This window comes from Gavia stellata, chromosome 4 (assembly GCF_030936135.1).
Source record: "Gavia stellata isolate bGavSte3 chromosome 4, bGavSte3.hap2, whole genome shotgun sequence".
In the NCBI taxonomy this organism is placed as follows: Eukaryota; Metazoa; Chordata; class Aves; order Gaviiformes; family Gaviidae; genus Gavia; species Gavia stellata.
This window is the reverse complement of record NC_082597.1, coordinates 17,060,285-17,168,354: the sequence shown is the minus strand read 5'-3', so window position 1 is coordinate 17,168,354 and position 108,070 is coordinate 17,060,285. Positions and strand designations below refer to the sequence as shown.

The 108,070-nt window shown below is 39.0% G+C and overlaps 1 protein-coding gene across 1 annotated transcript; it reads right to left on the bottom strand.

The window, feature by feature from the left end:
* Positions 1-3,561: 3,561 nt before the first annotated feature.
* KIF21A (kinesin family member 21A) lies at positions 3,562-59,459 on the bottom strand. Its single transcript, XM_059816972.1, has 33 exons — positions 59,433-59,459; positions 58,585-58,719; positions 55,262-55,429; positions 53,326-53,441; positions 49,624-49,819; positions 48,398-48,587; positions 47,621-47,684; positions 46,619-46,822; positions 43,154-43,192; positions 40,649-40,733; positions 40,349-40,466; positions 38,917-39,105; positions 37,797-37,996; positions 37,289-37,396; positions 36,678-36,746; positions 36,356-36,567; positions 35,528-35,681; positions 34,945-35,145; positions 33,513-33,614; positions 31,521-31,686; positions 30,981-31,001; positions 26,926-26,986; positions 26,652-26,706; positions 24,999-25,216; positions 20,866-20,976; positions 18,544-18,582; positions 16,409-16,545; positions 13,778-13,958; positions 13,265-13,429; positions 12,455-12,572; positions 9,718-9,888; positions 6,545-6,744; positions 3,562-4,497 (listed from the first exon to the last, which is right to left on the bottom strand). The coding sequence occupies exons 2-33, from the start codon at positions 58,717-58,719 to the stop codon at positions 4,404-4,406; spliced, it is 4,287 nt and encodes a 1,428-aa protein (XP_059672955.1). The 5' UTR covers positions 59,433-59,459; the 3' UTR covers positions 3,562-4,403.
* Between the last annotated feature and the right edge of the window lie 48,611 nt (positions 59,460-108,070).

The following is a 108,070-nucleotide window of genomic DNA, read 5'->3' as shown; positions in this document are numbered from 1 at the left end:
GGATCCTGAGGTCCTTAAACCTCCACAACTACAGAGGCTTTTGGTCTCTTCTCCCAAGTGACTAGCGACAGGACAAGAGGAAATGGCCTCAAGTTGCGCCAGGGGAGGTTCAGGCTAGATATTAGGAAAAAGTTCTTTACTGAGAGAGTGGTGAAACACTGGAACAGGCTGCCCAGGGAAGTGGTGGAGTCACCATCACTGGAGGTGTATCAAGGAACATGTGGATGAGGCATTGTGGGACATGGTTTAGTGGGCATGCTGGTGTTGATGGTTGGACTTTGTGATCTTACAGGTCTTTTCCAACCTTAGTGATTCTGTGAAAAAAACGCCATATCAAGCACCACCTCTGCAGTCAATGCATGGCTTCTGTGTTCAGCAGCTTTGCACTGCTGTGCTTTGTACATTCAGGTTAACACCTTGGCAGACGAAGCACAAAATGGAGTAAACCCATCACATTTCATTTAGGTTTTGGGGTGGTTTTTTTTTTAATGGGAATCAAATGCAGCATCGGTATTTTCATTGCTGAAATCAAAGAATATGACTGAACATACTACAGCATATTATTAACTTGGCATCATTTTACATAGCATAGGTTCATGGGAGACATTTGTCAACTCATTTGTGTAATAAAATGCTTACAAAATACATCATAAGAAGGATAACATGAATGAAAAAGCTAGGTTCAAGGGAAAAAAAATTGCCCCAGCATGAGCCAAGAAACTTTTATTTTTTTTTTCCCCCCAGCAACAAGAAGCTTAAGTTTCTCAGCAAATTTTGAAAGCAAGCACTTGCAGGTATGAGCAGCTGAACAAGGCTGCAACCTCATTCATCCCTTGTTCCTGGATTTACTTCTATTACATTACAAATGGGAGACTAGCAAGTGGGAAGATGCAATTTTCTTTGTCTACTTTTAAAAACATTTTTATTTTAAAATCTCCACATCATTTTCACTGCATTTATGGCCTATGTCTGTAAATGTACATAGAAGATGAAATGCAAATGAGCAGTTGAATTCAGCAATAGCTATGGCTACTTGCTGCTTTTCACGATAATTTCCATGGGAACAGAAGCTAAAGAGAGGTACTTTGAAAGATGTATGTGAAAAATTATCCCCACTGATTTTTAAAAACCCTGACTTCAATTTTGTGAAGTTAGGTTAGAAAATGCTGCAATAAGGCATAAGCAAGGAATTAAAATATTACCACAGGCCTTTTAATTTAATAATATTAGTCTTTACATTTTGGGTTCATCCATACATTTCAAAGGCATTTGCTGCAGAGGTTCCATCTTCCTTTATCTAGCAACATAATAAGATGCATTCCCCCCTTATTAGAGTCTGGACCAAATTAATTCTGGTATACTGGGGTAAAAAAAAAAAAAAATCACAGCAAACAAACTAGCAAAGCACAGGGTAGCTGTCAGCAGCTGAATGGTCCCATTGACTCCAGTGTGTCTGTGCTGGTGCCCAAGAGCTGAAGACATTGTTGGACCGGGGTATATTTCTAAACAAGGCAACCCTCGAAGCTTATGGCAAAATACAAGCGCCATACATTTACCTGCAAGCACAACAGTCAAGAAACACAGGCTCCTGATCCTCTCCATGGTCGAACGCTGATTTCTGTGGGCAGCACAGAGCCTTTTATACAAGGCAGGGGCACAATAGGCACCTGTTCCGAGACGTAATAAGAAGCATTGCAAATATTTTCTCAGCATTCATATATTACGTGAGATTAATTATAACACATGACCTTGGCTGTATTTAAGAAGCAGATAAGATGGGATGCGGTTACTTACTTGTCCACAAACCTTGCTCAACTTCTGAAATCTAACTTTGAGAGAGAACATGATTTTCCCATGACTGCTTAGAATTCTTAGAAAAAGACCACCTTTTTTTTTTTTTTAAAAAAAACATCTTCAGACAACTGGAGACCAGTGGTTATTACCTTTTTCTGATTTCATATTGCCTTTTGTCCCATATGTAGTTTTGTATTACAAATGAAAAGTTTGCAGAAAAACAAACAGTTGAAGAATTCTCCTTTAAAACAAGTCACTGACACTGTGACCTTTACAAAATGACGATTTTCTTGCAATTACTTGATGGCAAGAACTTTCAGAGTAAAGCTGTGCTCCATAGTAAGATCCGGTTTAGGTGGAATGTCTTCCTTGAGGAAGAAAAAAAAATAATCTTTCTAGACACACATTTACTAAGTCATATTGATGCCTATCAGGAGATAGCTTGGTAAAGCAAAGTGTCTGTGCTGTCAAGCATGACCAGAGAGAAGCCTCTGCAATTCAGACTGCTGCCATGACAGCCCCTCACCATACGGTGCGTTAAAGCAGAGCAGCTGGACAGCAGGTAGTCATTTCCTAGGTTTGTAAAGACTTCTGTCCCGCAGTTGAAAAACACAATATTCATATGAAATCTTACACACACTAAAAAACTACAAATACCCAGGGTTCCCAGATGACAGCCATGAGTGTTCAGCTCCAAAACCAGGCGTCACCAAGCTGTTGGCATCATTTGTGTAGCTTGGTACAGTGGGTAGCCTTTACCCACTGGGCCAGGCAGAACAGGGACCTTCCACCAGGCACACAAAGCCTCTCCCATGAGTCTTGCCTGTAAATCCATTCTCCACTGGGAGTTTTGCTCAAGGTTGTGATATGGTCCCAAATCTTTTGTGTGTACACCCCTTAAGTAGTCAAAAAGCATGATAGATAAACACTAATTGGTATTGCCGCTGTTTATTTTAACTAACCTATACATTGCTTCTTAACAATATGTATGATTACTCGTTTCTGCCAAAACTTGGAATAAATCCGCAACCTCAAGTCGCAAGCAGTATGCCTTTTCATCTCCTTTCAAGCTGAGCTGAGAAGGAAATAATTCCTCTAAGATGAGCAAGAGGCATCAGAACTTATCTTTGTTTGACAGACCATATGGTAGACCATAGGTAAGAACTGTCATCTCTTAGGAACAGGAGCTATCTGCTTCATTTTAAGTCTGTACTGTACTTAGTATGAGGGAATCCTACTACGGTTCCTAAGTACTATCAAAACACAAATAATGGCCAACGAGAACACAGAGGTGGGATACCAGAACAACCTATGGGCTGTATTACTCAGCAAGCTATTTTACTGCATTGTGTAAAATTGTGCATTTTATATTCAGGGCCTTTGCAAGGGAAATGAATTTTTGTAAGTATGATGAAAAAGGCAAGGAGAAGTAGTTCACATTCACATCTTTATTTAAGTGTTACCTACATAAGCTATAATTTACAGACTGATATTTTCTGGGGGAAAAAAAAAAAACAACCAAAAAACCCTCAATATCCAAACACTGTATGTGAATCTACATAAATTTTTAAAATTTGCAGAATTTACAAATTAATATTCAGAGCAGTTGGGTAAATTATACATCCTCCCTCAATATCCACACTCTAAGAGCTTTAAAAGTCATACAGGCACAAGATAAGGTATTTTCTTTGTACAACCATCTATTTACATAGCATTTTCCAGTACATGTGGTTCAGTTCTCAAAGTAACTGCCAAGGTTTGCAAAACAGTGTATTTAAAATACATTTAGCAGCATATAAAATTAGATAAAAAAGAAAGCATTTTGCTTTAAAAAAGAAAATGTGAGATGATAGAAACAAATCCATAAGAAAAATAGATTAAGATAAATTTCTGTTACGACATTAAGATCACCTAGTCATTACAGAATATAGGCAAAACATTAATAAAACATACCAATTTATGAGCATTTGAGTTCTAGTCCTGAGCACAGAGTATACACAGCTGCACAACTTTGGTCAACAAGGATTATATGCTAACATTAACACAAATCATATGGCATTCACTGGTAGCAGGATACAGCCATGTCAGATAGATGTGTCATTAACAGCTTCTTCCTATCTTTTATTCACTTCACTTTCCTAACAACAGTGTAAGTGACCTTTAGAATCTTGAAACAACGCCTGTCATAATCAAAGGCTTATTACTGGGACATCATAATTCCCCTGCTACCCTAAAATGCAAAACAGCTGATCATACTTGTGAGTGAAATACAGCAGAGCACTTGTTATATATTCCAGGTTATAATTTTGAGATGGTCATTAGAGAAGACTGATTTCCAGTTAATTTTAACTGCAAGTGTTACATATGCACACAAATTCAGCCATAACATATAGTTATATATATGTGACCACTGAGACACAAGCATGTTACCAAGAGGTTATTTTTTTTCTTAAATACAGTACATATTTTAAGGACAGCAGGTCTAAGTAGAAGAGTTCACTCTTATTTGTTTAGTTCATTCCACTCATCAGTGTTCACCTAATAAGCATGCAGCAAACTGCATAGAGTGCACCTCAAATTCATCAATATATTAATTTATCCCCATCATTTCAATTAGTGGCAAGATCTTCACTTGCATCTCCTGTATCTGAGCTCTGTCCATCTATTATATTTCGAGCTTTCCAGATCCTCACAGTCCGGTCACTGAAAAACAAAATAAAGCAGTATTAGAGCTAGTTAATTAAATTGGGGAGGGAGAGAGACAGGAGGGGTGGGGTAGGGGAGGGAAGCACTTTCTTAAAAGCTCTGGTGTCTTATTCAGAAAGGCATTATTAGTGAAATAAGATTTCTGTAGTGGCTATGCAAGGATCATTCTACCTCCACGAGACTTTGAAATCCAAGACTTAAAACATTTAAGATTCCCTAACCTTATCACAGCACTGGCTACTACCTTTAACCATTTAGGCAAGTATAAAGAAAAAGAAAGTAGGAAAAGTAGGAAACTAAAAACCCTACTATATTATTACTTCATTTTTTAAGGTACAGCTAACAGTAATAGGCTGAAGTAGACTGACATCAGAGAAGAGCATCCATCATGTAACTATTTGCAACTCAGCAGACCACAGACAAACAGCCAGTGTACTACAGAATTTGAGAGACAGACTCACTAGGACAAGACATTGTCCTAAAAAAAAGGTGTGAAAAATTATAATATGTTAAATCAAACAGGATCTGAGATGTGCTCAGTTTGCATGAGAGGTGTCAGTCTGTAATAAGAAAAGGTAAAAAAAGCACAGAACCACAAGATGACACAAGGTCAAAAAAAAATAAAAAACCACACACCAAAAAACCATCCTTCTTCAATGAGTTAGTGTTCAGAAGCCCAGGAGAGGCAAGCTGTTAAGTCTGTACTTTTGGCAACAATCACTATTTACACAATTTTAAAGTATGTGTAAGTAAAGTATCATATGGAATGTGTTACAAAACTCTATTATCATAATTAAAAAGCAAAATAAAGAATTAGTCTTTGTAAATAGTAATTTATCCTGTGAAAGAGAAGTAAAGTTAAGAATTTCTCATAAAAGTTGAGTCATGTGACTAGCAAACATTGACTCATGTATTCCTCATATGCCCCTCAAAAAAAGCTGGGAGGCAGCAGTCACGGCAGACTTTATCACAGTATAGATGTTTTCTCACTGGAGCCTTCACTTCACTGTAAATTGTCAGGAATACCCTAAGTTCTGTAGACCTTCGCCGCAATGTTACAAGTGCCAAAAGGCTGGGATTTTCTTTCACTAGTAATAAAGAATAAATGTGCATATATGTTCTAAACTTATTAATAATCTTTAGGCAAACAGAGACATAAGCTTTGACATCTCTACCCCTATCTGTGAATGCTTAACCATGAAAACTGGCCACCAAATGTGGAAACTTAGCAACTCTCAAATGTGAAGTAATCCTGCTTCAATTCAGAAAGTCCTGCTTTCCTTCAGAAGAACAGAAGCTTCCGCGATTGGCACCAGAAGAGAACATGACAGCTTTCACAGCTCCTGTGCTCAGGCTACACCACTAAGTGTGCTCTGTTGCTGTCTCCTGCACTTTCTCCAGATATTTTTCTTGGTCACGTCCCCTGAGTTTTCAGGTACTAAAGTTGCTTGCTTTTACTGAGGAAGCAAATATTCAAATTAAGGTTTTTAAAAGGACAGTAGGACAGCTTGCAAAGCTTATGCTATACATCAGCAATTAAAAAAACAAAAAAACAAAACAAAAACCCCACATACCTTGGCTTTTAGAAAAATTCCCACAGGTCAGGAGTCAGTCCTAGCAGTAAATTGCCCAACTATAGAGACAAGCTGGTTAAATTCTCACTATTGCCAAATTCTCCCTGACATCCTGTAGATTGGTGGTCTCCAAACACTGATATATACCCCTATCACTAAAAAAAAAGATTTGAGCATTCACCCCCATTGTATGTATATTTATTAATTTATAAATTATATACATGTACTACTGAAGTTCTAGTATTTTCTTCCTGCACCCTAATGGATCATCTTGTGCATTCCCTGGGGTGCATGCTCTCCACTTTGGAGACCACTGCAGTAGATTATTAGCATTTAGGGGCATGGACCAGGTCTCCTCATGCTTGCTATGAAGTGACTTACACAGCTGGAGATCTCCTAAATGCATTGGCACTGGCAGAATTCCAGCAGGAGCTAGAGAAAAGAAAGATTAATGGAGAAGAGAAACTCACTCTGCTGCTGTGAAAATCTGGCTGGAGTTGGTGCAGATTGCATTTATAGGGCTGTCATGTCCCTTCATCTCCCCAATGGGTGCGAAGGTATCCACATTCCAGAGCTTGAGGGTGCCTCCTCTGCAGCCGCTGAGCAGAACTGGAGCACCAGGTACCAGGCCAAGAGCACACACCCAGTCTTTATGAGCATTAGGAACTTGCTGGAAAAGAGGAGGCAGGCAAGTCTCACAGGGCTGCAAAAACTTCTAGAGGAACGAGCACAGAAATGGAAAAATCCCGAGTTCTAAGCCCAATTCCTGTCCTGCAGTAGATTTGCTACATGACTCTGGGTATATCCCAGACCTGTGGCTTGTCCTCCTTTAGAGCAAGGAGGGTGCTATCTTCGATGAGGCTACTTCTATACCACGAGTTTGTTTCTCTTTGTGAAATAGTACTGCAAAACAAGAAGAAAATCCAATATGCGCAACTGACCCAACGTGGAACAGAAATTAATTTAGGATAATCCTAAATCTGCACATGTTCAAATGCATATTTGAACATATGGTCTCTGTATATGTTTCAGGTCTGTCTGTAAAATAGCTATAAAACACATGAAAAGAAAATCCAAAATACACCAGGGAGACAGAAACTGTTTCTGTATTTGCCTTCCTCCTTTCATAATTTCCCATTACACATTATAAATTAATGTTGTGATGTAGCACTTAGCAAAAATACATTAATTCTTTATTGAGGAAGGACACTAGCATTTTACTGCTAATTCAGAAAGCAAAATACTGCACAGACTGGCTGAGAACCTCCATTTGGTAGCAACACTCTGGAAATAATAGACGAAGTTTGCTGTCTTAAGGGGACCAACAGTGGCTGTTCTCCAGTTCAGTTTGGTAGGAACTGCTTTGGTTTGCTGCCTTTCTCATATTATGGAGCACATTCAGCTTTCGAGGATCATCTTGGAGTTATATATATCATATCCACTGCTATCACGATGCTGGTGGTCTGGTCCTGCAGCGCTTCACGGAACTGAGAGGGGGAGTGGTTCTTGCAAATCTTAATTTTGTCAGAGCAGTGTTTTGTGGCTTTGGATGTATAGCACCAAGGGAAGCAGATGATCTCCATATTCTTTTGAATAGCATGTTTGTTAAGTGATTTTCATCAATTCTAGAGGATTAGACGAGGATTAGACTTGTTTAACACATGTATGCCAAACCAGGACCTCTGTTGAAATGTTAGCATTTATACTTTAAAGCAGCTCAGCTCTGTTTCAGGTTTGTTTATTTTTTTCCTTCATCTAAAACAGTCAAGTATACACACCAAAAGAAAGTTGCAACAACAGAAATTCTGACTGGATATGGGGAGGGAATTCATACAACAGTACTTTAAGGAGTGCAATGGGTCACCCAGAGGAGCTGTGCAATCTGTGGCCTTGGAGATTTTGAAAACTCACCTGGGCAAAGCCTTGAGTAACCAGATCTAACTACAAAGTTGGCCTTGCTTGGATCAGCGGGCCCTTTCACCCTAAATTACCCCATGATTAGCAAAAGTAACAGCACTTTTCTGCATTCCCTAAAAAGACAGTGAATAAAAATTATTTATATTGTTTTGTCAAATGCTTTAGTCTCACCTCCTTGAAAAACACACAACATTTTATAGAAATAAAAAGAAAGAAGGAAGTGTGAGATCATTTTTATTAAGTTCTACTTTTAAAACCAACAAACAAGCAAGGAAACATGAATTCTAGAAATTATGAAATGCATATATACCAAAAGGAAAATAAGAAAATGAATACAACTAGTCCACTGTTACATACTACTTCACCCCTGCCCCTGTATTTTTTCTGATGTTAAATTAATTGCAATGGCAAAAATGCACATTGCATATTTTAATGAGCCTAAAATGCAAGAGTGAAGATGATGCTTACAATTTCAATAAAGTCATCCTGAGAATAAAAAGTCTTTCCTGTTCCTGCGGTCCTCCTGTTTTTGCTAACAAGCTGCTTAGTACATTTCCCTAGAGACAGATATGAGGGCAGATGTCCCAATATGGCCAAGTGAAGATATTCTGTAAGAAGCTGAATTTCTGAATCCTTATTTTAACTGTGAAGTCTTAGTAGTATTCTGAAAAGGAACTGGCACCCAGCTGGACAATTTTGAAAGAAGGTCAATAAAGTTCGTATATTTATGGAATACTAAGTATGCCTATATAGAAATTTTTTTCTTAAGGTGACCAGTCCATTATTCTCTTATGTCCTAAAACTTTAATATTCTATTTGTTTCCTTGCTATCAGTCTGCACATTAAATGCACATAAAAGGCATGTTCCTCCTCCCTCCAAAAATTATTAAGTGATTGGTATCTAACCAAACCTTTGCAAAAACAGCAGTATCTTCTGGCATTTGTTTTTCTCACAGTCTCAACTTAAATGATTGTATCTCTACCTCAACAACCTCTCATAAGACCTAAAAGAACAGACTGGCTTATAGCAAGTAGCCAAAATCAGAGGTCTCCATGTCAAACAAATTAGAATGAACTTCAAAGTTTCCCTGGATTTGAGGTCCTTTTTGCTCCCCCTTTTTTTAACTTTTTTTTTAAACAATAAAAACTTACAGCAAATGTGTTCTAACAGCAAACAGATTATTATGTGTGTGTTGTGTATGTTACGTAACATATACATTGTATAACAAGATGAATGGAGATCTAAGGAATAAGCTTCTTTTTGGAAAAAAGACTGGGTGGAGTGAGGTAGGTTGTAAACCCTCTCTACACAAGAAAATATTCTGTAGCCTGATCTAAAGCATTGTTTGTCATTAATGAGTTCCCAGTCCAAAGCTTACCAACTTGTCAATGATAGGGATGATACCGAATGGTTCCAATCGCAGAGGAGGCAAGTGCTGCCTTCATTCTGAAGCAAAAAACCCACATACTCAAGAGCTAAAATAAAGGGCTAACCACTTCTTCAGAATTTCCTGATGCTACATACACTAAAAAGAAAAGCAACTGCATTGCTAGTGTAAAGATCAAGTACACTATCGACTTCTTTCTTGGTCAGTGCTCTGTGCCTGCCCTAATAAAAACATCAGTATCTAAGTGAATAGTCATTGTATAAGCCTGAACATTTACACAGCCTGAAAACAGTTCTACAGCATGACTGTCACATTAGCCACATAATTTTTTCCATTACCTGAAGAAGGTCTTTTCGAGCCAAATCCCATTTCTTAATTCCATTATCTCTGGATCCACTAAAAAGGTTGTCTCCCATAATAGCAAGTGCTTCAATGCCATCATAATGAGGAGGTTCAAAATTGTGTGTAGGACTTACACTTCCAAGAGCCCCTTCAGTCACATCAAACATCTAAAATAAATAAATAAAAAAGAGCAAATATGATAAGCAAAATTATCTGCCATCTAACCAGCTCGGAAGACATGCAGCGAATAACTTCAGGGAAAAAACTTGGAAAGTCTTATTACAGGCCACTGTGTCATGATATATATTTGACAATATTTATCTACTAGAACCAGTCCTTTCTCCTCTTCTCCCTCTTGCCCGAAACGGGAATGCTTCACTGACTTCAGAGAAGACTGCTCTGGGAAGAAGTGCTACTACTTGTTTATGTAATACACAGTATCTTCACAAGGAAGAGCCTATATATACACTACATGTTGGGCTAGAGAAACAAAGTTCATGAGTGAGTATGGGAAACATGACTCACACTGGAAGAACGCACAGGCAGCTGCAGGAAGAGGCATTAATATATTTTTCTGGACAAGGTGTTTTAGCAAGGATTACATACCATTACATGCTGATGCTTTCCATGGACTAGACACACCTCTCTCCTTGCCTGTGCTCCAAGAATGGGGTCTTAAAACAGATTCTTTAAGTGAGGCTATTTTAACAATTTAAGGCATAATCAATCCCATCAGCTCTTTGTCCCTAGAGCAGCAGTGTAAGCCATCCTGTTTCATTTTGCATTGTAGCCAGCCAGAATTCACCCAGTTAGACTGAGCTGAGGAGGAACAGATGAGCTGTAACTTTTTAAACCACTACCTCTGTTTCACAAGCAAATGTCAGACTTCATCCCCTATTATTTGCTCTTCATTGACCTTTTAAAATGATTAAGCTTGGCAGTAAAAAATGGACAGCTTGGTAGTGTAAAAGAATACCTTAAGTGAGTTAAAGGTATTTTAAAAGTTACTACATTCAATTAACATGCATCAGTTCCAGCTGTAACAAAAAAGTTCAATGATACACCAGAAAAATTAAGCACTTAGACAGAGTTGACTAATATTCCTGGTTCAGTAGACAAGACAGTAGTTTCCCATGGCAGGTGAAAGCAGTATCTGTGACCAGACCTACTCCCAGTGGACCTACCCATGTGGAGAAGCACTGAGAATTCCCAAACTGCTGCACTGACCATGCACATACAGATCATTTGTACTATCCAAAGCGGCTTGACAATTATGGAGGCATTCACCTTGCAGAACACACATTACTCTGCAGCACATACACATGACCAAAATATCCCTGGATATTCTAGTGGTGTAAGTCAAGAGGCAGGTGGCCTCATAAGTCTTTATGTAGCCTGCCCACAGCAAGGGAGCACACAAGAATGGCAGATAAACTTCTCTGACTGTTGACAGCTATGTATTCCCAAAGCCCTTCCACCTCCTCACTTGTCACATGAGTTGGTAGCATGACAAACTTGCATTACATGATCACATTCTGTTGTCCCCACAGAGGTTCTACACTCGTTACTCTGCCAGGATGGTAGCTCTTAACTAACCCTGTAGTCTGCACTGTGCAGAAAAGTAATTATTAGAGTGCTTCTCTGTCACCCTACTGCCTAAGAATCCGCTGGCCTCTAACCATAGCGACTGCAGATAGGATTCAAATCCATGGCCCAAACCATCAAGCTATGCACCCACCTCCTAGGCAATCTTCTGAGGCTGGTGCAATGCACAGCCAAGCATCCAAGAATTGCAGGATAATGCCTGGCTCCTGCTTACTCCCAGATGTGTTTATACACCTTTTCCAGTGCGCGACAAGTATAAAGACCAGAATGAAGGGTACCCCCTCACAACAAGCTACAGCATCTTGCTCATTCTGTCTTTGGCCTCATGAATCACACGTTGTTTGCAGTGTGAGGGTCAGCTTTATGGGGAGGATGATGTATAGTTCCCATGGTTTGGTGGTTTGGGCACACACCTCAGAAACAGGTGCTTGTGAGTTCAAATACCCCCCTGGCTGAGGTGGGCCCAAAAAAGAAAAAAGAAAGAAAAGAAAAGGAAAAAACAGAACCCCCTTCCCCCCCAAAACAGATTCCCTATCCCTGAGTGAATTAATCACAATGCCAAGTAGCAGGAAAGTATCATCACACCACTGGCTATGCTTTGAACACAACTCAGAGCAACCTGCATGTAATGAATACACCAAATAGACTGGGCACCTTGGCTGAGATGTGCTGACCTCCCTCTCCTTCCCCACTCCAGAACTTGGGTAACACTTAAGCAAGAGCCTGGGCTAGACCCCAGACTCTCTTCTGTAAGGAGCACACAGTGTCTCTGCTGAGGCAATTAGGTCTGCACTCCAAAACAGAGGCACTGACTTAAGATACTTTCAAGAGCTAAATGTTACTTAAGAGTAGGTGTTATGAAGTCTTGGAGAAATATTCATACACCTGATGTCCACCTTACTGGGGATTAAGAAGAAGTTTAACTATAGACAACCATCCAAACAAAAATAGCACTGAAGTGATAAGCATTTATTAAGACTGAACATTATTCATGATCTATAACTGATGAAAGAATTTCCATCTTGGCTATCACGTTTCAGACATGGAGATGTGAGTCACTTCTGCTGAAGCTTGCATCCCACACTAATGTGAAGAGTTAAAAAAAAAAAGCAAATACTAATGGTTTACCTTTATATAATGATCCTTTGAACCAGTGACAATAAGATCTTGTCCATTGGAAATTCGATCTACAGTAAGGCACATAACAGGACCCTGGTGACCAGTTAGCTTTCCTGTAGACTGAAATCTTCAAGAATAAGAGAAGAAATGAGGATTTGTTATTTTTCCATACATACAATACAGTCTATAGCACAGTTTCTGCCAGAATGGATCTTTTTATCTTCACCTATGTCTTGACTATTCATCCTCTGGTTTACACATACTCTATTGCTCATATCCATGGGTAAATGTTAAATCTATGTTAAATGTAAACAAAAGCTTCCATTTATGTAAAATAAGAATTAAAAAAAATAAAAGTAAAAGATAAAATCAGACCCCTCAAAGTAGTCTCTGTATTTTGAAAGCACTCTTTGGGTGCAGGTTCTGTTTGAAAAAATGCTATTATAGTGTGGCTATCATTGCCCCATATTATATCACATTACAACAACTGGCTTTCATCATATCATCAACAATTACTAGTCAGGATTCATGCATCTGTCACCTTACAAGAGTCTGTTTTATAGAGCCTGTCTTAAACAAAACCTTGTGGTTTTCCAATGATTTGTACTGAAACGATTCACCATAACCTTAACATCTGAGGAAATCATGAGCACCTCCATTACCTCAGTAACCACCACAGGATGGATTAATCGATCCATATCTTAACCATATTTTGCCCAGGTTATGGACATTACCATAAAGAGGAAACACTTCATTGACTTTGTTTCATATGCACATGTAATCACCTAAAGAATATTCTCTTCTGCTAGTGTTCAGTACCTTTTCAGGTCCCACATCCTCACTGAGTTTCCAGCAGCTGCATACAGGAATGTGCCAGTTGGATTTAGTGCAATATGATTGATCTGGTTCTCTCCAGCTGGGATAGTGACAGTTCTGTTAGTACTTCCTGAGCACACATCACCAGGCATCGCTTGGCCCGAAGACCTGAGTAAAGGCAGGAAGGAGGAAAAAAAAAAAAGAAAACAAACCCTACATTATGTTCTCCCTACTTTGCATACTGTTTAAAAACAAACCTATTTACCTGAGCAAAAAGGCTATAAAGCCAATTATGAATACTGAACATTTGATAAAACACTATAGGCATGAATGCAAATTGTTTTGTGTTTCCATGTATTACCAGTGCCCCACACTGAACACATAAAGAAAGCTTTCAGCACCACAAACAGTGTACTTGAATTACACTGTGCTGCACTATTGAATTAAATCTAATAAATTTTATCTAAAATTAAGACTCATTTAAAACTCTTGGCATTTGGGGTTTAGCACACTTACGTCAATGTCCGAATACACTTAGCAGAATCTCTGATGTCCCACACCTTGATATAGGAGGTTGAGACTGTGAAGACCAGGCTAGTGTAGTTGCAATATTTTATAGAAACAACATTATTTGGATGGCCCCCTAGAGACATAATCTCTTGTCCAGTTACCAGATTCCAGACTTTACAGGTACGATCTAAAGACAGACAAGAAAAATGGGGAAACAAATAATAAAAAAAAAAACACAGAAAACTCATGTTTTTCCAAAACTCAGTAATTTTAAAAAGTACATGCATTCATTTGCACTCATACATATCCTTCCATTTAGGCAGACAGTGCAGAAAACCAGCTAAATTAAGTAGGTCTTAGAGAATACACATGGGCATCATCTACCATCATCAAAACTAAGCAAGGTTAATCATTAAATGTGCGTTCAAGTTGTGCATATTGGCTCCCATAGCATTTCAAAAGGATAAAATTCCACCTCAAGGAAAGTGAAGTAAAGATACAGACAGTTTAGAGGCTGTAAAGTTTGCATGATGACAGATCAAGAGAAGAACCCAATCTTTAATTCAAGAATTCTTCATCAAGAACATAGTTCAGGAGGGGCTTTGAGGCTCAACATGAAAGAGTACTGACTGCCACAACAAAACTACAAAGACGAGAAGTGATCCAAACTATTTGGTGCTTTAGGAGCCTCTGAAAATCCCAGTGTAAGTGCTTTAGTCAGTTTTCATTCAGTATCAAAAGGTATTTAAACACTGTGACCTTTTGTGTACTAAAATCCCAAACACATAGAAGTCTTCAAGAATTTTGCAACACAAATGGAGAGCACAGGAAATTCTCCCTGTTGTACCATGTCGGTATCACTCCATATATTTCAGAAGTACATTTTTACTCAAATAAGTACTGGGAAGATGAAGAGAAAGCTTTGTGTGCAGACAGTAGTTATAATAGCATGAAGAAGGTAAGTATACTTAAGAACTGTCAGCCACTTAAAATCCCAGCTATCAAGACCAAAGCTCAATATCCACAATGCACCTGAGAGCTTATTGGCATTCCTGAATTGACACCGGCGTCTAGTGTTATGTGATGTCAGTGACCTAAGACTTACTGTTTCAGCAACAATTTCCAAAAGATTTAACCTTATTTAATTAAACAGCTGTCTACACTCTTGAGTATAAGTGTACTTTGTAAATTTTCCCCTCCAAAAATATATGCAGGAATAATTCTTCCATAAGTATGGGAAGAGCAAATATTTACAACATCTGCAAGCATACATGTGATAAAAAACAACAAATCACCTTTAGAACACAAATCTGGATATAAAGTAAAAAAATTTAAAAAGCCTTTTTTTTCCCCCCCACATAGCCACTAAATTAAAGATATCAATACAAATCAACTAAGCAACATTTACAGAAACTAAATATATGTCCTTTTTTGCATTTGTATACACTTCCACAAATGCTGAAACGTTGGCTTAAAACTTCCAAGACCAAAAGTTTGCCAATTCACTGTAAGAGTGTGTCTTGGTATTTTTAACAGCCAGCAAGTAGAATAACCACAGCAACCATACCTGAATATTAGTAGTAGAAGACCTGCATCTAATGGGGTTATCTCTATATTAATATAGGGATAAAAAGAATGCTGTGAAATTTCAGACTTTATTCATTATGTGAACTAGTGGAAAGGAGAGCTTCCCTGTCAGTAGGTGTTGACTTCTTCCCAGCTACCACCCTAGTTCACCTTAGCTTTAATATTTCAAGAAAATTAGGGGGGGGGGGGAGCGGGGAATATCACAGGTTATCACACAGGTTCTATTTAGGAGAAAAAGAGTCTGCCATAGCTTCAGCTGCACAACTAAGAATACAGCAAGTCCTTTAGCACAAGTACCTTACATGAAAAGGCCCAGAGAAAAAGAAAAACACAAAAAAATCACTTTTTGAGTAATATTAAAAAGGGTGTTCATGAAAAATAACCACTGAGGTCTGGTTATGTTATCTTCAAGCCAAACTGAATGATTACAATGGAAAGTCACCAAAGACAGAAGGAAAATGTTGTCTTCCAAAACACTGTTTCTACCATCTTGAAGAGTTCATAGACTGGCTGCACCATCCTGTAAGGAATATAGTGACTACTAAAAACCTAGCCCCTCCCACAACAGCCGTACAACTCTTACACCCACAAGGGGCAGGCAACAAAATGCACAGAAGCACGGAAGCGGAAAATGTCCTTAGCTCTGCTAGAAGAATCAACCTATGGCATGAAGACTCTATTCAAACTCTGTAGGTAGCACAGCCAAAGATGTACTAATTCCCACCTCTCCCCCTACCCTGAGGCTATCACTTTGCATTGCACATCATGTGTGCGCATTACTGTGATTGGTTCCATCATATCACTCAAGAAATGTTGATGTTATTCTTGATAGTTACTTCTTCCACTACAAATAAACAGCCAAATGCTACCCATTGGAATGAAAAACCTGTAGATAATTACTGTGAATCCTTCTTCAGCTTACGTTGCAAAATGGATCCTCACAATTTTCCACTGTGTTTACAGCACTAAGCTCAAACTGAGAATTTCACAATAGCCCGAGTTATTAAAGCAGCCTCTGTAGGCAGCACAGATGCACAGCGCTTGCCCAACCTTTAGATCCAGTGAAGAGAAGATCATCAGTTGCATCAACACAGAGCACAGCCTTGGTATGTCCTTCAGCTGTATAGATACACTGAAGCGGGGATGATCGTATGCATTTTGAAGCAGGGAATGGGTTAATTATCCCCCTAAAGAAAAAAAGAGAATGTGAGTTGGGCATAGTAATAGACACAGATAAAATTAATTTACTTAATTGTAGGGAAAAAAAATTAATCTAATTTTCTTACATGTGAGGGCAGAACAGCTGAATACCTTTCATAAATGATGTAAGGATTTTTACTATTTAGCTTCAACAAGTGTCAACTCTGGACTATCAGTTAAAGGAAATCACATACAAAAACGAACAAATGAAAAAAAGACAAGATGCTGAATGTTGGCTACATGGGAAAGTCTGCATAATGCTGAAAGAACCAGGATGCTTAAAGCTCTTGGATGCCTAGGACCAACCTTGAGACTGCAAATTGCATAGACCTCTTAATCTAAATAGCACACCCGAAAAAATGGAGCAAATGTAGTGTACACTGACAATTCCAAATTCAGCTGGCATTTCTCATCAACTGGCTTCTACTGGAAGGCTTAGAGAACTGCTGCTAGCTTGTGTGCCTGAGAAAGGTTCCTACTGCACCCTGTACTCAATACCACACTTGTATTCGAATGGCTAAAAGGCAGTATGGTTGGAGTACAGATAACCCAGAGGAATCTTCCTGGGGATTTGTAGCTAGTTCTGTGGCGGTGCCAAAAGATTGTAACTTAGCCTGAAGAAAAAAAAAATAAAATCAGAGTTCATCACCAAATAAAAACTAGTCAGCAGTCTAAAATCCCATGCATACAACTGCACACACACATGAATCCCACTGATTTCTGTGAAGTGTAGAAAAGCCTCAAGGTAATGCCCACAAACATGCAACACAATGCTGTGACATGATCAACTTGCAGTTAAGACTCACTGTCATGCTCTTTTGGATATTATACATGTAACTGAGGAAAAGGAACTAAGCCACAGCCCCATCTCACAAAGAAGGAAAAAAAAAAGTGTCAGATGCTTTAGGAAAATGTAAAAATTCCATAATGTTGCCCAGAAGCTTGCTACAGGAAGGAAAAAGTCCTTGCTGATATTATCTAACTTTGTGGCAATTAGCTGGTTATTTTATACATTTTCAATGCTCAGAACATCTTCATTCATATAATTCATTACTCCTCCACAATCTTTTTATAGATTTTACTAAATATTGCCTTAAATTGATTGAAATTAACTTCCTCATTTTGGAAAGGCATTCACCTTTCAATCTGCCCCTTTTTATGTTTTCAAGAATACAGCAACAATTTACTTCATTATTAATTCAAGTCTCTATGCTTGAAAACTAATATGGTTTTCTCTGTACTATTACCCAGTGGATCATGCTGCCTCTAGACTGAATTATTCCTACTGCTGTTCTCACCCACTCGTTCCCTTGACAAGCCATGTAAAATACATGTCCAGGAGCTATTTATCTACCTGTGTGCAGTGCTCTGAAATCTACAGACAAAAAAAATGCTACAATGACCAGACAAAGCCACCATCATATTATTATTAGCCCTTTGACTGCCCTTCTCTTGATAAACCAATTTTTCACTGAGTACCAAAATCCTAAGCCATGGCTTAGGAACATGAGTGGGGACATTTCTTTCATCTCTTAAGCCACTGTGCATTCTGTCAGAAAGGCATAATAAAAAACCTACTCTTTTTTTTTTTTTTTTTTTTTTTACACTGGGATTTAATTTTTAGTGACTAAAGCATACAACTGAAAAAGAAAAACAAAAAGAGAGAAGTATATAAAACCTTAGAAAATGTCTGCTCCTCTTTTTTTAAAGAAAACAAAAGAGAGAAAGAATATATCTAAGAAAAGGTTTACACCATACTTCATTTAAAAAGAAAAAACCTGACATGCTTAACATGATAAAGAACACCCTAAAAAAGGAGCGAGGGGAGACATGCTTGGCCAAAATTTCAGATTTTTAAGTTTCTGGCAAAAGCAAAAGAGATACAGTGCATAAGTATCAGGAAAATTCATGCAGCAAAATGAAATTTCCTAAGAACTGGACTAACTTCAGTGAGAGATGCCAAGAAAACAGAAAAGAGAGAGTACCTGTGTACCTCCGACAGAGAGGAATCACTTTCATCAGACCTACAATCAACAGTGGTGGAGTTGTGAGGAGAAAGAATATAGGTGTCAGCAAAGTAAAGTCTCCATATGAGAAGAACAAACAACAGCATGGCCAATTCAGAAAAGCAATGCATATCCACATACAGTATGCAGCATTGCTCAGGGTATACCTTAAACCTGTGATGGGGGGGGCGGGGGGGAAACGCATAGAATAATAATCTTGAAATAGCATTCTCAGCGGTTACACTGGTAGACTGTCTCAGCCCAAGAAGCTGAGTAACACCAGCTGAGCCATTTCTTATTTCCCCAGTATTTTCTTACAGAAGTAAAGGCAACAAAGTAGAAGGAGAAGATGGATGCATAATTTAACCTCCGTAACATAGTGCTTGCTGAAAATATCAAAAGGAAAAAAAAAAGAATTTCTGAACATCAATGCCTGTTAAGTGTAGAAGAAACAAGTAAAATGTTAATCATAAAAATATAAATGTTAAAAGTGTTGATAGCCCACTGAAATAAGAACAGCAATTTGCAAATGATCCTAAGTTCAAAATCCTTCACTTCTCGTTTTCAAAAACTTTAAAAATAAAAAACAAGAAAACACACAAGAAAAAAATCCCGTCCAGATACGAACATTTGCAGTATGTCTTAAGATAGCCTTCATTTTCAACTCAAATCAAACAGATTCAGCAGTTTCAATTTGACTTCAAAGTCAGTCCAGAGAAAATGAAAAGGGTTGGGTGGGAGTTAGCAATAAGATAAAGGGAACATAGCTAAGATAAAGAAGTTACAAGCACAGTTAAACTACTGAAAGCCTTGCAAGCTACTGCTTGGTATGTAGTGACTCTGTAGACCACTGAAAAAACCCAAAGTTTTTTTTAAAACAATAGCGTAAACAGACAAGAGCTATTTCTTGTCTTGCTACAGTTAGAACTAAAGGTTTATTCTAAGTTTTAGTTGCAGTTCATAAATGCTGCATGGCACTAGTATCAGTACTGAAACCTGCAATAAGGATTCTGCTCAAGACAAGTCCATTGCAATTTGGAGTAAGGCTCCTAACAGGTGCCTAACGTGAGGAAACTGAGCTCTACTTCTTCTAAACAAGGTATGAATATTATCTGCTCCTCCAGATCACCTCCTAAAGTCAGTCTGTTCCATAATTTGGATAATCTCTGAACAACTGTGTTCTAGCAATTTCAACATCCCATCCTCCAGGGTGCTGTTGTGACAGCACTCGGAGCAGCGCTGGAGTAACCATATAATTGTCAAAAGCACTATTTTCCAAATTGTTAGCTAAATCCTATTTTCAACTATAAACACGCACACAAATACGCATACATCTAAGAATTCTACCATTCTTTTCTATTTTGGGTTTAAAACTACAAATAACAGACATAGCCTAGAAAACAGGAAACAAGGTTCAGCAGGAAATTGCTCTTCTTGAATTTTTACAATGGTTCCATGGAAGTTTAAAATATTTTCTTTGAAAACTACACAAAAACATGAGAAATGTCTCCTCCTGTCTTGCAGAAGAAGGGCAAAATATCTAACAGATACTACACTGATAACTTGAGCACACTTCGCAATTCCCTGGTTGGGGGCTGAGGCTTCCCTCTTTGACTTACTTATCCTGCTGAACTGATGTGTTTCCCTGAGAAACAGTAAGACGACTAAAAACATTCATTTCATTACGGGGCCGGCTTGGTGGGGAAGTAGGAGGTGACAGACTAGCCTCTGGGGCTCCAGAATCTGAGCTACAAGAAAAAAAGAACATCTTCTTTAACGGGTTATGAATGGTTAGAGAAGTTAAATGCAACACGCCTCAAATGTTAGACGCTCTTTTCTTAAGCGAATAAATAAAATTATAGTGCAAGCTACAGATATTTCCCAGAAGGCAATAAACTTAAGACTAGAAACTGCTGCAGAGTGCAAGGTGGCACAACGTTCAAAGTTTACGTGCTAACAGCAAAAGCTCCAGGCAGAAAACACACATATGTAAAATGAAGAAATTCTTATAAAACTGCAGTTTCTTAGAGAAATTGATGACTTCCATTAAAAAAAAAAAGTCATTTGCAAATGCTCCAAAGGACATTTTCTCAGGGATCTGCTTCTGAGTTATTTTGTACAGAAAAATACTCTGGGGGAAAAAAAAAAAAACACACACAGAGGTTGAGCACTGAATAATTTCTCTGCCAACAAGAAAGCTGTCCTGGAATTAAAGAAACAGAAAAATACAGATTTATTTTTCAAGAAAGTACACTCAAGTTTTAAACTATGTCAGAGAAAATAAATTTAAAATAATCTTACAGTTTTTGTTCTTTTATCTTTGTCTTTTCCATTGTTTTCTCATAGGCTTTTCTCTTTGCTAAAGGTGAAGGCTCAGGTATCTTCTTCTCTGACAGAGATGGCTGTCTAGAACTAAAGCAAGAGGAATCATTATTTTATGTTAAGGCCCTTTACAAACTTGCTTTTCTTCGACTAGCTGTCATTCTCCCACTCAGATTTCAGAATGTGCTCAATCTATTATTGTCTCTCTTGAATCTACATTCTCTATATTTGTTCTTACATTTTAATATAGAAATACACCAAGTTTATTAACTTTTACAGTTCATCAACATATAAAGAGCCAGATACTGAACACGCAAAGGAGATCTACTAATTCAATAATAAAAGAGACTCACTAAAAGAAATACAGTGGAGTATGCAGCTCAAATTAAGACCACGGAGAAGATGGAAGGTCTGACTAAGATCTAAAATTTCAGATTCCACAACTTTCATCTACAATAGACCACTTACAGACATGAAGAACAGAGAAATCATGACGACTCTTACATATTAATTAAACTTTGCATTAACATATACATGTTTCAATATCAAATTCAAAATTAGGAAGTGAAAAAAAATATTTCCTGTTGACAGTCTGACTATTGTAACATTGCTTCTCTTTGTCCCCCCCTTCCCTTCTTGCTTTCCATCCCTCCTTTGTCTCTCTAGTTCTTGCTCTAAAATAATTCCAGCTCACAGTCACTGTGGTCTTTCTCCCAACCGTTTATTCCCCATTAAAAATAGCAAAAAGATCAAGAGTGCAACATTAATGTTGACACCCAAATGTCACCATTTCACCACAGTCAGATAAAAAAAGAAGGGAATCTGGATGGTCTCCACCCTTCTGAACTCCTGTTTCTCACTAGCTGGGCAATCAGAAAAGCAAAATTTGCTTTGGTTTACCCAATTTTTGTGTGTTTAGAAGTTGTTTCTATGAATATAAGGACCAGAAGCACTCACTAAAGAGAGAAAGCAGATTCTGAAAGTGCTTTTGTGCCACACAACTTTATTAAGGAGACAAAATTCAGCTGGCAGGCCACCTGCCTGACATGGTTACTAGCACCTGGTCTCAGAGCTCTACAGGCTGCAGATCTACATAGCTGCAACTTCTCTGCATGAGAAAAGCTGTACCGGTTTCCCTTGAGAGGAAGTCTGTGCTATATAAAATCCACCTGGGGACTGGCATGCAGAATAACATGATTTAACAAGGACAGCACAACCAAGAACAGCTACTTGACTCAAGTAGCTAAGACTGACTGTCCGAAGTGATCACACGCACACTAAACACAAGCGCTAATTGGAAGGTGAAGGTCCTACCTGTAGGACCTTGTGTCAAGAGTGCGTGCAGACCCTAGAGTTCCCCAGGGTCTTCAAGAGACAGGAAAAGGAGGACAAGTGATAACCTATCTGGTTTTGCACAAAAGCCTAGCAGTTAAAGCACACAAAAAGAAGGGGACAAGATGGGTTCAATTCCCTCCTCAAGGCCAAAGCACCCATATCTCCTTACCTCTAGGCATACTCTGCAAAGGACATAAAAAGAGTTGGAAGAGGACACACTCCCTCCTTTTCTGCATGCTGGACCAGTATGCATTTAGGAATGCAAAAGTCCTGCGGTCACAAGTCAAATCTTATGATCAGCCTGATAGCTAGATCTCTCAGCAAGGATGACAAACTTCGTTTATGGTCTCCACTACCATGGTTGCCTATGTGTCTACTGTGCAGCTACTGGATTAAATAAACCACACCAGAAACTGGAACCCAAGCTTCTCTGCCTCGCACCAGCGTCCTGCATACTCAGTCATGGAGCCAGCTCCCTCTTGCTCACTCTCTACCTACCCCTTGAGTCTTCCATCTTTGACTCCAGAGTGGCACATCCTGAGAGGAGGGTGTAAAGAGCATGATCACATTATGAATTCTTTTTGAAAGCCTGGAAATGCAGGTATTATAAATATGCAGCAGTCTTGCTGTAATGACCTTCCTAAGCATGTATGTAAAAAACAGGTGCATGATGTCAATGACCTGAATGAAAAGGAGCAAGACACACACCTAATTATAGGTTTCCAGTGCCCTTTTAGATTTCCCAGGATATCAGACATCTGAACAGAGCTGGCACAAGAACTACAGGAGACCACTCTACTCTGAAGAGACTGCTGTAGAAAAGTTGAGCATATCAAAGGACAATGGCACTAGCCATCTTTGTAAAAATTCCAACCAAACTAACTTGACCACGTGCATTTAGGTGCCTCTGTGAATCACCACAGATTTGAGAAAACTGAGGGTTTTCCAGGGTGGAGCAGTTTATACATATGCAGACACCTTGATTTGCACCCAAGCATATAATTAATTTCTGTTGCTTCAAGAATGCGTATTTTGCATCACTGTTACAGCTTCTACATCCCTGAATGCCACTTAAGTAAATGGCACAAGGGAGATAATGTTTATTGCAGATAAGACTGCAATCTGCTCCAGAAGAATGTATTTTATTACAAGACATATGATGGCACTACAGGCCCATATAGGAAGACCAAATGGCTCACAAAAAGAAGCTTTCTTCAACAATGACCAGTGACCAGCAAAAATAGCAATACTGTATAAAGTGTATAAAGTGAGTCTTAGTTTTGAAAAAGCATCTCAGTTGCAGTGAGGAAGTCACTGCAGACTGATTGTGGGAATTTTTGATCACTTATCTGCTAAAACATGATCAATAACAAACCAAAACATATGTGAGGCCTACTGCTGATTGAACTGATTTACTGACAGCACGTAACACTCTAATGCTCACAAAACACAGTTTTTGGAAAATCCTGTTTTGCCTCATTGCTGGCTCACTTTCACAAATGGATACATTCTAGAAGATGGAGTGAGGCAAAAGTTGGTATTACCTGAGTCTTGGATGCCAGGCCATAACACTTGATGTTTTAAATCTTGAAGCTTCAAAAGTCTCTAGTGATCTCACACTAACTGCTGAAACAAGTGGGTTTCTCCACCTATCCTCACCCCCAAAGAGCATTCTTTCCAAGCAGATTCTACTTGCAAAAAAGCACTGAAGCCATCAGCATGGGTTAATAATTGCTGTCAGAAGTGTTTTACTGTTCATGATTGCCACCTCAAGCAGATGCTAGAAATACATATTAAAAATAATACAAATTGCAAATGTACATTAGATGGAGACTGCTGTAAAAATATTATGCAAATAGGACAGATGGATAGTGAAAGATGCCTAATTCCAGAATCTGTAACATGAAGTAGCTATGGGACACAGTTTTTCCATATCACTGAATGCGGCAAGCGCATTCAGTTTACGCATGAGTTTGTGCAATATAGGAGCTAGTACTGAAAAAGCCAAGAAAAGGGTCTCTAGCAGTGAATGGCTAATAATAGTGATATTGGTAGATATAAGAAGAACAGCAAGAGAAAGTGAAAAAAAGAGTGCATGTGAGAGAACTGCTGGCCCCAAAGTAAAAAGACAAAAATAGTATTTTTAGTTCTATTTGTCATCAAGTAATACTTTCAATTTGTAAATCTGTTCTGCAGGTAAGTGCAACCTGCAAATAGAAAGGATTTTTGAGGATTCAAAATATTCAACATGTTTTTTTCAGCGTTACACTTGCATGCTCTATTACTGTATAGACTGCTTCATTTTAAGCGTGGTCCACACAAGATGACCCACAGAAAAATTTTACCTAATAGTTAGGACCATATACAGATACTATACTATATTATATAAAATTTTTGGGTAGGGTTTTTGCTCTCTCTACTGTTCTAAGCAGATTCTCAATAGCTCCCTGAATGTGCATTTCCCATAGCACTAGTACAGCAAAGTATCCAAGGTACTACATGGACTTTTCCAAATAAAGAAGGCTACAATAGGTCTACGGTGACAAAGCAACCTAACAGAACTTACATCTTCAGTAAGAAACATGTTACTTACAACAGTGGAGTTATACTGTCTAGAGTGGTGATGGTAGAAAAGAAGGACGAGCTTTGTCAGTATTATTTAGTAAGCTTCAAGTATATCAACGTCCTTTGTAAAGTTAAAATAACAGATTAAAAGAAATTGGCAACATGCATTTTTTAGAAGCGAAGGATAATTAGTACAGCATGGCCAAACTTACATGCTGCCTATCTTAGAAGGTAAGCCAGATGGTGGGGGAATAAACTCTCTGTCCCTAGCAGAAGTATCATGTGTGTCACCAGTCATCCCACTTTCTTGGATTTCTGCAACTGATGCAAGAGGGCCAGCCAAAGTAGAGTCTGCAGCACTAATGTCAGAGACTAAATCACTGCTGTCTGCATATAGCAATTCCATCTGGGTAGTAGTCCTCCGGCGGGCCTGGAGACAAATAAGAAACAAGTTGTGACTTAAACATTTCATGGTATGTGTCAAGAGTGATACATTCAAGCTTATCATTAGCTGCTAACTAGCATCCCCCTCAATCACTTGGCAACTACCTTTGGAAAGTAAATCAAGGAGCTCACCTCTACTCTTTGGCAATGATTTCAGAGGAGGCATGTCAAATTCAACAGCATGAAACACTAATTTGACAACCGGTTTCCAAGGATATCCTTTCAACCAACTACAAGGGCCTGTCGATACTACAGGAGTACAATATTACTCTCCTAAGGTTTATCCAGATGAAATGTTATAAAGCAGAGAGGAATAAAGTGAAGTGTAAATTTAAATAGCTACAGTTATATTGGCATGACTTCTTACACCAATGCTTTTTCTGATATACAAACTTTGCTTCTTACTTAGTTTATGTCACTTCAAAAGTAGTTTAAGCCAACATGAATTAAGATTTGCTCAGCATTTCAACAATAGGAAAACAACAGAAAACCTAAAAAAAGAACCAAGCTTTGCGCAACACAGTCATTTAAAAAAAATTGATCATACATGTTAGGTGCGACGATGCTGTGAAATTAAGATCTATTCCTCAGGAAAGAAAGGCCACTGCGGAAGACAAAGGTCCAGTCTGAACAGAGCCACTACTAAAATGATATGTTTATTTTATGCCAACATTTTCAGACCAAACTCACTCAGTTTATGTGCCCAAAGAGCTGCACACCAATGAACGCTACCAATAATGCAACAGCCAACCTAGATATATTCCTCCAAAGCCATCTGCAGTTAGAAGAGTGGAGACTAAGCTTCTGTTTACTTTGCAAACTTGTTTTATGCTCCTGTGAGCACAAAAGAAAAAAAAAAAAAAAAAAAAAAAATCGCAATCAGTGAGCATGTTTCCAGTTCCCACTGCTGTATTAAACTGCAGCCAGCCTAGATATATTCCTCCAACACCAACTGTAATTAAGAGCCTGGAGGTCAAACTTCTATTCATTTTATGAACTTGTTTTACATTTCTATGACCACAGAAGCAAATCGCAAACAATAAGTATGTTCACAGTTCCCACTGGCATTAACATTAAACTGCAGCCTAACTAATACTAAACTGCAAATCTACTCCAGTTCGGAGCGCTAGTAATTGGAAGAATGTATCTCTTTCTGAAACTGTGAAAGTTCAACCAGAAAATATTGAAAAAGTATATTTTTATTGTTGTTTCCCAGAGAGGAGTATCACACAAAAGCATATTACATACAAATCACATGAACAGCACATCAGTTCACGTTTTGCATGTCTTTGTTTATTAAGGTCTCTAGAGCAAAGCAAGAGCATTCTCCAGAAGGTGCCATTAAAGTATGAATTATTATAGAATCATAGAATCATTTAAAAGACATGCAAACGAATCATTATCATCACTGTACAGCCTACCTTGCTTTTGGGTTTGACTTCACCACAAAGCTTCAAAAGATCTGGAGATAATGAACTGAAAGAAAAATTGCATCACAGTTAGAAAGAAAATAGTCATGTTTTTGCAGAATGTGTATTTTTATTTGATTCTTCTTTCTACTGAAATGGTGGACAAAGTGTAATGAAACTATGTCTGAGGTATCTCCTAATGGATACATGATGCATTACAAAAATAGGAAATTATAGTAATTTTTCTAGAACCAGATCCAGTTACCTGTTAACAAAGATTGCTCACCTTCCTTCTGTCCCAGGACTATGCAATGGGGCATCCTCATCAGTACTATCTTCCAAATTTTCTAGAAAATTTCCAAAAGAATAATGTTAGTCTGTCAGTCTACAACAGGACATGCAGGTTTTAAGTGCTATACAAACCAGCTCAGACAATGTTGAATGTAGGTGAACAGCATACAAAAGGCAGGGATTTTCAAAATATCTTGACTATTTGCTAGCCAGTCCCCATTGAATTTTCCTGGTATCTAAACTAAGCTTTTTTTTCATACAATCTAAACAAATCATACACCTAGGCACACTGTGCCAAATGTGGTCCTCTATCTACTGGAGAAGAGCAGCGAGGATGACAGAAAACCAGAAATGAATTCTAGAAGGAAATCTGGAAGAAAGAAGATAAAGAAAGGAAATTAACTGCAAGACATGGAAGAGACAGGATTTAAATCAATGGACAGTAAGGATGTCTCTTCCTCTTCTTTTTTGTAATCTTCTTGCTCTAAGACAGAATCAGCCTGGTTATAATGAAAAAAATTTGTATTTTTAACTAGCTAGCGAGATGAGGCTCAGCCTCAGCTTATGTAGAATAGCACCATTTGGGCTGATAAGAAGCAAGCACTTAGTACATAAGCATTTAGGTTTCAAAACAGGATGATGCCACCACTTAATACTAAAGAACTGCTTCCTAAAAAGAGATTATTTATATTGAAGTTAATTATGAAATGCAGATGTTCAGTAGAAATACTCCTGAAGTAAAATAGGTACATAAACCTGTTCACAAAAGGCAAAACCAGCATGCATGTCACACTAATACTGTCGAACAACAGATTAACATGTCTGCATGCAAATGGTGCAAAACATAAAGCTCAGACAACCAGTCCAGAGCATATGTAAAATAAATTCCAAACTGTTGGGAAACCAAATCTCTTAACCTGCATGTTATTCTAATAATATATTTTAAGTATAGTTTAAGGACATAGGTAATATATTCCTGCAAGCAAAATCCCTTATTTTTTAACATACTTAAGAAATTTTAAGGATTAAATAACCTTGTAATGACATTCCTTTACATCTCTTCTTTATTGTTAGAGACGCTTTAAGTTTATTTTCTTAATTTCTGCCATAAAGCAGATACCATTTGTAATGCATAGAGCCAATATATTTGGTACTCATATTAAAATATGTTTGTCCATGTATATGTTTTAAGTGCATGTTCATGCTTTGGAGAAAGGGAGGAAAGATATATAGTTTCCAGTTGAATTCTGATAAGGAATGAAGAAAAGAAGAGGAAAATGCTGCCTTCTTGTGTATGCTACATCTAAAAATGTTTCCTGAGAAAGTCAAAACCATACATCAATCTGGCACCAACACCAACAATGCACTTCAGAGGTACTCAACTGCTGTATTAGTTTTAACAATGTGACCTTAATTATCAGAAATACAACAATATTATAAAGAAAGCAGGGTCACAGGAATAGCACTCTGAACTTTCTTTTTTGTTCAATCCGGGATTTGAGCCCACATTAAGCCTTTTCTACACACGTTATTATTCTGTCTTCTGCAGAAGAGGGGAGCTAGAGTATTGCTCCTTCTAGCAAGGTACAAAAGCAGCATCAATAGAATAAATGCATTTTTTAAAAATACAAGATTCATATTAGGGTGATGTTACTTCATCCTCTTCTCATAAAGAACTTGCAATCAGCTTTTACAGGTAACAAAGTAGAAAGTGTGGGATGGACACAAAAGATGGGATTTTATTTGTAGGCTCACCCTCATGTGACCTGACATGTATTGATATTTTTCTTCAGTTTGTCTGCAATTCAGCACAGGAAGACTTCAGAAAGCCCCCAGGTAGAAACCAGCACACCGAATCAACAAAAAGAAATTAGAAGAGACAGAAGAGCAAAATTCTGCAAGAAGTCCTGAGTGAGAAGAGATGAAAGGAGCAATAAAGTTACTAAAGGCACTATTGCTTGCGAGGAGCAGCTGAGATGACTGCTAACAAACCAATGATTATAGAACATTGGAGAGCTTTTCTGATGACTTGTCTTCATCCTCATGCAGAGGCAACTGGAGCATACCAGTACAATGCAGCACACCAGCATGGTTCATCCAGACATTTGACCAGCCTCTCAAGATCTGCACATACATGGCTGTGAGTCACATCCATGAACATCCAGATGTCACGGGTGGGAATGAAAAGCACCTCCTACAATTCTTCAGAAAGGAGTCACTCCAGCAACACTTCAGGACTCAACTTTGTGGCCATGTTAACTCTTCACAAGAGCAGATGGGATAGCAAATGGCAGATGGTTCATCCACACACAAGGCAAGTGTGCATTCAAAACCCATTCTGAGGGTCAAAACCCAAGCCTGTGACGTACCTTCCTGCAGACTGAACCCTTTTCTTAATTCGATGCTTGAATGTAGGTGCACAACTACACTGGGGAATGCCCAAACTTCAAGCCAAGTGTATTCAAATGGCTAAGAACTTTTGAAGATATCAGAGCTGAAAGTAGGCATCAAGGTAACGGTTCACAAGCACCCTCGAACATCCAAAGCATCCCTGGTTGCATCCTAAACAACCCTTCTGCTTAGGATGGGGCTGGCTGGGTAGTGCCACTGAGCTGTCAGGAAGCTTGGTGAAACTGGTCTCAGGATCTGCTGCCAGCCACACTTCCACCTCTGTCAGGTTACCAGGGAGTCCCTGCAGCAACAGAGTCCCTGCTGACCAGCAGGCACTCCCACCCTCGAAGCATCGCTACAACAGTGTCTAAACTCCCTGCAGATCAAAAGGTTTATCCACTAGTGATCTACAAAACACAGACTATCAACAGTTTGGATTTCAGTGCAGACCAAGGTTAGTATGGCATATTCAGCCGAGATAAACCCACAGTGAAGTTTCCTTCCTATGAAGTGTTAGCATAGTCCTGAGTGGCTTAGGTGTTTTAAAAGCCTCAGTTCATGCTTGCAAAGTGTTAAAAAGCTTCTTTAATGAGATAGACTCTACAAAAATTTTGATGATAGAGCTACTGTTCCAATGCATTTAACAAGTATCTTTTCACTGCTCCAGATGCTGTTAGTAAGTAAAAGCCTGCCCAGAGCTAAAGAAAATGCAATACTAACTTCCTGACTGGAGAAGCACTGCTCTCACTCTAACAGGGGTGAACACACACACATGCACACACATTAAGAGTCTATTTTAGACACACTATGATATTAATAACCACTGAGGTCCCTGAATAAATACCGGCCATATGCAGCAAGATGCCCTGACAGAGATCTTCAGGTGTCACCTGTCAGGAAGCTGGCAAAGTTCTCACCAGTTTACACCAGATGATGATCTATACACTTTCAGGCAGTTTTGTGCTTTTGAAATATTTCAGATGCCTATGCAAACTAGCACAGGACAGCATAATGGGATTAGACGTAATACAAGACAATACAAAAGGAATTGTTACTGACATCAGGAATATTTTTCTAAGTTTCAAACATAGCCAATTTTGTGGCTAGGAGCAAGTGAGGGGACAAAAGCATAATTTATTTGGGAATCATTCAAAAGCAACAATAAAAGACTCATCACCTCAAAATCAGTGAAGTCAGTAACTAAACCAAATTTAAAAAGTGAGATATAATCCGCATTCTGTAAAACATTTACATTACAAAATAAGCTATCTGCAAAAGGTTAAAAATGACCTGCATGTTAAGAATTACTTTTTTTCAGACCTAAGAAGATGAGCAGAATTTATCACAACTATGTCAATTGTATATCACAAAATAGCTTTATGTAGTCTGAACATACTATAGGTTCATAAGCAGTACGTTATAAATTTGAAATACAGCTCTGCTTACTGTGGTCGCTTCTTATCTGACAAATCTAACTAGGGCTGTGGGTGGTTTCAGAAAAGAAGAAATGCTCTGTAAGCTCATGATAATGACTACATTTACAGAATAGTTCATGCAAACTTCGCAAACTCACAAATTCTAAGATGCACCAGTTAGTGAACATGAATGAATTAGTAACTCATGCAGCTGTACAGCACACAGAAAGCTAAACATACTTACCCAACGGTATGCTATCTAGGTCTGTGTAAATAACAGCAACAAGGAAACAAAAGCAACACTCCAATCAAAACATATCCATTTAGAAAAAGAAATAAAACAAAAGTACCCAAATGTATTCTAAATTTTTCTTAATATCATCTCATGAGAAGTAGAATAGATGCCGTAACAGACATACACTGCCACTTTCAAAATCACTAACATATGATGATTGAACAGGATTGCATGTTTAGAATTTCACATTCAGAAGTTGAAATCATATCAAATTGTAAGTGCATAGTCTTTTGTAAAAATAACAAGCAGATTATCTGGATTAAAAAGTCTCAATAATAAAAAAAACCTTATTTCCTACATTTCACTGCTGAGGGGATATACTTAAAAGTCACATGCATGCACATCAATTGTGAAAGAGAGTTTAAGTATAAGTTGTTAAAATACAGCATCTATTCAGAAAAGAAATAGCCTAGAATGCCCAGTACAGCATGCATGAAAGGCAAACATGACATGCAGCTGACTATTCAGAATACAAGGTGACAAAATTACCTTGCAAAGCATGACCCAGCAAAGCATCAAGTTCAGGATTTAACTCGGCTTTTTCTTTCAACATATGAAACAGCAGTTGGTTTTGAGTAGCACTAGTAATCTCTGTCTGCTTAAGGCGTCCCTCAAGAACTTTAATCTGAGCTTCTTTCTGAGCTGCTTGGAGACCCTAGGAGAGAGAAAGAAAGAAAAAGATGACAAATGCTTTATCACAACTCTCTTGTTACAAAACGAGAATTGCCAAGACCTTTTAAAAACTACAAACACAAACAACATGTACTTTGTAACCTTCCTTTCACATCCTAAAGATCAGGTGTCAACTAAAGGTCTTTCTTTTTTTATATTTTTTTTTTAAATTTGCTTTTAAAGGGACTCATTAAGCATCCATTTAACTTGTGTTCCTCAGACTCTGCCTTGCAAATATGCATCTAGTGGCTAAGTTGGATGTGACTCCCGAGTACAATTCATAGATCCTTTGCATTTATTTAAGAGTAGCAAGCATCTGGAAAATTAACATCTCCATTTTTCACAAATAAGTTGTCATTTTTTAATTATTACCTATGATGCTCTATAACAAACAACAGGAAAAAAAACACCAAAAAAAACCCCAAAACACCCAAAAAACCAAAAAGCCACCAACCCCAGAACAGTAATGTTTCCTACAGAGTCACTCAGTGAACTTCCAGCTTCTGCTGAAAGATCTCATGGCCTAACCAAGGAGAGAATCCATTCTAAGGGAACTTCCATAGACCCATGGAATAGTGGGAATTTTTTAGTTGTAGAAAATGTAGCCAAGGAAATTTGCAGAGAATGGTTTCCAAATAGAAGAAACAGTAGGGAAAAAAGAAGGTACAACACATATTCTCAAAGACTTGTAGGATATCAGAGGACCTTTGAGTGCCAGCACTTGAGAAAGAAGTGTAGTATTACAGACTCACACATTAGATTCTGATTTTATCATGAACTAAAACAACATAGACACATTTTGCATGTGGAAACAAACAACAGAATAGACAGCAGGCACGACCAATTTTGCAAAATGTACCTTCAGTTTTTCTGCACAATAATTACTTATCAGAAAGAGGAGAAACGTCTTCACTTAATGAAGCTTTTATCATAAGGAGAAATTGTTAACAGAGCAAATCAGAGGCACTTCTCATATTAATGCTGCTGCAAGTAGTCAAGTGTCCATTCAACCCACCCAAGGGCTGAAAAGAATCAGGAGACTGAAATTTGCAGATGCCAATGTGATTGTGGGAATTTTCTTTTCCTTTTTTTTAAAAAAAAAAAAAAACACACGAACTTTTTTTATTATCTGCACAGTGATGAATCAAGAGGGCAAAAAAAAGGAACAGAGAATTGGTCAATGGAACTGACCCAAAGCCCATTTCAATAGCCTTGAAATCTTTCATTTGATTCAATGACACTGAGTATGGCCTCTAAAGAGGAAAAAAAAGCAGCAGCAAGACGATATGATACATGTGTGCACAGAGTTATAAACTGCCAAATACTAATTTTGAAAATATTACTTCCCAAGGCTTTTGGAAAAAGCCCATATTGCTCTACTCAAAAGTAGAAGTCTGACTAAAGTATGCCACGCATAAATATATTTTAAAGGCTCCTATTTTTAAGGAAGTGGCTGAGCCGGTCTTTAAAAAAGTTCCTGAGCATTCTTTAAGAGCTTGTTGAAAAACATAGAAGGAGATGATTTATTTGATTACGAAAAGCTAGTGCTCTTCTAAGAACAACACGAGGTAATTAGTGAAGTAGACTCTACTGGGGGTTGAAAAGCAGGCAACAGATTGAAGGGGACAATGGATCTCAAGGGCCTTCACACTGAGAACCAGCATGATGCAGTAGCATTGACCAGCTTTGTTTTGTCTGGCTTACTTTTCACAGGTATAAATTCACATTAGTTAGTCTTTATGTCAGCACAGTTCTGCTCCTGGTACATGGCATAGTCCTGGCACACATATATTTAACTTAATGCATTACCTTACTGATACCCATTGTGAGGAAGTGATCAAGCAAATATCGAGCTTCTGTCAAAGTGCAAGCATTAATCACTGCTGTTACATCCAAAGTCTCTCCTTCTTCCTACATGTGCAACAACAAAATGTCAGATGGTGAAAAATACAATTTTTTTTTTTTTTTAACTTCATTACAGTAGTCATAGAAAACAGAAAGAGTGAAGATGCTGCAATATCACCCAGTTCATCCCCTTGGTACCTCTAAACCATGTCTGACAGAAATTTTTCCAAACTATCCACAAAACACGCCACAGTACAGACTGCAGCCTCCCCAGTCTCTTTCAGTGCTTCAGTTTCTTTCCTATTAGAAAGCTTTTCTCAACCTCCAACTCAGACCCCTTCTTTCTACAAGCTAAACTATACACAGTGGATGCAGAAATGAGTGCATTTCTTCATTCTGCAGCCTTCATGCATTTGAAGGCTTCTCCCCCTAGTCTTTTCCTCATTTTTCTTCTGATTATTCTCAGTCAGTACTAAGCACTCTGGTACCCTTAAGAACTGTTAAGCCTTTTGTGTTCACTACTTCTTTACTGGTAAAGTCTTGTAACCTCATACCATGTTGTCCAAAATTCAAGAAACCCTGATGTGAGTAAAGTAGTAAAAGCCACTGGCAATGTAACATGTATTAAAGCACATATTAGCTCAAGGTGGGAGAGGAAGAACTCAAGCACTGCCATATAAAAATACTGGTAAGCATTACAGTTCAGATTTCATGCTACCATGTGCCAAGAGACCTAGGACACTGTATGTGGTGGATTCTTCCTGCTAGATCATGTAAGGTATGATGTGCATAAGAGTTTTCACATTTGGATTTCACTGCTTTTGGTAATATTCAAAATTCTACATCAATTGTAATAGACAATTTCCCTTTACTAAATTAATCTGAAAAGTCAACCCTAAACAAACAACTTGGCCTGAAAAGTCTCTTTAGTTATAGAAAGCCACTATTCCATAATTGAAAATATACTAAAATGCAATATAAAGAGTTTATATAAATTGTTACATACAGAAATACTTAAATATACTGAAAGTATACAAAAACAATATAAGGGAGTGAAAGTATATCAACAGCTGCAGGAAGATGATACAAGCTGTTAGCCTTCAGTCCCAAGAATTATATTAATTTAATGCCAGCAGAATAGAAAGCATCAGCTTTGACATTTAAATGCTTTGCAATCTTAACTTGCATTACTATTGACACTAAAATTCAGATCTGAAAGTTCAGTTGCATAAACACTCTTCATTTCAGACTTCACCCAAGTTTTCACCAATTTTCACTTCCTGGTTCAATAATTACACAGCCAAAACACAATTTCTAAATGAGAACATTTTCAAGGCTGACACAGTTGTTTCTTCTTTTCTCCATTTGACCATTATTGCATTAATATTTGACCTACCTTTGCTTCTTCCATTTGCATAATGTTTGCTTGGCAGTCAGAAATGCTGTCATTAATGTAATCTATATTCGCAGTTAGTGATTCCATCTCTTCATTTATGTTTTGGACATTTCTATCTGCTTCACTGCCACCCCCATCCTTGATGAGCTTCTCCCTTTTCTTTGAAAGCTTTTCTCTTCTTTTTGTAAGTTCTTCACGTTGCTATTTTCCCCAAAGACATAATATTACACAAAAAGGAATTAGTAAACACTTAGGGCATTTAAGTGCCTTTTTGTTTTGTTTTCCTTTCCTTGTTATACTTTAACATATCATGATTTCTACAGGAAGAAGTTCTACAGGTGAATATATTAATATGTTTGCACATGATTCGATTAATGTGCTTTTTATTTCTTAACTAAGCATAGAAGTCCCATGGTCCAAATGATTACTGGAGTTGTTTAGAGCTTCTTCGTTGACTGCAATGGATTCCAATCACTTTGCCTATGTCACCATCACAGCAATTAATTTACAGCAAATGTAAATGCACTGCTCTCTCTTTATTTAACATGACGATACAGCCAACAGTGTTTAGTAGATCACTCACCGTAAGTAACCTGTTCATATCTGCCTCCATATTGGAAATGGTCATCCTCTGCATAATGATATCAGTAACTCTGCGTTCAAGTAACTGCCACTTCATCCTGGCTGCCTTTGAGGAGTAAACTCTGCTTGTCAATCCTTTCCGCTGATATTTCTTTCTGTGATAAATTCAACAGAAACGTACAGCTAAGTCTAAAGTAGTCCAATTACACATTTGAATGTAGAAATGATCAGGCCAGAAGATTTTTCACGGACAACTTAAACATTTCTTGCAGAATTTCTTGTGGTTTTTCATTGCACCACACAGCTACCTGCACCCAGTCCCAAACTCTACTGCACTCTAATACACTGCAGTTGAAAAACAGGTACCAAACACCGTGGCATCTTGTATGATGCACCGTTGAAACCGAATGCCACCTAAGAGTTGTTCCGTATTTAACAAGGAGATCTGCTTCAAACCACAGTGGAAGATGACCAATAAACCTAGTACAAACTGTGTTTTCCAACAACTTTTTCTTTGTACTTAAGATCACTGGAGGCATTGGACCAACAAGGGCATTTCTCTTTAAGAATAGATTAACTGGATTTTGAAATTTTGAGGTTTCTTAATGCAATTTGTCCTTTAGTGCCATTTTACATTATTCCACACTGTCTTGAACCCACAAAACTCAAATTGCATTTGGTAATGGTAAAATGCCCATTTTATGAGCATCACGTGACAGCAGTTTGAAAAGTAACAACTACTGCAATACGTATCATCACAAGGTTATCTACTAGAAAGTCCATGCAATTTTTAGTTCTCTTGAGAGTACTACACAGTTCTAATCCTTACCCTGTTCCATTTGTTGCAGTTACAGATAATGCTTGAACCCTTGCAACAGGAATTCTCATCTTCTGCTGTGCTGCTATTCTTGAACCATCATACTCAACTGGTGAGCTAGAACTTGGTTCCTGTACAGGATGCTCAGGCAGACTCAGCTTTCGACTTACTTTTCCTGCCACTTTATCAGACAGAGGCCTTACTTGCCGACGAAGGGCTGTGACCTGAAACAGAGTGCAAAGACATAATTACCTCTCCCCAAAACCACGTTCTAAGTTATAGCAATACAATATCATTCTGTTTTCAAAGATGCATTACTATTTTACCACAATACCTCTTCAGTTTTGCGACGTAAGATTACTTCTTGATTTCTTTTCTGAGCTTCCAGAAGCTTGAGCTGATGCTGTGAAAAAATAGAAGCAGCACATATTTTTTCCATTATCTGCCACAAGGACTGTATTGTGTAAAAAACAAACAAACAAACAAAAAAAACAAAAAAAGATGACCTTAACACAGTAATACAAGTTTGCAAAACTGTTGTGACATGAAGAGATCAAGTCACAATGGTTTCTTGCTCTTCCTAGGGCAGAATGAAAATAAGTGTTTCACTATATCAATTCTCTATCAAAAAGCATACTTGCATGCAACTAAGGTGGTAACAACAGTTTTGCAAAGTTTAACTAATAAAATAATATTTAATAAGTATTTCAGTAAGTCTTCTATTTTCTGTTGCACTTATCACCTGAAGCTAGGAACTAAGTTATCATAGAAGTCAAAACAAATAATGTGCATTTTGACTCGTGAAAAGACACCAGTACATTGTACACTGAGACCGGTACATGCCGGTCTCAGTGAATGCATATACACATGGTCTGCCTGCAAGTGGACGCACATCATAATGATAGATGCTTATTTCAAATGAAAGTTCTTTATCTGTCAAATCACCTCTCGTTTGCGTTGCTCCTTTTTAAGCTGTGCAATCTCTCTGTTTCTTCTCGACTCAGTCATTCTAGCTTTCTCCTGCTCTTCTTTCATTTGTTTCATCAAGCGAACCTGTAAAGAGGTCATCACTTCGAAAAAGCTGTTTACACTGAAGTGCTGTTCCCTGCCCGCACTCATATAGAGTTTCTTCTTCAAATTGCCATCTTCTAGTACATTACACGCTTTTAGCGATTTACCTCCTCTATCTAATGTGTCTTCTTCACTAAGTGCTGAAAAACAGCTAATAAGCAGTGCAAGCTTCTCCATGTTTGATACTGTAATTTCTGTTCATTAAACCTAAATGCCACCCCTCTCCCCAAGGAACAGCCTAGTCTTCATATCTTTTCTGTTTTCAGTCTTCTGAGCAGCTGACAGCAAGAACAGAGTTACCTGGTAGAAAAATGCACAGGAGATTTCAACCCATTTTTCAGTAAACACTCATTGTACAACACTTCAATATACTGAAATATACCTTGGTTTTCTTCATCTCTGTCACCTCCTGCTGCAATTTCTTCAGTTGCTTTTCATATTGAGACTGATTTTTAAGCAATCGTGCGTGTTCCTTTTGCGCTGTTTGAAGTCTCTGCAGTTCTTTATTCATGGCTTGGAGTTTCTTTTCATATTCTGACTTGATTTTTTTTGCTTTTTCTTCTGAATAGGTCTCTACAGAACCTAGAGCAAAAGGGAATTCACAATATTTTCACTTTGCCAGTCACAGGAGATGACTGCTTCCTCTGCTTTTAGCATTATCTGCAATATCTTTGAAAAATTTGTCTCCAGCTTCCGTCACCCGCACTGCCTCAGCTTTCCACCTTGTATGTCTTCTTGGATAAGAGATCAAGTTATTAACACTTTCCTTCTGATTTCTTTGCACTAGACAATAAATATCTGAGTACCTGAAGACACAGATACATACATGCTTATTCACACATATGTGCACAAGATCCTAACAGTCCCAACAGTCATCAAGCCTAGTATCCCTTCTCTGGCACTGATCACAAGGGAAAGTCTAAGGAAGAATAAGGGAACAGCAAAAGCATATAAAGTATATAACTATAGAGCATATATACTATATTTTTAAAAAGAAAGAAACAAACTAAACACTTCCCCCAGTACTCTCCCAAAGTTCAACTATTTGTGGCTTAGGACTTCCTGAGCCAGAGTTAGTTTTTCATCTCCATATGATTACATATTGAAAAAAGTTTGGTCAGTAAAACATCTTTGCAAGGCCACTGATCCTACTTCTTATTTTTATGCAAATCCAAAGAAAGGGGAAAGGGAGGAGAGGGAAAGTACTTTTAATTCAGGAAGTATCTCAAGGACTATGTTAAAGTGAGAGCTCCTATAAAATTGAAAATGCTTATTCAACCAAATCAAATACCTGTTTGTAGCAGTATCTTTTTAAAAAATCTCTCAATTTTGGTAGAAACTAGAATGAGTAAAGTATGATTCACTGGCATTATGGGTACAAACCTATTTCTGTTTTCTGCAATTTCTTATCACATTAGAAAAAAGAACTAAGGGAAGTAGCAAACAACTAAATTTTAATATCTTACACAACATGTAGATTTAAATGATTTTGTACTTCTTACCCAAGTTTTGAAGAACCTGATCTCTTTCAAGCTGAGTGTCTCGAATCTTATGTTGTAGCATCATTAGTTTCTCTTCGTACTGTTTTTTCAGTGTTTGCAACCTTCGCTGGCTGTTCTCTAGCTCATCTATCAGTTTCTGCTTAATGGCTATTTCACAGGTGATATTTGCCAAGTCAGCCTGATAATTTTCTAAAATAAAAAGATTAAAAATTAAGACTTCTGTTAAAGTAACAGTGAGGATCATATAACTATAGATACCCCGTGCAATGTTAGGGTCATTTCCTGACATGTAAATTGTGCATAGGAGAATTCTACACAAAGCACAATACAGCAAGCAAAACTATTACCTGCAATTCATGATAAAGTCTCCCACTTAAACACTCTCCCCATCCTAGAACTGGGGAAGAGGTAGGGAAAGATATCTTTTATTGGATCACAGTTGCCCATATGTTGCAATTCTTCACATTTAAATCTCATCATCAGCAACCTGTCCTTCCTCACACAAAAGTTGCACAGGCTGTGAGACTTCAGTCACGTCTCAGGGCTGGAAAATAACTGTCATTCACAAACCCAGCAGATTATAAAAGGAAAATTTCAGTGCTGGCAGACTCCAAGGGGAGACTTTCCCTTCTCCAGCTCATAGAAAAATACAGCCAAAATTCTGAGGAGAGAGGAGCCACCTCAACCATGGAAGTGGAATGGTGAAGGGAATGAGAAAAGTAGGAGGAAAAAGTATGGAAAAAGGACTAACCCACATGCTAAGTTTATAAAAGTTTAATTAATTTCTTTAGTCAATTAGGTCCTTTTTTGGCTTAAGATTATGTGCTCCAGAATAAAGATGTCAGCTGAGGATTTGGTTTTTTCCAGGTTCTGCAACTCCTGCTAATGGTTTGTGTGACTCAAACAAGAAGGAACCAGACTTGGTTTGCCCATTTGGCCCAACTCACATGAGAGAATTGCTGGTGATGCTGTCTCTGACTCTAGCAGTCCTAATTTGCATACCACACATAAGCCAGCTGTTAATCCTTCTACATAAAACCACAGCCTCTGAAAATGAGAAAGGCTGACAGACTTCCAGCCTTTCAAAATTAAATTCTACCCATTTCCAAATTAACTGAGTGGGAGCTATAACCTTGGTGATTAGTCCAGAGACATAAAAATAACACAGTACTTAAACCTTACACTTTGGATATTCTAAGATATGTGTTATCAAACACCTGATGGCCTCTGGTCAATTTTAAAGCCAGTATGGGGACACCTGATCAGATGTAGATTACATGTTTTAACACCATAACCAAAAAAGAATTCACTAGACATACAATCCACAGAGAATTATGGACAGTGGGTTGACAGCACACTGTCTTGCCTACCAAAACCCAAGGAATGACAGATAGTATTTGTAAAATTCTACAAAATATTGCACTGACATCACCTTTTTCATCAGAGTCAGAATCTGATTCATCCGAGCTTTCAACAACTTCCATGTCATCTTCATCCTCCTCATCATCATCTTCTTCATCCTCATGATCACTTACTTCCTGAATTTCCTCCTACAAAACGTACAAAATAGAAAGATGTTGAAGCACACCCACACTTTTCCATCCACAATCACTTGTGACTATCACTGTGAAGCCACAGCATTCACCTGACCCATTCCTAATTTCCTTTCTATAGCCTTGTAAATCTTTAAACAGACAATGAAGAAATAAACCGAACAATTCTAAATACTTACTACTTCCAATTCATTATTCTCTCTCTCCGAAGTGCCTTTTTCATCTCTCTTCTCCTGCTCGTTATCTGTGTTATCCTCTTTAACACTAGCAGAATAGGCACAGACACAAAATATTCACAAACTGAAATGGCATGTGTTTCCCATCCCCCAAACCAATAAGTTGTCATTCCAAATAAAGATGAAAACCGAAGTGTAGTTAGGCAAAGGTACAGGTGTTGGGCATGGGTAAAACACAACTTCCAAACTCCCGCAGATAATAAAAGAATGCTTAATTACTCTTAATCTTAGCTTGCAAAATAATATTAATGATTAGCACATTGTTTTAGGGCATATTGCACAACTAGGACAATCAGAATTTTGCACAGAAGTTGCAGTATACCCAGAACAGCTTTCACAAGACAAAGGAAGAAAATTGTGTGTAGATACAAGATACATTACAGGTATTACTACTACACTCTCAAGCTATAACAGAGCCTACTGTGCTTACAATCATCTGAAAATCTATGTATAAGCCTTAAACAATATCCTAATTTATCATACTATAACTACTCTGTTGATCAGTTATCTACTTTGACATCAAGGGAATGCTCATAATAGGCATTGATACAACAACAAACAGAGCCAAGAAATACTGAATTTTTGCAATAGAACTGTCCATCTCAAAAAGATATTTTTCCCAACTATTAAGATTAAATTTTAGTATATTTCCATGCTTTTGCTTTTCAGACTATGGTTCAAAACTTATTTAAAAGTCAAGTATCTCTATATTCTTTCTTCTCTTGGCAACCTGAACTGTAGTGATAGCTTATGCAAATCACAGTAGGGGTTTGTTCTGTTTTAAAGGTTTGGTGTATTAGCCATCAGGATGAGTTTTAACATTTTTAAGTGCACATTTGAAACATCACATGCAAATGTAAAATTCAAAAATCAATGGCACTCTGCAAATAGTCATGGACGAAATGTTGGTCCCTCTAGCGCTATGTGTACAAAACACAAACCAGCCCCAAAAGATGGGAAATCATGCTAGAACAGGGCTAGACACTATAGGGGGTAATAATGAAAAAATGTGGTTAGGATTGCATAATGTGGAATCCACCCCACCTAACTTCAGCTGCATAAAAATTTGGAAGTTATGTGCTGTCACTAATCAGGCAGGGTAACTAGGAATGCACATCTTCCTCCACTGACACCAAGACGGGCCCAGGCTCAGGGTCTAACTCTTAGACAAGTCCAGTACTCAGTGCAGTGACAAGAAATATTCAGTAGATTCAAGACACTATAATTTGGCATGTGACACCTAAAAGCTACCTTTAAAACAGAGCTCTAGTCTGAGTGCCAGTTAAGTAACACAGTGCTTCTGTGCACACACAGTTTTTTGTTATAATATTTTTTAACATGTTCAGTGCTATCTGGTTCCTTCTGCCCCACTCATCACCAGTGAAAACAAATTCAGCTACATCTGACCATGGGCAAGGCAGAAAGCTTTTGCTTGGACCATCTGAATCTACACAGTAGCCAGGGAGGCTGGAAGTAAAAAGCCTAACCAGATTTTTACAGAAAACAAATGCCAAACAGGGAACAGAGCCACACAATCTCATTTCCACATATTCTCATCTCACTCAGCCCACAACATGTTCTGTTTTATGTTGGTTAATAAGCCTAAATGATAACAGATCTTAGCTGCAATCTTTGTGCAGATTGAGGCAAATCCCCAGTTTCCCTTCTGCCTGCACACAGCACGGAGCTCACCACTACAGAGAATTTGTGTTCTGCCTAATAAAGGGGAGAGACAGGAGGAAGGAAAGCCAGCAGCTGTCCCAGGCAGAACTGTACTGCTTAATTTGTGTGCTACTGATCTGTGGACTCACATCATCTGCATGAATTCAGTGGGAGTTTTTTGGATCAAAGTAGACAGGTGAAAAATAAAAGCTCTGTTACTTTCATTTTTAATGACAGTATATTTTTCTTTTTAGAGCCCTCAACTTAACTGCTCTCTATGACTAACTGCTTTATCTACTGCTTTGGCTGAAACTGAATGGAAGGAATGGTCAAGGCTTCAGTCACACGCTTTCAAAAATAAAAGCACCAGACTTAAGTGAGGTGTGAGGGACCAAGACCTTCTTGATCTCACATGCCAAAATTATTATTGTCGTATACTGCCTGCTATACATTTCATACCATATGAGCTACTGCGCCTTCTTCCTGCCTTTCATTCCATACAGGCCATGCAAGAAAGAAATCTACTTAATTCTATAGTGATTCCCAAAGGCACCACCTCCTCACAAATGCTTGCTCAATACTGTGCAATCCCAGAGTCAACCTCAATTCCACAACAGAGGTTCCTTCCAGTTAAAACACTTGTTGAAAGTCAAAACACAGGAAAGAATTTTGAAAAGCTAAATGAACTACTCTTGAAGTACCTATGAATCTGCCCAACTTCTTTTCATGTATGACAACCAGTTAATTGAAATGACAGGTAATTAAAAACCTGGGAAATATTCCAACCTTCTTTCTTCTTGACTGCTTTCCTCAAGTTTCTGTAGCCTTCAAAAGCACGAGGTACAGTATTGGAAGGCCAAGCCAATGAAGGACAAACCAGACAGTGAAAAGCAAAAGTGATAAGAAGGTAAAAAAATGATATATGAGCTTGTGGAGTTTAAAATTAAATTTTAAAAGATACCATCAAGACACAACTAGTAGTAAAAAGGCAATACATTTTGCACAGTTGGAAAGTAAATAGAAAACAAAGAAGCAGCATTTGTAGGTTAACTAATCTGTCACCATCAACAATTGTCAATTCAAGCTACACGAAGGAAGAAGTTTTAGATATAGGCAATATATTTCACTTTCAGAATTATTTCTAATATGGATTTAAAAAAATCCTAGTTCTAGAAAGAGCTTTCTCCCCTTTTGCCACCTCAAACTGGCAGGTAAAATAGCAGAAATTGCAAGAAGTACTGCCACTGAACCAAAGTTATATATTATATATCCACAGGAATATATCAGAAAAAACCCAATGCACTACATTTATATGTGCTGATAACATATTGTAAAATAAAATAGAAATGAGACATTTTTAGTACTAATATTCTAAATCATATATTCTGAATATAATTCATAAAAATCTTCAAACTGCATTTATTTTTTGGTTTGGGGTTTTGTTGTTTGTTTTTAAATAAAAAGCAGAAAACTGCAATTTATTTTTCTGGGAATCAAAAAGTACATGCTAATGATTGCTTGTTATTTTTTAATAAATTAACAAAAAATTTGCATCAGAAGCAATGAGATGGACAAAGTGTTAGTATTTTTACTTGTACTTTTTCCTCTTGAACAAATGTGGATGTATCAGTAAAGGAATGTCTGCATGACTTATATAAGTGTAGAGATGGCTTAAATTTCAACAGCTACTGAAATTCCTCATGTTCCCATTATGAGCAAGTTTTGAGCAAGAGCTTTTACTGCGTTTTCACCTTATACAGCCTGCCATCTTCCTTCAGTATCAGCTAGGAGCTAACATGCTGAACCCCATGTAATTTTATCACTAATTTAGTTTAATAAAGGTTAGGAAAGTCAAAAAACAGTCAAAAAAGGTTACCAGGTATGTAAGGCTGACTAACGATTGAAAGGGATGTGGGAGGTTTGCTCTGGGGCTTCTGGTGAGTAGGTCACCCTGTGGGACACTCCAACCAAGCATGTCAGTGTAGTCAAAACATTAATGCTGTGTAAACTGTTTCCAATAAACTTTGACAGATGCTTATTAAAGGCTACAGATATATAGCAGTACATACCTGCTGCTCATTCAGAAACTGGCTCTTAAATCTTCAGGCTAGCTCACAACAATTTAGATAAGTTGCATGTATTTAAAATTATGCACCTTTCATCATACTGACCCATAACCAGGAAATGAACAGATCAAGAAAGGTAGCAGATGGGGCAGAACTATTAACTAGGCTTACTGATAGGAAAACGCTAGTTAGACAACTTTAAAAGAACAGCAACCCTAAAAAGAAGTAGTACAGTAAAAGCAGCTAAATGCCTGTAGAAGACAGAAATACAGCAAAGAACCCCTACCAAACTGCAGGGTAAATTGTCCCTTTGCAGTACATTAGCATACCCCCATTGCCAATTCCTGAAATTTCAATAGAATAAAAATTCACAGTGATATATCCTGAACACAGACGTTGCATTTCATTAATTATATAGAAGCATTCTGCAGGTTACAAGTATGACAGGCTATATGCATAATCTCTCAAATGCTAACATTTTGTAGCTTCTAAGGAATTATTCTCCTAATATATGCTCCTCAGAAATTTATAAATATTTATTACAAAACAGTCTGCAGATGGGCCAGTAGATAGATTCAAACCTTACCAGCACTTTGAAGAGTATGATCCCATTCTACAGAACACAAGACCCGCTTTAAGATGGAGGCTGGACCATCAAGAGGTCTCTTCCAACGTAAATTTTTCTATGGTTCTCTAATTCTATAATGCTAGGATAGAAAACTTATCTCAAAAAAAGTTGATGGAAGTAGTCCCTACTTCTGGGTCAGACCACTTGGCTATCCCCTTCACAAGATCATTGTCCTGGTGTGAGCAAGTGTGACAGGACGCAGAAGCGTCTTTCAGAAAAAGAAAAAAGCAAAATTAACAGCCATGTGTTTTACTTACTAATGTATGTAGGGTAAGATTTCCAAATGTTTGGGTTTTTGGTTTTTTTAAAGTGATCATCTCCTACAATAAGAGATATTACTCAATATATCTAGTAACCTTCATCTGTTTTTTGGTCACAATCCTGTCTGCCACCTAATACTCAGGTCCCAACCTAACAATTGGGGCTCTATCTAAGCATATATTTAAATGCATGTTAGAATTTAAAATGTGTTGAAACATACAAAATAAAATATCTTTGTTCTTGCATTTATAGTTAAAGAACATATTGAAGTGTCTGGCTGAAGAGAGGCCAGAACATTCTGCTGATTTAATTTAATACTTCCATCCTCCCCTCAAGTTCCTACAAACATGAGACGGAAAAATCTATTAAAATCCCCATAAAAGTACAAGAGTTTCCTGAAAAATGATAAGCAAAGGAAGAATCTAATTGTTATTAAAATGAGTGTTCTCTACAAGTATTAGACATTTGTGTGGTCAATGAATTTATAGATATAGCACCTCAAATTGCAGATATCACTAACTCAAATCTACTTTATACTTCAACTATATTTCAGGCTTATACTGTTTTAGTTTTACTTTTAACTTGAAGAAGTCTGAAGGGCCATTAGTACAAAGAGTAATAGATTAGAAGTGTGGAAAGTTTCAAGGAAAAGGGAAAGATCTTTGATGGAATCTACACAAACAGATCCTTGCTGTACTAACTGCTGTCTGAACAGGCATTTATATCAATGTCTAAGAGCATTTTAGTAGATGAGAAGTTGGACAGCAAAAACCAGCAAAGCATGATGTTGCAGAGAATTAGGAAACCTCAAATTAAAAACATTCATAAAAGCAAAAAGATAAAGAATAGAAGCCATTCCAAGAGCTACCAAAGAATTCCCAGCTATTCAGAATATCTTTTCTTCAGAAAGCTGTTTCAGTTTTGACGTATGGTAGAAAAAATTTATAGTTTTTGTTTTTGAAAACTTCTGTTGAATTTCAGATGCATTTTAAAAACTTTTTAAAAAATATCAAAACTTATGGAGAGCACCTGTGCTTTTACCATTGTGCATAATTATATAGAAAAATTCATTACAACAGGGACATTCATTCTACAAATACTGCATACTTCACTGGAAGAAAAGATGCAAAAGAAAAACAACTATAACTTGAATGTGTAAAAGGGTTTGAAGGAACAGCAGTTTAGGATCCAAACCCACACAGCAACAATGAATGAATTTTAAAGTCTCAGTGGTTAAAAAAATACACATCTTTACTAATAAAGAGAAAACAAATAGTCTTATAATTCATACACCACCTCTTTTTCTTTTTCCTTTCTTTTTTTTTCAGCTTTTCTAGATCTTTCTTGGCTATATCTAGAATTTCCATTGTCTCTTTCTCTGAAGAAAGCATAGAAGGAGAAAATGCTGATGGTCCACCAAAGTACGTGGATCTTGTTGAAGCTCTTGACAAGTTGCGTCGAAGATTTTCATTTACTGCTTCACTTTCCAATAATTTTGCTCTTAAAAAAAAAAAAGAATTGTAGACCATGAATCACAAGTGTTGCTAATGTATGAGATGTATACTCTTTAGCATCTGTAACTGCAATGCATTACCTTCAGTTTAAAAAGAAACTAGAAACCAAGGTGAAGTCTCACAAAATACAAGTCTAGTAAATCCTTTGACGAGACCATTTTACACAATGGTTACGTATTTTGTACATATGTCATGTACCCTAGACACAATAAATATAAATGTAAATGTCTGTATACATATGCACACAGATATATATACAGACATACATCTGCATACCCTGTATATACACATTACACAAAAGATACAGTATTATGTAGCTCTAACACTAACTGGGAATAGGCCAGATAATTTTTTTTTGCATGATACACATCCAAGAAACAGAGAAATAAAAATATCTAAAATATTTAATACTTTTAATTTAAAAGGAAAGCATCTGCTTTCCTTTTTAACACTAAATTGTAACAAGCAATTTCTCAGTACTATCATTTATATAAGAGGTTATGAAGTTATCATAAAACAATTGTTCCAAATTTTGCTGTCCTTTGTGCAACAACATCAAGTCATCATCATTATTTAGGCAACATCTTGCTTTCATTTATATTGTCAGCTTCATCTTCAACATTTTAATATTCTGTGGCCAAGAGCAATACCAGATGGTCTTAGAAGCTGAAGAACCACTGTCATAAAGTAATCTCCACACAGGAAAACAACTGAAGTATTTACTTGCTAGCACTTCTAGTATTTTTTTTAGTAAGAACTGTTCAAATACATATTATGCAAATACCTGAGATCTTCAATTTCCTTGATATAATTATGAATCATGTTGCTAATTTCTTCATTTCCTTCTCCTTTCAAGGATAGAGAGAAAGGGGGGGGGGCGGGAAGAGAAAGGACGGTAACAGTATAAATATCTGAATACAGCTACTAGGCACAAGGTACCAGCAAAAAGAAAGACTCATATGGGCTACACATTTAGATCTTATCTGATTTGTAAAATATACTTCGTCCTTAAGCTGCATTAAGTTTTTGGTTCCTCTGTGTCATATGATCAGGATTATTACAAGTAACTTTCTCTAATTCATTTGTTTTCCATATTAGCACCTTTTAACAATGCATGTACCGTAAATAAAAGTAACCTGACAAACAGTGCACACAAAGAACAATGCAGTCACGGTAAGTCAATTGGTTGATTATTCTGAGGTGAAAAGCAAGCCAACATTCACCCATCTGTTTCCAGGTTCCTCACCCAAAGCAAAATATTTAAGTTCATGTATAGCTAAGCATACAAGCAATTAATTTCCAAAGGTATTATTTCACATGTCATGTTGCTCATAATCCTAAATGAATGGTCAAATCGGGGTACCAAACTATTTCTATTAATAGAAGTCTCCAGAAACAAAGAATTAGATGGGGCCCTATCCCTGCCAAAGCAGATCCTACATTACTGTTACAAAAGCATCATTTCATTCTAAGGGACCCATGAAACAAGACCATATAACTGATTTAAGTTCATGAACTTATTAAGCAGTTTACATGCACCCACAATGCACCCACAGCATACCTGCTCTGGCTAGCACTTGGTTGGCCTGATCACTCATAAGTTGTGTTATTCTGGCTCTCAGTGCATCAATAGTCTCTTGCATTGCTTTAATTCTAACACGCAGGTTGTTGTTTTCTGTTTGCAGCATCGCGTTTTCATGAAACATGTCATTGATGCTTTCAACGCCTTCTTCATCTATAATCCTTTTACCCTTAAAAAAGCAAATATATCTTATTACTAGTAAAGGCTGACCTACACAAGAAAAATTTTTAACTTGGCAAAGGCAATCCACAGATTACTTGAAATTCCAAATAGACACCCCTAGCAAAAGATAATCTTCTCTCAAAAAGTTCAAAACAATGGATAAATTGATAGTTTTCAAAACATTGATGTCTGGCCAACACCTTAGCATTTGGGTCCTGTGTAATTCCATCTTAGTCTGAAATACAAGTTCTTGAAGAGGTTAAAAAAAATGAGAAGACAATTCTTTATCAAATCAGGATACTATCTCAAGGATAACAAAGGAGGAGGACACTATTTGGTAATCACATTTATTGCTGAAAACATTATTTGTTTAAAATTTCAGGAAGAAATGGGCTGGATATTAGGAAAAAATTCTTTACTGAGAGAGTGGTGAAACACTGGAACAGGCTGCCCAGGGAAGCGGTGGAGTCACCATCACTGCACGTGTTCAAGGAACATGTGGACGAGGCATTGTGGGACATGGTTTAATGGGCATGGTGGTGTTAGTTGATGGTTGGACTTGATGATCTTACAGGCCTTTTCCAAACTTAGTGATTCTGTGATTGTGTAGTATGAGTATTTGGCTTAAATAATTTAAAATGTATTTTTAAAACACAATTTGTTTTAGCTGTCTCGTAAGTTTTTAAAAGCAATACACAATAACTGTTCACATTCATTTATGTGCTAATCTAAATTGTGGTCATTTTTGCTTTGGAAGTGACTGTTTCTCATTGCTGAGCCTGACAAGGTCAATTTTTGCCTTTCAAAAAGCAAATAGCATGCAGCATCTGTTGATGTCATCGGCATTCATTGATATATCTTTTCTCTGGGGATGCAATTTAAGTTTTTAAAAACATTTGGTAATCACTGGAATTAGAAGTGTTGTTTAAGTTAAGGGTGCTATTCAAATTTTTAGTTTATAGAGTGGAAGTAGCCAACAGAAAAACAAGCTGTAGAACTACAGGCACTTTAAAGCAGAAGAAATCCTAAGAGGATAAACTTACTGTTTTGTATTCCATAAGTTCCATCTGTAGCCGTGTAATCTCACTGCGTAAAGTATTTATTTGTTGACTAGCCCTATCCTGATTAACCATCACCTTGTTCTTGATGTTCCGTGCCCGATTGGCATACTTTAATGTGTTCAAGGTTTCCATGAAGTCTCGATCTGAAGGGCTCACACACGCTATCATGAGTGTTTGACTGCAAGTTACAAACATAGGTCAGCATTAAACATCAAGAACAAAAAGAGTAGAGAGAAACTAAGAAGTCTTCAGGTAGAAGGTGAAACAAGAGTAGTGACTTCATGACACTTGTGAAAATATTCCTCTATCTAGATCATCCTCTGAAGGTGCCCAGATGGCCTAAATTCCCAACAGATAGGTGGAAACACCTACATTTGATGGACTAAGTCCTCCCCTCCAGGTTTGGAGGAATTTGCTTCTCTGTTTTATGTTAAAGCTTAGGTGACTGCGTTAGGAAGAGTGCGCTGTCTCCAGGGCAATGGAGCAATATCTGCATTAGGCAGACTGGATTCTGACCTTCACTTTCTATAATTTCAGACTAAGACAAACAAACTAATCCTTCCAACCCTTTGTGAGGTAAACAATTACCTTCAGCATACACATTGTGAAACTAAACTGTAAAGAGTAACTAGCCTGAGGATACAAGGAAGATTCAGTTTCAGGAATTCTTCCTCAGACCTCCTGCGTACCTTTGTGTCAGTTCCCCAAACTGTTTGAGTTTAGTCCTCAAGATAAGAATATGTGAGATCAAGAACAAATTTTTAATTCCGACATCAGGACTACTTGTCCTTTTGGTTGAGAATGTGATTATTTTTCTAAACCTCAGAGGACTGGTTCTGCTAGGTGTCTGTCTTGAAAATTGAATAACTTGAACTCCATTTTCCTATCTGAATTGTATAACAGACTAGGTTTTTTTAAAAAACTGTCCTACTCCCTTTATTTTATCACTTCTTTAAACTGCTCTCTTCCCTAGAAGTTATGTAAGTTTTCATTTTTCATATTATACATTGTGAAAATCCTTTCCAAAAACACCAATACTCCATATTCTTACTTGAATAATTCAAGAAACATCAATACTTAAATGCTGCTTCAGAACTGTTACAGCATTATATCTAAAAACAGCATTATGGTGAGAATAGTACAGCGATAAAATGCTTTCATCATCATTAACTCAGGACTCACAGCAATCTAACCTGAATCATTACCAGTAAATCTTTTTTAAGTATTTGCAAAAGAGAAACAATGATGTGGACTGTAATACCGAGGGTGGAATTTGGAAGGCTATGGAAACAGGTTAACAGAAATCTAATAACCTGATTTCCCAGAAGAAAAACTGCATGTTTATTAAATTTAGCTTTCCCAGACTTTTTGGTTGCCAAAGTCTGGGTAAGAAATTATTCAAATTGTGTTAATATGTGTAACTCTTCCTTAACAGCAAACTGCTAATTTGTCTCAGCATGTATATCACCTGGAGAAGCTCGAGAAGCAAGCTCATGTGAACCTCATGAGGTTCAACAAGGCCAAGTGCAAGGTCCTGCATCTGGGTCAGGGCAACCCCTGGTATCAATACAGGCGGGGGGATGAAGGGATTGAGAGCAGCCCTGTGGAGAAGGACTTGGGGCTACTGGTGAATGAAAAGCTGGACATGAGCCGGCAATGTGCACTCGCAGCCCAGAAAGCCAACCATATCCTGGGCTGCATCAAAAGAAGCGTGACCAGCAGGTCAAAGGAGGTAATCCTGCCCCTCTACTCCACTCTAGTGAGACCCCACCTGGAGTACTGTGTCCTGCTCTGGAGCCCTCAGGACAAGACAGACATGGACCTGTTGGAAAGGGTCCACACAAGAATGATCAGAGGGCTGGAGCACCTCTCCTATGAAAAGAGGCTGAGGTAGTTGGGGTTGTTCAGCCTGGAGAAGAGAAGGCTCCGGGGGAACCTTATTGCAGCCTTTCAGTATTTAAAGGGGGCCTGTAAGAAAGATGGGGACAGACTCTTTAGTAGGGGCTGTTGCGATAGCACAAGGGGTAATGGTTTTAAACTAAAGGAGGGTAGATTCAGACTAGATTTAAGGAAGAAAGTTTTACAATGAGAGTGGTGAAACACTGCAACAGGTTGCCCAGAGAAGCTGTGGATGCCCCATCCCTGGAAACATTCAAGGTCAGGTTGGACAGGGCTCTGAGCAACCTGATCTAGTTGAAGATGTCCCTGCTCATTGCAGGGGGGTTGGACTAGATGACCTTTAAAGGTCCCTTCCAACCCAAACTATTCTATGATTCTATGATCACATAAATAAAAATAGGTGGTGGTGGAGGGGGGTGTCCACAAATCTAACATCATTCAGAAACAGGAAGAAAGAATGTATCTGAATGTCCTTGTAAATGCACTGGGACAGCATTTGCTACTGTACACTAAACTATGCAATTTCTCCTGGAGAACAGGAGGGGGAGCAGTGGAGCTGTAAAATGGGAAAACATTTTAGAGTCAAAATAATATTTCAAAGTGCAATTTTAGAAGTGGTTTGTAAAAATGCTCATTAGCTCGTATATTTGACATAAAATTTACTCAAGAAATGCTATTTTTAGTTATTTTCAGAGAGAGCTTAGAAGAGTTATGCTCTTGATTTCTGCTGATTTTTTCATAGTTCTTGAGTTTCTTCCTCCCTTAAGCACTTCTGAAAATTCTAGCCTTTACTTTACTTGTTTTGTCTGGCTCTTTGCTTTTCCTCACACTGCAGTGCTGCAGGGTGTTACTGAAATTATCTCTCTCAAGAGCAGAGTGATGATTTAAGAATTCTCTTCCAGTTTTCCCTATTTCTTTGTGAAATGCCCAGAAAACTTCAAGCCCTCCTAAAAACAGCAGTCAGTCATATTAGATTAAATAGAGCAATAAGAGTACTACCTTGCTAAAGTACACTCAACTGCACCCCCTTTTGTATTTGTACATGTTAATGTTACTAATATGAAATTTGCATTATTTTAAGAAATTTGTTGATGTTTGCTTAGACAAAACTTCCAGAGGCCAAAGCCTCTCTTCCTTGCCTGTGCAATAGGCATACAGAACACGGTTGTACAAACAATTCTGGTAATACAAACACCAGAAACAATTCTGAATTTGATTTTATTAAGCTCTAATCCAACATCAGATAACTGGACATATGCACAATAACCTGAGATATACAACCTTTAGAAAAAGATGGCAGTGTCTGTGGTAAGCTGACTCCAAGCTTCTGCACATGGCAATCAGTGCAAACAATTAAGCATCACTTAAAAAAAAAAGTAACAAAAAAAATCTCTGAAGGAGAAACTCATCATAGGTTTAAACTATGAAGTAATTAATAAGACTGTAACACAATAGCAAAGTTTACCATTTATGCTGTCTACAATCTAAAGATGTCTTCATGGAAAGGACTTGTCCTGGAAATGGTAACTTCTAAGTAACTCGAAGCCTCATGTCTAGTAAAGCTACAATAGCACTGAAAAGAACGATGCAAAAAGCCTCTTTAAAATCTTTTCCCTGCATTGCCAGCACTTTCTGTCATAACAGTAATTTATCCTCTGAACCTCCCTCCTACAAAAGGACTGGCTATTTTTACCATTGTTTAATGTTTATTTTTACTTTCTGAAGATTATGTACTCATTCATATTCATTCACAATGAAATACATAAAATGTTCTTGTTTTCATACCTGTTTCCCCCAAGAGAGTCTTGAAGTAGCCTTGTAAGCTTTGAATCTCTGTATGGTACATGAGTTGCCTTCTTACTTTTATCTCCCAGTGCACTTATTACATTGCCAAGTGCCAGCTATAAAACACCAAATCATGTAACACACAAGTTAGAATCAGTTCCTGAGTAGTTTTATTTTTAAAAAAGCTATAAACTGAGGTCTGCACATTGTGAAGAAATGAATATGCTCGTGAAAGTTAACATAGAAAAAATTCTGAATATTTTTACATTTTACAGTAGACATCTATAAACTTTCATGCTCTCAACAGTGAATCAGATGACTTGCATTCTGGTATCTGCAAGTGCTAAGTGCTTAGCACAATTTGTGTGCACTGTCTATTCATATGTCAGTCACAGTTAAAACTACTTCATCGAAGAAACATTTACTTCTGATGATTATTAAAGCTGATCTCTACTTCTAGCAGTAGCTATATTCCTTTTAAAATTAATTTTATCAATCTGCTTTATGTTAGATTTAGAATAAGATATGGGGCATTAATATGAAAAAAAACCCAGAATTTACTGCCTCTACAGATCTGAAATAAGGAATGTCTGACAAAGATTTAAGCATTTAAGGCTTGAAATTATGTAGTCCATGGTTATCCTATTTCATTCCTCAGAAAGGGTCTAATTCATATTTATAAACAACCTAACATTTGGCTGTAAAATTATTTTTAATGTGCAACTGCACATACTTCAATCAGATTATTCATAAGCCAAGTTAAAGAACATTCCTCTAGATGGCACCCTGTACAGCCAGTTCTTGATCTTGGAAATGGTCTTACTGCATCCAGCAGTTGAAGAAGTGCATATACACCACATTCTGTGACTGCTTTGAAGCGTTTAAATCACTTTCAATCTGTTTCCCAAAGCTGAGGGCTGGAATTCACTGTAAATGAAAGTTTTGTGATCATATAAAATATTACTTTTATCACACTGATTTTCACCCTCATGCACTTTATATCCTATTTGTTAAAGATACATTTATATCACCTAAACCCCCAAATTTCTGTTGGCTCTGTGTTTATATCAAAGATGAAACTGAACTGTATTGTCTTTCTCTTCTATATAATATAACCAGAATAACTACAGAATATAATCACTGTCATGATGGCAAGAGAATCACTAAGAAAGTTCTAGTTGCAGAATACCTCTCTGGTACTACACACTAGACCAGAAAAAAAAGACATGTTTTCACATATAAAATAAACACGTAGTTTTAAGTCTTTAAAAGAGAATTGCACAGAGCCCCCACACAGCCAAGGAGCTCAAAACAAAGGCATGAAATTATAATCTCCACTTGTCACTAGCTCTACTTTTCAGTGTAGTCATAATTAAATAAAACATTTAATACAGTTCATTAAAAAAATGCATAGAAAGCCAGTACACAGACAGAAAAAAATGAATTGATGCTATAAGTTAAAAATTTTATTTCTACTTAGAAGCGTTTTGCCTAGGGTTATTTTACATTATGTTTCATAATTACAACAAAGAACCAGCATTTATTGATCAACTAAGCTTATTCATTGTCCCCATTTTACATGCCTGTACACCTTGCAAACTGCTTGCAACATTCTCCAATTGTTTGGGTCTTGACAGAATAAAAAATAAAAATCGTGAAAGGAATATCTCTACAATATCTTTTAAAAGTTAGAGTAACTAACTATATTTCACAACAGTTATAAGTACTAGAATTTGCTAGTTAGGGTCTAGTACAACCAAGAAAATGTTAGCAAGCCAGAACCCAGTAAGAATCAATATATGCTGTTATGTCTCATGCTACAGTCCTTGTTCTGCACATGATGCATTTCTACTTTAGGGATTACTAAAAACAAGCAACGCAAAAAGGAAGAGAAGATGGTACCAACAGCCTATGGAAACAAATTGTACAGTCTTACTAGTCCACAGTTGATAGAAATGCCTTCTTTTGCCCTTTCTCCTGTTGCTCCTGTTCGCTTTAACCTTTCAGATCCCGCTAGATCAACAAAATGGAACTTGGCAGTAAGAGTTTCGAATTCATTCATCTCAGAAGATTCGGATATTATCCTGTTATCGGTGGCATTATCCTGAAGTAAAAAAGAACCCATAAAGCTTAGTAAGATCTTTCACATTAACATTTGTCTACTGCAAAGTTCAATCACCAATTATTTACAAGACTACCTAATTTGTCATGTCCACCTCCTTCCTTATTTACTCATTCTCCTATAACATCAGTATCTCTCAAAAAACTCTCTTCAAGAATGATATGTGAGTGGATACGACTAAAATGAAGACCCAGCTCTAGATGCACATGAATACCAATATACCAATTAATTCTAAATATGGTCTACAATTGTTTCAGGGCAGGGGAGAATATATATATTAAAAAATACAAAACTCGTCAGCAAGTTGGGCAACAAAATTTGTACCTCTCCTGGAATGCAAGTCTTAAATCAGTTGTCAAAGGAAATTGATATTAAAAAAAGTAACGATAATATTAACCTCCTAAATTACCAGTTCATAAGCCTGCCAAATAACTGAAAGTTATTTTGATTTTATACCTCTCTAATCCCTATCATCAGCTTCCCTGTGTCATGGTTCTTCTGCTTTATTTTAGGAATTACTCTTTGAAGTCAGTTTTCACAGCAGCCAGTATTTCACCAGCACTTCTGACTTGACCAGGAAATAAAGACAGATGAGGGAACAAGGGAGAAAGAAGAGGTTCCTTTCTTTTTTTTTCCCCCACCAAGTAAGTTGCAATGACTGGCACCTGACACATGCTTCCATCAGTGCAGGAAATCTGCCCAGGAACACACTGCGCTTCAGGTAGGTACTGTAGCCTCAGCCTCTTTCCACTTCACATCCCAAAGCACAGCAGTAAAATTATCCTTTTTCATTAGATAATGCCAAGGTTTTTTCTGTGGATTAGCGTAGCTGTACCATATACTGTGGAGACTTATTTTACTCTAAGTGTAGCTAGACCTGTTGTCATGAAAGCAACACTGAATGAGACAAATCTTTAAATGACTCATTTCCTGACCGTCCTGCTAAGATACCAATTGCAGGGCAATTTTGACCTACTTGCCATGGCAGCATGTAATAGGCATATACTGAGTGTATACTGGACTTATATTCACACAGCCCAATCTACAGGCTTTATTAGGAATATTCTATCACAGTAAGCATGGTATTTTTTTTTCTTAAAAAACAAAATCTCAGGTATTCTGTGGCAATGATCTTTACGTCCTTAGCCAGCTAGCCCAGAGCTCTTTCTGGTATTGCAAGCGGTAGCGCGTGTGGCTGCGGACCAAACTGTTCTCACAGTAGTTCAACACTTCACGCTTCTTAAGTGATCTTTTGTAGCAGTTTCAGAAGAGAACAGGAATTGTGCCACTTTCACTAGACTGGATATCACACCTTTTCGGCTATTTTGACATTTACGCTGCTGCTGGATCAATCCCTCTTTCCTAGCCCTCAAAGCAATGATTAACACATCCTTTCTCTCTCACTTATTTAGTAAATCTAACATACGTCCAGGAAATTCTGAGAAGCACAAACGGTGTGAAAGCAGCGCAAGGAGCAGCGTGTCTGTACCCTGCAGCCCTGGCTGCCTGCCCACCCGGGGCAGCGGGACCGTGCACAGAGAGACAGGCACAGAGCCACACCATCATCCCAGGAACTGCGTTGCCCTAGTAACAAAGGTCTCCCAAAACTGTTGTCTACAGACAGCAGCAGCAACAGAAACTTGAGCTGCATCTCTCCCAGCCACCCAATAAGGGCTTGTATTAATTTATATTCCAGGAGCGTTCAGCGGCCAACGTCAGGTCTAATCTCTATTCTCCTAAATACTGCAGGGAAAGAAGAGGGTGCTGTCTTCAGATTCAGGATCTAGCAAGGTCCTGCTCCAGACAGTCAAGTTGTCTTGCTCATATCTCCCAAAAAAGAAGGAACAAAGCAAACGTTGACACAAGGCAGAAAGCAGCCACTTTTTAACAGAAGCCACAAGCTTCTGCTAAAAACCAGGCAGGGCCAGGCAAGAGTCCTGTGGGTGGCTCAGCTGGTGGGGAAGGCTGCAAGTGCACCAGCGCAGGTGGATTGCTGTGCTGACACCCTGTGGGAAATGAGGCTCCCAGATGAGTTCTCTCACTCTCCAGCTGCACAGTTAATTTTCAACAAAACCTCTGAGCAGACTGTCACCACCCAGTGACCAAGGTGCCCTGTCTGGGCTCTGAGTGTGATGCCAGTCCCTCCCCAGTGAGAAGACAGACAGCTCCCACACCACCAGGTCCACAGTTTCAGTGTGGAAAGCGGGAAGAAGTGTTTAAAAGGTGTATAAAGCAGGCTTACATACCACAAAGGACCAGGGAGAGACCCTCATTTTGCCTGCAAATGATTATTTGTAGTGTTAGAAAAAGCAACCCCCAGAAAAAGCAACCCCCAGAAAAAGCACTAGAAATCCAGTTCACTGTGCCACATGCTTAAAAATGTGATATCTATGTGTAAAACGCTAGCCAGGTACTTAGGAGTTCACGAAAATATTTAAAAATTTTGATACCTTTAGAATAATCTAATTAAGTCCCCCTGAAGCTACTGTAGTTTTCAGTGGTATGGATTTATTCAGAACTCTTTTCTTTACAAGATACACCAACAGCAACTAACAACTGAACATCCACATGGAAAAAAAAAATCTTCTACAGAACAGCACTGTATACATTCATAGTTTAAATTTCAGGTTAAGTGCACAGGCTTAACAACACATCTGAACCCCAATATATACCTATTTAAAATAAATAAGCTAAGTTTCAGAATTGAATGCTTTTCTACTTGCTCCTTGTTGGATATCAACACTTAATCTGAAATATCTAAGCATTTTCAGTTAGCTGACTGCAAGCTTAAACCCATTAACTACTAAGACACTTAAAAACACTTTCCCAATTAAAGACAAATCATATTTTAACTTTCTTACTTGTGTATGTTGCAACAAAATACTGAAGAAAACGCTAAGAGGAGAATGGGCAGGTTCATGTAAGAGGGTGCAGTTTATTGTTGCCTCTGGCTAGAGGATGGTTACATATGCACAGATTAAATCAAATTGTTATAATGCTTAGCAAATTCATCAAGCACAATGATGACTGTAGCATCTTTACTAAGTGCAATTCAAATAGCAGTGGCTGCCAAAACAATAATCACATTTTGAAAAATGATTACTAAAGTGAAGCTTAATAACAGCAAAGATACGTACAGTGTTAAATGCAGGACAGACTCTGGTTTGACATAAGTGTATAGTAAAGATAGCATGTGACCGAGAGCTCTGAACATTCATCTGAGTGCTGGCAGTAGTTCGAGACAAAGCCCCCAGCTTCAAGCACTGCATCATCTAGAAAAAAAACAAGTAGTACATTGTGTTGCTTGAAGTTTAAATAAAAAATGTTCCTATAACACTTATTGTTTTGGATATAAATAAGCTTTTTCTCTTTGCTATGATTTCAGTTCCTATATGCCCAAAGCACAAAGATTCTTAAATAAGCAAACTAAAAGCATTTTTTTCATGGTTTCTAAAAGAAAACACTTAAACCATTGTAAGCCTCTTTTTACTGTCCTCTGGTAGTAACATAGCAATCTTCCTTCCATTCACCTGTAGCAAAAAATGGACAATTTTTGTATTTTTTGTTCAAAAATGTATAGTACAATAACATTTGTATTCAGATTTGCAATGCACAGACACTTATGAAGAGCAACTTACATCACATTGGTCATTGTGCAAAGCTTTCTTGTCACAGGAAAAACAACATACATAAGGTTTGTGAGATTAGATTTACACACATGCCAAAATTTTCTCTCCCAGCAGAACTATACTATTAGCAGAAGTCTCTTTCTAGTGTTAAGCGATACTCACTTAATGAGACACTTATCACATTTAAGTCTATAGAAACTAAAGAAAATAAAAATTTCATCTAAACTTTACACCTAGATTGCCTGAGATGCAGATGTTAGCAAGCATAGCCTCTATTTTTAACTGCTTATCAAAACAGACAGACATTTTTAGAAAGCACTTGGTATGCTACAGAGTGATTTATTTTCAATGATCACCTCTGATTCTCCATTCACAGTTCGGGTTGTAACGCCCACTGTATAAATTCCTCCAGCTGAATCTTCATGTATTTTAATATTTGATTTTTTATTCTTTGCATCAATATCACGTGTGGTATCAAACAGATCAAGAATTTCTTCATTGTAAAGCTGAGGAGAAGACAAAAAAAGTATATTACCTTAAGAATTCCCCCAAAGACTAACAAATCTGCATATGGCACATACGGAAAGTTTTAAAGATCCAAATGACAAGGCTCTCAAAAAAGGATGCTCTGAAGAATCCAAACTGACAAGAACAACAGGATGATAGAGCAGCTGCAAATTAAGTCATCTGCCCACCTTACTATTATGCCACCCAAAGAAGCAGTAACTTCCTCCACATTTTCAGTTCTGGGAGAAAATTCTCTGGTGGGACCAAGGAAGGGGAGGCACTCAGTGCCAGCAGAATAAGGGCAGCAGTGGTTTCTGTGGCAGGCACCTGCTGTCTTCAGGTTTGACCTTGGGCTTGGCTTTTGTTTTGTTGATTCAGTTGGCTGCACCCTCCTCCAAACACTTCAAATTCACTCCACTTGCTCTCACTGCCATCACACCTTTTTTCATCTCCTTTCTCACACCTTAATAATTCTATGGCTCTCTTCCATTTAGATAAACTGTTCCTGCCCTGGAAGGAATTTAACATACAATAGTTTTTGTGCAAGCTGCTTCAAGACACACCAACCAGCAGGCCAAAAATAATATGTCATGGTTTCTTGAGCAGGGCTTTTGTACTTTCCTCCATACAATACCTACACTTTTGTGACCTAGATTTAGTTACAACTTTCAGGCACAATCATATGAGTAACAGCAACTATTTACTACATGTTTCAGACTGCTTAATGTTTACTGCCTGTTTCACTGAGTCTCGTGAAGGTAAGTACATGTACATTTAGTGGTCTTCCAACTCAGTATCATTAAGCACATCAGACTTTTAGGTCAGTAAATGATATCAGAACCAGCAAAGTCATCAGAAATTACTATCCAGTTGTCAGTGTTAGAGGAGATGGATTATCATTTCATAGGAATGTTCTGGGTTTTAGGAAAGGTGTTTAGATCCAATTGAAGATATCAGGGCAAACGTCAAAAAACGCAGAAAAAACAGTGTCCCAATGGGAATCTCATGGCTCAGGTCTCCACTGACATACGCTGGAACAGTTCCAGTATCTTCAATTTGGTTATACCAATTCGCTTCAGCAGATCTTTGGCCAGACTGATTAAATTCCTGACCAAAGTTCCTAGGTAAAAGCAAAAGAACCACTGCAATAGATCTGTATTCACCCAATGTACTTTCTCATACACTGAAAGCAAGAGGCTTTCTCCTCACGAGTGAAAATCCATCCCTGAGAAGAAAAGGCTCAGCATTTGTGAATGTGATGCTTTTAATTCTTTACATATTAAAAGTGAGTTATATTTAATTATTAGGCATCAATATTCTAAGTAGGAGCCTTCTTGCCAATGTTCTACCTTGCTAAGTGCAAACAAACTGGTGCCACAATTTAGAGAGGATCCTGATAATGCACCTACAATTGCATGGGAATGCATATGCCTATCTTTTGGAAAAGCTAGCAGGAAAGCAAGGAGTTAAGAAAGGCAGACTGCAGCAAACTAAAGAAAAGCAAGCAAGTAACAAATAGAAGTCACTGTTCCCAACAGTTATCCAGCCCTCAGACTTCGAAGTTATTCCAAAATAAAATGTTGCTTCAACTTGTTCAATGACTAAATTACTGTTTATGTAATCCAGCCCTAATGGTAGGCAGGATGCGAGGAAAAGGATACTTTCTGATACAAGAGTAGTGTATAATACATAACTAATCAGAAAAAGCTCTTTCTGGGAAAGCTCCAATTTAGCCTCAGTACAATAAAAAACTTAACAAAATGTCACTTTTTTGGTAAAGGGAGAATTTATTATATACATCATTTAACCTTTCTCTAAATTAGATAAACAAGACAGGTTTTACAATGTACATTTCATCTGAAATACGTTGTAATGGCTGCAATTCCACGTACCATTATCACTGTAACGTTCAATTAGTGCTCTGTATTTTGCGACTCTCGCAGTCACATTTGTAATGTTATGTCAAAAAACACAAGGAATTCAGAAACTACGCTGGTTACTACTCCTTACACTACTACTGTTGCAGCTGCCTAAGCAGAAATGAAGCAGCAGCTCCCCGATGTTCGAACAGAGAGAACAGGAGAGTACAGCATTCCCACAGCCCATGCTGAGGCCTAGACTCTCTCTAGGCAAACATTAGCCAGAGCAACAAAAAGCTCTGCTTAAGGTTAGCAGTGACAAACCTATACTGGTGCAAAACTAATGCCAGCTTGTTAATCTTTAAAACAATTATAGGAACATATGACTAAAGGACCTAAGGTTGCTTCAGCGGTAATAAAACCAACAGCTTTTCTCTTGGTTAATATAAAAGTGGGTTTTTCCCGCCCAAAGTAGATAAAATAAAGTTGCAAATACTGAACTAAGTAAAACACATTTACACCTGCTCTTCCTTAAATTGATTCTTCCTCTCTGTGTGCTTAAAGTATCAGATTTTGCAGCTTGGTAGTGAGTGTAATTATGTTACACCAAATTCAGTTAATTTAAAAAATGGTTCCATGGGCAGGAGGCACAGCATAAAAGCTGCAAGACTTTAACTAACAGCTGCTGCAGGTCGGAAAGATCACAGAGGTAGTGGCCTCTCTTACCAGTAGCTGTGCCTACAAGAAAACACAAAGGGAAGAGTTTTTCACAGCACTGACCCAGGTTTTCTCTGGGCCAAACAAAAGAGGGAACAGTGACACAGAAGCCCAATCCTTAACCACTGGGGATCACAGAAAGAAGTATTTTTATGCTAGGTTTCTTTTTTGGTGAAAGGAATATAAAAAGTCTCCTGAAGAGATTTTGAAAGCTGAAGAAATCAATGGCAAAGTGACGCAAGCAGGTGAAGCATGGTCACTATTCAAAGGCACAAAGTACAATTGATTTTTTTTTTTTAATAGTTTCTTGCTTTAAGGTTTTCTGAAGAATTACAAACAAGCAAGAGCAACAGGCCCCACAAACAAATGTGTGCTGCAGAAAGGGATAAATGATGACTAATATAACTATTCTTACACTTCAAAACAACACTGCAAAGGAAACTACTAAAATAATTGGAATAAGATAAAAAGGTTCATTTTCATAAATTGAAGAGCTGAAGCAAACTGCATAAAAATTCCTTTTGAAATCTTGAAGATTAATTCAAAACATCTCGTGGGAAAAGAATGTAGAAGTAGCAACCAGAAAAAATGTTTAATTTGCTTTCAAATAAAATACATGAAGTTACACACACAAATATAGATCGTATTTACCTCTAAGAACTGTGCATTCACTTTAAAATCTGGAGGTGGAAGTCCTTGTTTAATAGCAGCTTGTTTTTTTTCTTCAATACATCTGAAAAGATGCTTAACAGCACGCGATATAATGCCTTGTTCCTCTTCCGTTATGTTGACATCAAATCCAGTGCCCATGGTGTATGTTTTGCCAGCACCTGTCTAAATCAAAAAAGGAGTAGTCACTAGAACACGTTAATAGTACGGAATCATCACGTATGCAGTTTGTGAACACTAGTGCTAGGTAGTGACTACTAAGTTAGTCTGTCATCTTTACATTATTAACATGCACAACAACAGGTCATTCTGAAAAATGGATAAACAGTAGATGTTGGACAAACTCTACTGCTTATCCACAGATCACATACAAGAAGGCAGGGACAAGTTTAATCTTTCATAACTTTTCCCCTACAAGCTTCCTCTAAGCTGCTTACATCAGCCTTGAGCTATCATCTCTGACGTCAAAAAAACAGTTAATGTTTTCAACTGAGATGACTAATTAAAGCACATGTTTTGGAGGTAGAAGCAGCATTTGCAACTCTCTACTGAAGTAGATCAAATGACTCTTAATTATGATGTCTGAATATCTCAGGGAGAATATTATATTGTTCTCAATTTATAGGCGGCACTGAAAAATATAAGCTGTACCTTCGCTAGGAAAATAGCTTAATTAATGTGGAGTCCTATAGAAGACAAGGTAGTGTTGCATTTTCACTTAATTAGTGGGTCAAGTCTAAGTCAAAGGTAGAATCACACAGATGAACATAATCTACTAAACTGGATCTGCAAACTGCTTTCTTTTGTTAGGACTAGACATCACCTAGTGAACTTGAGATACAACATTTAATAGTCATGAAATTCAGCATCCAAGACCAAATTTTATGTAATCAAATCCTAAAGGAATATTCAGGAGACAATAACATGTTCTCTACACTGAGCTCAATGATATTTCAGCTTTGAGAAATAAAAGGGTGCCCAGTGCACCGAGACGGTATGTTCTCTATGAAAAATTCTCAGACTTTGGAGTCTGATCTCTACATTTTGGCTACAAACAACGTGGCCTGAAGTTCCCTAGGATCTATTTTTAAAAAGCTTCTCTTCCCAAAAGCATCTGAAAATCCAGAGGGATGGACAAGGCACATGTAGACGTGGCACTGCGGGACACGGTTTAGTGGGCATGGTGGTGTTGGGTTAACGGTTGGACTTGATGATCTTATAGGTCTTTTCCAACCTTAATGATTCTGATTCTGTGTGATAATTGCTCAGGAGAGAATCTCGGTACAACCTACCTCTATAGATCAACTGATTAAGTCACTAATTTGATTTGCTGCATTAGGGTGAATTCAGATATTATATGGATTCATGCTATTTTCAGCATTACAATTAATTCAGACCTACTGCCTATATATATATATATATATATATATATATATATATATATGTCTTCTGTGTTTCAATTGCCATTCTGCACAGAATCTATACAATCTCCTAAACAGTCTCCTACAGAATCTCTCATTTAAAATAAAACCAAGATGCTAAAAACAGGTTCATGCATTCCAAAACTTAAGAGAAAGCTCAGTTACAAGAAACTGTTTATTCCAAAATAAACACTTTAAAATAAAATTGTAAAGCTTACTTGGCCATAAGCAAAGACAGTGGCATTATAGCCTTCAAAGCAACCTTCAATCAGTTTTTCTATACATTGTATATAGATCTCTTCTTGCTGCGAGTCAATGTTAAAGACATAATCAAAAGTGAAGGCCTTATCTTTTCCCAAGAACACTTGAGGTTCACCAGGTGTTACAGATGTACAAATATGGCATCCTTCAATCTTCTCTTTGGCTAGCTGTGGTCTAATTCTGTTTTGGAAGAGAAAAAAAGAACTATTAGAAATTCTCATCATCAGAAAGAGGAGCATACAAACAATGTAAATAAGAGATCTGAAAGGAATTCCTTTCTGACTGAAAAATGAGAATTTTTCATCAAGCCAGGAAGCTTCTAGCTGTCTGAGCCACAGTACTGACTGTATCAGAACTCCACTTGCACAACTGTTCATGCAAATGATGTCATCTTCCCTGAAGGTTCACCTAACAACTTCAAGTTGACGACCTGCCTCAAACTCTGAATGTTTCTGTATGTATACTATGCATTACTAAAGAGTAACTTGCATGATCCATTTCAGACTTTGAAATGAGGCTTTCCAGTTTTATCAGACTTCTTCATGCTTTCATTGTAAAAAAGGATTTTTTTACTTTTTTTTAATTCATAGCAACAGAAATATGAAAAAAATGCAGGATAGTTTAAGTAGCAGTTTGGAAGCAAGGACCCCCAAAGCCTACAGGTCATCTGAAATGAAAGCCTCCTTGCTATGAGAGCAAGGAGAAGGCTCACATTTCTTCTTTTCCTTTAACAGGAAAGAAGCTTTGTCACAGCCAGAACACTTCCGTGAAATGTTTGGTTTCAGTGAAGCAACATACCTTCAGAGGACAGAAAAAGAACAATATCTAACAAGTTCTAAAAGTAAGAGTGTCTCATTCCTCATTATTTCCCCAACTGAGACAAATTCCAGCTTTTATTTCAGTTTGTTCTGTTTCTGACAAACTACTTTGTAGAATATAGCCATCTTGGACATCTTATATTCTACCATTTTATCAATTCCTCTGCATTCTTAATATTCTTGCAGTCTTGTCAAAATTGAATTCACCTACTGGCTCTGTGACTAAAGAAGATTGTGGAAGTTTACAATTCAACTGGTTTAACGGTTAACTATCAGGAAGAAAAACTCTGGCCAACATAACTTACTATTCTAGTTGTAATTAACTAATAAATTGTTTACAAAATTACTTTTTTTTTTTTTTAAGTCTTTCAGAGTTCTCAAAGCAGCACCAAATTAAAAAAAACCCACCAAACGTGTGGCAGCTTAAACGACAGGGGACAAATAAGGCTATATATATAAAGGGCGATAAAAAGTCAGCAGTACAGCTACATACTAACAAAATCATGGGATATTTTATATAGATTCTCCATTTATATCAAACCTGAAGCACCTATATTTACCTCCGTGACGCTACTTTCAGTTACACAATGTCAAAGCTGAAGATCTGTATACACAGAGTATACTTTAAAGGCACATATTCACCTCATATTCCGTGCTTTAAGGGCCATATCTACATTAGTGTTTGGTGACACACTGGAACAGGCTGCCCAGGGAGGTGGTGGAGTCACCCTCCCTGCAGGTATTCAAGGAACGTGTGGACATGGCATTGTGGGACATGGCTTGATGGGGATGGTCGTGTGTGGTGTGTTTTTTTTGTTTGTGGGGTGTTGTGTTTTGGTGGTTTGGGGGTTTTTTTTGGTTTTTTTTTTCTGTTGATGGTTGGACTTGATCATCTTACAGGTCTTTTCCAACCTTAGTGACTCTGTGTTTGGAGTAGCTATGCTGTCTTGAAGCAAATTACCCCAACATCTTCACTTACCACATGTTCATTTGGATCACAGAACAGTTTCAGTGTGCACAAATTATACCTCATTCAGAGGAAACTAAGCCAAAACATTCCATTCGAAACACACAAAACTTGTTCCAAAATCTAATGGAAACGTAAGGGTCCAAAGCTACCTACTGATCTACTGCGACCATGCCAATGCTCTCGATGCAGAGAGAGCTAGTCTCCAACAACTCTGAGTGGACTGCTGCAGACTAATTCAAATTATATCAGCACACATATACTTTAGTTCAAGTTAGAAATATCCTGTACAAATCATACAAAGCACGATGTATCTTCTTTTTATTGCAGATTACAGATTTTTCACCCAGGGATGTATATCACTGTCAGAAGTACTTTTCAGAATTTTTATTCTAAAGGTTTCATTATAACCCACTGTGTGGCACTAGAGAATAACCATAATTTATTTGTAAGGTTTTCTGCATATTGATTCCTTTACGGAAACTTCCTTAATGATTGGGCAGAACCTCTCTTGTCAGCATACCCTCTAGCATGGAGTGGAAATTAAGCAAACCTTTGAAAAATATCATTAAAAGGAAAGATTATATGGTGTGCAAAATAGGCATAAATATTCTACAAATACCATTTGCATTTAAGGACACAGAGTGTGTAATATAGGTCACAGATTTTCTCTATAATAACATAATAATTATCATAAGTTTTTTCCTTGAAATAAGAATGCTAAAAATAATTCAGGATTTACATAGCTCCTTCACTAACAACCAACTTGATCCATTAGCACCTGTGTCCACTAAACAAAACCTGACGAATATGTACAGAAGCTCATAATAAAGTTACTTTCTTCTAAATTAATGAAGATTTTGTAATAAAATAGCTTTTATTTCTAGGTAGAGAGAGAAAGTCTTCAAAGAGAAATTAAGCATATGCCTTTCCAAAAAACACTCTACACAACTGGAAAGTTGAACAAATTAAATATTGTAGCATGCTGTCTATAACACTTAACATTTAGAAAACGCAAACTCGGTAGGTTATTCTACTGCCTTATTTTAATGGAGTGAAGTCAGTCAGACGGCAAGCTTCTTTTTCAAACTAAGCACTCTCATTCTTTCCCTAATCCTGTGCAGACAGCACAAAGGCAATCAATTGTTCTTACAAGCATGAACTCTGAGGGCTTCTAAAGCTCCAGAGGTACTTCTTGCACTGTTTTCTAGTACAAGAAAGCCTAGAAAGACCTTTTCTAAAAACCAAGATGGAAAACACATTTTCAAAATTAAGTAATTTTTTAATTACTTAATTATGCATCCCAAAAACCCAACTTCCCCCCAGTTCTGAAAGGCTTTTAGCACTAACTTGCAGAATGAATGTTGACAACTTAAAGTTTTTCTTCATATATTTTCATTCTATCTTTTTTTAAAAAGAAGTTGAAAATTAATTTTCTACACTGAGGGATTAATGCAATGATGACAGGTGCTGAATAATTTTCTCTTTTCTGCTAATAAGCAAAGGCTCAGAGTGACCACAAAGAGGAACAGCATGCCTAAAATATCAGTGATTTGCATGATAATTATTATAGTGATGACAGGACTGTCAAGCAAGCAGTTTCGATGTCGGCCTGCAGAGACTTCCCATGAGAATTCTCCCAGCTAGCTCCCTGCCTTGCAGCCAGGCAGCACCTCCGAGCACTCTGCTGCTATAAAACCCAGCACAACAGCAAGCTGCAAGTGCATTACGTGTGACCATCATCAGGCCACAGCAAGATGCCATTCCAGACATCAGCTGAGCTGATGGAAATCTGTGTCACTGCTAACAGCTTGATACCAGCTCAATCACTTCCCCTGGGTTGTAATACAACATCCAGAGACCCAGCAGCGATGATGGTGTCCTTCCTCCCTAACTTACCACTAAATCTGAAGGCAATGCTAAGAGAAAAAAAGTAGCGTTTCACCAGCACACATGCAGCACAAAGGCAAAACAAAGCAAGACTCCCCACATTAGGAAAGCTTCACCCCAAAGACAAACTCCCTCCTCATTTTGTAGTTGCTCATACAGAACATCCCACTCTGCCATGGAGTGGGGAGGTAGCAACCAGAGAGAGATCACGGCTGTTGTCAGGTTTGAAAGGCATCTTCCCCAAAGAAGTTATGCAGATGAGAGATCTTCATCACGCAAGCTGAGAGGTCTGCTCAAGGGATACCTCACACTCTGAAATCTATGTTGCTCTCTTGATAATTTTAGCACCAAGCTAATGTGATGACCTTAATGAGTAAGCAACAAATGCCTCATCTTCAACCGGATTTCTGACCACTTATGAACAGTGTGAGTGGATTACCTGAACCTCATGGCTCTCAAAGTCCTACTATGAGCACTGAATATGTGGTCCCACAAGCAGCAGTCCTCATGCAAGTCAGATTCTGCTCCTGCACTGGGTATAGGAACATTTCCTCCACCTCCACCCCACACATCAATTGGGAAAGCAATTTTTCCTTCCGCTTACAGCCAAAGCTTTCCCACTCTCATGTCTTAATGTGGTCACTTCTGTCAGAAAAGCAGGCAGCGCCCATGCTTTAAAATGTGAAAGAGTTCATTTTGGTCCTCTCTCCTTGCCCAGTTCCCAGCCTGGCAGTCTGCCACTGGTATTTTTCTCCAGGACCAATTTGACTTCACCTATTTTGGCTTCTACATGGCCCCATCTCACCTGTTTTTCAGGCTACTCTCTTAATTGTATACAATCAGGTGTTTTCTACCTATTTCCAATCACATCTCCTTAGACATGGCAACTCCCCAAACAACACTTTGCCTTGCACCCTTCCCTCTCCTCCTCTCCAAAGCACGAACACACCCAACTCTTGTTTACACGTACTTTGCAGAGCCTCCAGGCCACACACATGAAACTTAATCCCCTAAATCTATTCTGCCTCAGCACACTGGGACAAGCTGTCTAATTAGGGAGGGCTAAAATAGTCAGTGGTGGCACAGTAATGCACTGTATTGTACTGGAACTAATCTCTCAGTAGAATAGGTGCACAATGTCTCTGCTAAAAATATTGCCAGCTAGAACAGACTCAGATAATACAGTTCAGGGACTACAGCAATCATTGGGTCAATACCCTGTGTTATGCAAGACAGACTTCCCAGAATTGATTCATGTTTAACACTAGATAATATCACAATATCCCTTTGAAAAGCATCCTATCTTAGATTATTTCTAGGGATGAGAATTATCCCAGTGATTTAAATATATTATTTTTATATATATGGATATGTAAGTATATAGATATATATACATACACACACATATCCCCTTTCAGCTACTGAAGAATTTTATCTCTGTGCCTGTTCATTTAAGAACCTCCCCATTATTTAATTTTTCCCCAGGAATCTCCACACACCTCTGATCAAGCCATCCCTTAATCTCATTTCATATACTAAATAAAATGAGACCAGTGAATTTTTTATTTTGCATCTCCACCTGAAGTATTGCAAATATTACTCTAACAAAAGGTAATTATCACAACATTTACCATACACCTTCTCAGCACCTGCACAGACTAGCAATAAGCAAACAAGAACTTCTAAGAGTGACCTATAAAGGGCAAAGCATCATATTATTCTTGCTTTACAGAAAGAAGAGGAGGGGAAAAAATGTTAAAAAGAAAAATCACAGTTTAATCATTCTGATAGCAATAACTAGCCAGAAGCTGTGTTGGAAAGAAGAAAAGATGACTATGAAATCCCATGTAAAGTTCTTTTTAATGAAAAACTCTGCTGTGGGGAAAGGACTGTTTTCACCTTGCTCAGAAAAGCATATTCAAACATCACTCAAACCACGTGCAGCGCAGAGCAGGAAACAAGTTAACCTCTAAACCCAAGGCTCTCCAATACTCCTCTCTTACTATACTAAGCCTATTAAATTTTGCACAATTAGGTTTCACATGTGGGTATATGAAGTATTAAATCCAAAAGCACCTAATAAAATATTTAATGAAGTGTAGCAGGCAATATAAACTGGGAAACAAAAGCTCTCCAAAACCAGAAAAAAGAAAACAGCTTCCTGCCCTTACTTTCTATGCCATTACATTTATACTCCTCAAACCACTCCCATTAAACATACTCCTTCACAACAAGGAGGGAGTGAAGAAAGCTAAACAGATTTCATCCCAAAGACACCTAATACTTCTGCCTGCATAAGCTTTTCAAGTATTTTTGCTAGCACACGTTGGAAGCTTGCTTGCTTCTACAATTATCAGCACCTCCAAATGAGGCCACAACTATAGTATCAGAATGCATCCATCTGAACTAGCTGATCGGTATATTAATTCTTTACCTCTCAACAATGTTTAAGGATATAAAAGAGGCTGGCATATGACAAACGACAGGTCTACCTCTTGTTAACACAGCAATAAGGATGCAGGAACAAACCTTCCAGCTCATGCCAGCAGCCATCACCCCTTAAGAGTTTCTGTTCTGTTGACAGCACATCTCAGTACAATGGCCCCTGCACCTCCTCTGTCTGTGGCAACACAGTCTGTGGTGCTAAATAACACCGGCGGGGGAAAAAGTGATCGTATTTGGTGAGTTACCATTCAGTACAGATGTAATTCTGTAATGTCCTTCTCAACATTTCAAAAGGCTTTTGGTGGCCAGTGAAACAAGTATGGCAAGTCTGAGAACTGTTTTAGTATGCTTTTACCCTGCTTTTTTCCTCCAGAAACACACACACACACTTGTACTTATACCCACAGTTCATGAAAAGTGTAAGTCAATACCTCACCTTCCAGCCCAACTCGTTCTGAAGAAATATAACAATGATTAATTTTTTTTTTTAACTCCAGAATGACACAAAATACAAATTGTATTCAAACCCAAAGCCTACAAGTAATACCACATGGCACTCTTTCCCAAGGTTATCATCAAAATAACCCCCTACACTGTTATGGCAAATTACAGATAAAGTCCAGGTCATTTGTCTTCTGCTTTTCTTTTTAAGTGCCAGGTAAGTAGTTGTCTCCAAGCAAGCCATAAATATACCGTACTATCAGTAGCCCTTGATAGCCTTCAAAAGGGAATTCATTTGTTTCAGGTGCCTACAATGGCAGAAAAAAGCCCAAGCCTACATAAAGTACATTAATGACTGAATGAATAACGGAATAAAAGCCATCTTTATAAATAAAAGCAAACGAAGTGTAAGACAAATTCAGCGTACCTTTGTAATCGCACCACTTCTGCAGAAAGACTAACTCAGTTTCTGGATGCCTTAATCATTAGTATTCAGTGGTATCAGTTAATGGTACAACTTCATATTAATGGTATCAATCACTGGTATTATACATACTGATATTATACATAATACTAGTATTAAGATGTAAAGAGGATATGCAATTACACATACACAAGTTACAGTGATTACATAAGATGCTGCTCAGCAGCCGAACTGTGGCAATTGGCCACCCAGCACATTGCCGAGTCTTCCCCCCCATCCCGGATCAGCTCCCACCCTGTGAAACTGCTCTGCCTGCAAGAGCCACGGGCACACGCCAGTCACCCACAGCCAGGGCAACGAGCACTAGCTTGCTGCGACTGTAACTCAATCGCTCTTACATAAGATCTGGGCACCACTCCCATCAATGTTTCTCTCAAGGTGCCGTGGCTGCCGTGGTCTAGACCGAGCTCAGCGCTGCCAGCAGGTGTTGTGTGTGCCCAGAGCCCACAGGGACTAGGCAGAGTCCAGGTGTTACTCAGCCTAAACTTACACCAGCTCCCTGTGCAAGCACAAGTGAGGCAGATGTTTTTTGCACGTGTACCAATGCTTGCCTTTAGACACCAGGAAACTTTCAGGCACACCAAGTAAGTATCTCGATGCAAGTTTGGCAGTACCAGAGAATAAAACTTCCCGGCTAGCTCTTGGACATAAAAATGTATTAAGGACTGTGGCAGAAGCTAAAGAAGGATCTATGTGATCCAGATTTTACTCCAAAGTCCTACGAAGACACTGATAAAAAGGTATGAGCATCCCTTCAATCCACGTGTAGCCATTAAACATGACCATTAAGCCCTTAGCTTAAAACATCCAGCAAAATTGGCCGCTAAATTACCAAATGGGCTCTGACATATAAATTAGCTATTGAAAATGTAATTTTACTACAAACAAAAAAATTCCTATTCAAAAATACACATGCAGAATACTTTGTTTCAGTGCTGCAGACTGTCACTTCCAGTTTGCACATAATGAGAAGGCAGCAAATGGAAAACTGAAATTAAATTGAGGAAATATACCACCGCTGTAACTAGATTTGTCCAGTTCTCCCCCTCTACATTCAGCCTCTACCTCTTCAGCTCTTTTTTTTTATTATTATTTTTAAACACAAATTTAATTTCATAAAACAATTACCCTCTCCAGCAGCTTGTGCCTGATCTGCTCATCTACCCATTAACTGTTCACGCTGGGGATTACATTCGCAGTGCCAGGCTGAGGCGGTTTCGCAGGCTGCTGCTTTCGCTTGGCTCCTGCACACCGTACAATAGCCGCATCTCTAGGCAGTCACTATGGCTAGCCAGAAAACAGTTTAGCGGTATGATTTCAGATTAATTCTTGTGCAATTCTGTAACAGCCTAGCAGGCTGTGCAACGCAGATGGCATCCTTACACTGACAGGCACAGTCCTGTACTTTTGCCAAGAAAAGAAAATACAAGGAGGGGAAAGGCCCAAGCCTGCCCTCACACAGACGACCTACTGCCCCACATGCTCCCTTCCCCATCCCCACCTCCCAGAGAAGGGCTTAAAGACCCTCCAGTAGATCTAACAGACCTCCAACATCTTTCCTTATAACATGAATGAATGCTTTCGTCCAAACCTCCTTCTTGCAATTTCTGCTGGACTGATTTACTCTCTAGTGAATGAAGAAATCCACAGCTTTCGAGAACAATTTGACTTTTGAGAGAAGGGGGGACTGTGTTGCAGGATTTGTACAGGCCTTGATTATTTCTAGGTCAAGACAAGGTCAGCTGTAATGGAAAAGCAGCACTACCATAAGCTTCCACGTGCCTGCCAAGCACAGAACTGGAACACTTCCAAATCCAAGTGCAATTTGATTAGAACCAAACTGATATTGGAAACAACATTTCTAAGGCAAACAGATTTTTTAAAAATTGTTCTACTGTGCTACTTGCCTTGGTTTTTTGTGAACATTTAGTATTATGTGTCTCACCACTCTCAGAAAGCTAGAAGAGAAATAGTAACACAATACCTTAGAGAAAATGAGATCTAAGCAAATGCAGCAAAGCTTAATTTATGAATTAAGACCTGAAGTATGGTTTATTATCAATAAATGAAACGACGAGTTAGGCCTTCCTAAAACTGAAGTTCAAAATCAATTTTATACCACACAGGAATGCAGGCACACCTGTATCACGCAATAAAGTCGCAGAATAGAGACCTTGGTCCCAGCAATCATGAGTCAAACATACTCCAGTGCTGAAAGGGACTACAGACAGCTGATTTCCATGTAGGTAACTAGCCTGGAGAGGCTGCCTCTCCTTATCATGAACAAGTAATTTTAGAGAGTAAGAAGTACATAAGTAAGTATCTCTGCTGCTACAGTGCAGTGGAACACAGTGCTCAGCTGTACTACTAGCATGGTCAGCATTAGCTCAAGGTCTGGACATCAAGTTGTACCAAATATGTGGACATACCATGAAATATTTAAGTCACTCACAGGCTACTCCTCCTGTAAGGATTAACCCTGAAAATATAATCCCTGGAAATCTTTTTCACCTTTAAAAAAAAAGGAGCAAAAAGGAACTCCAGAAGGTGCTAGCTCATTTCAGTTTTTATTTTGAGCTGTGGCTTCTAGTCTTTTAGAAAACCCTATGTACGCTTTCAGCTTGTTAGTCTGCTTACACTGCACTTCTGGATATCACCCCACAGTTGGTAGAACAGCAGAGACATCCCAAATACCTGGTTCAGGCATAAAGGGCAGGTCCCTTCCCCTGGTGGTCTGGGAATCCTAACATCTCCAAAAGGCCTGTCAGAAATGAAAGAAATGCCTTCAGAACCAAAATAGGAAATGCAGGAACAAGGGAAATACGCAACCCAAAAATTTACCACAAGGAAGCTGAGCCATCTGTGGCTTTGGATGACTGCTCCATATCACCAAAACTATGGTTTCCCAGAGGGTTCAACCACATAGAAGCCTGCAATTTGATGGCTGTCCTCGGGATATATTTATGTACCAAGCCCAATATCCAAAAAACAAATAAAAGGACAGAAGGACTGCCTTAAAACTGCATGTTAAATCTCCCCCTCTCTCTCTCTCACGTGAGTGCACTTGCTTCTTGCAAGTTTAAGGTTTCTATTGAAAAAATACATTTTAGCTTTTATGACTGATAAGCTCATGCATAGAAGTATGAAACACCATCTTCATTTCATTGGTGGTGTTTCACATCAATCACTAGCACTGACAATACTGAAGACTAGTAAAGATTACTATTATGAAAAAAATATGGTAGTAGCACCTGACGGTCACACTGCTTAAAGAACGTAGTGGTCACAATTTCAAAAGGAAAGAGGAAAGCAAGGTCTTTTGGTGTGTCCCCAGTCCAGCGTCTACAACTACTGCACTCATGGATACAAAGAGGTCAATTAGGCAATCAAGTGTATCTTTCTGTGGATAAGGATTTATGAAGAAAGCAATTCTATATACAAAAGAAAGAGCATGGCACCCTATATTTCTTTAACAAATTGGGGGGGGGGGGGTGTTCCTCAAAATTTAGCTTTAACACATTAAGTTAGTAGCTCTCATCATTCCTGCTCTGGAGCACATAGCTGTAAGGAGTGGCTGAGTCACACCACTGGTAAAGCTTACCAGAGACTGGTATTAATTATGTAATTAGGGCAGTATCAGGAAAAGGAATACACTTTCTGTAGCATCTTTCTGCTATATGACTGAATGCTTAACAGAGATTAAACCTGCTAAACAAGTGTCATTATACACAACTTAAGATGAAAAAGTTCAATCAAAATAGAGTTTGAGGAAAGCTTGTTGAAGAGTGCACAGCCCAGCAGCCTAGTAATGAGTCATGATAACAAGTGCTGCCAGTATTTTAGAAACCCCTGATTTCCAGAAATTTTAGAGTGCAAGAATTCAGCTGAGATAAAACAGTACTGTCAAAAGTAATGTGGTGAATATAGGCTATCCAACCCCAAAAAATACTGTAGTAACTGACGCTTTACCAGGCTACAGAATAACGTTTATTTAGGTATAAGGGGAAAAAGGGGAAGGAATTAAAAAAAAAACCCACACCAAAAAAACCACCACACCACACAAAACCACAGTCTGAGTACCCGCACACTTAAACTCAGTGACATTTAGAGTTCAGGGATTTTGAGGTAATTCAGGTACCTCGTGTAAGCCAAGGCCCAATCAGCCTAATGCATCCAAACACACCATGCCCATAAAAAGTACACCACTCACAACACAAACGTGAATGATGGTGTCAAGTCTTTATAAAAGCACACTGGTAACTACTGTATAATTACCAGAGTCAAACTTTACTAAAAAATACAGTTTTGTGAGGCAGCTGGTTTCAAAAACATTGCCCACAGCATCACAGTACACCGATGAATGAGCTAATAATGCCCACATAGTATTTTCAATTAAAGGCACAGAATTGACAGTGCCTTTCTGGTTCAAAAGCTGATCACTTCTACTTGCAGAGCAATGACACTATTTCTGCACACACCTAGAAAAAAAAATCTGTTTTACCTGTAAAGTCAAAGGAATAACTTTAAAATAAAATTATTTCATGCAATTAAGTGAAATGTTTTAAGAATAAGTACATACATTCAGGAACTTCCTCACATTCCAAGTTACCAACACCTTTAGGAAAATCAAGAATAAGTACCACAAGTATATTCAGAAATAAGCAAACAAAACAACGTTTATTCACTACAGGAAATTTTTTTTTTTAGTAGGAGAGAAAACAAACTGATGTAATGCAGGATTATCCAGACGACCAAAAGAACTCAGTCATGCCAGCACTAGGCTTCATCCAATTTCTTCCTCTTAACAGTTAAACATATGTCTATAGTAAAAGTTCACTTCTTCAAAATAGCCTGATTTTTTAAAAGGAGATACTCTTATTTTTAAACAAAGTTAAAAGGGTTTTCTGTGTCTGCAGCAAAGTACTCTTAATTATTGCCTCCCTTACCCACATTTCCCTTTCCTTTTCACAGAAGGCCACCTACCCACACACATACACTTACTCTCCCAGCCCTTAGAGCTATAGTCCAGAAATCACTACAGGTTCATGCCAAGACTACTGTAGCTCTTAAAAGTGTTTTCATTTCTTTCACCTCCATACAGAGAATTTATCTTCCCAGTTATATATTCTCAAGTCTGGGGAAGTTGGTTGCTTTACACCTATGAGCCACAGGTCCAAGAATTACATTTAACCAATTCATTTAACTCAAAACAAACACAAATTTACCAATATACTTATTATAGCTAAAGCTACAAGCCACTTCCCAAGTAATTACAGTTAAATGATACAACAAAAGAATAGGAGGATCAGGTCAGTTAAAAGAAAGTTACAAATTGTCATTAATCATTACGAAATGACTGTTTAGCTAACACTACTAAAATAACAACCAGACACTTCACAATGGGACAAGACAACTAAAAACAGTGTTTCAATAATCTGCTCTGAATAGTGCCTTCACTCTGTTAATTTTCAGTTCAACATTCTTGGAATGAAAACCACTGTATGACTTTTCTGCCACTCCTTGTAAAAAAAAAGCGTATCCATAACACCCGATCCACCAAGTTCCAAAGCAAACTGCAGAAAATTTCTTCGTATTTATTGTTGACTGTTTCTAATGAACAGACATTGCTCTGTTTCAAAACAGAAGGTAGACTGTTCAAGCAGTGACTGAAAGCTCTGAGCTGGTAAATCCTAACTGTGCAGTAAGGGAAAATAGCCCACTTGCTTTATTTAGTACTATCTGTTTTGAAACTTGCAAAAAAGAAAAGAACAATATTATCCACCCTCTTCAGTCCTTCTGGTTCAGCTACACATTTCTATATGTCTGAATGTCAATCCCCAATTTTTATTCTTTCCTTCACATCTATTCATCCTATTTGCAAGACTGCAAAAACATCCACATTAGCAGCAACAGCATCAAAAATTAAAATTAGTTTTTCCATCCGTCTGTTCCTATGCAGTGACACTGTATTCAGCTACCCTGTGAAGACTTGACCACCTCGCTGCTCTTCGTTGGCTTCAGGTGACGTTTAAAAGACGGCCTCTAAAAAGTTAATTAAAAAGTCAAGGCAATTCAGGAAATTATGCTAGAAATTCAGTAGGTAGCATTTTTCCACACTGAGTCATGCTCCAAATTGATTGCGCAGGACGATGCTGGATGCTCTTTTGTTGCAGGCAAGCAGTTCAGGCAAATATAAACTGACAGTCCCCAAACCACCACCACCCCCCCACACACACACTTCCTCCATTCTCCAATCCTCCCCAACAGTTGAGATGTTTGCAAGTTGTTTGGTACTGATTCCAACACCACTCCCCATGAAGTTTCAACCATGTGCAAAACTTGGATTATCTACCGGCCATAATCTTTTGTTCTGCTAACTGCAGGCTGATTTTCAGATGTGGTGGAGAGGAGACAGGAAAAAAAAAAAAGAACTATTTTTGTTAATGAGAGAATATTTAGCAATTATGTGGAAATACCAGTGGAAAGCTGAAATAATTGGAGATTAAATAACAAGAGAAGTCAAAAGAAAAGGACTGGTCACAGCTGACTAGTGAAACAAGTTTGCAGTTGGTACTGCTATAAAGACTATCAGGGCCTTGCTTAACATCATCAGTGCAAGAAATCCATTGGAATCTGAAACTTCACAGGAAAGCCAGTTTCCCCACACAAATTCACATCCCAAGGCTAGCAGGAAGACAGCTCTCCAGTGCAGCAACATCTGCACCAAGGGCCAAGCTGCCACCATTGCACATCCTCAGCCTTTTATCCAGTCCAAGGGAAGTAATACAGAAGGACTTACAAGACAATATATACACAGGACTACATAAGTGCAGGGTAGTAGCTTCTCACAAACAAATCCAATTCTCTTCATTTATACACCTCCAGTTCTCACAGAAGAAAACACCTGTAACACACACTCAGATGTATTACCCTGAAGAAAGGCAAGAAACCAGCATGATCAAAAGCTTTTTTAATAAAACAGTTTTGGCAGAAAATTGGGAATTTGATTAAAATGAAGACCTGTGTCTAAATGTGGATACTGCATGGAAAATAACATTTTGGCTGATAAACCAGAAACTTTCTCTAAACATTTCCATATTTTACTAAATATATTAATAACTGGAATATTTCAACTTATTTGTTTGATTTGGGCAAAGATATCTACATTGGGCAAAAAGCTGCAGCCACTATGGCTTCTTCCTCATTGCCTAGGGTATCAAATTTCCCCACTGCCAGTAGAGAAGACCATCCTCTAAGTAAAGATGTAGAAACATGTTAGAGAATGTCTTCAGTCGAATAAAACATTTAAAAACTGATCGACTGATGCTTATTACCTGACTAAAGTTAAAGATGTGATGCTTCAATATTACTTCTTCTAGTTCTCCGTTAAGAATTAAAACTATCCAAATCACTTATTGACTATAATAGCCAACTTATCACTGGAGATTTTAACCTAACAGAAAGTGAAAGAGCATGCTCTGCTACCTCATCAGGAAAGTATGGGCTAATTTCATATTCTTGACTTTTGATAACATAAAATAGAAAAGGCTGCTTGATTTTCTAACAGTTGAGCTTCCACTCCAGGCAGGTAGAAAGCCCTTCTTGGCAAGGCTGAACAAATTCAGTGTGGAAATCATTCTCCTGGTTTAATTGCTACTAGCATGCAGACCTCACTGCATGAGCAAGCCTACAGTTTGGAATGGCCACTAATAAAAATAATACAGGTACATTTCAGGAAAATTTTAGCTCTAGGACAGAGCACGTCCATGAAATAAGTGCACCGTGGTAATGCACCACAATGTAAACTGACAGGTTCACAAGATTCATGACATACACACAGTCAATAAAATCTAGACAGAACTAGCTACTTCCTTGCTACTTGTATCTGCTTTAAACAACTAATATCTATGCGGGCATTAACAGCCAGGCTAAGTACTTTCTGCTTCACATTCTAGCTGGAGGCTTAATTTTTCATTAGGTCTCATGTTCCCTGATTAGATTACAAATCCAACCAGAACTCCAAAACTATTAATGCAAAGTCACTTTAAAAAAAAAGATAAGTCATGCAGCAAGGTAGCTTACACAAATTAAAAGCAGTTCTCTCAATTTTATCATTACAGGTATAGGAGGCTCTACCTCCATTTCTAGAACAAACCTCCTCTTCCGCGCACAGCTGCTAGCCTGGGCACTGCTCTGCCAGCCTCCCTCAGCTCCAGTGCACACAAAGTGGCAACACCTGATACTGGGATCATTTCTCTCTGCTGAACACTGGGCTGCAGCTCCTTGGGGACAGAAAGAAAAGTCTGTCCTGACAAGCTTCTTCAGAGTCAAAACCCATTTCTTTGTTTTGACTGAATTAAATCAGCTCTTCTTGGCACATAATACTTCTAAATCAAGTATTTCCCAGCTGCTCCCCGAAATCATCAATGCAAATCACTTGTGGTTTGTCCGCATAAGAGTTCACAGTCCCTCATGCACTGGAGGTAGCACAGATGATTTCAAAACAAGTATCCTTATACGAAACAAAATGTTTCATATTGCCTTAGAAATTTAAGCTTACAGTAACTGTTTACATATCAGGACTACCACAAAACCAGCTGAGACGGCTCTCATGCCTGCCAGAAAACTTGTGACCAAATATCTCATTCCTCTGAGCACTTAACATCAGACAAGATAAGAGGTCTCATTTAGGCCAAAGGAACTAACAGGACAGTGCATAAAGGGAGGCACACACAAGGATTTCCAGGATCAATACCTAAGCTAACAAACTTTGCTGGGATATGGAAAACTCTGAGTTCATACAAAATAATGCAGTAATGGCATACTGGTAGTGCCTAAAGGCCAGGAAGGGTCTTATGCTAAGGCTTATATAAATCTTTCATAAAGGGTCATACATTTATTAAAAGCTACAGACATATATCTCTACAAAATAATCCATAACTTTAAAGCTGTTTCAGACTGTTTCCTCACCAGCACCAAGTAGTCAGAAGACTGGTTGTTAACGCAAGCTACAAACTTTGCATCGCTGCCTGCTATGAATCAGGCAGCTGCCTCCCACACCTATACATGCACATGACTTTCGCTCCATTGCTGCACTTGGCTGCAACCTCATACTACCACTGCTTTCACAGTAAAGCTCAGAAAAAAAAAAAGGCAAAAAAAACCCATACAGCAATAACAAAGATCTAGTGTTTTGGCCAACCTTGTTTCCACTTAAAATAATTTCCTTTAGCACTACAAACAACATTTGGGGGATGGGGAGAAGAGGTAGAAGGCTGTTTATTCCAGCATATGCTAAGGTAACAGGTACTTAGAAAGAAAAGTTGAATATATAGGCAAAACTTCCTAAGCTAACTGGTGTTCCACACAAATTGCCCAGAAGTATTAAGCAAGGTCTTAAAAGGGTGTTAGTAGATCAATACTATTTATTTTTTCAAGAATTTCCAGTTTTCTCTAAAACATGGACTTATAGTTCTTCCACCAAAATCTGCTTTTACAACTTCAGTGTCAAAGCTAAAGAGAAAAATCTCTGCACTGTTTTAAATTTTAGTATTTTGCTAACTCATGTTACACAAAATTTTAATGGTATGATTTAACGGATTTCATCACTGAATCTGAAGAAATGCTAAAGCAAGGAACAATGATAGCAGTGAAGGCTCTTTCCGTTCTTTTAAGAAAAAATATTTATTTATAATAAAATACTGTCACGGGTTTTTTTCCTTTTTTTAAAAACAACGTGACAGCTAAGCAGATAGTACCACCTTAAGATCCTCCCAGTGAAGTTTGTTTTCTCCCTGGTTTCAACTATAGACTTTGCTTGCCCATGCCTTATCACTTGACTTTTGTTTACACAGAAATACAGAACTCTGTCATCAAATGAAGCATAACTGCAAGGCAGCCCTTATGTAAGCCTCATCACATGAATAATTAGCAGTGCTCATAGGAAACTACAAATAGCTTATTTCCCAACTATACTTACCAGAGTTAACCATTTCTAGACCACTGAATTAAGAACCAGTGGCTGAAGAACGGTAACAGGACAAATTGAAACCATAAGCGAGAGACAGATTCAGGACAGGGAGCGGGATTACCTGGAACTAATGAAATGAGAGGATTTCCCTGCCTTTTGTAGTTTGAGGTCAGGACTGGTTGCACTTCACATACAATCATGTTTTTAACTAAACACATAATTGGATTCTCAATCAAATCCAGCTGACTGGTGTTACACAATATGTCAGATAATCTTAACAGTGTCAGAATGGATCAAAAATGTACAAATATCTTGTGTATTCTTTATACTACCCATCATCATCCTAATCAGGAGGTATCATAGTTTTCAGTTCAGAGTAACAAGACTTCAGCCCTGTGTTCCCACGCAGCCATTGCAAAGCAGCTCATTTATGTTGTTGACCTCTAATCTACAGTAGCAATGTTGGCAGAGGGGTCTTGCAAAGGCAGCAAAAATGGAGCAACACAGACTCAGCAGCAGGAAAATAGTACAGCAGTGACACTCCACCCAAAACCTGCTGTCACAGCAGGAACTGCTAGCTTCAGTACCTCCAGCAATTCTTGCTGGAACCATGGGTTGTTTTTTTTAAAAAACCAGATTTTATTGGTTTTAAGTCCTTTGTCACCCACCTTAGCTAACAATTTAAAGTAAACAAACTAGACCAGGACTCAAACAAGTGAGAAAAACCTGACCAAAAAAAAAAAATCGGTTTTCCTTTTTTAAAAAAGACACCCTACACCTCACATGAGAGGTCCTTGTGCAACCTGTAGCTCTCCTGTGATTTTTGCATCAGTCACAAGCACACTGAACAGAACAAGTCCAGTATGTAATGACACATAAGGATAACCAGAAAGATTTGTGGATTAGAAGAAAGGAAAAAAGTTCTGGCTGTCCTTGAACCTTTCAGACTTCACAATAAAACTGGACAGTCCCTGGTTCTACATCCTCTTGTCATTCCTACCTAGCTGTGGGGGAAGAAAGGCAGAGCTTTGAAAGTCCATTTCCTTTGGGAACAAAACTTTCCAGCTATTTCCACAGTAATTGAAGATTTCCCCTACCTTTGTGCTCCAAATGTACCTAGATCAATAAGCAGTAGGAGTCTCCCCAGCACATTAAATACTGAACGAATACTCAGAAGATGGAGTCATCACTCCAACACCAGATCTGACGCTATAAACAACAGCAGATGTCCAAGACTTTGTAGCTTAGCCCTGTACTGAAGAAAAAAAGCTAGAACAAGTCACACGGATTATTTAATTATTTTCAACTTTGGAAGCAAGATGGACGGTGTCCCCTAGCTGGACATTTGCTCATGCTTGCGCACAGAAGTGGGGACACTGGTGTGTATAGGGTATATGGCATCACCCACCTCAACAGGTAGTATATCCAGAGAATTCCCAGTACTGGTAACAGCTGCAGCAGAGAGACAGACCTTATAAGTTTTCCATCCAGTATCACTTTACATCAACCGACACTAGTGTGCACATATTAATATATCCATGTCTTTGTTTTAGCCTAGCAGTTTTCCTTCTGTTGTTGCCCTCAACTAGTTTTAAGATCTCCAAAGATGGAGCTTTCAGCCTCAAAGAACAAACAGATAAGGAAAATAAGCCTCAATAATCTAATTTATATATTGCACTTTAAAAGAAAAGAGATTCAGAGGGAAAAGGTCTTACAATGTGTTGAATGCATTAATACCCAAAACCCTGGGTTACAATATAACTTAAAATAATGCCTTAAACAGATTGGTTTTGAGTATTTGAATGCCACCCCCAGAGCCATTCTGAAGGATCTGACATTAAGAAGCTGGAGGCAGATCTTGCAGAAATGTGAGACAACTAAATGGCCAATGCATTATTAGCTGACAAGGAAGAACCAAACCAAAAACCCTACACCCTGCAGGAAACAGCAAGAGCGACTCAAGAAAAACAAGTTTACAAATTTAGTATTTGAAATACAGTTACTATCACTAAGACATTTAATGCATTAATGCACTAAATTAAAATTGTAGCACTGTTGCTATTTTGAACAGAAAGTGGGTTAACAGTCAGGATCCTACAGTTTATTTTTTATTATCAGAATGGAAAAATAACACAGTGCCAATTCATGTAACTTCTGAGCAAAAGAGGGGACCTCTCACACACATTGCTGTGCTGGACTGACGATCCCCCTCTATACCAAGGAGGCAACAAAACAGGAGAGCAATTTTCACTTAAAATACTGCAGTACATTACAAGCATTCTGCCCCACTGGATATTGCTTGGTTAGACATACAGCCTTGCCCAAAAGAAGTTGTTTAATCTTAAGATGAAAAATGCATGTATAAATTACAGAACACACATATAAAAAAAAGCAGTCAGTTGTCCTGCTAGACAACAATTAGTCAAATTTCCTTCACATATCTGATAAAACTTGGAAGTCAGTACCATTTCCTAGCTGCTAGCTGAGAACTCAAAAGCATGTATCTTCAAGAGATGCAGCTATTATGAGCTTCGAAGCACTTTCTTCAGTCTACCAATACATCCGTCCATTTTAAACAGATTGAACTTCAACCAGACAACTCTTATCCAGATACCAGGCAGACATCCAACAATACAAACCAAGCTGAATGTTAACTTTGCCCAGTATTCCGCACACATTATATGTATGCACAAACCCTGCAAAATAAATAAAATTTTAAAATCCATTTTTCAATAGACAAGACAAAAACTGGTAACACACAAATTATAATTAATTTCTGAAAAGTCATAAGAAACTGTTCCAAGATAAGTAACTGATACTTTGGGTTGTATTCATAAGATTATCATGTGCTTCACGTGATAAACCGCTGACTATTGTCTGCATTTCTTTCTGGCTTACAGAAGACATTGTTTGAACAAGCCAGAAGAACTGAAAGACTGAAACATGAACTGTCACAGGGGGTGGGGGGGACAGGGAAACAGACACAATTATTCTATGAGATGGTTGCGGACAACATGAACATCTGAAAAGCAAAGAAACATTAAACAGTGCTGGAGGTTAATTATTCTCACTAGTCAGCTTGGCCAAAAGAATAAGTGAGCTTAAACTGTGGCAGAGGAAATGCAGGTAGAAGATGACCACCACATATTTCTGCTCCTTCCTGGAGAAAAGGAAAGCAGATTGTTACCCAAAACTGAATTGCACTCCAAATGCCTTCACAGCAGCAACAGCACAGCTACCATGAAATACTCTTCAAGACAGGTAGGGAAGGGTTGGATGAGGGGAAGGAATAGACTTTAAAACAGACAGAATATGGAAACCATGGAAACAAACAAAAGCCTCCAGTACTTCATGCTGTGTATGTTTACAACACGTTACCTCCTAACAGCAGCCATATTGCCAGCACCACTGGATGACTGTCAGTCCCCCAAGAACCTGCTCTATCATATTCAGAACTCATCTGGGGAAGAGGCTGCACCCCCTTTGCTGAAGCTGTCCCCCATATCTCACCCTTTCCAACAGACCATAGGCACAGAGCTCTGCAGTATCTTCCTGGCCTTTAGGCCTTGCCTGCTCTCTTCCAATACAGAAGAGAAGATTACCAAGACAACAGACCCAAGCTCCTTACTGAGGTTCACATCAAGAGGACAAGAGGCAGTGGTCATAAACCAAAGCAACAGACTTCCCAACTTGGCATAAGGAAAAAATTTCACCCATTAGGACAGTCAAGTATTGGTTGCCCAGAGAGACTGAGGAAACTCCATCCATGGAGGTTTTTCCAAGTCCTAACTTGATAGAGCCTTGAGCTACCTTGCTTGAATTTAGTTTTGACCCTGCTTTGAGTGGAAGGTTGGATCAGATGACCTCCTGAGGTCCCTTCAAACTTGAATTAGTCTAAGCTTACCCTTCCAAATCTGTAAGGCTTTATTGTTCATGTGGACATTGTCACATGCCTGTAAACTTATTCTTCAGGTCCTGGCACTTGACATGCAGCTTCACAGAATTACAGACAATTGGGATGGAAAAGAATTGGAAAGGTCATAGAGTTTATTCATCCACTCTACCTTTCTGGACCAAGGTAACATCAACTATATCCAAAATGTTGCCAGCAGTTATCAGCTTGAACTGTTTTTAAAAGTCTCCTATATGGGCAATTCCACATCTCCACAGACAAATTGTTCCAGGACATCCATCTTTACAGTAGAAAAATATTTTCTTCCTATCTTTTACTTTTCCTACTGTAATTTAAGCCTATTACCTTTTATCCACTTCACCTTGAACATGAAGAATGATTTATTCCCTTCTACTTTATATTTGACTCTAGGTATTGCAAGACATGTCTCTTAGCAATCTTCACTCCTCACACTAAGGAACTGGTCATGTTTTCTAGACAAACAGTCATTTCCCTGTTTTCTCAATTCCACTCAGTTAGTGCACATTTTACTTGAACTGCAGCACACAAAACCTAACACTAGACATCAGCCAAGACATTAGCAGTACTGAACAAAGGGTATGGATTACTTTGCACCTTACATAAAAACTCCAGTTTCTACATACACTAATTTTCTTCTTTTGCCACAATACAACACTACTGTTTCATGCTTATTTTTTATGCATTGTTCATAATCACTTGAATTCTTGCTTACAGTAGCAGAGAGCGCACTGGCCCTTTATGGTCAGTCAAGCACCATCCAAGATGTAGGCCAATGCCATTTTATGCATGTCCTCTCTTTCCAAAGAAACATCTCAGCATTCAGCAGTCACAGAGAGTTAAAAATCAACAGAAGCATTGGCCTGGCATGGACCAGCCCTGCTTTCAGGGCTGCAAGCACAGAACAAAGCACTTTCATCTGAAGCTCTTAGCTGTACAATGTTTCTTCCTCTTTGGGGCCTACCAAGGCCTTACTTGTTGACATTTAAAGAACAATGAAAAGTCCATCTGTTCCTCAAAAGCTTTGCTAACAACAATAATGAAATATATCTACAGCTACAGTTTGAAATGCAGAGCCAAGACAGTGTGTTGACTAGATGACCAGCCAATGTAGATCACTTTGGGGACTGTGTGGGGAAGAAAAAGAAAGAAAATGGAAAAAAGACAAAAAAAGACACCCACAAAGCAAAAACAAATAAAAAACAAAAAAAAAAACCCACAAAACCACAAACAAAACCCTGAAGTCTGAAGCTTCTGGGAGTGCAAAAGAAAGAAAAAGGACATTTAATTATACTGGTGTTTAATAGTCTACCTGTCAATACCAGTTCAGCCCTATCTCAGATCTCATTTTTAGAGTTCACTGAACACCAATCCACTTTTGCCAAACTCAAAGTTCTGCTAGTGAAGATCAAAATGGCAATTTTACTGTTTCTGAGTGATGGGCTGACTGATTAGATTAGACAGAAGCGTAAGCCATGCTCTAAGTGATATAAATTGAACAGGTGGCCTTCTCTCTGACCTATTACCTCTTCAAACACTGTTAAAAGTAGACTCCTTCTCTTTTCCATCATGTCTAGAAAAATATATATTCACATATTTACTCCCCCTTAACCCAACATGAAAATATTTTTCCAATCTTTTTTTCCAATCTTTAAATGTGTTTCAAACAGTTTGCTCATAAAACAAATCAACCTGTCCCAAATATACCGGTTATTCACACACATTATTGTAACTAGAAAAAGAAAATACTGGAGATATTTAGACAGTATCAATAACCTTAGTCTGCAAAGTAATGTGTATAGATAAGACATCTTAAAATAAACATTCAAAAGCATCATATTACAGAGCCAGAGCCTAAAAATAATGATTTCATACGTACTTAAAATTAAAGACCAGACTTCAAAAGGAATGTATTTGAGACCAGGGAGTAAAATAAACCTTACCTGGACAACTTATGTAGAGTGAAAACTGAAGCAATGTGTGATTTGCTTAGCACGTAAAAAAAATGAGTAGTCAGCTATTTCCTATGGATTAAAGTGTCTGGTATAGGCATAATTATTTTCCTCTTCACACAGAAACACATGGTGGGGGGAAGGAGAAAGCAAGCCAGATACATCGTTTAGCAAAACAGAATTTTTAATTTTAACACTTTTCATAGAAGGTTATAACTAACTCAGGTGTTTTAGTAGCAGTTGCTTTTCTCATGATACTACATCATGTATTATTTATAGCACACCATGAGTATTTACTATACTTCAAAGCTACACCTTTGGCCTGAGGAGCTTATGACATAATTCTGAGATGACAATGCACAAAGTGCATTGGAGCATGGGGAGGGAAGAGCAGGAAAACAATATTAAAAAGAGACGGAAGACTCACTACCTAAACTCATAGCCCTCTCATATTCTCATAACGGTGGAGATGGGGACATAGACATTCTGTCCTAGGACAGAATCAAGCGTGAAGACAGAGGCACTACTACAGTTGACAAATATTTTTAATCAATACTATTGAGTGAGAGATTAGCAATTCCAAGATCTTGAGATAATGAGCTACTCAGAGTGACACTAAAGGTCTCGGGACTCATCTCCCAATTAGTCGCATGCTAAAAGGGAAGAAATGTCCATCGAGATGAATGCTAAGAATTACTGGTTTTGAAAAACAAATTTGATTCGATAAGTGACTTCTTCATTTTCACTATTTTGAATAAGCTATATAAACAGACATCTTAAGTCAGTTTACCTTCCTATCACTTTATTCCAAGAACATACAGTCTCACAGACAACATGGTACCAAATGCTTCAAATAGAGTGGCTTATCTGTGTTCCTACATTCTATACAATACTAAGGGTTATACCATACATGGGACATTTCTTAGCAGGCTTGCTAGTGACCCCAGAGCTACGCAAGACTATATTTCATTATTTGCAATATCTTTCTAGAGGATACTTTTTCTTCTATGTTTTAAACTATTACTGATGACTTGCATAACCTTTTAATCAATATTGCTAACAAGTCTATACTTCAGTATAGTCTCTTGACTGACATTAATACTCCACAGCTACACAACTTTTCAGTTTAAGGTGTCCCCTTAACTTCATTTTAGCAGTATTAAGCAAAAGACAACTAACACGGTTAGAAATGGGAGGGGAAAAAATAGTCAATGAAAATAATGAAAAAAATGCACAGGCTTAAACAAAGACAATAACCAAGTGGCTGGAGCATTGACCCAAAACATGGAAGACCTTTGTTCAAGACCCCAAATGACATTAGACCAGGTAAACAGAGAAGACCTTTTGATCAAACTCTTCCATTTGAGATGTCTCACAAAAGAGAAACATTTTCTGTCCAGTCCTATTAGCTATAACCTTCCACGTGTTCAGCTGTGGTAGTTGAACCATCATGCTATAGCATGCTACAGTCCTTTAACTCTTACCCACCTTGAGAATCATGTTTTATTCATGTTTTTAAAGAATCAATTATGTTGAACATAAATTAAAGGGAAAATAAGTGTCCTTCAATGCTACAGTGTATAAGAGAAAGCATTTCAAGAAACCTGGAGTATTTAAGTGCTAGTATGGAAAAGCTACATTAAATCTAAAACATCCTGCAAAGAGTTAGGTATTTGCTAACCAACTGAAGTATGCAGAGTTCCTGTAAGAGCATAAATGCAAGAACCACCAGTGAGACATCAAAAATTACCTAGACAACAAATCCTTTAATCCATTTTTAAATCCAGCGATGGAAATGCACTATTCAACTTTACACAACAATTTACATGCATTCTAGTAGAACAATAATATCATAACCTTTTACTAAGGTTTTGTTGCTCTCAGCTTTCTGTGTTGAAACTCCACCATAAACAGGTTCAAGGGATATGTCATTCATTTTTGTTAATTAGACTTAAAGACCTAAAGATGCTTAAAGGGTGCATTGTCCCAAACAGCAAGACTAGTATTTGTCAGCTGTAAACAAAAATTAATTATTCCAGCAGTGGCCGACTTCACCAAATCTGTTGAGGACACTAACAAAAATAAAGGACCAGATGGTACCCCCTCCTCACTCCTTATTTCCATACAGAGCCTATCCAGGAAATATTTTATGCTAATCAATTGTTAGCTCTGAATCAGCAGTTTTTCACATTTAAAAATACATATTGAACAGACCTTCTCTATGCATCAAACTCACTGTGAGGCTGACCTTAAAACCCTTTCACCGTTCTCCATTTGCATCTTGTTGCTATGGTAAACACATCAAACAAGAGAACATGTTGGGGGGGGGGGGGGGGGGCGGGAATCGGGCTGCATTTCTCCCTTTAGTCACACTGGAACAGACACATTTATTCCAGAAAAGTTTCACCAGGGAAAGGTGGAAATAAACGTGGAGAAGTACAAAAAAGGAAGAAGGAAGGGAAGAAAATGAACAAAGATTTGAAACAATTTTAGAGGAGAAGAGAAAGAGAGCACAAGAAAAAGGCACAGCTCATGTAGTCACTCTTGCTGGACTTGTTCAGATCTGGTTTGATTTCTAATTAAACTTTCTGGTTCACCAGTTCAAATGATACTTTTAACTTCTTGCAAGTATTTTACATAGGAATAATATTTGCATAACAAAAAATTATCTGCTCCAGCAGCCACACATATGGCATGATACTGAATCTTTTCCTTTAACAGAAAAAAAGTGCACCTAAAATGGTTTTATTTCCCCAGCAGTAATCAGGCAACAACACATGAAAGCAAGAATTCCAGCAGCCATCTCTGAGTGGGCAGCAAGGGCGATCTATAAAAGGCTTAAAGCAAATAAAGAGAAAGCAGAGGGAGGGAGTGAGGCTCCCCTGATCCCAAGCACAAGGGCCATTCAACTACTATAGAAGAATTTACAGAAGTCACACAGAAAAACTGAAAATGTGAAGCTTTGAGTTCAGTAAAAAAGGAATGTCTAGGCCAACAATATAAATCCCAACTCTCCATAGAGCATAAGTAGTAAAGAAAACACCATTAAATGGAAGTTGGTGACTAACTCGATGGATTTTCGAAGTGAAGTAAACTCTCAAGTCTTCTACAAACTTTGGGAAATACAACTCATCCACAAGCATGAACAGACCACTCATACACACCACTCATTGCTTTTTTCTGCTTCTTAAATTCAAGACACATCTATCTTTTGGCAAGGAATACATGACATCAAGGGCAATGTCCAACTAGGATTTCTTTCCCCTCTATCAAAGAATGAGTTTGTGTTTACATCACATGAGCAGTGGAAAGGGAAGTTTATTTCCTAGAAAGCAAGAGCACAGATTTCAGCCTGCCCCAAGCAATATCAGTTACAGATGATCAAGTCAGATATGATGAAACCTGAATTAATTCAGCAGCAGATGGTGTCGTGTCTTTCTTCCAGCTAAAATGCAAAACATATGGATGGGGTAAAGTTTCAGTGAAGGACAAGGGAATGTTTGTTTAAGTCTGGGAGCAAAGAGAAACATCAAAACTAACAACAGATATGCAACCTGAGCTTTTCAAAAACAAGATCACTTTTGTAGCTTTCCACTAACAGACTCTCTCCAAAAGAGGTATTTCCCAACACCTAACGTGTCCCAGAAAAATTTAATACTGTTGAACAATTTTTTTTTTTTTGCCTTGGTGCGGCATACTTGCATACTGATAGACTGCTGAACTTCATTAATACAGTTACTCTGAGACATTTTCCCCAAAAAACTTCCACAGCTTCACATGATTACAGATGGGTAATAACGATCATCTAACAAAAGGAAAACTTTGGTTCATTTTGAGGAGCCAATGGATCATACTGTAATCTATTGCTGTTGCTTATCTAGTTACAGAATGATTTATGAGAATGCTTAGCACTGTATGGGAAGCATGAAATGAATACCTCTGCCTTCCAGAGCTTATGATATATACCACAGCACACACGGCCATTCATCTGACACTGGATGATCTATTCATGGTAGGAAGCTTAAACACAGCTGTAAGCATTTGCAGAACAGCAGCCCAAGAAAGAAAATCAATTTGAACAGCCATCAAAGTGCTTCAAAACACACCTATCAAAAAAGACATGTTCCTTCCACTCAGCTGCTTCTTTCCTAATGTATTTAGCAGTAGCTGGATCTAGCACAGATAAGAACTTCAATGTGAAAGCATTAGAAAAAAAATGCTGAAAAAGAGGAATGCAAAAGACGAAAAGGTAGAGGGAGGCACGACAACAACCAACAGCAGATTCTGTATGGGGAGAAAAAACAACATAGAAACGAGCAAAAGAAAAAAATGCAGAAGAGGTCCAACTGGTCACATAGTTCAAGAACTGGGCGTACAAAAAGAAGAAATCCTGTGTTCCCATAACAAACCTTTGCAGTGGAAGGCGAAGGTTACATGGATGAACATATCCCATTTGCCTTATCAAAAGTTCACACTATATCCTGATTTCATGCCACAAGCAGCTTGTTTAGTTGCAAAAGTCTCTGTTCCTAAACTGAATTATTAATCAATAGGTTTTTCTAGAGTACTTCATCTCCCTTTTGGAATACCAAAAAGAGAAGCTGGGTGGTTTTAATTCATCAGCTACACTTATTACTCCCACCGTTATTAAAAAAGTTACCGGTAGATCCATTACATGTTGCACACGTAATTTCCATCCTTGGCAAACATCAACATTTCATCTTTGTGAAGCAGTGTCACAATGCGTTGCAGACATCCAGGGCAGGTATGAGAAGGAAACTTTTTAGATGATTCAGGGAAGAGCTGGGTGGCCAGATCCCTTCCCTCACCTTCTCTACACACAAGGAGGAAGGTAGCAACGCTCCCCCTCTTGCCTTGAGGGATGAAACATAGGGCAGATGTCAATCACAGCAGCTGAAGTAGTAGCAATGAGGTACTCTTGCCAAAGCAAGGAAGAAGGCAAATACACACAAACATTCCGAGGATGATGAAAAGTGGAAACTTTCACAGCTCTGCTCTTTACTGCTTACTGATGTGAAACATATTGATTATAAAGCACCATCACCTAACTCCTCTCTCCCCTGGTTCTTTGCATTCTGCCTGTTAACACAGTTTCAGCTGGGCTCCATCTTTCACGATGACAACATACCCAATGCCAAAGCCCTACCTCCTTTAGCTTCACCAACTGTCACTTCATTTCCTCTTATTGTCCACTCCACCTGAGCTGTCACCCAAGCATGTCTGAGTGACCATCTTACTTTTCTTGACTACTGGTCAGCTTCCACAGCTATTCATCTTTTCACATTGTTTGTCCTTATTTCTTCTTCTGATTTCATATAGCATCTCAAAAGGCAGTATTACAAATCAACACTGAAGCTTATCATCTATATGTCTGGGGCCTCCACTGACTCAAAGTGAATCAAGGCCATCTTCCTCCTTTGGAGGACTAGAAGACATATGTTTACTTTGGTGTTCTACATTGTTATGCCTTCTCCATAACAGGATCCAAATAACAGACATCCTTCCATGCTTTATCAGATAGTAGTCCTCCATGCAAGCCTTCTGGTGAGCTCTATCCAAACATTATTGCTCTCCAAGAGTTCCCGTGTTTAGCATGTATCCAAAAACGCAAAGGACCCAAGTCCACCTTTCTTGTCTTCTTAGATCATCATTGCTAGGCTGTCCTAACCCTACGGCTCCAAGCCACATGGAATGAGGATAGACACTGTTACCTATCCGGTTGGAGCTATTTCCTATTGGTTGCAATTCCTATGACACAGCTCAGGGCTGGTTGGTTAAAGTAAGCATAATTGACCTAATGGTTTAATGCACTGACCCCATCCAATCCCTGGATAGCTCATACAACGACTCTCTAAAACACAATACTGACACAGACCGCTGGCAATTGAGGATCTCAATCTTAGGCGAGAACTTCATCTACCCAGCATGCAGGAAGCTTACACACTGTATTTTGGCTATGGACACCACTAAAGTGGCAAGACACACAAGAATTTGGAGGTATAACCTATATCCTTTTTGTGGTCTTGGTTCCAGAAACACGAACTACGATGTTTATACCATTTCATAGCCTCCTCGGCAAAAGTTACTTTTCATATGCTGAAAGGACATTTACAAAAGCAAGACAGCAATTTCAGATGTACAAAAAGGATAGCTTTTCACAGGTAAAAGAAAAACCAGCCACCTGACTAGGTAGCTACTGTGGGGGCTCTCTGATTTCATCTGAAAACAGACATTATACACTGTCACAGGAAGAGGAAAGCTCTTTGTTGAAGCTGCACGCCATCATCAAAATTGTAAGACCACAAGTCTTTCAGTGGTGGCTGACAACAGAGAAAGAATTTTTTCCTTAATTAGGGAAAATAACATTAGTTACTGGATTATCTGCCAAACTATTTTCAGCTTTCATGCTTCACTAAACCGGAGTATTTAGCTCATCGTTCACAAACCCATTATTACAGTGAAGAAAATGGGGAGCAATCAGCATACAAGAGGATAGCTTAAAGGTAGTGCTAATTGGATAGAATGAAGTATTTTTTAATTGTCTTGTATACAATTAAGTGAGATAACCAGGTTCTGGAAAAACAATTTACTAAACAATTTCAGTGATGTCTATTCTATAACTTATGTTTAAAGTTTAAGCAAATTCGGCTTTGCAGTAAGTTCAGTGCAATATGCCTTTCCAATGTCTTACTTCAGTTACTACCACGGGGGCTGCAAACTAAAAGCTGGTCCTGCTGTAGAGCAAGCCTTATTCAGGAAACATACAAAGACAACGACTAATTCATCACAACAGCGGAGATCATCATTGAACTAAGCTCTAGTTCCCAAAAAGGACTGAAGAACAAACCCAACAAGAAAACAGAATGTAATATTCATAATGCACGTACAGCATGGCGCTGATACACAGTGAGTTGACACACCAGTTGAATTACAGGACTGTGCAAAATACACAAACAGAAATAATAAAAAATCATCTACAAAGAGCTACTGGTGGAAAAAAAAAAATGTGCATGCTTTTGTTCATGATTCCTAAGCAGAGAGGGAGATATCTTGTACATGAATAGTTATTCTGCCAAAAGGAGGAAAGCAGACAGGAGGAAAGATGCAATTCTTCATTACTAGTGAACTGCACTCAGACATAAGACGTTAGTTAAACAATTATGTTACAGAAATATGCCTTGTAACATTAGGAATTTGTTTTCAAGAGCTACAGCTGGGTGATTTTAATTCACTTTTACAAATTCTTTGCCATGTATTATTTCTAATCTATTTATCACGCACCTACAACTGTAAACATACTTGCACCAGTAGGTTTTATTTAATTCCTAGTGCAACAAACGTCTGTATTTGTAAATGAACTTACGCATCATTATTTTTTTTGGCTCAGAACATATTTAATATTTTCTTCAAATGACAGAGCAGTCTGTAAACCTGTAACGCCCTATTTTTAGGATCACACCTATCTCATATTTTCCTTTTTAAAAATACAGCCTAATTATGCTTTGGAATAATACCTCCCTGTACTTTATGTGAAAAACGCTTCAACAGATAACAACACTCACAACAGCATCTCTCCCCATAGAAAATGTTACTGTAATCAGACTTTAATGAACAACTGCAGCATACACTCCATGTTATCATGCAGGGGCGGTGTTTCTCTGTTTACTGAAAATGTTATTGAACTGTTCCCCCCACACGCACATACCAACAACAGCATGCAGTAACATCGCTTATTCCTACGCCCTTCAGAGAAAAAGCGATCCACCCTCTTTGTCTTCCTGTACAACCCTTGAATTATCTAAGAAGGTGAGATGTATGTAGTGGTTCCAAGGACCCACACTGGTAGATACAGACCTTCCCCTAAAGTCTGATTTCTCAAGGCACTATACTTCAAGTGCATGAGCATATAATATAATTTTCTTTAAAGGAAAGAAATAAATCATCATTCAGTATCACAATTAAAATCCAAATATATACATATACAGACATATATATACATGCATATATATATACATATGTTTCTCCTCATGCTTGAATTATGTAAAGACATCTTGAAAAATTAAGGCATCCATGAGCTAACCTGGAAGTTCTTCAAACAATAAAATAATACCTTCACACAGAAAACCAAGAAGAGCCAAGAGTTCACTGACGAACAACAGATCTTTATCTCTGATAAAAGAGTAATTTGCATTAGCTGATGTTTTAAAACGATATAAGCTCCACTCCCATTATGACTTCTACATATACCTATTCCCATTTACTGTGAGCAGCCTCATGGAAGTCCATCCCTCCCGGTAGGTAAGGTTAGACACAGCCTCCGTGGGATAAAAACCTTTATCCTTCTAAAAATATCGGTCTGCCAGGATCCACTCTCGCAAAGCTCCGCGATGCAAACGGCATCGCTACAGTCAAGGGACTGCTTTACTTCCATGAGTAAGCACTTGCAGCACCGGGCTATAATTAGTTGGAATACTTTTAGGGTCATTGCTGAAAATCAGAGAGGAATGACTGAGAAAGACCTCAGAACGGGTTGGGTGGTTTTTTTCCCCTCTGCTTTGGCTATTTCCAACTGCCGCAAGGAAAAAGAGGCTCAGCAGGAGCCGAGATGACACACGCTTTCTGCAGGGAAGATGTCCCTCGCTGCTGTCCCTGTGCGGCGATGCCGCTTTCCACGGGTGGGGAGCTCGCACCCCCGCTCCGCGCAGAGGGCCCACTCCACGGGGCTCACGGGCACGGCCGGCCGCGGTCACCCGCGGCGTGAAGGGCCGCGGGGAGTCCTCCCCCCCCGGCCCCCGCAGGAGGGGCGGCGCCGCCGCTTACCTGACCGCCACCCGCACCGAGCTCTCGTCCTGGGCGGCCGACATGGTGCCGGGGGGCAGCCGAGGGGCGGCCGCGAGCCTTGCCGGGAGCGGGGTCCGCTGCCGGGCCGAGGAGGGGCCCGCCGGGCCCGAGGTGGGGGCACTGCTGCGGCTCCCCCCCTCACCTCCTCCTCCTGCTCCTGCTCCGCCACCTCCTCTCTCCAGCCATTTTAGGTGCCTGAATGAATAGGTAGGAGCTGCGGCAGCGCAGGGCGGTCCGCGCCGCTCCTCCTCCTCCCCCCGCCCCGCTCCGGCCCTTCCAGTCCCTGGGCGGGGAGCGCTGTCAGTCAGCCCGCCGGCGGGCGGAGGGACGGGCCCCGGGCACCGGCCTCCCGCCCCTCCGGGGTCCGGCTCCCCCGCCCCGGCCGCCCCGCGCCCGCTCCAGCCGCAATGCGTCAGCAGGCCCCGCCCCGGGCGGCCGCTGCCACCGGCGGCGCGGGCACGGCGGCCGGCAGGGCGCCTGGCAGGGCGCCTGCCTCACGGGCCTCTCCTCACACACGGGTACGCGGCCACCGACACGGCTCTCCACGCACCGCTCTTCACACGCGCAGGCACGCACGCACGCACACACCCCCGTCCACACGCGCCCGTCTCCGCGCGCGCCCACATCCCCCGCGCGCGCCCACACGCCCTCCCCACACGCACACCTGTTATCTGGACACGCACAGCCCTTCCCACCCACACCTCTTGCACGCTCACCTCCTCGCACGCGCCTTTCCGCACACCCGTGCCGTGCTTACCCTCCACGCACAGCTCTTCCCACGCGTGCGCTGGGACGTAGCCCCACGCGCACCTCCTGCACGCGCACCCATGCGCTGGCAGCTGCGGGCGCACGCGACGCCATTCGTGGCGTCGGGCTTACGCGTGCCTCTCCCCCCACAGGTGCACACGCATGGCACTTGCGGGCCTGCAGGCAGTGCTCCCCGCAATTCCCCACTGACGCTATCAACGTGCACAGCTCTTGCACACGCACAGCCACATGTAAAGGCTCTGCACGCAGCTTTCAAGGCCTTCCTGCTGGGAGAGCGGAGCTTAGCCCCCTGTCAGGGCTGGTTTTTTGCTCTTCCACCTGTTTCCCTCTCCTGAGCAGGAGTGCGAAGTCCTCATTCCTCCTCCCCTGTCCCTGTGTGGTCCTCACGACCCTCGTGCCTGCGGGAGCACGCAGCTCTCCCATTTTCCTGGCCGTACTCGGCAGGTTTGTTTGCCCCAGCTGCTCCAGCCAGGCATCGCTGTTCTCACTTCGCTAATGAAATGCCTGGTTTTTAGTTGGAAACTGAGTGGGCGGATGGCATTAATTTTTGATGCAAATAGTATCCCTGCCAGGAAACAAGCCCGGTTATTTTGCCCAAAACAATTCACATTCCTAAGGAAGATTTTCCATCAGAATAGGCCCGGGTTTGAATTTGTAATGATATGCTAAAAACCTTGCAGTTCAAGTTGTTTTGCTTCTGATAGTGAAGGTTGTTCACGCCCAGGCCCCAACCTCTGTCAGAGATGGGCAGGTGAGGTCTGCCGGCAGGATGGGGCCTCTAGCCACATCCCTGGCTCTCTCAAAAGGCAAGTCCCTCCTTCTCAGAACAGATCAAATGTATTGTTGTTACTCTGCATGTTTCTTGTAGTTATTTTCTCACCCTTTTCTGGTTTCTCTATTCATTAAGAAATTGGATTGTTTCTGGAAAATGGCCCACCTATTATGCTATGCAAAACGATGGTCTTCTGCTTTCTTCTGAATTACACAGCACCACCATACAAAGCTACAACAGCGTTTCAAAGTATGGGGGACTTAAGCTGCGTAGCATATCACTGAGGTATACTGAGATAAAATTTATCTGAGGCAGGAAAATGGAGACACAGTTCAGTCCAAAGCCACCGAGGGAATCCGGTACAGGCAGAACAACGCCTACGTTTCCCTGGGCTTCCAGGCTCACTCTCCTCTATTTAATGCTGTAGTCCAGATGCTTTGCTTCTCCTTTTTTCGCACTATTTTATAGAATGGGCAAGATAGCCAATAAAGAAAAAGCTCTTGTGGGTGAATTACATCAGCATTCATATGAAATAGCCTCAAAATGAAAGTGATGGAAGGCTCCCAGTTCAGGGTGTTTCCAGTTAGTGGGGACTAAACACTCGTGACTGTGTCCTACATCTGTCTGTATTGGACTAAGCTATTTAAAAATACCTGCAGCCCATCCACGGTGAGTGGCATCCTATAGCATAATTAGGTTATCATAATTTATTTACATCAGATTTACAAATCAAGCTAACAACAAAGCTTAAGCAAAAACGGAAAAGGCAAAGGTCACTATTGTTTTTGCTGTAATAGCTTTAGTAACGTGGATACTATCTTAGCCAAAAGTATCCAATACTTCTTTTCAGCTGACTCAGCTGCAAGGTTACTGTAACAAGCGCACTCAAGCCAAATTTGTAGCCTGGCACTCTCAGTCTGCATTTGTTTCACGCAGCATCTTTTTCTGGGTAGGCCCCAGTCCAGCAAAGCTCATCCACATCACCCTGAGCATGCGTACAAATTCCTGCTAAGTCAGTGCCTCCAGCTCACCGCGTGAGCTGGGCTGAAAACCCAGCGGGGAGTAGCAGAAGCAGGAGCTGCCTGCAACTTTCTCAGTCCTGGCTGCTCAGACCCAGCATCACACTTTAGATCTTGCCAGGGCCATTTCTTTTCTGGCCCTCGTGTGCCCCTAGACATTTGCTTCAGCCTGGCCACATCCAGCCCTCTCTCTTCCACATTGAAAATGAAGTTAGCAGGCTAAAAAGTCTGGCAGAAGTCCTCCTGAGCTTAATGTTATGTATGCAGACAGGTTGGTATTTACAGGTTTGGGACCTTAATGACAAAGTTTTGTTATCCACACTGGAATTAAACAGGAAGTCATAAATTTTGGTGCTACAGTAAAACTATTCTCTTCTAATTTATGGTTATTTCAATCCTACAGTATTACACTCATATTTTCTATCTTAAATATTTCACTCCAATGCCAGACTCCTCTGAAATTGATGTAGCAAGTTACATTTAGTTTCTTGCCATGTTTCATGCAAATTGCCTGATTTGTGACCATTCAGATGTAAAACAGGAAAAAGACATCCATCCTATTTCTTTAATGGCAGATTTTTCTCTGTGTTCCCCATTTCCAGGAAGCATACAATCCTTCTATTAGAATAATCTGTTTTATTTTGTTTTTTCCCCAACTCGTCCAATGTAAACAAGCAGTCTGCTATACTGTTAACTTGGCTGCCCCAGGAAACTTAAATAAGTTCTCCTGCTTTTCATTTCTTGCAATGTGGTCGACCTCTGCTCTCCTGCATCCTATTCATCTCATTGAAGGAATAACTTCAATAAATAAGGGCAAAATTGCTCTCTTTCTTTCATTGTCTACATATGCAGCCACACTGCTAATGTCTTATCTTTAATAAAGCTGTATTGTAACATTTACAGATTTGTCCAATCTCACAGTTAATGAATGAGGTTTTCCAGAAGGTCCCCTCTCCTCATGCTCCTCAGTCAGCATGCCTACAGGCAGGACCTGCAGTAAAGCACCCCGTCCCTCCTGCGGCTCTGACACCACAGGTACCAGCCACATCTGGCCACCCCTGATCAACTGCAGAGGTTCCCAGAGAGGGGACAAACTACAACTCTGGGGAGCAGGATGGGTGTTTACAGCTCTGGTCCCTGCTCAGTGCTTAGAGGAGGACTACTAGGAACATCCCTCCCTGGCAGCCGTCCCAGGTGGTGGCTGTTACACTTTCACCTCCTCCATTCTCCTGCCATATGACTCAGCACCACAAGCTTTGTCCACTGGGGCAACCAAAGACCTGCATTTGGAAGGGTGAGGGCTCTGACTGACACGCACACACATGCACACCCTGCAGAGATGATGAAGCTGCCTATAGAGGTCCTTTAAGCCTAAGAAGCTGCCTAAAATCAGAGCTGTACACAACCTGGATGAGCCAAGCAGACTCCACTTAGGAGTCAGAGCCCTGCGTTTTCACATATGTGTGTTTGCAGACAAGCTGTCTAGGCCTTGCCTATGCTGTACCAGTTGGTTTTGAAATGATCTAATTAAAATGATGCAAGACCACTTAAATAGTAGACCCCTCGCTTCAAATTTTTGAACTGTGGTAATTTACCAGTGCTAAATAAGCCAGTTTAATCAAAGATTCAACTTATTAGTTAGCGCCATGCTAGGGGGTTGTCTATTTCTTTGACCTGCTGAAAATATCATTTAGTTCAGGGAAGAGATTCTGTTGATGGAAATAACATAAAAGTGTTAGAAGATATTGACATAGAGACAATTCATAACCATGAGGCTCTATTCCATAATGGTTTGATAATGATCTTTTATTTAAGATTTCACTGTACAAATCACAGAATCACAGAATCATTAAGGTTGGAAAAGACCTGCAAGATCATCAAGTCCAACCATCAACCCAACACCACCATGCTCACTAAACCATGTCCCGCAGTGCCATGTCTACACATTTTTTGAACACCTCCAGTGATGGTGAGTCCACCACCTCCCTGGGCAGCCTGTTCCAATGCTTCACCACTCTCTCCGTAAAGAAATTTTTCCTGATATCCAATCTAAACCTCCCCTGGCACAACTTGAGGCCATTTCCTCTTGTCACTAGTCACTTGGGAGAAGAGACCAACACCCACCTCTCTGCAACGTCCTTTCAGGTAATTGTAGAGAGCGATAAGGTCTCCCCTCAGCCTCCTCTTCTCCAGACTGAACAACCCCAGTTCCCTCAGCCGCTCCTCAGAAGACTTGTGCTCCAGACCCCTCACCAGCTTCGTCGCCCTTCTCTGGACACGCTCCAGCACCTCAATGTCCTTCTTATAGTGCGGACCCCAAAACCTTATCAGGTAACAGCCTGACATTCATTATATGGTTGCAATGTTCTCTAGTGCTTTTTCTGCTGAGTAATGGAGGTGACACTGTTTTGTTGATACAGGCAATAACGTATGAAATCACTAATTTCTGATTAATCTGTATCAATTAGAGCAATTGCACTGGTAGAAGGCTTCAAGCAAAATCAGTGTTTTTTGTCAAGTTAAACACTAGGCCTACCACTATGGAAGGCAGATATTCTTTCAGATACAGACAGGGGAACATTAAATGTTCAAGCACTATGGAAGAACGGTATTGATGCTTTGTTCTGAAGGTCATTAAATCTAATCATCTGCATAATTCATGCTGTTTTATCAAATTCACACACAGGAAATAAACAGCCAGTATATCATCGCATTAGTGACTATTGTTTTCTTGAATGTATATATTTAATAAACTCTTTTTAGCCATAATTTATTCAGTGATTTTGGAATGACACACCACAAAGCCTAAATGTTTATGCAAATGTGGTATAATATATACATTCTAACAAGCAAATTTTTTTTCGCATTCATTCATATGATAGTTTGTAAAAACGTGGACATTTTTGCTCATGTATGTGATCCCAGATTTTCTCTATAGTTTTCTCCCTGTCCGGGTCTGTCGTAATCCTATAATGAACTGTGTGACCCAACAACTGCTTGTATTCCAATATCTTCCGACACAGGAAGGATGACTGGACTCCCATGAAATTGGGTCTCATGAGCTGTTGCTGACGGGAATTAAGTCAGCAACATCCACTCGTCAGCAATAATCACTCCATTTTATTTAATAAACACTAAATTCTTCATCATTAATGTACACAGTGCTTCCAGGTTTCTACTTGGCAAAGTCAAACTTCTGTTTGCATTTTCCATATGATGCCTCAAGCTTACGTGAACCTTAGGCTTTTCCCTAGTCAGCTTTTGAAAGATCTTCACTGCACACTAAACTAAACTTCTAAAACCTGTTACATATTGATTTTAAGGACTTTGTAGCAGTAGTTTTTTCCTTCTCTGACTGGCTTCTCATTTCAAACTACAGGTCTTGGAAAGCTGTCAAGCTTATAAAAGACATTTCAAATGCTTTCCATTTTCTTCCCATCACTCACTGAGACTTTTGATTAAATAACAATGAGGAAAGAAGTGTTAAGCCACCCTAAACTGGCAGGCAAAAAAGTCCAACAGCAGAGTCTTTGCTTCCAATAACTGTGGAAAAGAAAGCAGGCTGCTGAAGGAAATTATCGCTTGGCTCACGACAGGATGGGGGAAGGTAATTTCAAAGTTGAGGAGGAAGAAAGGAGGGCAAGATGATGTTTATGTAATCAGAATAACACCAGATAAGGAAAAGAAACAGGCTGGTTCAGTACAGACAAGTGTGGAGAGAAGACAGTAGAGAAACCAGAAAGGATGGGGTGGAGAAGGAAGAGGGATCTCTGGGGTCGAAGCCAAGCAATGGCTCTGCAGGGTCGTTTCTGGAGCTGGTGAGCACAAGAGGAACAGCAGCATCAGGCACTTCAGAAGAGAGAAGAAAGGAGATCGGGTTTTTCCACTCACCTTCCAGAAAATGAATGAACTGTAAAGGAGAAAACATAGTGGAAAGAAACACATGGTTAAGGGATCGTATCTGGAGCTGAGCAGAGGATTCAATGGGAATAGAGCTGCCAGCCACACCACTACACGTGACGAGGAAAGAAATAATTTCTTTATGTACTAATGCTTTTTACACACAAAAATTGTACTGTGTTAACTATACGACTCTTAACAGAGCAGTAGTTTTCCTCTGCTCCTGGCAGCTCGGAGTGTTTGTGTTATATGACAAAAATGTGCTTATACCCATACACTTACTTATCTTTCTTCTGGGCCTAAGGACTGCTGTAGTTTGTACTACTATAACTGCTGTCTACACTAAGATGATTGTATCAGGGTAAATATTTTTATATAAATATACATGTTGCATTATATCCCATGTAGTACACGTCTAACATATATGTTAGATTCCCACCAAACCAGTGCTGCTAGAGTAGAAGAAAGCACAAGAAAGAGAACAGGGCTAAAACACATCTCGGGAGGAACCTCCCCCGCGTGGTCTTAACAGACTCATGACTCAAAGCAGTGGCTTTACACTAAGGATGAACGTGCCTTTTATGTCACCATGTTTTAAGAATTTGTTAGTTAACTGAAAGTTGCGATCAGCTGTTTTGCGGTAAAATCTTGCAAATTCACCCTGGCAACTGGAAGTCCCTTCAGGTATTACAGGACAAATATAAGCAATGGAGATGAGGGGACAAAAAGATCAGAAAGTAGCCTTTACAATAATGTAATTTAGTTTAATCATTTATGATAACACTATTCAAATCTAGCACAGTATGAAGAAGAAAATAACTCAAGTCTTAGCAGGACAAGACCTTACTGTGGCTTTGGGTTATTAAAGATCTCCTGAGGTGTAGCCACGTCCTGCAGCTTTTTGCAAGGGACTCCATCCCCTGAGTCAGAAACTTGTGCTTCTAAACCTGACCATTGGGCCTGATTCACTAACACCTTAAAATAAACCCAAAATGTTACTAGATCAGGGTGAGTGAATGTTATGCTTTCTTCACGCTATTGCAAAAGACTACAAAATATCTCCACAGGAACAGAGTGCTAGGCCAACTGCTTTACAGATCTGAACCAAAGCAAGTATGGCTCTTCCCCTTTCTCATGTGGGGAAACTGAGGCAAGAAGGACATGGGAATTGCAGATGCCGGTAGAAGAAATGGTTGTCAGAACCAGTATTAAGGCTGACTCCTGTGCCTGTGCAAACACTATTAGACCACACCTTAATGAGATGAATTATTAATACAAAAGCTGCACGGGAAATTCGTTTCTGCTGCCTCCCACCAGAACCAGCTGTTGAGACTTGAATGTGTCGTAGTTGCACAACACAAATTTTGCCTTAAGGATACGGTTACCCAACATGATGGATTTTTCATAATGTCCCTCCCAATAGTATCCTCATCCTTCCTCTGTCCTTCACCCTTCCCCCATCACCACCATGCTTTCAATTTTTGGTTCAGCCTTGTGGAAGGTACTGAATGACGGGACTTCTCTGTGCGTATGGTGAGCACAGCATTAGCAGTCGCAGGGCAGCCTCTTCTGGGCAGCCTTGCCAATCTGCCCTAGATAACAGAGAAAAAAATGAGCTTACGTATTTAAACTACAAGCATCAAAACCCTAGCTCATTCCAGATGAAATAATTTTTAAGTTCTCCACCTCTGGTAAATTACCCAGATGAAATTAGTTCCAATGAGGCCAGGAAATTTTCCGTTTCCCTGCAGAGCCCGTTAATGACTATTAGTAGAGGTTAGTTGGTGACCAGTTTTATGATTACTCTGTGTAAACACCTTGTCCTCCTGTGTTGCTGTCCCAGGCTTCCTCCCACTTGTCTATGTATTCAGTAGTGTGTGCCTAAGCCGCAGATGGTGAGTTCTTTGGGTTAGAGCTCGTTGTACAGTTTTTACGATGAAGCCCTATTTCCTAATTGGCATCCTTAGGCATTACCGCAATAAAAACAATAAATAGTAATAACAAAAAAATAAGGATGGAAGGTGGGTGAAGACATGACTAATTACCTAAACAATACTGGGACCACAAGCCACAGGCAGCGTGGGAGCTTGGGGAAGAGCGAGTGGGTGGAGAGTCACCTGCATAACAGAGGGTTGGGCGGGTAAAGAATAGGTCTTGCAAGACAAAACTGAGAGTCTTTATTTTGATAACATCATGGAATTTATAAATTAAGGGATGACAGCTGTAGACTAAGCATGGCACAAGTTGCTTTACTCTCTATGTGTGTGCAGTCTGGCTTCGTACTGTCACACAGACTCATGAAATAAAAAGCGTAGTTGAAATGGTGATGTAACAAGCCGGAAGATGTGAGAAGCAGGGGTTCCCAAACAGGGTTTGCAGAAGGACCACTTCTGTACCATGTGCTGTACCATGGCAACAGCAGCCAGGGCTGCTGCGTCAAGCTCTGCGGCAGGCTGCGAGCCTCCCCTCCCCTTCCCACGAGAAAACACGTGCTTCCAGGTCTGTGCGCGGCTACATGTAGGCAGAGAAGAGGCATTCACTTGTCTACGTAGCAGCAATGGCTAAACAACCATTCCTCACCTTCCCCCAGAAAAATGCAACAAAATGAGCGTTGTTTTCCTTAATATTTATTAGAAGTTGTTTTCATACCACTCATTGTGTATGCATTGCTTGGGAACGCTTAGGCCAAAGGATAATACTCAGAACAGTGACAGGCTGAATCTTATGTAAATTTGCATTTATGGACAGGGAGTGTAGATGTAGTTTGCTCCTGAAAGGAAAGAGCACTTCTTTGCACAGCAGGTAAAGAACTTCTGGAATTCATTGCCACAGGAGGTTGGGGAAGCAGGCTATTAGCAAGCATAAAGAGGGATTAGACAAGACTTGTGAACAATGCATCTATTAACAGATAATAAAAGGAACAGGCAGCTCCAATCACTGTGATCTTAGGAGACTGGACCAGAGGAAGAGGCCAGGTACACATGCTCTCCCCAAGCAGCACCTCTGATTGTCACCCTTTAGGCTTCGCTATCTGGATCTGCCTGCCCTGTCTTGGGCAACGTTGTGCTGGGAGCCTGAGCCACCTTGCAGGGTCTGCTGGGGCCTTCAAAACCTGTGGCTTGATCAGGGCAGATGGCCATCACCTGTGCAGCTCCCCCAGTGCCGTCACGGGCATTGGGCAGCAACAGCGTTTGTGGCTGTCGGTCTGACCCAGCAGGGCCTTTCTTAATGCTCTGAGGGGTTAAGTCCAACGTGGTGCTGCTCTCATCAAAGGAGCCAGCAACCAGCGTGGGGGACTTGGAAGTGAGTTATAAAGAACAAAAAGGAACTGGCTTTAACAATCCATTCACTGAGGCTCAGAAAAATATGGGTGGAGGAAGACAGAAGATTCTGTTAGTACACTATAAGTTTGATAATTGTTTGGGATAACACCAAAAGAGCTTACTGTCCAAAAAGTGCATAAAACCAGGTATTCCTTAATTTCAGAGGTGACACTGAAAGGAAGAGTGGATCACAAACTGGACATGACTTTGCAGCTGTCTGTTTTTCTAGCTGAAGGCTCTAACTCCATTTGATTTCTCCTCAAACCATTTCTGAGCACTTCTGCTGCCTTTTCTGGACCTCTTCCAGCTCTGTTACATCTTGCCTGAGATCAGGCAGCTGCACTGGAAGCTGCACTCACGATTAGGCTGCACCATGGGTTCTTAACCTAGCACAAGGGTGTTCTCTGGTTTTCCTAATCTTTTGCAAGTAAATTCTGAGATTGTCTTTGTCTGCTTGACAGGCACTGAGCTGACATTTGTTATCCACCATCTACCATCTTCCTATATGGTAGTAATGAATTATGGTTTTTTCCCCGCAAAATTAAAGACCATTTTCTCCTCTGTCTTCATGCTCTGAATTTCATATACCACTTGTTATCAGTGAGTCATTCTGTATTAGGAGATTCTTCTAGATCTTTTCATAAGTATTAAAGTTATTATCTCATTGTCTGGCTTTTCATGGAAATGTAGATCTTGGCAAAGATTCTTATGAGGCTCTGCTAATAAAAGCATTGACGAATTTGAGGCTGTTTATAGAAAAATAACAGGAATGAGGGAGACCTGTAACAACTGATAGACTGATATACAAGGCAAAAGACTTAAAATAACTCATTATACATATATGTATCCCTGACTAAATAACAGCCACAGAGCACATAACTAAAGAACAGAAATATATGGAAGGAATGAATGAAGAATGACTTAGGGTGGAACACAGAATGTGTTTGAGAAGAAGAATACAAAATTAAAGGAAACATAGAGGATCTCAGGAATAAACTTCATCACAGTGACCTAGGTACAGATCCAAGAGAATCTTTTCAGGGAAGTAAGAAATCCCTCACCACTGGGACACTGCAAATAGCACTGGGAAAAAAGGACCAGGAGCAACGGCAGTGAGCACTCACAGAAATGGACTGCATGACCTGAGGTATATCTCTGGTTTACGGGTGATGACTAATCAACACAGGAAAGCATTCTGGTTTCCTTTACATTTTTGCTTATGAGTTTTCTGTTCTTTGAGTGAATTCCTACTGTAATACATGGGGCACAGCATCATGAAAAAAGCCCATTCCTCTCACAACCATTGAATAGTAATTTAGTAGAGAAAAGAGCACCACCTAGTGCTAAATGCTATTTGTGCTGAAGTGTCTCCATATGCTCTGTCTTCTGCATGTCTTGATTTTAGTGTTTTCCCACAGTTTATCCAGCCACAGAGGAATTAATCCTTAGCAGCAAGGAGCATCCCAGCTCCTGATAAGAGTAGCTGGTTCATCAAGAGCTCAACATCTCAGAGTTTTGTGCACACTAAGGTAATGCCTTAGGCAGCTGGTTAACATAATTATGGTTATTTGTCTGATTCATTCAGGCCAGATTCTACTACCCTTACTCAGCTGGTGGAATTATGTGCTTCACAGATAAGCCTCACTGCTTTCACCGGAGTAAAAATTAATCAACACTTACAGGACAGGCTTAAGAAACCAGAAGACCAAACTCCAAATACTTGCACTTTAAAAAACAGGGGGATTCATTGCATTTACCTTCTGATTCTACACTCACAGAACCTTTTCAAGCTTTTCTTACAAATGTGAAAGCTGTACACTGTTTTGTTTGCTTGCCTGTTGTTTTTTAGGGGATTTTGGTATTTTTTTTTAGGAGGGAGGTCTTCAAAGAATACATTGCTTTCCATGAGAGTTGCCTTCATTATCATGAAGACAGATCATGTGTAATCTTAATTATTTTTTCAGCATTTATGGCTAAAATCCACTACTGTTAGCTTTGTCTTCTTCTGATTATCAATC

Excerpts from the sequence above, each read along its gene's own strand:
- KIF21A (XM_059816972.1), bottom strand. The coding sequence starts at position 58,719 with ATGATGCAGTGCTTGAAGCTGGGGGCTTTGTCTCGAACTACTGCCAGC. Across the intron at positions 47,685-48,397 it reads CCAAGTGCTAGCCAGAGCAG|GAGAAGGAAATGAAGAAATT; the intron begins GTATGCTGTGGG and ends TATCCTTGAAAG. Across the intron at positions 37,397-37,796 it reads CAGAGATGAAGAAAACCAAG|GTTCGCTTGATGAAACAAAT; the intron begins GTATATTTCAGT and ends ACCTCTTTACAG.